The following is a 144179-nucleotide window of genomic DNA, read 5'->3' on the forward strand; positions in this document are numbered from 1 at the left end:
TATGTATGTGAGATGTGTTTTCCTTACTGAGTTCGTCAGAACTCATTCATTTTCTTTGTATGTTACATTATATTATACAGATGGGTTTACCCCGATCGAGAGGTTCCTTATGACTGGAGCAACTCCTGTGAAGAGAATGTGGTACTAGGGGTGTAAACGGACCGGATTCGGATCGGATAGTGTTAATACCATATTTGCATCCTACTATATTCGGAAGGATTCGAAAAAATCCTATCGGTTTTCGGACAAATTTTGTTGGATTCGGATGATAATCGGATAGTTATTTTCTTAAGTATATTCTTCTAAGTGGGCATAAATACAGATTGAATACAAGTTTTTGACTAGCTGTTTACATCCTTACTATTTTATTTGTGAGGATTAGGTTTGAAATTTAAGTATTTAGCATCTTTGGTAGCTATTTTGGTAAAAAATGTAGAAAATTACACATATGACTGGTAAAAATTTTATAAAAATAAGAAAAAAATCTATATAAATAACTTAATCAAATAATTTTATCGAACGGATAATAAAATTGGTAAAAAAGGGGGTATATCATATCCGCATCCTATTAGTAATCGGACGGATTCGAATATCTCTAAACGGATGCGGATGCGAATTCGGAAGTGGATTTCAATTATCCATTTACACCCCTAAGTGGCATACACTCTGTTCTTATGCGGATGCGAATTCGGAAGTTGATATGTTGTTGATATGTATGTGAGATGTGTTTTCCTTACTGAGTTCGTCAGAACTCATTCATTTTCTTTGTATGTTACATTATATTATACAGATGGGTTTACCGAATCAGGAGAGGTTCCTTATGACTGGAGCAACTCCTGTGAAGAGAATGTGGTACTAGGGGTGTAAATGGACCGGATTCGGATCGGATAGTGTTAATACCATATTTGCATCCTACTATATTCGGACGGATTCGAAAAATATCCTATCGGTTTTTGGACAAATTTTGTTGGATTCGGATGATAATCGGATAGTTATTTTCTTAAGTATATTCTTCGAAGTGGGCATAAATACATATTGAATACAAGTTTTTGACCAGCTGTTTACATCTTTACTATTTTATTTGTGAGGATTAGGTTTGAAATTTAAGTATTTTGCATCTTTGGTAAAAAATGTAGAAAAATACACATATCACAGGTAAAAATTTTATAAAAATAATAAAAAAATACATATATCACAGGTAGAAACTACTGCACCAGTGGAATCCACCATCGAGGATCCCATTATACCAACCACTTGGAAGGTATATGTGGATGGTTCGAGTAATAAAGATGGAGCAGGAGCTGGAATTCTATTGAAAAGTCCAGCAGGATTTGTTATTCGATATGCTTTAATATTTGCATTTGAAGCAAGTAATAATGAAGCAGAATATGAGGCTCTGATAGCTGGACTTCGGTTGTCAAAAGCATTGTCTATTGCAGATGTTACTATTTATAATGACTCTCAACTTATAGTCAACCAAGTCCAGGGGGAGTATGGTATTAAAGAACCACACTTGCAGAAATATCAAAAGATAGTGCAGGCATTTCAAAACCAAAAAACCAATTTCAGAATTTGAAGATATCTCAGATTCCGAGGAATGAAAATTCAGTGGCAGATGAGCTATCCTGACTAGCCAATGGCAAAGAAAAGAATCTAGATCCTTCGGTCTATATTGAAGAGATAACTTTTCCAAGTTATCATGAGAAAGAAATTTCTTATATTGAAGCAGAGCGTTGCTGGATGGATCCGATAATCGAGTATCTGAGAGATGACAAATTACCTGTGGATCCGAAAGAGGCAAGGTTGATCAAGATACGATCAGCGAGATTTGTCATTCAGAATGGGAAACTATACAAAAGATCTTATTCTAGACCCCTTATGAGATGTATAGGCCCCGAAGGAGCAAAATCAGCTTTGGCTGAGGTTCATGAAGGAATTTGTAGAGCTCACATGGGTGGATGAGCCCTGGCCCATGAAATTCTAAGACTTGGGTTATATTGGCCTAAGATCCAAGAGGCTGCTATGGAATACGTTCGTCGATGTGGTAACTGTCAAATTCATGCTACAGTATCGAAGCGCCCGGCGGAAACCATGACTTCAATTCTAGATCCCATTCCCTTTGCGATGTGGGGAATTGATATCATGGGCAAATTCACCAAGGCGTCAGGCGGACCGGAATATCTGATAGTAGCAATTGATTACTTCACGAAATGGGTTGAAGCCAGTGCACTGGCAGCAATTAATGAGAAAAAAGTGGAGAAATTCGTGCTTAAGTCAATCATATATCGCTTTGGGATTCCAAAGATTATCGTCACTGACCATGGTACTCAGTTCGACTGTCCGCAATTTGAACAATTTTGCGGAACATATATGATCGAGCATCGTATGTCCTCAGTGGCATACCCCCAAAGCAATGGACAAGTAGAGGTTACTAACCGAACGCTACTGGAAGGAATAAAGAGAAGAATCGAAGCTGACAAGGCTTCTTGGGTCGAAGAACTTCATAATGTACTATGGGCCTATAGAACTACAGTTCGAACACCCACAGGAGAATCTCCATTCAGGTTGGCATATGGATCCGAAGCATTGACACCAGTGGGGATAATGGCGGGGACATTACGGGATCAAGAGTTCGAGGAAAAAGCAAATGAGAAAGGACTGCTTGATAGTCTTGATCTGTTGGACGAAGTTCGGGCAAAAGCAATAGCACGAACTCAACATTATCAAAGAAGGATAGCGTCTCATTATAATACTCGAGTGAAGAATTGTCTGTACTTAGCCAGAGATTTGGTGTTGAGAAACACCTTAGCTTTTGACCCACGTCACCAAAGAAAACTGGACCCTTCCTGGGAAGGACCTTATATGGTTGTAAAACCAGTTGGTTCAGGAGCCTACAGGCTGAAGAACATCAACACCCAGAAAGAGTTGGATCGTTCGTGGAATGCCAGGTATCTCAAGAAGTTTTATCCTTGATGATGATTTCAATTTTGTTCGCAATGTAAACATTTTCAACTCAATCAATGCAATTTTTGGCTTTCAACAAATTATCTTTTGATTGGAGGGCATCATACACCACATTTAAGAACAAGATCCAACTATAAGGCATCGGATGAAAATCCGTGTGGGTCCTTCAACACTTATGGAATTTTTTCGGAATTTCTTAAGTAGAGGCATCGGATGAAAATCCGAGTGAGTTCCTTTTGCAAGGCGTCGGTTTGAAACCCGAGTAAGTTCCTTCAAGACTTATTGAATTTTTGAATTATCCTTAAGTAAAGGCATCGGTTTAAAACCCGAGTGAGTTCCTTCTCAGACTTATTGTATTTATCCGGAAATCCTTAAGTAAAGGCATCGGTTTAAAACCCGAGTGAGTTCCTTCTCAGGTTTATTGCATTTCTCCGGAAATCCTTAAGTAAAGGCATCGGTTTAGAACCCGAGTGAGTTCCTTCTCAGGCTTATTGTATTTCTCCGGAAATCTTTAAGTAAAGGCATTGTTTCAAACAACTAAGACCTAATGCAACAGCGATTCAAGTGGCTAGCAAAGTTCAAGATGAAGTTAATTTCTTATTTCTTCAAAAGACCAGAAGAGGCCGGTCTCAACATCAAACATAAGATTACAAGAGCTGGATACAATCTTCAGTCAAAAAAGAAAGTCATCATCGTTGATCATTAAGAAGTCATACAAGATCGGCACAACTTTGCTAGAACAAACATATGAGTCAACCATTGGTGTGGATTCAAGGAAAAGAAGAGGAGAAATGAGGATTACAAAAAATATCTCGGTATGCATAAGATCCACCACAATTTCATACTCTTTGTCCAGCTTGTCCAGGAGAAGTATGGTCCTCGACCAAACTTGCATTCAAGACGAGCTCGTCATAATTGAATCCTTCCAAGGGAGAGTAAACAGGAGAGTCTTCCAGATAATGCATAATATCTGGATCAGAAGGCGGAGGATCAATCTTATCTTTGGTCCAGTCGCCAGGAGGAAGGCCCAGGTTGGTAAACACTTCAGGATGGCAAACAGCACTGTAGGGAGTCGTATCAAAATGAGGATCCTTCCTTAATATTGATTCCCATACTTCGTTCTCACCATCCCGGTAAGCCTGCAAGTTATAAGCATTCAGCATATCAACAAAGGGCTTACTATGTACTTGAAGACGCATGCTCTGCGAACATCAGTTGGAAGGGATTCGGGCAAAGGAACAACAGCATGCCTTTGGGGTAACGTTTCAGATCCTTTGGCTCCTAACTTTCCAACTCCCCGTTCCAGTTGCCGGATCTTCTCCCTGGCATCATCCAAGTCCGACTGAAGACGACCGATCATCGAACTCTTTTCTCCTACAACCTCCCAAGCTAGTTTCCTAAGGCGAGCAATCTCAACATCTTTAGCTTCAGAGATTTCCCGAAGCCTGGAAACTTCATTGCTCAACTTATTGAGCCTAGAGGCTGCTTCCAATTGGTTGTGGAAGTTACCAGTAAGACTCCTGCAAACAACTTCCGAGTTAAAAAGGAGCAGAAGAGTAATATTCAGAATCAAAAGATAATGAAGAAAGACTTACATCACCAGTGACTTCGTAAAGACTTCATCTGGAAGTTTGGAAAGAATTGCGCTCTCAGAAGTCATTCGAGTAGCAGTACACCATTCCAACGCTCTGTCAAACTCGTTTGACACTAATTCGGGCGAAGGATGAGAAGGATGAGCTACACCAAAAGAGGGATGAGCTGCATCACTTGTCACCCGACGACGTTTCCTGGTGGCAAAATCCTCCAACTCCAAAGGAGAGGAGGAGGATGCCAAACAAGCACTGGAATTGGAAATAGGAGCAGCACCTGCTGGGACCACACCTTCATCAGATGCCAACATAGTTGCCTCAGATGCCCGAAGAGTCTCCTTCGGGGGTGCATCAAAGGTCTCTGCAGCAGGGGCGTCAACAGCGCCATCAACAACGGAGTGATCAAGATCTTCCTGGGAAAGACGAGCGATCACTTCGGGCAAAAGAGGCGCAGGGACGGCATTAATAGAAACTGTGGGAATCTGACTTGAAGATTCACCAACAGCAGTCGCCTTACGCTTGGAGGATTCACTAGCTGAAACCACCTCACTGGCCCCAACCACCGCCGACGGAACGATTTCTTGCTAGACTTCGCTCTGATAAAGTTCGGGTTGATCTTGGGAGCCACTATATAAACAGAAAAGCTGTATCAGTACAGATATCCAGCGACGCCAGCAAAGAGGGAAAACCCTAGTTCTATATCACTTATGAAAACCCCGGTTAACTAAACCCCAAGTACTACTACTGTGCAGTTTACTCAGGGGGAAAGGGGGAAAGAGATGAGTAATCAAAAAACTCACTTGTTCAGAATTTGATAAAGCTATTGTTGGAGTACGAGGAATACGGAAGCAAGCAGAAAGACGGAATGTCGCTTTAGCAAATCTAACTTGCAGATAGCAGGATAAATGGAGAGTACCCACGAAGGCTTTAAATAGCCTCAGGTATTAAGACGACGGTTGAAAGCTAAGGACAACCAATGGCCCAGATCAAAATGAGGCTTCGAAATCCGCAGAAAGCAAGATCAACGGTCGGAGGGACGCCACATGGAAACATGTGGAGGCGAGCACCCGATGCAGGGATACCTCCAATCGTCGCACCGCCATTGTAATAATGGATGTATTTCCGATTCATTGGAAACAGTGAATTGTATACCAGAGCAAGGAAACGTTTGGACTTTGCAGATACGAGAAGGGAAACGTGTGAACTTTGCAATAAATGAAGTAGTGGGGAAGATTAATGCATCTTTCAAAAACGCATCTTCACAATATCTCTACAAGATTATTATTCGTCGAAGAATGTGAAGTTAAGTGATAATTTATCATTTATACTTTGATATTCAAGACAAGAGTTCAGAAGGAGACAGGGAAATGGAAAGGCCAACATGAAAAAGAAGTGTCTATTCATTAGCAAGGAGGTCAATCTTTACAAAAAAAAAAGAGATAACTCCCTAAGCCTCTTCTTCATTGTTGCCCAAGGGACCCTGGTCGAGAGGACTATTCTCAGGATCTTGAGAAGAGCCTTCCTCAAGAATGACATTGTCAGAGTCCTCTTTAGCAGCAGCTTGAGACTCGGCTTGTGACTTCTCCTCTGGAAGCGCCGGCTCGTCAGCCAGATATGCCTCATATTGAGGGTCAGCTGGAAAAGGATCATTTTCTTCCCGAGCCCAGTCTAGGAGATCCATGCCTAATTTCCCGAAGACCTCTTTATGGCACACCTCACGAAAGGGAGCAGTATCAAAGGAAGGGATTGATGCGAGAATTCACTCCCAAACGTCATTCTGCCCGAGGTGATAAGCTTGAATGTTGTAGGCACCTAGCAGCTTGGAGAAAGGTACGATGTTCGGTTATTTCCGAACACACTCCTTTCGAAGCTCTGGCTTGATATGCTCGGGCTTGCTAGGGACCGCCCACTTCAGATATTCCTCATTCTCCCTACATTGAAATTCAAGCCTGTCACCGAACAACGTGGCGGAGGAGGAGACATTAGACCTCTCCACCATTGGCTTCTTCCCTTTACCCGAAGCATCAGCCACGGGCTTGATATTCCTGATACCCCTGTAAAAGGGGTCGGGAGAGGGAACTGAAGCCTCTTGATCTACGGTCAAGGCTCTGGGTGATCGTTGCTCGGCTGTCGCAGCGGCCCTAGCTGTCACGCCCTCCCAGCCGGTACCCTATCTGGCATACCCGAGAGTGTGATCCACAGCCCGAAGATCAGGTATCGAGTGATCAACCTCCCACATAAACAATAACATAATCATGAACAATCATAACAAGAGTGCGGAAGATAAATCATAGATCCAATAAAGAAAGAATGAATCATAAATGAATCAGAATAGTAGATATAATCAGAGTATCAAACAGATAAGTAAAGTGAGGCAAAAATCCCACTTTACAACCAGCGGAAAAGTAGCTCTAAAGAGAATAAACTAAATAAAATCTAATCCCAGTAGCTAATACATTGGGTAACTAAATTGTTCTCCACTTTATAGACAACATCCTTGTAAGTGTAAATCTCATAAATGGCACAAGGACGCTTCCACTCAATGGTCGGACTAAGCATCGTACGGAGCATAACCACTCGCGGGATCTTCGTAGTAATTGTGGTAACCGCAATCACCTTCCCGGAGATATGCCTCTTCGCCTTGCGCTTCTTCATAGGGACCGTCATAGTACTCAAGACTGCAGGATAGTCTAACAACATTGTACAATAAAGGAATGAGTTTCAAAGAAACTCAAGAAGGCGCTTAAAAATCCATAATAACATAAATGGCAGGATTCCGTAACAATCATGAATGCAATATGATATGAGACAAGCAATGAATGAATGAATCTAACTCTATGTATGCTGGTCTCTATTGGCGACATGCTTTAAGTCATAGCACCGTACTTTCTTAGGAAAGTCCACTCACATCCTCAACCATTTAAGATATCTTGGATTCTCTCACGGATCATTTCACCGGTCTTGAGCAGCCGATTGGTAATGGGTCCTTCATCCCTCAGACAAACCTTGGCAGGGGGTTAAGTCAACACACTCTCTCACAACCATTTGGTATAAGTACCGGCGCATGTCGTGGTAAAACCTAGCCAAATGCAAGTCTTCTACTTAGTTACATCAAGTCAGATCCAGATACTTCCATTCCTCGTCCCCGACGATCCTTTCCGGTATCCTTCACACTAGAGTCCTCATAGTCCCCGATCTACGGACTCATCAACCCTATTGATCATCCACATATGGTAAACGGGAAGCTCTCACGTCCTCTCACGGGTTGGTTACCGGTCTTAAGCGCCCGTGAGCCCAAGTCTAACCATATGCAACCCTACCAATAAATGACCCCCACAATGTGATTCCTGTCCTCTCACGGGTTGGTTACCGGTCTTGAGCGCCCATGAATCCCCATTGCTACCACGGGTCGTTCGGTCTCAATACCCCTCCGATTAGGGTCTCGACATAACAGACATCCTAGCCAAACACTACTAGACAATCCTAGATATGTCATCCAACAGCTTAGGAAGGTGTCCAGAGGGCATCTCCGGAAACATCCCATAATATTCCCGTAGTAGTCCAAGGACAGAAGTGTCAAAAGGACACCTCTCCTTTCCAAACCGTACTTAAGCATACACATGCATCAATTCATATCATCACATATATGGTAACTTCATATATGGAAAGAAATCAATAATTACAATCACTTTTATAACATTGGTAAATAAATCATACATGAATCAATTTAATATGAATAAGTAATGCTACTGTAATCAAAGTTATGCAACAGTAGTATATCATTGTAAGAATCTAATTTAGGAATCATATCTATGATATTCAAATATAGAAACTAGATTCATGCTATCTATGTAATTAAGGAAATAACCATCCTTACCTTTTATAACTCGCAAAGGAATCCTAAGAAATCAAGTAAGATCTCGGCAAACTTGAGAAGAAGGTCCTAAACAAGTATATACAACATATTAGGAAAGATCCCTAACAGAAAAGATACCAAAACATCCAACATAGACCAATTCTGGAGTTGCTGTACTCATTGGTCGAGTGGATTGGTCGACTGGTCCAGTCGACCAATCAGTCGACCAATGCAGATAAAAGAGCCTAAAAAAAACAGAGTTTTAAGATATGAAATCCGAATTTGGTGGTTCAAAAGGGTACTAATCAAGGGGTAGACTACATCAGTAGTATTCTAACATATAGGGGACCTCAAAACACTAATCCAATCAAGATATCAAGATCCAAATTAGGAAACAAAAAGTTACCATAATTAAATCAACCATGGATCTTGATGAATTTGAAATAGAAAACAAAGACAAGAACAATAGGAGGATGGATCATTGCTTCAGTAAAGGTATCATGAAAACATACATAGATCTTCATGGAATAAGGCTTAGAAGCATAAATCTAAATAAGGAAATAAAACCTACCATATATGTAACTACCATGCATCATGAAGAACACATAGTAAGGTAGAAGAGAACACTAGAGATCTATAGATTATGGATCATGGAAGGAAAACACAGTAATTAACTACTAACATGATCAACATAGAAGATCCAAAGAGATCAGAATTCAGATTAGAAGTTTAACAAAGATTAGATCATGGTTTGATCATGATTCCTTCAAAAGCTTGCAATGATCATGGTTAAGATCATTGTTCTAGCCTCAAATCCTTAGGATGATCATGAGAACATGTTCAGAGATGTTTGCAACAGAGAATGCAGCATCTCTTCTACTGTCTCAACTCAAAAAGGAAAGAAAAACAAAGATGGAGGAGAAGAAGAGAGAGTAGACATACCTTTTGATGCAAAAAGAAGAGTTTCGACGAAGATCCGTCAAGAAAACACCAAGGATGCAAGAGAGATGACTTGCAGAGGTCTTTGGTTCGTTCCAGAGAGTTTGGAGGCAGCAAATACGAAGTGGACTCGAGATTGGACTTAAATAGAGCAAGAACAACCTAATTGCCAAAGACAGCACTCATTGGTCGAGTGGATTGGTCGACTGGTCCAACCGACCAATCAACCGACCAATGCCGGCAAAGAAGACCAAAACAGGGAATTGAAGGTCCAGATCAAATCCAATCCTAAAGGGGTTTTGCACACAAGTCAAGTGACTTACCTAATAGGTAGAAATGCCTTCAAACCAAGATAGAGAGCACTCCAAGTCCATCAACTAATCAGATCTTCATCAGGATTCAGTTTCCATAAATAGAACCTCATCATCAACTTTCATGGATTCAAAGCCAGACACCAAGTCCTCTCTTGGGATGGCCCAAAGCTGACTTCTTACTTTACTTCGGGTCATCAGACCTACAATTAACAAGGTTTCCGAGTCAAGGTTAGGGCTGGGTTTTACACTAGCGGCCTTCACTTGCAGCTTCTCAAGGTTCATTCTTGGAGGCACTGCAAAGAAGTGCAAGAGTCAGAATTAAAGACATATCACTTTAGTAAAATTAAACGATGATGGTTAGAAGCTCACAATGAGCCAAGCCCCAGTACTGAAGAATGGAGTTATACTTCACCTCAAGTCCATGTATCTCTTGATACCATGGAATGGATTTGATCTTCCTGACGACCGCCTCGTCTTCTTATTATAAGGGAAGGCCTCGGTTATTCTCGGAAGAAGAAATACACCGCCTCCAGGCGGTTGGGAAGTTAAGATCCGATGGAGGCGCTCGACAGAAAAAGTATCATTGGCGCCATCTTTTGTGGTTAGAAGGGCAAGTTCCTTTGGCAAGGATGTTGCCCCTCCAATCAAGTTCAGCCTTATTGCGTTTGGACAAAAAAAACCCATCCGGGAGGATGGGAGATAGAAAGAACATGAAAATGTACAAAGAGAGAAAGAGATGGCGTAATGCCAAGTTCAAAACACAAACCCAAGAAGCCAACGATGAGAAGCCAGCTATTGGGAAGGAGAATTCCGGGACAAATGTCCCAATGATTCAGAATTGCGGAGAACAAAGGATTAAAAAAGGGAAAGCGAACCCCGCTTTCCAGTGCATCTCGGCAGTCTTGGAAGATCTAGACTCAAGGAGGACAGAAGGAGTTTCGGTTTTTCTATCTAAACCTTTTTGAGAAACTTCAGCAAACTCGCGCCAGAGGACAATTAGGGTTTTGTTGTCACTATCCGACTGTTTGGAAGGAGGAGAAGCAAAAGCTTCACTACCACTACTATTACCAACATTGGGTACCAGAGAAGCCCAATTATCCACCATTACTTGTTTCAGTAAACTACAAAAAGAAAATGACCAGTAAACTTACTGATTCAGTGAGGCAAAAGCTTGAGAGCAGGAAGGCGCCAAGAAGACAACAAAGGTTCAAATTCCGGACAGGAAGAATGAAACCTACGAAGACAACGAACCGCTTTTAAAACACCCGCACGAGTGTTCGGGAATCTGAACGATCGAGATTGATTCAAAATTGACGATCGAGATTAGAAGACGTTTTGAAAGTTTGAACTCACGAATCCCAAATAGGCGTTCGGAAACCGTCGCTTGGATTACATACCACCGCATTAAATGTGATATGAAATTTAATGGAACACGCAGAGACTATCGCCTGACGAAGAACCCAGTTAAAAACCAAGCCCTCGGGATCGACCGAACGCTTGGTCTGGGGGGCTCGTGATATGGAGAAATTATGATCAGACCGGGTTCATACCTGGTTCGACCCTCGACCCCGGTCGAGACGGAGGGAACCAACTCGCCCAAAGGCGAACCGGATCCAGAAGATGGCTTGCTGAGGAAGAAAACTTATTCAGCTACAAGCACGCCCTAATCCAACTTATGGATTAGGATAATTACCCTAATGATGGCAGACTCGAATTGACGGCTGCGGATAATCATTATCGAAGGGATAATCATCACATAACCTAAAGGTTATCTCAGGAGTCCTCTACTAGTCCAAACTAGTAGAAGTCTATTGCTCAACAGATCTAACTATTAAGATCCAACGACTACCCGAAGAAGGCTCAAGTGCATCCAACGAAGGAGATTCGAAGGTACACTCTATATAAACCTCACTGCCATACGAGGTGAGGGAGATCCGAAAAACACACAATCTGAGACTCAGACTCAGATTCAGATACATACTGATAGACGTAAACTATCAGTGGCTTACGATCTAGATCAACTTTCCCATTTCTTTATTCCTTAGCTCTGTGCTTCTAGCAGATCACATTATTTCTATTGTGAAACTTGCATTAGTAATTATTGGAATCTGATCGCATGTTGTTTTTTGTTATTATTTTATCTAGTCCACATGTAGTGCTACAATGAGATGCAAAAATGATACTTAATCTATATCTACACAAGATTTATTGAAGAATAATAATTGTGAAGATCTTTGTCCTCCTCAGATGGTATTTATAGCAACACCTACCTACTTGGTCCAACTTAACATATACTATCTTCTTACCTACCTACATGGTCCGCAGTAACTCATATTGTCTTTGATCTACCTACTTGGTCCATCGTAACTCATACTACCTTTTACCTACCTACACACTTGGTTCACAGTAACCCATACTACTTTTTTATTTACCTAGTTGGTCTACAACCCATATTGCCTCTTATCTACCCTTTTTAGTTTATAGTAATCCATATTACATTTTATCTACCTACTTGCCCTACAGTAACCCATAATGCCTTTATGCTTATATATAATTATTCACTACCTTTATGCTCAATTGCGCATGTATATTTACCCCCTACCTTAATTGTGCCTACCACATACTTCTCAACCACATGTTTAATTAGGTGGGGGACCCAGCTCTAGTTTACTTGTTAATACTCAAAGGTGGGTCCCTCACCTAAATGTGTGGTGGAAGGATGTTAAGAGAGTATAGTTCTCCACCTACAAGGGTAAAGGATTCCAACTTATGTTAGTCAGCCTCCATTCATTGTTGTTTGATTGTCGAGTAGGAGGGGTTTCCATTGAATGCAAAGCAGCTTACATGATTGAGCTTTCATTTGAAGTTGTTTGGTTGACCCAGCATTGGCCAAGCATTATGCTAATCCTTCATAAATCCTTTAGTCTTCTTCATTGTCTCTTTGCCTATTGAATTAACATTGATCATCCTCTTCTTTGATTAAAGATTTTGCCAATTGCCATGGTTACCTGCCCGGTATATGTAGATATATGTTTGACTACTTCCTCCAAGCATGGTAACTTGTCGTATTACAAACTACGATGTTCGTGATTTATTTGGACATTACGGTGCTCGTAACGTATTTGCACACTACGGTGCTCTTGACGTATTTGCTTACTACATTGCTCGTTATAGATGTATTTGCACACTATGTTGTCGTAAGCCTAAATTTAGGTCTTATAACTTTTTTTATTTCCAGAAGCCTAAAGTATCTTAGGTCTTACACCTTTTTTGGAAGCCCAAACTATCTTAGGTCTTACACCTTTTTTGGAAGCCCTTAGGTCTTACACCTTTTCTGGAAGCCCTTAGGTCTTACATCTTTTCTGCAAGCCTAATGTATCTTAGGTGTTACACCTTTTTCTGGAAGCCCTTAGGTCTTACATCTTTTCTGCAAGCCTAATGTATCTTAGGTGTTACACCTTTTTCTGGAAGCCCTTAGGTCTTACATCTTTTCTGCAAGCCTAATGTATCTTAGGTGTTACACCTTTTTCTGGAAGCCCTTAGGTCTTACACCTTGTGTTTGGTTATTCCCTGAACATGTCGTTTAGTTGAAGTCAATAGATCTATGTGTTCGGTTATTCCCCAAACACAATGTGAATTTGAAGTAAATAGATCTTTGTGTTCGGTTCTTCCCCGTACACGATGTGAATTGAAGTAAATAAATCTTTGTGTTTGGTTCTTCCCCGAACACGATGTGAATTGAAGTAAACAAATATCTTTGTTTGGTAATCTCTCCTTTATGCATTATCTCATATGTCGAAGTATTCTTGTTCGGTATACTAAAGTAATGTGTATCGGTTATTCGTGGCATCCTTCCATACGATTGCTAGTATGTTGCCCGGTAGGTGGCTGTTCTGCCATACGTTGTGCTTGCTCATCACAAGTGAATTTGAATGGGATGGAATTTGTGGTCGGCAGTGCACAATTCTTTGTTGATACCGAACATGTGAAGTAATTTTCAGTGTTCGTTATTTATTATGTTTTCCATTCAAGCCATGTTGTTCGGTACGGTTTGCTCGGTCATGAGTCCAAGTAAGCGTTGGTCAACCATTGGCCGGTCATAACCCACTACCCCCCGGGCATGATAACTTGGGGTATGATGAAAAATCTTTGAAGTTTTCATGCCTAGGGAATTTTAGGTCTTTTTCTTGCCTAAGAGACTTAGGTCTTTCTGCCTAAGAGTCTTAGGTCTTTCTGCCTAAGAGACTTAGGTCTTTCACCTTTTTTGGAAGCCCTTAGGTCTTACAGATTTTCTGGAAGCCCTTAGGTCTTATACCTTTTCTAGAAGCCCTTAGGTCTTACACCTTTTCTGGAAGCCCTTAGTCTTATACCTTTTCTACAAGCCCTTAGGTCTTACACCTTTTCTGGAAGCCCTAAGGTCTTATAACTTTTCTCGAAGCCCTTATGTCTTACACCTTTTCTGGAAGCCCATAGGTCTTACACCTTTTTTATTTTCGGAAGCCTAAAGTATCTTAGGTCTTACACCATTTCTGGAAGCCCTTAGGTCTTACACCTTTTCTGGAAGACCTTAGGTCTTACACCTTTTTTATTTTCGGAAGCCTAAATTATCTTAGGTCTTACACCTTTTCTAGAAGCCCCTAGGTCTTACACCTTTTTTATTTTCGGAAGCCTAGAGTATCTTAGGTTTTACACCTTTTCTGGAAGCCCTTAGGTCTTACACTTTTTCTAGAAGCCCTTAGGTCTGACACCTTTTCTAGATGCCCTTAGGTCTTACACCATTTTTGGAAGCCCTTAAGTCTTACACCTTTTCTGGAAGCCCTTAGGTCTTACACCTTTTTATGCCTAAGGAACTTAGGTCTTTTTCTTCCCAATGCTGGTCTAGTATAGTTATTGATTTGGTAGTGCAGCATCCTTGCAATATTGGTCAAGTAGAATGATTGTGGTCGACTCATAGGTTTCTAGTATAGTAGTCTTTTAGATTTGTACATCTAGACCTCTTTCGTCGAGCATGGATACTTCTATATTTTGCTTACAAGGAGATCAAGATGTGAGATGTTTATCTCTCTTTACTCCCCCGATGATAGGTCAAATCTTTTCTGAGTTGTTATGTTTCATCCAGCAGAGAACTTTTGCTTGTATGTAGAACTCCTTTCTCTTGATCATGTATGGTCGATTATATCTCAAGCTCCCATACTTGTAATTTTGATGATATTTTGCTATCCACGAGCTCAAAGGCTTTGAAAATATTGTATATAAGACTTTTGTTGTTGAAGCTAAATATATTATTAATGCTGAATTCCAGTGCTAGCTAACTTAAAGAGTAATATTGCTTGATATTCCACATCCAATTCTAGGTTGTACATGGCGAATAATCCCGATCGTGCATCAATGAGTATGATGAAAGCAGCATAGTCAAAAATGATTCTTGAACAAGATTATAAATGTGATGATGGGTTCAGAAAATATATCTGAATAGTCTCATGACAAATATGTTTAAATAAATGTGTAGCATTGGAATATTAATTTCAATCAGCCCATGTCTGTCTTCTAATTCCCATTCATATACAGTCGATGGAATTGAAGAGGAAATTGAACATATATATGATATGCATGGTAAATATAGATACCAAAAAAGGCCATGAATGACAGGTAGAATAAAATTCTAAATCTGTTAAATTGAGAAAGTGGACAGAATCAAATTTAGTTTACCGTAATTGCCACCAGAAAGAGCCCTGAGGAAAAAGTAGTGTATGAATCAAGATATAGGAGCCTTGAGGAAGAAAATATCTCCTACAAATGACATTCTGCATCTTAGTGAACTTCAAGTCTTTTCGTTCATCTCTTTCACCTGCGAATTGATTTTTTGAATCGTAACTTTGTGTGTATAAGAGAAACAAATGGAGGATTTCGATCTGAAAAATCGTCTGTTGTGTGCTCAAGATAAGCAATCCAATACGACGTGAGCATTTATTTTTTTCTCTACTGTCATTATAATTGTGGACGTTAATCTTGGAAAACTTGAATGCGAATCAACTTGAATCACGATCCCACTAATAATCTGAACTCCATTAAATTGCATTGTTGTTGCTTCTTCACTTTTGAATTGGTAGACATGTCAAGCACAACACAAATATTTTCTCCACTTCTAATCTCTTATGTTCACCATTGCAGTAGTCGACTTGAGCGAACGCTCTACCCTACTACTATTGTCCTCCGCATCATTTTTGCTGTAGAAACTCATGGATTCCTGAGGATCATAGAAATATTCACCCTCACGGTTTTTCTTTTTAAATTGAACGTGACGGACTTTGGCCAATCCTCGGTTCTAATCAAACAGTCATCCAAACCGCCATTGACGAAATCGTCGTCATCGGAACGGTTTCAACCTTCCTAGTAATAAACTTCGAAGAATGCACAGGAGAGCTTCTTCTCTGCTCCACAAAATCATCTCCTTTCCCCTACGTCTGAATGCTTAGTAGCCTTCGCCTGGCAAGAGAACTTGGACATTTCACTCCGTTGTCGCTCGAGTCAAAGGATCTTGATTTTCTTGTTTTCTGTATATTTCTATTGATTTCAGGCCGTTCGTTATTTCCTGTGGCGACAAGGCCTCACCAGTTAAATTTAGATTCTGGCAGACTCGCATTCTTTTCACACAGTTGATTGAAAACGGCGAGCGAGAAGGCCTTATCACGACTATATAATCACCGACCGTTAAGGGCACTCTGGTGGCCGATCCGGTCCATCTTTCTTTTAGAGTTCAGAAGGCCTTTGAGTTGCAGAGCTACAAGGATCTGCTTCAATGTTTCCAAATCTTTCTCTGGTTCATCGATTCCCCTCAATTTCAACCGCTTCTTTAGCTCTGAAAAGAAATCCTTATGAAGCTGCATTGTCTCTTTTGTGTTGTTGCAGCGATCTCGACAGTGACGTTGGTAATCCTGCATTTTTTTTTTGGCTCACTTCTCGGCTTCGCTGCCGAGATTTTGGTTGAGCCGTGACCTATGAGGGGCAACACATGGGACATATTGCAGATGAGATGGCATCCGAGCATGGTGACTTGAGAACAATTTCCTTAAATTTTTTATCATCTGGATTCCATTTGGTGATGGTGGATTCTGCTTGCTTCAAGCTCTTGACAAAACAAAAATAACACATGGGAAGTAATTTCCTGTATGGTAAACCCAACAAAATAACAGTGGACGACAGATTCTTCCACCCGGTTGCTTAAAGGTGGTTGTAAATTGTAATATGATTTGGCAAAAGACAAAAATCATGAATCTCAATCAATTCTCTTCTCTTTATGTAACCGCCTTTGCCAAAAGCACAATAACTAATTTATTGTAAACCTGCCCTATCATATGTTCCCTTTATGTAACCGTACATAAAAAAATGAATAATTTGATAATGACATTTGATGATGTAAATTGGGTTAATTTAACCTTGACGATAATGTAACTGTACAAAACCGATGCAATTACTCAACCTTGTGGTTGGTTCTCCTAAATCTTAGAGAATTCCCACCAAACTTCGATTAATTCGTGTTGTAATTAGTTTCACATCGATTGATGTGGGAATATGTGGAGAGGAGGAGGCTATAAAAGAAAGCCTCCTCCTTCTTTAAGCATCCCAAATATCTTTCCTCTAGGATATTTCTTTATTTATAGTAGAGTTTTCTCTCTTGCCCATATATTCTTCTGTTCTTCTTTTCTCTTATTTGCTGATTGTTCTATTCGGTGGGTTCTTCATAACCCGACAATGGTTTCAGAGCGAGGTTTTTCCGAAGTATGCTCTGTGGTTGCAGCATACTCAAATCTTCCACATCATAAAAGGAAAATTCCTTAGGGGTCTATTTGTTTGGTTTTGGGCGTGAGTATCTACTTATAGTATGCTCTGTGATTGCCACTTAGGTGGATCCTTCACATCAGAAAAATAGTAAGATATTGTCTTTCATCCTACGGAGGTGCTGGCGAAGTTGCAATTTCAAGTGGTTTCTTTTCGGGTATCCTAGAAAGGTGTATTGGGTGATTAAGTGCATGTCTAAGGAAATTTTGACTAAGGAAATTTTGTCTAAGTTTTAGGTGGTGGTTCCAACTTCACATCTTCGCTCTTCACTGAGATTTTAAACAAATAAAAAGAGGAGAAATAGGCAGTGTTAAGGCAAAGGTTTCTATTTGAGGCAGCAGTTTCGGTGATTCCTGCGCTGAGAGACAAGAAGATGTGAAGAACAAGTGAACAACAGAAGATAGAAGGGCTTTGGGCATATTTCAGTTTTAGTTAATTGGACCTAGACCAATGTTGAAAAACGTAAACTAGCATGATCCTTATGGGGGTTTAGCTAATCAATGGGTAGGGTAGGGATATTTGCCTACCTCATGTAACCACTATTGGAACTCATCAAGCGTGATTTGCATCCTCTGTTAAATTCTCCATAGGAATATGATGATTTTGAATTAGGATGTCAATGCGTATGTGGACTGGAAGATACCCGTGTGTAATTTTGTCCTAGGTTCTTTGATATGCCTTGTGCTGCAGCTTTGTTGTAGCATTCACAACCCAAATTCAAGGGAGGGAAAATTGACTTCCAACATTTATACCACTTATTATAGTTCTTTCCATCGTGTGCTCTCCAATTTAGGACCTCTTGTTTAATTCTTCTGTCCTTTGTCTCCTTAGTTCATTAATCACAAAGTAATTTTATCAATCTTGTTTAACTTAATCTTCCTTTTATATTGAGATTTACAAAACAAATTCTCTGTGGGATTGATACCCTACTTACTATTTACTACCTAATTGTGACGCGTGCATTTGCATAGCATTTTTAGACACAAGCAAATAGTTTACTATGAGCATATCTGAATTTACAACATGCAGCCGTTTTTGTTGGCCTTTTGGTCTTGTTCTGGCTAGTATTGAAGTAATGGAAGATCTCTTTTTGTTAGTACTTCTATTCATTGTTTTGGAAAATCAAGAGTTACTGTTTTTATTCATTCCATGAAGACCAACACGCAGCGCCTGAACTTACAGAAGAATCAGCCCATGAAGAATAACGTACAGTGCTTGAAGTTACATTAATTAAAAGAGTGAGAAACAGCTCAGCAAGGGCTGCCGACCTTACAATTGAGTGCACCAGCAGACTGAGTGAGGCTGCGACGATGCTTGCCGTCCTTTGGGCTAATAAGGTCTCCAGTGAGGAGGGCCTTCTTCTGTGCTGGGGAACCTGATTCAACAAAGAAGGCACCATTCTCCATCACATCACCCTGCGATACCCACGCCCAATTCTTCCACTCGCTTTCTGGCGCTAGTGCCCTCTTGGTAACCTCCTTGGTTCTCGATGAGCTTCCAGCGACAAAACGGTTGCCCTGGCTGAGGAAGGATGGGTTTAAGCTGCCCCCAATGGCATACATCCCCCATTCCGTGTAGTCATTGTTCACCACGTGAGCAAATCCATTTAGGACTTTGGGAAACCTCTGTGTTAATCCTTTCCCAAAATGGTTATATGCTATCGTAACCTTCATCTTATTGTTAGCAGAGGTGTTTGCATTTAACAACATCACCTGTCAACACGATTGTTCACCAATAAGGAAGCAACAATCAGTGGGTCGACTTGGAAGGTCGAAGTACTCTTATTTTTTACGTAGTCAATCATTTTATAAAATAAGTTAGTTAAATTTAGAGAAATCAGTTTTAGCAGGAGACTTATAGCAAATTGACCAGTTATACGTACGTGGTCATGATTACTGAAGTCGATATTCGAGATGGTGATGGCAGTGGAACCCTCGACAGCATCGATTAGGCCATCTGCAGCTTTGGACATGGTCACGTGGTGATGGCATCCAGATGTCAGAGGAGCTAAAGATGTTGATGGCATCACCGTCGCTGACGGTGCGTTTTCCGTAGTGGTCGACAGAAGCGCGAATCATACCACCTGGAGTTGAAACGATGTCATGCATATGGAGGTTGGTGATGATGACATTGCGGATGGACTGAAGGGTAAAACCAGCGCCTTTGGTAATGTGGACATTGGCACCACGACCATCGATAGTCTTGTCAGGGGCGATAATAAGCTCACCCTTGAGTACGATGTTCATGTCTTTCTCGAAGATTATCCATAGTGGTTCCTTCTGAATGACGGCATGGCGGAGGGTGCCATTCTTTGGGTTGACCATGTCATTGTCGGAGGGGTCAGTGACGGCATAGATCTTGCCGTCCTTGCCACCAGCAGCCTTCTTGCCGAAGCCCAAAGCGCAGTTGGCGTATGCCTTTCGATCATCGGCCCGCTTAGCCTTGCACCTCCAAAGACGCATCTATTGGGTTCGTCGCCCGGCATGCTCCTCCAGGTCTCCCCAGCCCTCCGTTGTCTTGTCCCGCATCATTCATTCATCCAGCCAAATCTATCGTAAGTACAAGAGTTATCCATTTCTCAACGTAAAATAGCTCAATTTATACATTATCCATGGAATGTGTTTTTTAAATATAATTTGCGAGCAAGGAGAATTTTCAGAAGATTCAAATTCGGGACCTACATGTGCACATGTGAGTTGAGCTGAGCAGCAACTGTCGCAGGATTTGGCTCAAAGCTGTCACTGCTGTGCTTTGCGGCCGCCTTGGCTCATTGTCGCCACACTGCATCAAAGTTGACTATATCGGCCTTCACTGCATAGTTGAATAAAAACAAGAAGACCAACAAGCTGCTTGTTGTAGCTAATCCCATTTTCTTTTACTCTTGTCCCCCCCTTTTTCTTAACCCTCCACTCTGGTGAAATGGGTTTTTTTTTATTTTATTTTATTTAGTTTTTGTACCCACCACTCAGGTGAAATGGGTCAGAAATAAAATACAAGACCTTGGGCCCAAAACAAACAGATTGAAAGCCACCTGAGTTTCTCCAAAGCATCATCATCTCTATATATATTGCAATTGAGAGACCAAATATGGGGAAGTACCATATGGGTTGAGAAAGTGAGGCCTTCCGTGCACTTCGCATATAACAGTTAATTTCCTCCCGTGATTTGTGTTTTCTTTTCCTATCTCCATTCTCTGTTTTGGTCAGATTGAAGGATTAAAACTCTCTACCACCATATGTTTCACTGCCTTATTATATCATTATTTCTCCCCCAAAAAGCCTCATGATATCGTTTTACCTAAATTAAGAGAGTGGGTTATCATGCAAGCACAGTGTCTCATTTCAAGGAGCAGTTTCCAAATTTATACAAAGAGAAACAGGTGATTGCAGGACCTTCTTCTCCTTTAGACCCATTTGCATCTAGAATCAGGATCTCATTCCATCCGAAGTAAAAAATTCTAGCCCTTCATGCTTATACATGCCTCCATTAGGTCCCGCTTGCACAGGGGCATGCAAATACAATAAATTTCTCTCTTCCTTGAAATACGTATAGTCAGGAGCACATCAAAAACTATATTATATATTTACAACCATAAGAACCCCTCGAATCTAAGGATCAAGTTTCTTGGAGTAGTTTCCTAATTTATACAAAGAGCACAGGTGATTGCATGGCCTTCTTCAGTTTTTCTCCCTTAGATCCATTGGTAGCTAGAATCAGGGCTTCATTCCATACGGAGTCAAAAATTCCAGCCCTTCATGCTTATGCAGTTATGCATGCCTCCATTAGCTCCTAATTGCATGGGGCCATGCAAATATATTTAATCCTCTCCTCCTTGAAATACCTATAGTCAGGAGAAATCAAAAACTATATTATACATTTACGACCATAAAAACTTCTTGAATCTAAGGACCAATTGTTAGCAACCAAAGAGAACCTTGTTTCTCAAATAATTGCCAATAATTCATGTAATATAAATTGGTTGTACCACCAAGTTAAACCTTGAATTTAATTGAAACTGACAACATGATATGGGAATTGATCTTTTATATGTTTGAGGTTAACAAGCTTAGCATTCAACAACGCTGTCGCTTGCAGTCATTTAGAAATCAGAATGGGTTCGGGTCAACCCAGATTGGATCCTCATTTTCAAGCTAGGGATTGCTCCCGGTCTCGCTTCTAGCTTTTAAAACATAAGTTGGTTGAGTTGCTTCTGTTGTAATATAGTTTCGAGTGGTCTTCTCCTAATAGTTTAGGACTTTTACCAAGAAAACAATGTATTGAAGTAGGGAGACAAACTTTTCCACAACAATCATCTACAGAAAGAAATCTTAGACAAACGGATTTTAATACATCAACAGAAAGAAATTATCCCTGTGACTACCAATATGCGAATTCAGTGCAAGCCTATTGGTTTCGGTTTCATCTACGACTCTGTAGATAATGCCAAAAAGTACGAGCCCAAGTATGGGCTTATCAGGAACAACCTTGATATCAAGGTGGAGAAGTCCAGAAAGCAAATGAAGGAAAGAAAGAATGGGTCCAAGAATATTTGTGGTGTTAAGAAGACTGAGGCTGGAGATGCATCTAAAGCTGGGAAGAAGAAATGAAGAAGATATGGAGTTGATATGGAGAAATTATGATCAGACCGGGTTCATACCTGGTTCGACCCTCGACCCCGGTCGAGACGGAGGGAACCAACTCGCTCCTGTGCGAACCGGATCCAGAAGATGGCTTGCTGAGGAAGAAAACTTATTCAGCTACAAGCACGCCCTAATCCAACTTATGGATTAGGTTAATTACCCTAATGATGGAAGACTCGAATTGATGGCTGCGGATAATCATTATCGAAGGGATAATCATCACATAACCTAAAGGTTATCTCAGGAGTCCTCTACTAGTCCAAACTAGTAGAAGTCTATTGCTCAACGGATCTAACTGTTAAGATCCAACGACTACCCGAAGAAGGCTCAAGTGCATCCAACGAAGGAGATTAGAAGGTACACTCTATATAAACCGCACTGCCATACGAGGTGAGGGAGATTTGAAAAACACACAATTTGAGACTCAGACTCAGATTCAGATACATACTGATAGACGTAAACTATCAGCGGCTTACGATCTAGATCACCTTTCCCAATTCTTTATTCCTTAGCTCTGTGCTTCTAGCAGAGCCGTTTGTGATTAAGTTCATCAATTGGCTTAGCCTTCGGAGGTGGACTCCCAACCCCCGCGGTCGGGCCACATCTGACGCTTTCGTTTTGCAAGTCATCACGAGGAGATCTAAGGGCTGAGCTGATTTTGGATGCATCAGGAGTCATATTTTGATTTTATGTTTTCACTACTACTCACTACACTTCTATTATAATTTCTTTATGAACGGGGAAGCATTTTAAGTGTTTTATTTAGATTTTAGTGCTTGTTTAATTTCTAGAGTTAATTTAGTGATTTTACATTTGAGATAGCTCAGTTTAAGAGTGATTTCTCTTTGTTTTAATGTTAGTACTAAATAAAATTGTTGTTCAGTGAATCTTAAAGTTTTAAATCTAGTAAGGTCTTTTATATAATTTTTGCATAAATTTCCCTTCAACTAATGGATGGAATTGGTCAGTCCTCTTTTTTTTGGCATTATAAGAAAAGGACTATAATGGATGAAGAAATGACATGAGACATAGAACAGTAACAAAGAACAAGTCTTCTTAATTTGCTGTAGGGATGTTGTAGCATTATGGTAGCATGATTTTCCCAGATTGGACACGTGGCATTATCTAATGAAATCACTAAAAAGGGCTAACTGATTAGATATTCCTCTTGTCACTATGTGAAGGATCTTAGCCATTGATCTCATAAAAGAAGGTTCTAATCCTACAATCCATTTTTACACTATCACTTTGGGAAAATTTGGGGGAACTAAAGAGGCGGAGGAGCCACTAAAAGAAAAAGAGAGAACCAGACATGGAGAAAAGAAAGCTCGTGCAAGAGGATGAGCTATTGCAGATAGGGAGCTGGAGCATTGTGGAAGCATTATCCTAGTTCTCTATTTGGTTTTATATTTCCTACTTTTTATATTCTTGCTAAACTCTTTTAATGGCTGCATTTATTTATCTGTATTTAATCTTTAATATGAGCTAATTTCTTACTTTATTGGGAGAATAAAAGTACCCAAACCTATGATTTGAGTTGTGTTTATTCCGTTTTTTACGGTAAGAAATCTCGCCTAAGTTCGCCGGTTCGCCTCGGCGAGATTTCGCCGATCTCCATGCCTCAAACATGTCTTTCTCATAACCAAGCTAAAAAATAACAAAGCCTCTACCAACGGAGCACAAACTCACCTGAGCATCTAATTTCCAATTCCTCACTTCCTCACAACTACCATGGTGGCTTTGCTAAAACCAAATCATCTGATCAAGGAGAATTTGAACAAGTTACATTGATGCTCATATTCAGCCTAAGGAATAACACAAGTACAGTTCCTTGCTTGGATCCACTTGGGCAAACCTTCCAAAAAACAGGGGGGGAGAGGAAAGGCCATAAGATTAGCTCATGAACTTTCTTCCTTGTTTAATGAACTTCTCATATGGTTTATAAAAAAATTATTGTATTAAGAGATGAGCGACAGAATCTTAGTGGCCCATTGTATAATATTCTCTCTCTCTCTCTCTCTCTCTCTCTCTCTCTCAAAAACACATAAGAACAGAGTGTATGCCAGTTTTATACAACTTGACACATAATGTGTGGTTTTTTTTTCTTAATTGAAAGGCCCATTAATGATTACAAATATAATTACGTAAATGATTAGGTTTAGTACTGTCTCATTAAGGTACTATAGTGCTTATAAAGGAATCATTAATGAAGAAGAAGCACTATCAGAAGAAAAATAGCGAAGAGAAGAGAAGGGGGGAAATTCACTAAAGCCACTGCACCCAAAACCCAATCTGGGTCAGCAAGTTTACAAAGAAACCAAGAAAATTACAAGTTTCTGAGAACTTAATGGGTTCTCTGTTCAATGCTTATGAAGAGAATTCCAACACAAACCATATTGATCTAATCTCTCCTTTTATTGCTTAAGAGTTCAGCAATTCAAACAACCCTACTATTTCACTATACTGTCTTGAAATATTTCACAGAGGAATCATTGTATTCCTCCCTCTTCCATGTCTTGTGAAGAACAATCTCCCAGTTGAAAATGATCTCTTCATGGTAATGGGAGTCATAAGACAATGCTAAGCCCTGCTTTTATTGCTAGACTTTCTGTGTTCACCGAGTGGTTTTAATGATCCAACATCCATCTGAACCTGGTTATCCTCCAGTTCAGAGGCATCATCTTGATTAATTTCAAGAATATCAGCAATTGAGATCTGACTTTGACAATGATCCGTCGAAACCGATCGTCTAATAGGTTGAATGCTTTCTTCTCTGATCGTCTAATACGTTGAATTACTATCATGTGTTATTATGTTATTACGGATTGAACTGCCTTGCTGAGTTCTTTTGAAGTCACTCCTTTTTGCAACATCTATTGTTAGACTTACTTGCAGGTAATACTACTACTATTGATTATGATGGTCAATACTATAAAGACCAAGTTGATGACTCTTACAGTACCCAAAGTATTGGCAACGGTATCTACGGCGGTGAAGACTACCAGTACGAGACTGAAGCTTATCAAGAGTAGTTCGACTCTTGCACTTGAGTGTCAGCGATGAGACATCGTCTCATTCTCTTTTTTTATCTTTATTAGATTCGTTGAGACCTTAGTTGTTTGTTCCCCTTTCATGTTGGGAAGCGGTTGTAATCTCCTTTTGCTTTTGATCTACCTTCCGCTTGTCTGTGGAGTGATTTTCCGCCTCACTCTACACTTGATTGGTATCATTTCTGATATCTTATAAGATCGTTCTAAGATCCTTTCTTAACTTTTATTAATAAATTACTTGAATACAATGATTTTTTCTTGCTTTTGATTATGTTATTGTGCTAAGTGGATATGATCGTTCCTAAACTTGATCTTTGGGGCTCTGGATCACTCCTCCGGGTATTCCAGATAGGGTACCAGCTGAGTGGATGTGACAACTAGACCTACCCAGAGAAGGGCTGGTGTTATATCTTAAAGCATGTCACCAATATACAGACTTGCATAGTTAGATTCTACCAACTTTCATATATTTGCATAGCATTCATTACATATATGCTTACTTTGATATGTTGTTGATATGTATGTGAGATGTGTTTTCCTTACTGAGTTCGTCAGAACTCATTCATTTTCTTTGTATGTTACATTATATTATACGAGATGGGTTTACCGAATCAGGAGAGGTTCCTTATGACTGGAGCAACTCCTGTGAAGAGAATGTGGTACTAGGTGTGTAAACGGATCGGATTCGGATCGAATAGTGTTAATACCAAATTTGCATCCTACTATATTCGGACGGATTCGAAAAATATCCTATCGGTTTTCGGACAAATTTTGTTGGATTCGGATGATAATCAGATAGTTATTTTCTTAAGTATATTCTTCTAAGTGGGCATAAATACAGATTGAATACAAGTTTTTGACTAGCTGTTTACATCTTTACTATTTTATTTGTGAGGATTAGGTTTGAAATTTAAGTATTTAGCATCTTTGGTAGCTATTTTGGTAAAAAATGTAGAAAAATACACATATCACAGGTAAATTTTTTATAAAAATAAGAAAAAAAAATCTAAATAAGTAACTTAATCAGATAATTTTATCGAACGGATAATAAAATCGGTAAAAAAGGGGGTATACCATATCTGCATCCTATTAGTAATCGGACGGATTCGAATATCTCTAAACGGATGCGGATGCGAATTCGGAAGTGGATTTCAGTTATCCATTTACACCCCTAAGTGGACGTCAGTGGGAGACGAAGATGTATGTAATGAAGCCTCCTGCGGACGCATGGAATGCGCTTATAGAACCCATTGACGGTAGAAGGAGACAAATCACTTGGCATTTTGAGAAGTCTTTGGAGCAAAGTTGGAGAAGTCCTATATTGCTATATCTGAAGCGAAGGCTATAGCCCAAGAACAAATTACTAGAATATAATTGTTTTAGATTAATAATTGCTTCCGCTGAACTCGATGAATTTTGGAACTTAATTACTTTAATTATTTCATTAATTCATTTTCTTTGGAGTATTTGGACTCCTGTAATCTTTTTCAATTAATTATTCGAACTTGGTCTTACTTATGATTATTATTACTTGCATTTATTATTATTGATGATAAAACCGTGGATCCTGTGATGGATCACATCCACAGGTTGTCAGGCGGGACCGATACCGGCAGGTGGGGTGTGACACTATTAATGGCTTCAAGTCTGGGTATGTACTATGCCTACGAAACTAGAATCTGAAATTTACTACTGCTTCAAGACTTATAGTTACATTGAGTTCTGCTACTTGAGGGAGGACCTTGAAGCATGTTCTGTTATTTGTCAACAAGTATGCTCTTTTATGGATCAAGACTCCACTATTGAGGGTCCTGTTTCACATTGAATTCTGCTCAAGTGTTATTACTCTGACTAAATCTACTTTAGTTATTTGAAGCTTATTCCTTCCTTGCTAGTTTTGTTAACCTAGCTACTAGGCTATTTAAGGTCCTTGTTTGGTTTACTCATCTATCCCTCCACATCTATTTATTATTGTTGTCATGGTTGACCCTAAGGCATGCTAGACATGATATTCTCCTCCATAATTTTTTGCTTTGATATTCGTTTTGTGGTTTGCTTACTTTCCTGATTGAAGTTTAACAACAATAATGTTACCTGCTTTACTTGATTTTAGCTTCCTTTTCACGCAATTCTTATAAATTTTCTTCCTTTATTCTGTATTCTCACATGCCCCATGATATTCTAGCTTTCATGTTATTGGATTTCCTTATTTATAATTACTTCCAAATTTGTTTTCCTATTATTACTCCTCCATACGGCCTCTTTTTCCATTATTAGTGTTCCTCCTGTTATCTGTCTTTCAAGCATTAATTCTCTTTCTTTCCTTATTTAGTATATTTCTCATGAATTTGTCAACTCTTAAGTCATGCTAATTGCCTCTATTTATTTAGCTTCCTTTTTATTTTGGCTATTCTTTATTTAAAAAAAAAAATTACAGAGTTGCTATTAGACTTTTTTTGCAAGGTGGATCCCTCTTTATGGTCTGAATTTACAAAATTGCCATTGAGTTTATTTTGCATGGACTCTTTAGGGTCAGAATTTATACAATTGCCATTAGGCTTATTTTGAATTGCATGATGGATCCCTTCTTGTTGTCAATTTTTTCAGAAATTTCATTGGCATTTCATGTAAACCATTTTATTTGGGGGACTCCAGTTACATCAACTTGTAAATCTAATATTTTGACTATTGGAACTTTTGCAGCCATTACTTCTATTGTGATACTTGCATTGGTAATTATTGGAATCTGATCGCATGTTGTTTTTTGTTATTATTTTATCTAGTCCACATGTAGTGCTACAATGAGAGGCAAAAATGACACTTATTCTATATCTACTCAAGATTTATTGAAGAATAATAATTGTGATGATCTTTGTCCTCCTAAGATGGTATTTATAGCAACACCTACCTACTTGGTCCAACTTAACATATACTATCTTCTTACCTACCTACATGGTCCGCAGTAACTCATATTGTCTTTGAACTACCTACTTGGTCCATAGTAACTCATACTACCTTTTACCTACCTACACACTTGGTTCACAGTAACCCATACTACTTTTTTATTTACCTATTTGGTCTACAACCCATATTGCCTCTTATCTACCCTTTTTAGTTTGTAGTAATCCATATTACATTTTATCTACCTACTTTCCCTACAGTAACCAATAATGCCTTTATGCTTATATATAATTATTCGCTACCTTTATGCTCAATTGCGCATGTATAATTACCCCCTACCTTAATTGTGCCTACCACATACTTCTCAACCACATGTTTAATTAGGTGGGGGACCCAGCTCTAGTTTACTTGTTAACACTCAAAGGTGGGTCCCTCACCTAAATGTGTGGTGGAAGGATGTTAAGAGAGTACAGTTCTCCACCTACAAGGGTAAAGGATTCCAACTTATGTTAGTTAGCCTCCATTCATTGTTGTTTGATTGTCGAGTAGGAGGGGTTTCCATTGAATGCAAAGCAACTTACATGATTGAGCTTTCATTCGAAGTTGTTTGGTTGACCCTACATTGGCCAAGCATTATGCTAATCCTTTCGTAAATCCTTTAGTCTTCTTCATTGTCTCTTTGGCTATTGAATTATCATTGATCATCCTCTTCTTTGATTAAAGATTTTGCCAATTGCCATGGTTACCTGCCCGGTATATGTAGATATATGTTTGACTACTTACTCCGAGCATGGTAACTTGTCGTATTACACACTACGGTGTTCGTGATTTATTTGGACATTACGGTGCTCGTAACGTATTTGCACACTACGGTGCTCTTGACGTATTTGCTTACTACGTTGCTCGTTATAGATGTATTTGAACACTATGTTGTCGTAAGCCTAAATTTAGGTCTTATACCTTTTTTATTTCCAGAAGCCTAAAGTATCTTAGGTCTTACACCTTTTTTGGAAGCCCTTAGGTCTTACACCTTTTCTGGAAGCCCCTAGGTCTTACATCTTTTCTGCAAGCCTAATGTATCTTAGGTGTTACACCTTTTTCTGGAAGCCCTTAGGTCTTACACCTTGTGTTTGGTTATTCCCTGAACATGACGTTTAGTTGAAGTAAATAGATCTATGTGTTCGGTTATTCCCCAAACACAATGTGAATTTGAAGTAAATAGATCTTTGTGTTCGGTTCTTCCCCGTACACGATGTGAATTGAAGTAAATAAATCTTTGTGTTTGGTTGTTCCCTGAACACGATGTGAATTGAAGTAAACAAATATCTTTGTTTGGTAATCTCTCCTTTATGCATTATCTCATATGTCGAAGTATTCTTGTTCGGTATACTGAAGTAATGTGTATCGGTCATTCGTGGCATCCTTCCATACGATTGCTAGTATGTTGCCCGGTAGGTGGCTGTTCTGCCATACGTTGTGCTTGTTCATCACAAGTGAATTTGAATGGGATGGAATTTGTGGTCGGCAGTGCACAATTCTTTGTTGATACCGAACACGTGAAGTAATTTTCAGTGTTCGTTATTAATTATGTTTTTCATTCAAGCCATGTTGTTCAGTACGGTTTGTTCGGTCATGTGTCCAAGTAAGCGTTCGTCAACCATTGGTCGGTCATAACCCACTACCCCCGAGGCATGATAACTTGGGGTATGATGAAAAATCTTTGAAGTTTTCATGCCTAGGGAATTTTAGGTCTTTTTCTTGCCAAAGAGACTTAGGTCTTTCTATCTAAGAGAATTAGGTCTTTCACCTTTTTTGGAAGCCCTTAGGTCTTACACATTTTCTGGAAGCCCTTAGGTCTTATACCTTTTCTAGAAGCCCTTAGGTCTTACACCTTTTCTGGAAGCCCTTAGGTCTTATCACTTTTCTCGAAGCCCTTATGTCTTACACCTTTTCTGGAAGCCCTTAGGTCTTACACCTTTTTTATTTTCGGAAGCCTAAAGTATCTTAGGTCTTACACCATTTCTGGAAGCCCTTAGGTCTTACACCATTTCTGGAAGACCATAGGTCTTACACCTATTTTATTTTTGGAAGCCTAAATTATCTTAGGTCTTACACCTTTTCTAGAAGCCCTTAGGTCTTACACCTTTTTTATTTTCGGAAGCCTAGAGTATCTTAGGTTTTACACCTTTTCTGGAAGCCCTTAGGTCTTACAATTTTTCTAGAAGCCTTTAGGTCTTACACCTTTTCTAGATTCCCTTAGGTCTTACACCATTTTTGGAAGCCCTTAAGTCTTACACCTTTTCTGGAAGCCCTTAGGTCTTACACCTTTTTATGCCTAAGGAACTTAGGTCTTTTTCTTCCCAATGCTGGTCGAGTATAGTTATTGATTTGGTCGTGCAGCGTCCTTCCAATATTGGTCAAGTAGAATGATTGTGGTCGACTCATAGGTTTCTAGTATAGTAGTCTTTTAGATTTGTTCATCTAGACCTCTTTCGTCGAGCATGGATACTTCTATATTTTGCTTACAAGGAGATCAAGATGTGAGATGTTTATCTCTCTTTACTCCCCCGATGATAGGTCAAATCTTTTCTGAGTTGTTATGCTTCATCCAGCAGAGAACTTTTGCTTGTATGTAGAACTCCTTTCTCTTGATCATGTATGGTCGATTATATCTCAAGCTCCCATACTTGTAATTTTGATGATATTTTGCTATCCACGAGCTCAAAGGCTTTTAAAATATTGTATATAAGACTTTTGTTGTTGAAGCTAAATATATTATTAATGCTGAATTCCAGTGCTAGCTAACTTAAAGAGTAATATTGCTTGATATTCCACATCCAATTCTAGGTTGTACATGGCGAATAATCCCGATCATGCATCAATGAGTATGATGAAAGCATCATAGTCAAAAATGATTCTTGAACAACATTATAAATGTGATGATGGGTTCAGAAAATATATCTGAATAGTCTCATGACAAATATGTTTAAATAAATGTGTAGCATTGGAATATTAATCTCAATCAGCCCATGTCTGTCTTCTAATTCCCATTCATATACAGTCGATGGAATTGAAGAGGAAATTGAACATATATATGATATGCATGGTAAATATAGATACCAAAAAAGGCCATGAATGACAGGTAGAATAAAATTCTAAATTTGTTAAATTGAGAAAGTGGACAGAATCAAATTTAGTTTACCGTAATTGCCACCAGAAAGAGCCCTGAGGAACCAAAGTAGTGTATGAATCAAGATATAGGAGCCTTGAGGAAGAAAATATCTCCTACAGATGACATTCTGCATCTTAGAGAACTTCAAGTCTTTTTGTTCATCTCTTTCACCTGCGAATTGATTTTTTGAATCGTAATTTTGTGTGTATAAGAGAAACAATGGAGGATTTCGATCTGAAAAATCGTCTGTTGTGTGCTCACGATAAGCAATCCAATACGACGTGAGCTTTTATTTTTTTCTCTACTGTCATTATAATTGTGGACGTTGATCTTGGAAAACCTGAATGTGAATCAACTTGAATCACGATCCCACTAATAATCTGAACTCCATTAAATTGCATTGTTGTTGCTTCTCCACTTTTGAATTGGTAGACGTGTCAAGCACAACACTAATATTTTCTCCACTTCTAATCTCTTATGTTCACCATTGCAGTAGTCGACTTGAGCGAACGCTCTACCCTACTACTGTTGTCCTCCGCATCATTTTTGCTGTAGAAACTCATGGATTCCTTAGGATCATAGAAATCTTCACCCTCACGGTTTTTCATTTTAAATTGAACGTGACGGACTTTGGCCAATCCTTTGTTCTAATCAAACAGTCATCAAAACCGCCATTGACGAAATCGTCGTCATGGGAACGGTTTCAACCTTCCTAGTAATAAACTTCGAAGAATGCACAGGAGAGCTTCTTCTCTGCTCCACAAAATCATCTCCTTTCCCCTACGTCCGAATGCTTAGTAGCCTTCGCTCGGCAAGAGAACTTGGACTTTTCACTCCGTTGTCGCTCGAGTCAAAGGATCTTGAGTTTCTTGTTTTCTGTATATTTCTATTGATTTCAGGCCGTTCGTTATTTCCTGTGGCGACAAGGCCTCACCAATTAAATTTAGATTCCGGTGGACTCTCATTCTTTTCACACAGTTGATTGAAAAAGGCGAGCGAGAAGGCCTTATCATGACCATATAATCACCGACTGTTAAGGACACTCTGGTGGCCGATCCGGTCCATCATTCTTTTAGAGTGCAGAAGGCCTTTGAGTTGCAGAGCTACAAGGATCTGCTTCAATGTTTCCAAATCTTTCTCTGGTTCATCGATTCCCCTCAATTTCAACCGCTTCTTTAGCTCCGAAAAGAAATCCTTATGAAGCTGCATTGTCTCTTTTGTGTTGTTGCAGCGATCTCGACAGCGACGCCGGTAATCCTGCATTTATTTTTTTTTGGCTCACTTCTCGGCTTCGCTGTCGAGATTTTGGTTGAGCCGTGACTTATGAGGGGCAACACATGGGACATATTGCAGATGAGATGGCATCCGAACATGGTGACTTGAGAACAATTTCCTTAAATTTTTCATCATCTGGATTCCATTTGGTGATGGTGGATTCTGCTTGCTTCAAGCTCTTGACAAAACAAAAATAACACATGGGAAGTAATTTCCTGTATGGTAAACCCAACAAAATAACAGTGGACGAAAGATTCTTCCACCCGGTTGCTTAAAGGTGGTTGTAAATTGTAATATGATTTGGCAAAAGACAAAAATCATGAATCTCAATCAATTCTCTTCTCTTTATGTAACTGCCTTTGCAAAAAGCACAATAAATTAATTTATTGTAAACCTGCCCTATCATATGTTCCCTTTATGTAACCGTACATAAAAAAATAAATAATTTGATAATGACATTTGATGATGTAAATTGGGTTAATTTAACCTTGACGATAATGTAACTTTACAAAACCGATGCAATTACTCAACCATGTGGTTGGTTCTCATAAATCTTAGAGAATTCCCACCAAACTTCGATTAATTCGTATTGTAATTAGTTCCACATCGACTGATGTGGGAATATGTTGAGAGGAGGAGGCTATAAAAGTAAGCCTCCTCCTTCTTTAAGCATCCCAAATATCTTTCCTCTATGATATTTCTTTATTTATAGTAGAGTTTTCTCTCTTGCCCATATATTCTTCTGTTCTTCTTTTCTCTTATTTGCTGATTGTTCTATTCAGTGGGTCCTTCATAACCCGACAATGGTATCAGAGCGAGGTTTTTCTGAAGTATGCTCTGTGGTTGCAGCATACTCTAATCTTCCACATCATAAAAGGAAAATTCCTTAGGGGTCTATTTGTTTGGTTTAGGGCGTGAGTATCTACTTATAGTATGCTCTGTGATTGCCACTTAGGTGGATCCTTTACATCAGAAAAATAGTAAGATATTGTCTTTCATCCTACGGAGGTGCTGCAGAAGTCGCAATTTCAAGTGGTTTCTTTTCGGGTATCCTAGAAAGGTGTATTGGGTGATTAAGTGCATGTGTAAGGAAATTTTGTGTAAGTTTTAGGTGGTGGTTCCAACTTCACATCTTCGCTCTTCACTGAGATTTTAAACGAATAAAAAGAGGAGAAATAGGTAGTGTTAAGGCAAAGGTTTCTATTCCAGGCAGCAGTTTCGGTGATTCCTGCGCTAAGAGACGAGAAGATGTGAAGAACAAGTGAACAACAGAAGATAGAAGGGCTTTGGGCATATTTCGGTTTTAGTTAATTGGAGCTAGACCAATGTTGAAAAACGTAAACTAGCATGATCCTTATGTGGGTTTAGCTAATCAATGGGTAGGGTAGGAATATTCGCCTACCTCACGTAACCACTATTGGAACTCATCAAGCGTGATTCGCATCCTCAGTTAAATTCTCCATAGGAATATGATGATTTTGAATTAGGATGTCAATGCGTTTTTGGACTGGAAGATACCCATGTGTAATTTTGTTCTAGGTTCTTTGATATGCCTTGTGTTGCAGCTTTGTTGTAGCATTCACAACCCAAATTCAAGGGAGGGAAAATTGACTTCCAACATTTATACCACTTATTATAGTTCTTTCCATCGTGTGCTCTCCAATTTAGGACCTCTAGTTTAATTCTTCTGTCCTTCATCTCTTTAGTTCATTAATCACAAAGTAATTTTGTCAATCTTGTTTAACTTAATCTTCCCTTTACACTGAGATTTACAAAAAAAATTCTCCGTGGGATTGATACCCTACTTACTATTTACTACCTAATTGTGACGCGTGCATTTGCTTAGCATTTTTAGACACAAGCAGATAGTTTACTAAGAGCATATCTGAATTTACAACATGCAGCCGTTTTTGTTGGCCTTTTGGTCTTGTTCTAGCTAGTATTGAAGTAATGGAAGATCCCTTTTTGTCAGTACTTCTATTCATTATTTTGGAAAATCAAGAGTTACTGTTTTTATTCATTCCATGAAGACCAACACGCAGCGCTTGAACTTACAGAAGAATCAGCCCATGAAGAATAACGTACAGTGCTTGAAGTTACATTAATTAAAAGAGTGAGAAACAGCACACCAAGGGCTGCCTACCTTACAATTGAGTGCACCAGCAGACTGAGTGAGGCTGCTGACAATGCTGCCGTCCTTTGGGCTAATAAGGTCTCCAGTGAGGAGGGCCTTCTTCTCAGGCCGGGGAACCCGATTCAACAAAGAAGGCACCATTCTCCATCACATCACCCTGCGATACCCACGCCCAATTCTTCCACTCGCTTTCTGGCGCTACAGCCCTCTTGGTAACCTCCTTGGTTCTCGATGAGCTTCCAGCGACAAAACGGTTGCCCTGGCTGAGGAAGGATGGATTTAAGCTACCCCCAATTGCATACATCCCCCATTCCGTGTAGTCATTGTTCACCACGTAAGCAAATCCATTTAGGACTTTGGGCAACCTCTGTGTTAATCCTTTCCCAAAATGGTTATAGGCTATCGTAACCTTCATCTTATTGTTAGCAGAGGTGTTTGCATTTAACAACATCACCTGTCAACACGATTGTTCACCAATAAGGAAGCAACAGTCAGTGGGTCGACTTGGAAGGTCGAAGTACTCTTATTTTTTACGTAGTCAATCCTTTTATAAAATAACTTAGTTATAGTTAGAGAAATCAGTTTTAGCAGGAGACTTATAGCAATTTGACTAGTTATACGTACGTGGTCATGATTACTGAAGTCGATGTTCGAGATGGTGATGGCAGTGGAACCCTCAACAGCATCGATTAGGCCATCTGCAGCTTTGGACATGGTCACGTGGTCGATCCAGATGTCAGAGGAGCTAAAATGTTGATGGCATCACCGTCCCTGACGGTGCGTTTTCCGTAGTGGTCGACAGAAGCTCGAATCATACCACCTGGAGTTGAAACGATGTCATGCATATGGAGGTTGGTGATGATGACATTGCGGATGGACTAGAGGGTAAAACCAGCGCCTTTGGTAATGTGGACATTGGCACCACGGCCATCGATAGTCTTGTCAGGGGCGATAATAAGCTCACCCTTGAGTACGATGTTCATGTCTTTCTCGAAGATTATCCATAGTGATTCCTTCTGAATGATGGCATGGCGGAGGGTGCCATTCTTTGGGTTGACCGTGTCATTGTCGGAGGGGTTAGTGACGGCATAAATCTTGCCGTCCTTGCCACCAGTAGCCTTCTTGCCGAAGCCCAAAGCGCAGTTGGCGTATGCCTTTCCATCATCGGCCTAGTTAGCCTTGCACCTCCAGCACGCATCTATTGGGTTCGTCGCCTGGCATGCTCCTCCAGTCTCCCCCAGCCTCCGTTGTCTTGTCCTGCATCATTCAATTATCCAGCCAAATCTATCGTAAGTACAGGAGTTATCCATTTCTCAACGTAAAATAGCTCAATTTATACATTATCCATGTCACATCCTCCCAGCCGGTACCCTATCTGGCATACCCGAGAGTGTGATCCACAGCCCGACGATCAGGTATCGAGTAATCAACCTCCCACATAAACAATAACATAATCATGAACAATCATAATAAAAGTGCGGAAGATAAACCATAGATTCAATAAGGAAAGCATGAATCATATATAAATCAGAATACTAGATATAATAAGAGTGTCAAAACAGATAAGTAAAGTGAGGCAAAATCCCACTCTACAACCAGCGGAAAAGTAGCTCTAAAAGAGAATAAACTAGACAGAATCTAATCCCAGTAGCAAGTACAATGGGTAACTAAATTGTTCTCCACTTTATAGACAACATCCTTATAAGTGTAAATCTCATAAATGGCACAAGGACGCTTCCACTCAATGGTCGGACTAAGCATCGTACGGAGCATAACCACTCGCGGGATCTTCAGTGTAATTGTGGTAACCGCAATCACCTTCCTGGAGATATGCCTCTTCGCCTTGCGCTTCTTCATAGGGACCGTGATAGTATTCAGTACCTGCAGAATAGTCTAACAAACATTGTACAATAAAGGAATGAGTTTCAAAGAAACTCGGTAAGGCAGTTAAATCCATAATAACATAAATGGCAGGATTTCAGAACAAACATAAATGCAATATGATATGAGACGAGCAATGAATGAATGAATCTAACTCTATGTATGCTGGTCTCTATTGGCAGACATGCTTTAAGTCATAGCACCGTACTTCTTTTGGAAGGTCTCATTCACTCATCATCGGTTGGTAATGGGTCCGGCATCCCTCGGGACATTCCATGGCTGGGGGTTAAGTCACCACTCTCTCACATCACCATTGGTCTAAGTACCGGCGCATGTCAGGGTAAAACCTAGCCAAATGCAAGTCTTCTACTTAGTTACATCAAGTCAGATCCAGATACGTACATTCCTCGTCCTTGACGATCCTTTCCGGTATCCTTCACACTAGAGTCCTCATAGTCCCTGACTACGGACTCATCAACCCTATTGATCATCCACATATGGTAAACGGGAAGCTCTCACGTCCTCTCACGGGTTGGTTACCGGTCTTAAGCGCCCGTGAGCCCAAGTCTAACCATATGCAACCCTACCAATAAATGGCCCCCACAATGTGATTCCTGTCCTCTCATGGGTTGGTTACCGGTCTTGAGCGCCCATGAATCCCCATTGCTACCACGGGTCGTTCGGTCTCAATACCCCTCCGATTAGGGTCTGACATACACAGGACATCCTAGCCAAACACTACTAAACAATCCTAGATATGTCATCCAACAGTTTAGGAAGGTGTCCAGGGGGCATCTCTGGAAACATCCCATAATATTCCCGTAGTAGTCCAAGGACAGAAGTGTCAAAAGGACACCTCTCCTTTCCAAACCATACTTAAGCATACACATGCATCAATTCATATCATCACATATATGGTAACTTCATATATGGAAAGAAATCAATAAATACAATCACTTGTATATAATCGGTAAGTAAATCATACATGAATCAATTCAACATGAATAAATAATGCTACTGTAATCAAAGTTATGCAACAGTAGTATATCATTGTAAGAATCTAATTTAGGAATCATATCTATGATATTCAAATATAGAAACTAGATTCATGCTATCTATGTAATTAAGGAAATAACCATCCTTACCTTTTATAACTCGCAAAGGAATTCTAAGAAATCATGTAAGATCTTGGCAAACTTGAGAAGAAGGTCCTAAACAAGTGCATACAACATATTAGGAAAGATCCCTAACAGGAAAGATACCAAAACATCCAACACAGACCAATTCTGGAGTTGCTGTACTCATTGGTCGAGTGGATTGGTCGACTGGTCCAGTCGACCATTCAGTCGACCAATGCAGACATTAGCCTAAAAACAGAGTTTTAAGATACGAAATCCGAATTTGGTGGTTCAAAAGGGTACTAATCAAGGGGTAAACTACATCAGTAGTATTCTAACATATAGGGGACCTCAAAACACTAATCCAAACAAGACATCAAGATCCAAATTAGGAAACAAAAAGTTACCATAATTAGATCAACCATGGATCTTGATGAATTCAAAATAGAAATCAAAGACAAGAACAATAGGAGGATGGATCATTGCTTCAGGTAAAGGTATCATGAAAAGCATACTTAGATCTTCAAGGAAATAGGCTTAAAAGCATAAATCTAAATAAGGAAACAAAACCTACCATATATGTAACTATCATGATTCATGAAGAACACATAGTATGGTAGAAGAGAACAACTAGAGATTGATAGATCATGGATCATGAAAAGAAAACACAGCAATTAACTACTAACATGATCAATATAGAAGATCCAAGGAGATAAGAATTCAAATCAGAAGTTTAACAAAGATTAGAACATGGTTTGATCATGATTCCTTCAAAAGCTTGCAATGATCATGGTTAAGATCATTGTTCTAGCCTTTAATCCTTAGGATAATCATGAGAGACAAGTCCAGTGACGTTTGCAACAGAGAATGTAGCATCTCCTCTACTGTCTCAACTCAAAAAGGAAAGAAAATAAGAGATAGAGGAGAAGAAGAGAGTGTAGACATACCATTTGATGAAAAGGAAGAGTTTCGACGAAGATCCGTCAAGAAAATCACCAAGGATGCAAGGGAGATGACTTGCAGAGGTCTTTGGTTCGTTCCAAAGAGTTTGGAGGCAGCAAATACAAAGTAGACTCGAGATTGGACTTAAATAGAGCAAGAAAAACCAAATTGCAAAGACAGCACTCATTGGTCAAGATCAGTCGACCAATGCTGACAGCAATTCCAAAACAGGGAATTGAAGACCCAGATCAAATCCAATCCTAAAGGGGTTTTGCACACATGTCAAGTGACTTACCTAATAGGTAGAAATGCCTTCAAACCAAGATAGAGAGCACTCCAAGTCCATCAACAAATCCGATCTTCATCAAGATTCAGTTTCCAAAAATAGAACTTCATCATCAACTCTCATGGATTCAAAGCCAGACACCAAGTCCTCCACTGGGATGGCCCAAAGCTGACTTCTTACTTTACTTCGGGTCATTGGACCTACAAATAACAAGGTTTCCAGGTCAAGGTTAGGGCTGGGTTTTACATTCTCCCCCCCTTAAAGAAATTTCATCCTCGAAATTGAAAGCGTACCTGTGCTTCCAAAGAGGTAAGGAAACTTCTCCTTCATGTCTTCTTCCTTCTCCCAAGAAGCTTCTTCAGGGGTATGGTTCTTCCACCGAATCTTCACCAAAGGGATGGTGCGATTCCGCAGCTGCTTGTCCTTCCTATCCAAGATTTCGGCCGGTTCTTCATCGTAGGTCAAATCAGCACTAAGTTCTTCAGGTGCTTGCTGCAAAATGTGTTCCGGATTCTCTATGTATTTTCGGAGCATCGAAATATGAAACACATTGTGAACACCAAGCAAGTGGCGGAGGTAATGCTAATCGATACGCAACAGGTCCAACCTTTTCCAAAATCTCGAAAGGTCCAATGAAACGAGGGCTAAGCTTTCCCTTAACATTGAATCTCATCACACCCTTCATTGGTGAAACCTTCAGAAAGACTTTCTCTCCAACTTGAAATTCCAAATCGGTCCTTCTCTTATCAAAGATAAGATTTCTGTCCTGATCAAGCGACTTAATCCTTTCTCTTATCACATCTACCATAGCACTCGTAGCTTCAATCATTTCAGGACCTAAGACTTTTCTTTCAATTGTCTCGACCCAAGACAAAGGTGTCCTACAAGTACTGCCATACAAAGCCTTGAATGGAGCCATGCCTATTGTTGCTTTATAACCGTTGTTATAGGCAAACTCAACCAAAGCTAGGTGTTCATCCCAATTACCACCCATATCCACCACACAAGATCCGAGCATGTCTTCTAATGTCCGAATTGTCCGCTAAGATTGTCCATCGACCGTGGATGATGAGCTGTACTCAAGTTCAATTGGGTTCCCAAGGCCTTCTCGCAAACTATTCCAAAACCTTGAGGTGAACCTAGGATCACGATCCGAAACAATACTCAATGGCACACCATGCAGACGAACCACATTATCCACATAAAGCCTTGCTAGCTTATCCGAGGTATGAGTGATCTTCATAGGAATGAAGTGGGCTGATTTGGTTAACCTATCAACAATCACCCACACAAGTGTCATTGCCTTTACTTGTCCGAGGCAAGCTAGTCACAAAGTCCATGGAGATATCCTCCCACTTCCAACTAGGAATAGGAAGAGGTTGAAGTAATCCAGATGGGGGTTGTCGAACGGCTTTCACACGTTGGCAAGTCTCACACTTGGCAACAAAATCATCAACATCAGCCTTCGAGACCAATCCACCAAAAATGTTCCTTCAAGTCCTTGTACATCTTGGTGCTTCCCGGGTGTATAGTAAAGACTGACTGGTGTGCTTCCTTCAATATTTCTTTCTTAATTTCATCGTTTGCAGGCACACACAGTCTTCCTCTAAACAACAAAGCACCATCCATGGATATACCAAAGTCGTGGTCCGACTCAGATTCGAAGAAATCTTCTCAACTTTGATCAAAAGCTCTTGATCGAACTTCTGAGAGCAACAATCTTATCTCTAAGACCAGATCTTGCCGTCATGGCGAAAGAATAAAATCAGAATTTTCAGGGACAATTTCCAAATCAAAACTCTCAATAGAAGACCACAATGGTAAACTCAAAGCATTCAAATCCAAAGTCTTCTTCCTGGTTCTTCCTACTAAGAGCATCAAGCAACAACGTTTGCTTTCCCAAGGTGATACCGAATATCACAATCATAATTGGAGACTAGTTCCAACCATCTCCTTTGTCTCATGTTCAACTCCTTTTGGGTAAAGAAGTATTTCAAACTCTTATGATCCATGAAAATGGCAATCTTCTCACCGTAGAGGTAATGTCTCCAAATCTTCAAAGCAAAGACAACAGCGGCAAGTTCAAGATCGTGAGTGGGGTAATTCCGCTCATAATCTTTCAATTGCCAAGAAGCATAGGCTACGACCTTGCCATGTTGCATCAAGACGCAACCCAATCCAATCTTTGACGATCGGTATAAACTGTCATACCACCGGAACTATCGGTATAGTCAAGACCGAGGCACTTGTCAATCTATCTTTCAACTCTTGGAAATTCTTCTCACAAAGGCGTCGGACCAAACAAACTTTTCTTCTTTCCTGGTCAACTTAGTCATAGGAGCAGCCAACCGAGAAAAGTTCTCAATAAACCTTCTGTAGTAACCCGCCAATCCAAGAAAACTTCTTATTTCCGTTACCGACTTTGGTCTTTCCCAATCAGCCACAGCTTGAACTTTTTCAGGATCGACACGAATACCTTCGGCTGAAACCACATGGCCAAGGAATACTACTCTCTTAAGCCAGAAATCACACTTGCTAAACTTAGCGTACAACTTCTTTTCTCGCAACCTTTGCAAAGTGATACTTAGATGGCTCGCATGCTCTTCTTCGCTCTTCGAATAGATCAAGATGTCGTCGATGAATACAATCACAAATTTATCAAGCACATCGTGAAATACTCGGTTCATGAGGTCCATGAACACCGCAGGAGCATTGGTCAATCCGAAGGGCATGACTCTAAACTCGTAGTGACCATATCGTGTTCGGAAAGCTGTCTTGAAGATATCACTAGACTTCACTTTCAATTGGTGATATCCGGATCTTAAGTCAATCTTTGAGAACACAACTGCACCCTTCAACTGATCGAAGAGATCATCTATTCTGGGCAGCGGGTATCTATTCTTGATAGTTAGCTTATTCAACTCACGGTAGTCGATGCACAAGCGCATACTACCGTCTTTCTTCTTGACAAACAAGACCGGAGCTCCCCAAGGTGATACACTAGGTTGTATGAAACCTCTATCAATAAGCTCATTCAACTGATTTTGCAACTCTTTCAACTCAGTAGGAGCCATCCTATACGGAGCTTTAGATACCGGAGCGGCACCAGGGACAAGATCAATAGAAAACTCGACATCCCCGTCTGGAGGCACTCCCGATAGATCATCAGGGAAGACATCAACAAAGTCGCAGACAACCCTGACTTCATTGACTCTTTTCTCCACTTTACCCTTGCCTTCAGTTGAAGCATCATCCACTAGGGCATAGACTTGCATCAGTGCAGACAGCACCTTCTTACAAACCCTTCTCTTTTCACCATGAAATTCTAAGCCCAGACTTCCACAAATATGGAACTGAATCTTCTTTGAGGAACAAAGAAACACAGCTTTGTGGGCTGTTAACCAATCAATTCCCAAAATAACATCGAAGTCCTTCATATCAAGAATTACAAAATTGGCTTCCAAGTTCTTCTCACCAATCAACACAGGACATTTAGATAACCCCTTATCTAGTTTCACAACAGACCAGAGGCGTACTAATCAATAAACAACTAGACAACTTCTCGGGGATTAGGTTAGTCTTCTTGATGAATGCAGATGACATGAACGAATGAGATGCACCCGTATCAAATAAGACAAATGCAGAAATAGAAGCAACTAACAATGTACCTGTAATCATTTCATGGCTTGGATCGTGCTCAGCACTGGAAATACTAAAAACTCTACCAGAGGGAGGAGCAGGAGCACTCTTCACCACTGGAGCAGCTGTTGGACAGGCCGCTTCGGACAGGCACGAGCGAAATGACCAGCTTGCTTGCAGTAGAAGCAAACAAGATTGCTGGGTCTAACTGGGGTGGTTGCAACAGAGGGCTTCTGAACAAAAGGCCTAGCACTTGCACTCGCTGGTGGTCGGTTTCCGCCATACTGTCTAAACTGGCCGGGCTGCTGAAAACCCGAGTTCTGACCTACACTCTTAGGCTGAAAGGTAGGAGTGGGGTAGGGTGTAGGTCTCACAAAACGCCGATCATTACGATCCACCAAACCAGGTTTCCTTGGCTGCCAGGGCTTTTGCACACGTGCACTTTCCTTCTCTGTTTCTTCCAATTTCTTCGAGTTCTGCACCACTTGAGCATAGCTCACTATAGGCTAGACTGTGAGGTAAGCTTTAATGGCAGGGCGCAGTCCTTTGAAGATCTTCTTCGCTTTGGTGAGGTCAACCTTCAGAGAATCTGGAGCAAAGAAATGAAGCTCCTCGAACTTCTGTTGGTACTCCAACACAGACAGAGATCCTTGTGTGAGAACCATAAACTCAGCTTCCTTCGCATCCTTCACCGCCTCGGGGAAATAATTCATACAAAAAGCCTCTTTGAACAACTCCCAAGTTACAACTCCTGCATGCAAACCTTCCAAAACAGGCCGAGTGGAGATCCACCATGCATCAACTTCTTGTTGCAACTTCTGTTCAGCAAACAGAATCTTCTGAGCTTCCGAGCATTGCAGATGTCGGAAAGCCTTCTCCAACTCATGAAGCCACTTGTTAGGAAACAAGAGGTCCTTGGTAACTCCAGTGAAAGTGGGTACTTGCATCTTCATAAAACTCTCCATCAAAGTAGTATGAGGAGTTCCACCTAAACCTCCCGCATTCGGGACTACGGCATGAGGATTCACATTAGCACCAGTTCGAGTCTCATTATGCAGAGTCATGAAACCCACCAACATCTGGTTGAACTAAGCTGCTTGCTGCTGCATCATATTGCCCATAATATTGGCAATATCTCGGAAACTTCCAACATTCGGGGCACCGGGTATCTCATGGGTACCCTGAGCAACATTAGGTATCTCACCACCTCCATGAGGTATTTCACCACCACCATGAGGTATTTCACCACCTCCTTGACCACTGGATTCACCACGCCCACTTCTCAGAGTAACCATTCTGCAAATCTGAGAACATCAAAATATCGAATCTCGAAGTTTCAACATAAACCACAAGTCCAAATGATTTGAAAACTTAAATCATGCTTAAATATATCCATATAGTCATCAAACAATAATCCAAAAGGCAAAAATCACATTTTCCAAAAATTCAATAGCAAAAGAGGTCTCTGTGACCATTGGTCAAGTGATTGGTCGACTGACCCAGTCGACCAATGAGTCGACCAATGGAGACAATGCGAAAATTCGCATTATAAGCCTCATTTCCACATTCCAACTTCATTTTATCTACTTTCAAAGGTGAGAGAGCTCTAGGGAAAGTCTCCAAAGGTTCTCACAAGTGTTCTTGAGGTGTTTTGGTGCTTCAACAACAACACAACAACACACAACCATCACAAACAAGGTAAATCTCTCATTCTTTCTTCCATTTTCATCTTCTCATGCTTGCATTTCAATCAAAACCATGCTTTGCTTGTATCCAATGCTAGAAATCATGCTTAGGAATACTTAGAAACATATTCCCTAGGTTTTAAACACAATGCCATGCATAGACAACAAGTTCTAACATATTGGTGTTCATCTCGCAACGTTTTCATACCGAAATCGTTATCTTTAGAAAATTTTCATTTTCTCTCAAACCGCTTGAAATTTTCGCACGAAATCAAATGCTACATGCTCAAGATGATATTGTTGATAGGTCCATAAAACTTGATTTAACCAATTTCAACTTTTAAAAAATCCAATTTTGACCTAAATTGCAAAATCCCCAAATTTTCCTTCTTGCTGAATTTTTCGCTTTAATCCAAGTTTTCGATCGATTTTCTTCAAATAAACTTCATAGACATGAAATTCCAAGTATTCCGCACATGCTAGTATGTTCAAATCAAATTTCCCCCAAATTTGAAATTTACCAAAAAATTACGAAAATACCCTTTTGGCTCAAATCTTAAAGTAGCACTAACTGGAAATGTCTCTTGTCTCTTTCACAGATACACACTATGCAGAGGGGAGGGCGAGGACGAGGTAGAGGTCGTGGTCGCATTGTAGGGGCACTTAGGGGCAGAGGTCAGGTTCCTTCAGAGCCTAGACAGGAGGTTCGGAGACCAGACATGTTCGACACACCTCAGGCAGAGTTCTTGTACGAGGCCTACTTCAGTTACTGTAACATCGAGATGGGACGTCTACTTCACCTACGCCAGCTCAGAGTCTTTATGATTCGGCAGAGATTCGACACGTTGCAGTGGACTCATCTCTTCACCGAGGATCTGCCGGTATACCCGGAACTAGTGAGGTTGTTCTTCAGCAACCTTACCTACACAGAGGAGGCTCGAGGTCAAGGACATCCACTTAGACTTGTCCTAAGGAGCAGGGTCTTCCGGACTCAGATTAGCTTTTCCACCCCAAAGACTTGGCTGAGATCTTGTAGGTTCCTTACTATCCACAGCAGTGTGTGCGGATACCTGCAGGAGCAGATCTGGACAGCCATCTGATGCCGTACGAGCTTCGCGAGATATGCTCTACACTATGGGATAGTCGTCGATGCTTCACTCCGTGGACCAGCGGGCGGATGACGGATTCTGCACGGATTATCGGTCGCATAGTCAGCCGAAACATTATGCCGAAGGCCGGACATCACCATCAGGTCACGGTGATGGAGGCCTTAGTCATCTACCGCATCCTCATGGGCTTCGAGATCGATCTCTCCTACATCATTCAGCAGGTCCTGCTGGACTTAGTTCTGCGGCCTAGCATGCGGAACCTTTGCTATGGGAGGCTACTGACCTTGATCTTCAGGCATTTCGGGGTGAGTTTCGAGGATACACCAGTGGACACCGGTTCACGGGATACTCTATCGGGACTCGGACCATTCGTCGATGAGACCGAGGCGATCGAGAGATCTCCTGGTCCGGAGGGTGAGGATGATGAGGAGTCGAGGGATGGGGATCAGGAGTCAGAGGATGGAGGAGAGGATATCGGTCCCGATAGTGATGATCAGGCCGGAGATGATACAGATGTGCACGAGGCGGGGCCAGTGCATCATGAGTTTCCTGCATCACACTTCGAGGCAAGTGGCCCTTCACATGCAGTTCCAGAGACTTCAGATCTTGAGGCACAGATGAGATCGATGACTTCCATGCTAGAGAGGATGGAGGTCAGACAGGAGCAGATGTACGAGAGGATGGAGTCACGACGAGATAGGATAGAGCATCGGGTGACTCGGCTAGCGGAGGAGTTAAGAGCATACGAGAGATCGAGAAGATCACCTAGATAGACTGTACCCTAGGATTTACATTTATGCATTTCAGATGTAATCGTTGTAAAAGCTTTTGAAATTAATGAAGTTCATTTTGTTTCACTTAATTATTGTATATTATGCACCTTTCTTTTCTTTGCATTAGTGACATTTGTTTAAGTATAATTATGGTATGTTATTCGAAATGTTCTGGTTATGCTTCATAGGTTAAGTTTCTAATCCAAGTGTTCTATTATTCACTTTTAAGAGTAGAAGAGTCATTTCAGATCAATGACTCAGGAATGTTCAGTTATTGTCTTTTGTGGTTAGGATTTCCTCGAACCTTGGGCTCTGATACCAATCTTGCACTGTAAAACCCAGCCCTAACCTTGACCCGGGAACCTTGTTATTTGTAGGTCCGATGACCCGAAGTAAAGTAAGAAGTCAGCTTTGGGCCATCCCAGTAGAGGACTTGGTGTTTGGCTTTGAATCCATGAAAGTTGATGATGAAGTTCTATTTATGGAAACTGAATTTTGATGAAGATCGGATTAGTTGATGGACTTGGAGTGCTCTCTATCTTGGTTTGAAAGCATTTCTACCTATTAGGTAACTCACTTGACTTGTGTGCAAAACCCCTTTAGGATTGGACTTGATCTGGGCCTTCAATTCCCTGTTTTGGATTTGCTGTCAGCATTGGTCGACTGATTGGTCGACTAGGCCAGTCGACCAATCCACTCGACCAATGAGTGCTGTCTTTGGCAATTAGGTTTTTCTTGCTCTATTTAAGTCCAATCTCGAGTCCACTTCGTATTTGCTGCCTCCAAACTCTTTGGAACGAACCAAAGACCTTTGCAAGTCATCTCCCTTGCATCCTTGGTGTTTTCTTGACGGATCTTCGTCGAAACTCTTCCTTTTGCATCAAAAGGTATGTCTACTCTCTCTTTTTCTCCTCCATCTTTGTATCTTCTTTCCTTTTTGAGTTGAGACAGTTGAGGAGATGTTGCATTCTCTGTTGCAAACATCTCTGGACTTGTTCTCATGATCATCCTAAGGATTAGAGGCTAGAACAATGATCTTAACCATGATCATTGCAAGCTTTTGAAGGAATCATGATCAAACCATGATCTAATCTTGTTAAACTTCTGATTTGAATTCTGATCTCCTTGGATCTTCTATTTTGATCATGTTAGTAGTTAATTACTGTGTTTTCTTTTCATAATCCATGATCTATCAATCTCTAGTTGTTCTCTTCTACCATACTATGTGTTCTTCATGAATCATGGTAGTTACATATATGGTAGGTTTTATTTCCTTATTTAAATTTATGCTCTTAAGCCTATTTCCTTGAAGATCTAAGTATGTTTTCATGATACCTTTACCTGAAGCAATGATCCACCCTCCTATTGTTCTTATCTTTGATTTCTATTTCGAATTCATCAAAATCCATGGTTGATCTAATTATGGTAACTTTTTGTTTCCTAATTTGGATCTTAATGTCTTGATTTGATTAGTGTTTTGAGGTCCCCTATATGTTAGAATACTACTGATGTAGTTTACCCCTTGATTAGTACCCTTTTGAACCACCAAATTCGGATTTCATATCTTAAAACTCTGTTTTTTAGGCTACTGTCTGCATTGGTCGACTGATTGGTCGACTGGACCAGTCGACCAATCCACTCGACCAATGAGTTCAGCAACTCCGAGAATTGGTCCTGTGTTGGATGTTTTGGTATCTTTTCTCGTTAGGGATCTTTCCTAATATGTTGTATATACTTGTTTAGGACCTTCTTCTCAAGTTTGCCAAGATCTTACTTGACTTCTTAGGATTCCTTTGCGAGTTATAAAAGGTAAGAATGGTTATTTCCTTAATTACATAGATAGCATGAATCTAGTTTCTATATTTGAATATCATTGATATGTTTCCTAAATTAGATTCTTACAATGATATACTACTGTTGTATAACTTTGATTACAGTAGCATTGCTTATTCATATTAAATTAATTCATGTATGATTTACTTACCAATTATATAAAGTGATTGTAATTATTGATTTCTTTCCATATATGAAGTTACCATATATGTGATGATATGAATTGATGCATGTGTATGCTTAAGTATGGTTTGGAAAGGAGAGGTGTCCTTTTGACACTTCTGTCCTTGGACTACTACGGGAATATTATGGAATGTTTCCGGAGATGCCCTCTGGACACCTTCCTAAACTGTTGGATGACATATCTAGGATTGTCTAGTAGTGTTTGGCTAGGATGTCCTGTTATGTCAGACCCTAATCGGAGGGGTATTGAGACCGAACGACCCATGGTAGCAGTGGGGATTTATGGGCGCTCAAGACCGGTAACCAACCCGTGAGAGGACAGGAATCACATTGTGGGGGCCATTTATTGGTAGGGTTGCATATGGTTAGACTTGGGCTCACGGGCGCTTAAGACCGGTAACCAACCCGTGAGAGGACGTGAGAGCTTCCCGTTTACCATATGTGGATGATCAATAGGGTTGATGAGTCCGTAGTCAGGGACTATGAGGACTCTAGTGTGAAGGATACCGGAAAGGATCGTCAGGGACGAGGAATGGACGTATCTGGATCTGACTTGATGTAACTAAGTAGAAGACTTGCATTTGGCAAGGTTTTACCCTGACATGCGCCAGTACTTATACCAAATGGTTGTGAGAGAGTGTGTTGACTTAACCCCCTGAGTTGAATAAGTTGACTATCAAGAATAGATATCCGCTGCCCAGAATTGATGATCTCTTCGATCAGTTGAAGGGTGCAGTTGTGTTCTCAAAGATTGACTTAAGGTCCGGATATCACCAATTGAAAGTGAAGTCTAGTGATATCTTCAAGACAGCTTTCCGAACGCGGTATGGTCACTACGAGTTTAGAGTCATGCCCTTCGGATTGACCAATGCTCCTGCGGTGTTCATGGACCTCATGAACCGAGTATTTCATGATGTGCTTGATAAGTTTGTGATTGTTTTCATTGATGACATCTTGATCTATTCGAAGAGCGAAGAAGAGCATGCGAGTCATCTAAGTTTCACTTTGCGAAGGTTGCGAGAAAAGAAGTTGTTCGCTAAGTTTAGCAAGTGTGATTTCTGGCTTAAAAGAGTGGTATTCCTTGGTCATGTGGTTTCAGCCGAAGGTATTCGTGTCAATCCTGAAAAGGTCCAAGCTGTGGCTGATTGGGAAAGACCGAAGTCGGTAACGGAAATAAGAAGTTTTCTTGGATTGGCGGGTTACTACAGAAGGTTTATTGAGAATTTTTCTCGGTTGGCTACTCCTATGACTAAGTTGACCAGGAAAGAAGAGAAGTTTGTTTGGTCTGACGCCTGTGAGAAGAATTTCCAAGAGTTGAAAGATAGATTGACAAGTGCCCCGGTTTTGACTATACCTGATAGTTCCAGTGGTATCACAGTTTATACCGATGCGTCAAAGATTGGTTTGGGTTGTGTACTGATGCAACATGGCAAGGTTGTAGCCTATGCTTCTCGACAATTGAAAGATTATGAGCGGAATTACCCCACTCACGATCTAGAACTTGCCGCCGTTGTCTTTGCTTTGAAGATTTGGAGACATTACCTTTACGGTGAGAAGATTGCCATTTTCACGGATCATAAGAGTTTGAAATACTTCTTTACCCAAAAGGAGTTGAACATGAGACAAAGGAGATGGTTGGAACTAGTCTCCGATTATGATTGTGATATTCAGTGTCACGCCCTCCCAGCCGGTACCCTATCTGGCATACCCGAGAGTGTGATCCACAGCCCGAAGATCAGGTATCGAGTGATCAACCTCCCACATAAACAATAACATAATCATGAACAATCATAATAAAAGTGCGGAAGATAAATCATAGATCCAATAAAGGAAGAATGAATCATAAATGAATCAGAATACTAAATATAATCAGAGTATCAAACAGATAAGTAAAGCGAGGCAAAAATCCCACTTTACAACCAGCGGAAAAGTAGCTCTAAAAGAGTAAACTAGACAAAATCTAATCCCAGTAGCAAGTACATTGGGTAACTAAATTGTTCTCCACTTTATAGACAACATCCTTGTAAGTGTAAATCTCATAAATAGCACAAGGACGCTTCCACTCAATGGTCGGACTAAGCATCGTACGGAGCATAACCACTCGTGGGATCTTCAGAGTAATTGTGGTAACCGCAATCACCTTCCTGGAGATATGCCTCTTCGCCTTGCGCTTCTTCATAGGGACCGTCATAGTACTCGGTACTGCAGGGATAGTCTAACAACATTGTACAATAAAGGAATGAGTTTCAAAGAAACTCGGTAAAGCGATTAAAAATCCATAATAACATAAATGGCAGAATTCCAGAACAAACATAAATGCAATATGATATGAGACAAGCAATGAATGAATGAATCTAACTCTATGTATGCTGGTCTCTATTGGCAGACATGCTTTAAGTCATAACACCGTACTTCTTTAGGAAAGTCCACTCACATCCTCAACCATTTAAGATATCTTGGATTCTCTCACGGATCATTTCACCGGTCTTGAGCAGCCGATTGGTAAAGGGTCCTTCATCCCTCGGGACAAACCATGGCGGGGGTTAAGTCAACACACTCTCTCACAACCATTTGGTATAAGTACTGGCGCATGTCGGGGGTAAAACCTAGCCAAATGCAAGTCTTCTACTTAGTTACATCAAGTCGATCCAGATACGTCCATTCCTCGTCCCCGACGATCCTTTTCGGTATCCTTCACACTAGAGTCCTCATAGTCCCTGACTACGGACTCATCAACCCTATTGATCATCCACATATGGTAAACGGGAAGCTCTCACGTCCTCTCACGGGTTGGTTACCGGTCTTAAGCGCCCGTGAGCCCAAGTCTAATCATATGCAACCCTACCAATAAATGGCCCCCACAATGTGATTCCTGTCTTCTCACGGGTTGGTTACCGGTCTTGAGCGCCCATGAATCCCCATTGCTACCACGGGTCGTTCGGTCTCAATACCCCTCCGATTAGGGTCCGACATAACAGGGACATCCTAGCCAAACACTACTAGACAATCCTAGATATGTCATCCAACGGTTTAGGAAGGTGTCCAGAGGGGGCATCTCCGGAAACATCCCATAATATTCCCGTAGTAGTCCAAGGACAGAAGTGTCAAAAGGACACCTCTCCTTTCCAAACCATACTTAAGCATACACATGCATCAATTCATATCATCACATATATGGTAACTTCATATATGGAAAGAAATCAATAATTGCAATCACTTGTATATAACTGGTAAGTAAATCATACATGAATCAATTCAACATGAATAAATAATGCTACTGTAATCAAAGTTATGCAACAGTAGTATATCATTGTAAGAATCTAATTAAGGAAACATATCAATGATATTCAAATATAGAAACTAGATTCATGCTATCTATGTAATTAAGGAAATAACCATCCTTACCTTTTATAACTCGCAAAGGAATCCTAAGAAATCAAGTAAGATCTTGGCAAACTTGAGAAGAAGGTCCTAAACAAGTATATACAACATATTAGGAAAGATCCCTAACAGAAAAGATATCAAAACATCCGGAACAGACCAAATCTGGAGTTGCTGTACTCATTGGTCGAGTGGATTGGTCGAGTGGTCCAGTCGACCAATGCAAACAGTAGCCTAAAAAAACAGAGTTTTAAGATATGAAATCCGAATTTGGTGGTTCAAAAGGGTACTAATCAAGGGGTAAACTACATCAGTAGTATTCTAACATAGAGGGGACCTCAAAACACCAATCAAATCAAGACATCAAGATCCAAATTAGGAAACAAAAAGTTACCATAATTAGATCAACCATGGATCTTGATGAATTCGAAATAGAAATCAAAGACAAGAACAATAGGAAGATGGATCATTGCTTCAGGTAAAGGTATCATGAAAACATACTTAGATCTTCAAGGAAAAGGCTTAGAAGCATAAATCTAAATACGGAAATAAAACCTACCATATATGTAACTACCATGCTTCATGAAGAACACATAGTATGGTAGAAGAGAACAATTAGAGATTGATAGATCATGGATCATGGAAAGAAAACACAGTAATTAACTACTAACATGATCAATATAGAAGATCCAAAGAGATCAGAATTCAAATCAGAAGTTTAACAAGATTAGATCATGGTTTGATCATGATTCCTTCAAAAGCTTGCAATGATCATGGTTAAGATCATTGTTCTAGCCTCAAATCCTTAGGATGATCATGAGAGCATGTTCAGAGATGTTTGCAATAGAGAATGCAACATCTCTTCTACTGTCTCAACTCAAACAGGAAAGAAAACAAAGATGGAGGAGAAGAAGAGAGAGTAGACATACCTTTTGATGCAAAAGGAAGAGTTTCGACGAAGATCCGTCAAGAAAACACCAAGGATGCAAGGGAGATGACTTGCAAAGGTCTTTGGTTCGTTCCAGAGAGTTTGGAGGCAGCAAATACGAAGTAGACTCGAGATTGGACTTAAATAGAGCAAGAAAAACCTAATTGCCAATGACAGCACTCATTGGTCGAGTGGATTGGTCGACTGGCCCAGTCGACCAATCAGTCGACCAATGTTGACAGCAAGTCCAAAACAGGGAATTGAAGGCCCAGATCAAATCCAATCCTAAAGGGGTTTTGCACACAAGTCAAGTGACTTACCTAATAGTTAGAAAGGCCTTCAAACCAAGATAGAGAGCACTCCAAGTCCATCAACTAATCCGATCTTCATCAAGATTCAGTTTCCATAAATAGAACTTCATCATCAACTTTCATGGATTCAAAGCCAGACACCAAGTCCTCCACTAGGATGGCCCAAAGCTGACTTCTTACCTTACTTCGGGTCATCGGACCTACAATTAACAAGGTTTCCGGGTCAAGGTTAGGGCTGGGTTTTACATTCTCCCCCCCTTAAAGAAATTTCGTCCTCGAAATTGAAAGCGTACCTGTGCTTCCAAAGAGGTAGGGAAACTTCTCCTTCATGTCTTCTTCCTTCTCCCAAGAAGCTTCTTCAGGGGTATGGTTCTTCCACCGAATCTTCACCAAAGGGATGGTGCAATTCCGCAGCTGCTTGTCCTTCCTATCCAAGATTTCGGCCGGTTCTTCATCGTAGGTCAAATCAGCACTAAGTCCTTCAAGTGCTTGCTGCAAAATGTGTTCCGGATTCTCTATGTATTTTCGGAGCATCGAAATATGAAACACATTGTGAACACCAGCAAGAGGCGGAGGTAATGCTAATCGATACGCAACAGGTCCAACCTTTTCCAAAATCTCGAAAGGTCCAATGTAACGAGGGCTAAGCTTTCCCTTAACATTGAATCTCATCACACCCTTCATTGGTGAAACTTTCAGGAGAACTTTCTCTCCAACTTGAAATTCCAAATCGGTCCTTCTCTTATCAAGCATAAGATTTCTGTCTTGATCAAGGCGGACTTAATCCTTTCTCTTATCATATCTACCATAGCACTCGTAGCTTCAATCATTTCGGGACCTAAGACTTTTCTCTCACCTGTCTCAGTCCAGTACAAAGGTGTCCTACAAGTACTGCCATACAAAGCCTTGAATGGAGCCATGCCTATTGTTGCTTGATAACTGTTGTTGTAGGCAAACTCAACCAAAGCTAGGTGTTCATCCCAATTACCACCCATATCCACCACACAAGATCCGAGCATGTCTTCCAATGTCCGAATTGTCCGCTCGGATTGTCCATCGAGACTTGTGGATGATGAGCTGTACTCAAGTTCAATTGGGTTCCCAAGGCCTTCGCAAACTATTCCAAAACCTTGAGGTGAACCTAGGATCACGATCCGAAACAATACTCAATGGCACACCATGCAGACGAACCACATTATCCACATAAAGCCTTGCTAGCTTATCCAGAGTATGAGTGATCTTCATAGGAATGAAGTGGGCTGATTTGGTCAACCTATCAACAATCACCCACACAGTGTCCTTGCCTTTACTTGTCCGAGGCAAGCTAGTCACAAAGTCCATGGAGATATCCTCCCACTTCCAACTAGGAATAGGAAGAGGCTGAAGTAATCCAGATGGAGGTTGTCGAACGGCTTTCACGCGTTGGCAAGTCTCACACTTGGCAACAAAATCATCAACATCCGCCTTCAGACCAATCCACCAAAAATGTTCATTCAAGTCCTTGTACATCTTGGTGCTTCCCGGGTGTATAGTAAAGACTGACTGGTGTGCTTCCTTCAATATTTCTTTCTTAACTTCTTCATTTGCAGGCACGCACAGTCTTCCTCTAAACAACAAAGCACCATCCATGGATATACCAAAGTCGGGGTCCGACTCAGGATTCGAAGAAATCTTCTCAACTTTGATCAAAAGCTCTTGATCAGAACTCTGTAATCACATCATGGCTTGGATCCTGCTCAGCACTGGAAATACTGAAAACTCTACCGAGAGGGAGGAGGCGGGAGCACTCTTCACCATCTGGGGGCGGCTCTTTGGGCGGGCCGCTTCGGACGAGCACGAGCAAAATGACCAGCTTGCTTGCGGTAGAAGCAAACGGGATTGCTGGATCCAACGGGGTGGGCTGCAACGAGAGGGCTTCGAACAAAAGGCCTTGCACTTGCACTTGCACTTGCTGGTGGTCGGTTTCCGCCATCTCTTGTCTAAACGGCCGGGCTGCTGAAAACCCGTTTTCGACCTACACTCTTAGCCCGAAAGGTAGGAGTGGGGTAGGGTGTAGGTCTCACAAAACGACGGTCATTACGATCCACCAAACCAGAATTCCTTGACCGCCAAGGCTTTTGCACACGAGCACTTTCCTTCTCTGTTTCTTCCAACTTCTTCGAGTTCCGCACCACTTGAGCATAGCTCACTATAGGCTGGACTGAGAGGTAAGCTTTAATGGCGGGCGCAGTCCTTTGAAGAACTTCTTTGCTTTGGCGAGATCTTCCTTCAAAGAATCTGGAGCAAAGAAATGAAGCTCCTCGAACTTCTGTTGGTACTCCAACACAGACAAAGTTCCTTGAGTCAGAATCATAAACTCAGCTTCCTTCGCATCCTTCACTGCCTCGGGAAAGTAGTTCATACAAAAAGCCTCTTTGAATAACTCCCAAGTTACAACTCCTGCATGCAAACCTTCCAAAACAGACGAGTGGAGATCCACCATGCATCGGCTTCTTGTTGCAACTTCCGCTCACAAACAAAATCTTCGAGCTTCCGAGCATTGCGGATGTCGGAAAGCCTTCTCCAACTCACGAAGCCACTTGTTAGGAAACAAGGGGTCCTTGGTAACTCCGGTGAAAGTGGGTACTTGCATCTTCGAGAAAACTCTCCATCGGGCGAGTATGAGGAGTTCCAGCTAAACCTCCCGCATTCGGGACTGCGGCATGAGGATTCACATTAGCACCAGCCCGGGTCTCATTATGCGAGTCATGAAACCCACCAACATCTGGTTGAACCGAGCTGCTTGCTGTCTTGCATCATATTGCCCATAATATTGGCAATATCTACGAAACTTCCAACATTCGGGGCACCGGGGATCTCATGAGTACCCCGATCAACATTTGGTATCTCACCACCTCCATGAGGTATTTCACCACCTCCATGACCACTGGATTCACCACGCCCACTTCTCAGAGTAACCATTCTGCAAAACCGAGAACATCAAAATACCGAATTTCGAAGATTCAACATAAACCACAAGTCCAAATGATTTGAAAACTTAAATCATGCTCAAATATATCCATATAGTCATCAAACAATATTCCATAAGGCAAAAATCACATTTTCCAAAGATTCAACAGCAAATGAGGTCACTGTGACCATTGGTCGAGTGATTGGTCGAGTGACCCGATCGACCAATGAGTCGACCAATGCAGACAGAATGCGAAAATTCGCATTATAAGCCTCATTTTCACATTCCAACCTCATTCTAACTTCTTCCAAAGGTGAGAGAGCTCTAGGGAAAATCTCCAAGAGTTCCCACAAGTGTTCTTGAGGTGATTTAGTGCTTCAACAACAACACCACAACACACCATCTTCACAAACAAGGTAAACCTCTCAATCTTCCTTCCATTTTCATCTTCTCATGCTTGCATTTCAATAAAACCATGCTTTACTTGTATCCAATGCTAGAAATCATGCTTAGGAATGCTTAGAAACATATTCCCTAGGTTTTAAACACAATGCCATCTATAGACAACAAGTTTTAACACATTGGTGTTCATCTCGCAAAGTTTTCATACCGAAATCGATATCTTTAGAAAAATTCCGTTTTCTCTCAAACCGCTTGAAATTTTTGCACAAGATCAAATGCTACATGCTCAAGCTGACATTGTAGATAGGTCCATACAATTTGATTTAACCAATTTCAACTTTTCAAAAATCCAATTTTGACCTAAATTGCAAAATCCCCAAATTTCCTTCTTGCTGAATTTTTCGCTTTAATCCAAGTTTTCGATCGATTTTCATCAAACAAACTTCATAGACATGAAATTCCAAGTATTGCGCACATGCTAGTATGTTCAAATCAAATTTCCCCCAAATTTGAAATTTTCCAAAAAATTTCGAAAATACCCTTTTGGCTCAAATCTTAAAATAGCACTAACTGGAATTGTCTCTTGTTTCTTTCACAGATACCCACTATGCAGAGGGGAGGGCGAGGACGAGGTAGAGGTCGTGGTCGCATTGTAGGTGCTCTTAGGGGCAGAGGTCAGGTTCCTTTCGAGCCTAGACAGGAATTTAGGAGACCGGACATGTTTGACACACCTCAGGCCGAGTTCCCCTGTACGAGGCCTACTTCGATTCTTGCAACATCGAGATGGGACGTCTACTTCACTTACGCCAGCTCGTAGCCTTTAGGATTCGGCAGAGGTTCGACACATTACAGTGGACTCATCTCTTCACCGAGGATCTACCGGTATACCCGGAACTAGTGAGGTTGTTTTTCAGCAACCTTACTTACACAGAGGAGGCTCGAGGCCAAGGACATCCACTTAGACTTGTCCTCGGGAGCGGGGTCTTCCGGACTCGGATTCGCTTCTCTACCCGGACACCGGCTGAGATCTTGCGGGTTCCTTACTATCCACAGCGGTGTGTGTGGATACCCTGCGGAGCAGATCCGGACAGCCATCCCGATGCCGTACGAGCTTCGCGCGATATGCTCTACGCTATGGGATAGCCGTCGATGCTTCACACCGTGGACTAGCGGACGGATGACGGGTTCCGCACGTATTATCGGTCGCATAGTCGGCCGAAACATCATGCCGAAAGCCGGACATCACCATCGGGTCACGGTGATGGAGGCCTTAGTCATCTACCGCATCTACATGGGCTTCGAGATCGATCTCTCCTACATCATTCAACGAGGTCATGCTTGGACTTAGTTCTGCGGCCTAGCATGCGGAACCTTCGCTATGGGAGGCTTCGACTTTGATCTTTAGGCATTTCGGGGTGAGTTTCGAGGATACACCGGTGGACACTAGATCACGGGGATACCCTATTGGAACTCGGACCATTCGTCAAATGAGACTACGGCGATCGAGAGAGATCTCCTGGTCTAGAGGGTGAGGATGATGATGAATCGGAGGATGAGGATCGGGGATCGGAGGATGGAGGAGAGGATATCGGTCCCGATAGTGATGATCGGGCCGGAGATGATGCAGATATGCGCGAGGCTGAGCACAGTGCATCACGAGTTTCCTTCATCACACTTCGAGGTAGGTGGCCCTTCGCATGCGGTTCCGGAGACTTCGGATCTTGGTGCACGAGATGAGATCGATGACTTCCATGCTAGAGAGAATGGAGGTCGGGACAGGAGCAGATGTACGAGAGGATGGAGTCACGACGGGATAGGATAGAGCATCGGGTGACCCAGCTAGCGGAGGAGTTCGAGCATACGAGAGATCGGAGAAGATCACCTAGATAGACTGTACCTTAGGATTTCCATTTATGCATTTCAGATGTAATCGTTGTAAAAACTTTTGAAATTAATGAAGTTCATTTTGTTTCCCTTTAATTATTGTATATTATGCACCTTTCTTTTCCTTGCATTAGTGACATTTGTTCAAGTATAATTATGGTATGTTATTTGGAAATGTTCTGTTATGCCTCAAAGGTCAAGTTTCTAATTCAGTGTTCTATTATTCACTTCTAAGAGTGGAAGAGTCATTTCAGATCAATGACTCAGGAACATTCAGTTATTGTCTTTTGTAGTTAGGATCTCCTCGAACCTTGGGCTCGATACCAATCATCACGCCCTCCCAGCCGGTACCCTATCTGGCATACCCGAGAGTGTGATCCACAGCCCGAAAATCAGGTATCGAGTGATCAACCTCCCACATAAACAATAACATAATCATGAACAATCATAATAAAAGTGCGGAAGATAAATCATAGATCCAATAAAGGAAGAATGAATCATAAATGAATCAGAATACTAAATATAATCAGAGTATCAAACAGATAAGTAAAGCGAGGTAAAAATCCCACTTTACAACCAGTGGAAAAGTAGCTCTAAAAGAGTAAACTAGACAAAATCTAATCCCAGTAGCAAGTACATTGGGTAACTAAATTGTTCTCCACTTTATAGACAACATCCTTGTAAGTGTAAATCTCATAAATAGCACAAGGACGCTTCCACTCAATGGTCGGACTAAGCATCGTACGGAGCATAACCACTCGTGGGATCTTCAGTGTAATTGTGGTAACCGCAATCACCTTCCTGGAGATATGCCTCTTCGCCTTGCGCTTCTTCATAGGGACCGTCATAGTACTCGGTACTGCAGGATAGTCTAACAACATTGTACAATAAAGGAATGAGTTTCAAAGAAACTCGGTAAAGCGATTAAAAATCCATAATAACATAAATGGCAGAATTCCGAACAAACATAAATGCAATATGATATGAGACAAGCAATGAATGAATGAATCTAACTCTATGTATGCTGGTCTCTGTTAGCGGACATGCTTTAAGTCATAACACCGTACTTCTTTAGGAAAGTCCACTCACATCCTCAACCATTTAAGATATCTTGGATTCTCTCACGGATCATTTCACCGGTCTTGAGCAGCCGATTGGTAAAGGGTCCTTCATCCCTCGGGACAAACCATGGCGGGGGTTAAGTCAACACACTCTCTCACAACCATTTGGTATAAATCTTGGCGCATGTCGGGGGTAAAACCTAGCCAAATGCAAGTCTTCTACTTAGTTACATCAAGTCAGATCCAGATACGTCCATTCCTCGTCCCTGACGATCCTTTCCGGTATCCTTCACACTAGAGTCCTCATAGTCCCTGACTACGGACTCATCAACCCTATTGATCATCCACATATGGTAAACGGGAAGCTCTCACGTCCTCTCACGGGTTGGTTACCGGTCTTAAGCGCCCGTGAGCCCAAGTCTAATCATATGCAACCCTACCAATAAATGGCCCCCACAATGTGATTCCTGTCCTCTCACGGGTTGGTTACCGGTCTTGAGCGCCCATGAATCCCCATTGCTACCACGGGTCGTTCGGTCTCAATACCCCTCCGATTAGGGTCGACATAACAGGACATCCTAGCCAAACACTACTAGACAATCCTAGATATGTCATCCAACAGTTTAGGAAGGTGTCCGGAGGGCATCTCCGGAAACATCCCATAATATTCCCGTAGTAGTCCAAGGACAGAAGTGTCAAAAGGACACCTCTCCTTTCCAAACCATACTTAAGCATACACATGCATCAATTCATATCATCACATATATGGTAACTTCATATATGGAAAGAAATCAATAATTGCAATCACTTGTATATAACTGGTAAGTAAATCATACATGAATCAATTCAACATGAATAAATAATGCTACTGTAATCAAAGTTATGCAACAGTAGTATATCATTGTAAGAATCTAATTAAGGAAACATATCAATGATATTCAAATATAGAAACTAGATTCATGCTATCTATGTAATTAAGGAAATAACCATCCTTACCTTTTATAACTCGCAAAGGAATCCTAAGAAATCAAGTAAGATCTTGGCAAACTTGAGAAGAAGGTCCTAAACAAGTATATACAACATATTAGGAAAGATCCCTAACAGAAAAGATATCAAAACATCCGACAGGACCAAATGCTGGAGTTGCTTTGTACTCATTGGTCGAGTGGATTGGTCGAGTGGTCCATCGACCAATGCAAACGATAGCCTAAAAAAACAGAGTTTTAAGATATGAAATCCGAATTTGGTGGTTCAAAAGGGTACTAATCAAGGGGTAAACTACATCAGTAGTATTCTAACATAGAGGGGACCTCAAAACACCAATCAAATCAAGACATCAAGATCCAAATTAGGAAACAAAAAGTTACCATAATTAGATCAACCATGGATCTTGATGAATTCGAAATAGAAATCAAAGACAAGAACAATAGGAAGATGGATCATTGCTTCAGGTAAAGGTATCATGAAAACATACTTAGATCTTCAAGGAAAAGGCTTAGAAGCATAAATCTAAATACGGAAATAAAACCTACCATATATGTAACTACCATGCTTCATGAAGAACACATAGTATGGTAGAAGAGAACAATTAGAGATTGATAGATCATGGATCATGGAAAGAAAACACAGTAATTAACTACTAACATGATCAATATAGAAGATCCAAAGAGATCGAGAATTCAAATCAGAAGTTTAACAAGATTAGATCATGGTTTGATCATGATTCCTTCAAAAGCTTGCAATGATCATGGTTAAGATCATTGTTCTAGCCTCAAATCCTTAGGATGATCATGAGAACATGCTCAGAGATGTTTGCAATAGAGAATGCAACATCTCTTCTACTGTCTCAACTCAAACAGGAAAGAAAACAAAGATGGAGGAGAAGAAGAGAGAGTAGACATACCTTTTGATGCAAAAGGAAGAGTTTCGACGAAGATCCGTCAAGAAAACACCAAGGATGCAAGGGAGATGACTTGCAAAGGTCTTTGGTTCGTTCCAGAGAGTTTGGAGGCAGCAAATACGAAGTAGACTCGAGATTGGACTTAAATAGAGCAAGAAAAACCTAATTGCCAAAGACAGCACTCATTGGTCGAGTGGATTGGTCGACTGGCCCAGTCGACCAATCAGTCGACCAATGCTGACAGCAAGTCCAAAACAGGGAATTGAAGGCCCAGATCAAATCCAATCCTAAAGGGGTTTTGCACACAAGTCAAGTGACTTACCTAATAGTTAGAAAGGCCTTCAAACCAAGATAGAGAGCACTCCAAGTCCATCAACTAATCCGATCTTCATCAAGATTCAGTTTCCATAAATAGAACTTCATCATCAACTTTCATGGATTCAAAGCCAGACACCAAGTCCTCCACTAGGATGGCCCAAAGCTGACTTCTTACCTTACTTCGGGTCATCGGACCTACAATTAACAAGGTTTCCGGGTCAAGGTTAGGGCTGGGTTTTACATTCAGCCCCCCTTAAAGAAATTTCGTCCTCGAAATTGAAAGCGTACCTGTGCTTCCAAAGAGGTAGGGAAGCTATGATGAAGCTACTTGTGATTTATGGTTTATCTTCCACACTGGGATTAGATTTTGTCTAGTTTATTATCTTTTAGAGCTACTTTTCCGCTGGTTGTAAAGTGGGATTTTTGCCTCACTTTACTTATCTGTTTGATACTCTGATTATATCTATCATTCTGAATTATTTATGATTCATTCTTTCCTTATTGGATTTATGGTTTATCTTCCGCACTTTTATAATGATTGTTCATAATTATGTTATTGTGAATGTGGGAGGCTGATCACTCGATACTTGATCTTCGGGCTGTGGATCACACTCTCGGGTATGCCAGATAGGGTACCGGCTGGGAGGACGTGACAGTCACATCCTCCCAGCCGGTACCCTATCCGGCATACCCGAGAGTGTGATCCACAGCCCGAAGATCAGGTATCGAGTAATCAACCTCCCACATAAACAATAACATAATCATGAACAATAATAATAAAAGTGCGGAAGATAAACCATAGATCCAAATAAGGAAAGAATGAATCATATATAAATCGAGTACTAGATATAATCAGAGTGTCTAAAACAGATAAGTAAAGTGAGGCAAAATCCCACTCTACAACCAGCGGAAAAGTAGTTCTAAAAGAGAATAAGCAAGAAAGAATCTAATCCCAGTAGCAGGTACAATGGGTTACTAAATTGTTCTCAACTTTATAGACAACATCCCTATAAGTATAGATCTCATAAACAGCACAAGGACGCTTCCACTCAATGGTCGGACTAAGCATCGTACGGAGCATAACCACTCGCGGGATCTTCGATGTAATTGTTGTAACCGCAATCACCTTCTCGGAGATATGCCTCTTCTCCTTGCGCTTCTTCATAGGGGCCGTCATAATATTCAGTACCTGTAGAATAGTCTAACAAACATTGTACAATAAAGGAATGAGTTTCAAAGGAACTCAGTAAGGAAGTTAAATCCATAATAACATAAATGGCAGGATTTCAGAACAAACATAAATGCAATATGGTATGAGACAAACAATGAATGAATGAATCTAACTCTACATATGCTGGTCTCTATTGGCAGACATGCTTTAAGTCATAGCACCGTACTTCTTTAGGAAGGTCTCAATCACTCATCATCAGTTGGTAATGGGTCCGGCATCCCCCGGGACATTCCATGGCTGGGGGTATAGGTCACCACTCTCTCACATCACCATTGGTCTAAGTACCGGCGCTTGTCAGGGTAAAGCCTAGCCAAATGCAAGTCTTCTACTTAGTTACATCAAGTCAGATCCAGATATGTCCATTCCTCGTCCCTGACGATCCTTTCCGGTATCCTTCACACTAGAGTCCTCATAGTCCCTGACTACGGACTCATCAACCCTATTGGTCATCCACATATGGTAAACGGGAAGCTCTCACGTCCTCTCACGGGTTGGTTACCGGTCTTAAGCGCCCGTGAGCCCAAGTCTATCCATATGCAACCCTACCAATAAATGGCCCCCACAATGTGATTCCTGTCCTCTCACGGGTTGGTTACCGGTCTTGAGCGCCCATGAATCCCCATTGCTACCACGGGTCGTTCGGTCTCAATACCCCTCCGATTAGGGTCGACATAACAGGACATCCTAGCCAAACACTACTAGACAATCCTAGATATGTCATCCAACAGTTTAGGAAGGTGTCCAGAGGGCATCTCCGGAAACATCCCATAATATTTCCGTAGTAGTCCAAGGACAGAAGTGTCAAAAGGACACCTCTCCTTTCCAAACCATACTTAAGCATACACATGCATCAATTCATATCATCACATATATGGTAACTTCATATATGGAAAGAAATCAATAATTACAACCACTTTGTATATAATTGGTAAGTAAATCATACATGAGTCAATTCAATATGAATAAGTAATGCTACTGATATCAAGATAGTACCACAGTAGTATAACATTATAAGAATCTAATTAAAGAAATAACTTAACAAGATTCAAATATAGAAACTAAGATATGCAATTTATGTTGTTAAAGAAGTAACCATCCTTACCTTTTATAACTCGCAAAGGAATCCTAAGAAATCAAGTAAGATCTTGGCAAACTTGAGAAGAAGGTCCTAAACAAGTGTATACAACATATTAAGAAAGATCCCTAACAGAAAAGATACAAAAACATCCAACACAGACCAATTCTGGAGTTGCTGTACTCATTGGTCGAGTGGATTGGTCGACTGGTCCGGTCGACCAATCAGTCGACCAATGCAGACAGTAGCCTAAAAATCAGAGTTTTGAGATATAAAATTCGAATTTGGTGGTTCAAAAGGGTACTAATCAAGGGGTAAACTACATCAGTAGTATCCTAACATATAGGGGACCTCAAAACACTAATCGAATCAAGCCATCAAGATCCAAATTAGGAAACAAAAAGTTACCATAATTAGATCAATCATGGATCTTGAAGAATTCAAGATAGAAATCAAAGACAAGAACAATAGGAGAATGAATCATTGATTCGGGTTAAGGTATCATGAAAAGCATACTTAGATCTTCAAGAAAATAGGCTTAAAAGCATAAATCTAAATAAGGAAACAAAACCTACCATATATGTAACTATCATGATTCATGAAGAAAACATGGTATGGTAGAAGAGAAACAACTAGAGATTGATAGATCATGGATCATGAAAAGAAAACACAGCAATTGACTACTAACATGATCAATATAGAAGATCCAAGGAGATCAGAATTCAAATCAAAAGTTAAACAAAGACTAGATCATGGTTTGATCATGATTCCTTCAAAAGCTTGCAATGATCATGGTTAAGATCATTGTTTTAGCCATTAATCCTTAGGATGATCATGAGAGACAAGTCCAGAGATGTTTGCAACAGAGAATGCAGCATCTCCTCTACTGTCTCAACTCAAAAAGGAAAGAAAAACAGAGATGGAGGAGAAGAAGAGAGTGTAGACATACCTTTGATGCAAAAGGAAGAGTTTTAACGAAGATCCGTCAAGAAAATCACCAAGGATGCAAGGGAGATGACTTGCAGAGGTCTTTGGTTCGTTCCAAAGAGTTTGGAGGCAGCAAATACGAAGTAGACTCGAGATTGGACTTAAATAGAGCAAGCAAGACCTAATTGCCAAAGACAGCACCCATTGGTCGAGTGGATTGGTCGGCGGGTCCAGTCGACCAATCGATCGACCAATGCGACGACAATTCCAAAACGAGGAATTGAAGACCCAGATCAAATCCAATCCTAAAGGGGTTTTGCACACATATCAAGTGACTTACCTAATAGGTAGAAATGCCTTCAAACCATGATATAGAGCACTCCAAGTCCATCAACTAATCCGATCTTCATCAAGATTCAGTTTCTATAAATAGAACTTCATCATCAACTCTCATGGATTCAAAGCCAGACACCAAGTCCTCCACTGGGATGGCCCAAAGCTGACTTCTTACTTCGGGTCACTGGACCTACAAATAACAAGGTTTCCGGGTCAAGGTTAGGGCTGAGTTTTACAGGGAGAGGAAACTGAAGCCTCTTGATCTACGGTCAAGGCTCTGGGTGATCGTTGCTGGGCTGTCGCAACGGCCCTAGCGGCCTTCACTCGCAGGTTCTCGGGGTTCATTCTTGGAGGCACTGCACAGAAGAGAAAGAGTAAGAATTAAAGACATATCACTTCAGTAAAATTAAAGGATGATGGTTAGAAGCTCACAATGAGCCAAGCCCCAGTACTGAAGAATGGAGTTATACTTCACCTCAAGTCTATGTATCTATTGATACCATGGAATGGATTTGATCTTCCTGACGGCCGCCTCGGCTTCTTTGGATAAGGGAAGGCCTCGGTTATTCTCGGAAGAAGAAGTACACCGCCTCCAGGCGGTTGGGAAGTTAAGATCCGATGGAGGCGCTCGACAGAAAAAGTATCATTCGCGCCATCTTTTGTGGTTAGAAGGGCAAGTTCCTTTGGCAAGGATGCTCCCCCTCCAATCAAGTTCAGCCTTATTGCGTTTGGACAGAAAAACCCATCCGGGAGGATGGGAGATAGAAAGAACATGAAAATGTACAAAGAGAGAAAGAGATGGCGTAATGCCAAGTTCAAAACACAAACCCAAGAAGCTGACGATGAGACGCCAGCTATTGGGAAGGAGAATTCCGGGACAAATGTCCCAATGATTCAGAACTGCGGAGAACAAAGGATTAAAAAAGGGAAAGCGAACCCCGCTTTCCAGTGCATCTCGGCAGTCTTGGAAGATCTAGACTCGAGGAGGACAGAATGAGTTTCGGTTTTTCTCTCTAAACCTTTTTGAGAAACTTCAGCAAACTCGCTCCAGAGGACAGTTAGGGTTTTGTTGTCACTATCCGACTGTTTGGAAGGAGGAGAAGCAAAAGCCTCACTACCACTACTATTACCAACACTGGGTACCAGAGAAGCCCTATTATCCGCCATTACTTATTTCAGTAAACTACAAAAAGAAAATGACCAGTAAACTTACTGATTTAGTGAGGCAAAAGCTTGAGAGCAGGAAGGCGCGAAGCAGACAACAAAGGTTCAAATTCCGGACAGGAAGAATGAAACCTACGAAGACAACGTACCGCTTTTAAAACACCCGCACGAGTGTTCGGGAATCTGAACGATCGAGATTGATTCAAAATCGACGATCAAGATTAGAAGACGTTTTGAAAGTTTGAACTCACGAATCCAAAACAGGCGTTCGGAAACCGTCGCTTGGATTACGTGAGCCACGACAGATCGACTGCAAGGAGACACGTGGCCTTACCCTCACAACGCTCGAGGAAAAGTTACCACCGCATTAAATGTGATATGACATTTAATGGAACACGCAGAGACTATCGCCTGACGAAGAACCCAGTTAAAAACCAAGCCCTCGAGATCGACCGAACGCAGTGCAGGGGGCTCATGATATGGAGAAATTATGATCAGACCGGGTTCATACCTGGTTCGACCCTCGACCCCGGTCGAGACGGAGGGAACCAACTCGCTCCAGTGCGAACCGGATCCAGAAGATGGCTTGCTGAGGAAGAAAACTTATTCAGCTACAAGCACGCCCTAATCCAACTTATGGATTAGGTTAATTACCCTAATGATGGCAGACTCGAATTGACGGCTGCGGATAATAATTATCGAAGGGATAATCATCACATAACCTAAAGGTTATCTCAGGAGTCCTCTACTAGTCCAAACTAGTAGAAGTCTATTGCTCAACAGATCTAACTGTTAAGATCCAACGACTACCCGAAGAAGGCTCAAGTGCATCCAACGAAGGAGATTAGAAGGTACACTCTATATAAACCTCACTGCCATACGAGGTGAGGGAGATCTGAAAAACACACAATCTGAGACTCAAACTCAGATTCAGATACATGCTGATAGACGTAAACTATCAGTGGCTTACGATCTAGATCACCTTTCCTAGTTCTTTATTCCTTAGCTTTGTGCTTCTAGCAAAGCCGTTTGTGATTAAGTTCATCTACTGACTTAGCCTTCGGAGGTGGACTCACGACCCCCGCGGTCGGGCCACATCTGACGCTTTCGTTTTGCAGGTCATCACGAGGAGATCTAAGGGCTGAGCAGATTTTGGACGCATCAGGAGTCATATTTTGATTTTATGTTTTCACTACTACTCGCTACACTTCTATTATAATTTATTTATGAACGGGGAAGCACTTTAGGTGTTTTATTTAGATTTTAGTGCTTGTTTAATTTCTAGAGTTAATTCTAGTGATTTTACATTTGAGATAGCTCAGTTTAAGAGTGATTTCTCTTTGTTTTAGTGTTAGTACTAAAAAAAATTGTTGTTCAGTGAATCTTAAAGTTTTCAATCTAGTAAGGTCTTTTATATAATTTATGCATAAATTTCCCTTCAACTAATGGATGGAATTGGTCAGTCCTCTTTTTTTTGGCATTATAAGAAAATGACTATAATGGATGAAGAAATGACATGAGACATAGAACAGTAACAAAGAACAAGTCTTCTTAATTTGCTGTAGGGATGTTGTAGCATTATGGTAGCATGATTTTCCCAGATTGGACACGTGGCATTATCTAATGAAATCACTAAAAAGGGCTAACTGATTAGATATTCCTCTTGTCACTATGTGAAGGATCTTAGCCATTGATCTCATAAAAGAAGGTTCTAATCCTACAATCCATTTTTACACTATCTCTTTGGGAAAATTTGGGGGAACTAAAGAGGCGGAGGAGCCACTAAAAGAAAAAGAGAGAACCAAACATGGAGAAAAGAAAGCTCGTGCAAGAGGATGAGCTATTGCAAATAGGGAGCTGGAGCATTGTGGAAGCATTATCCTAGTTCTCTATTTGGTTTTATATTTCCTACTTTTTATATTCTTGCTAAACTCTTTTAATGGCTGCATTTATTTATCTGTATTTAAACTTTAATATGAGCTAATTTCTTACTTTGTTGGGACAATAAAAGTACCCGAACCTATGATTTGAGTTGTGTTTATTCCGTTTTTTACGGTAAGAAATCTCGCCTAAGTTCGCCGGTTCGCCTCGGCGAGATTTCGCCGATCTCCATGCCTCAAACATGTCTTTCTCATAACCAAACTAAAAAATAACAAAGCCTCTACCAACGGAGTACAAACTCACCTGAGCATCTAATTTCCAATTCCTCACTTCCTCACAACTACCATGGTGGCTTTGTTAAAACCAAATCATCTGATCAAGGAGAATTTGAACAAGTTACATTGATGCTCATATTCAGCCTATGGAATAACACAAGTACAGTTCCTTGCTTGGATCCACTTGGGCAAACCTTCCAAAAAAAAAACAGGAAAAAGAAATGCCATAAGATTAGCTCATGAACTTTCTTCCTTGTTTAATGAACTTCTCATATGGTTTATAAAAAAATTATTGTATTAAGAGATGAGCGACAGAATCTTAGTGGCCCATTGTATAACATTCTCTCTCTCTCTCTCTCAAAAACACATAAGAACAGAGTGTATGCCAGTTTTATACAACTTGACACATAATGTGTAGGTTTTTTTTTTTAATTGAAAGGCCCATTAATGATTACAAATATAATTACGTAAATGATTAGGTTTAGTACTGTCTCATTAAGGTACTATAGTGCTTATAAAGGAATCATTAATGAAGAAGAAGCAATATCAGAAGAAAAATAGTGAAGAGAAGAGAAGGGGGGAAATTCACTAAAGCCACTGCACCCAAAACCCAATCTGGGTCAACAAGTTTACAAAGAAACCAAGAAAATTACAAGTTTCTAAGAACTTAATGGGTTCTTTGTTCAATGCTTATGAAGAGAATTCCAACACAAACCATATTGATCTAATCTCTCCTTTTGTTGCTTAAGAGTTCAGCAATTCAAACAACCACTGCTATTTCACTATCTTGTCTTGAAATATTTCACGGAGGAATCATTGTATTCCTCCCTCTTCCATGTCTTGTGAAGAACAATCTCACAGTTGAAAATGATCTCTTCATGGTAATGGGAGTCATAAGACAATGCTAAGCCTTGCTTTTATTGCTAGACTTTCTGGGTTCACCGTGTGGTTTTAATGATCCAACATCCATCTGAACCTGGTTATCCTCCAGTTCAGAGGCATCATCTTGATTAATTTCAAGAATATCAGCAATTGAGATCTGACTACGGCGGTGATCAGTCGAAACCGATCGTCTAATAGGTTGAATGCTTTCTTCTCTGATCGTCTAATACGTTGAATTACTATCATATGTTATTATGTTATTACGGATTGAACTGCCTTGCTGAGTTCTTTTGAACTCACTCCTTTTTGCAACATCTATTGTTAGACTTACTTGCAGGTAATACTACTACTATTGATTATGATGGTCAATACTATAAAGACCAAGTTGATGACTCTTACAGTACCCAAAGTATTGGCAACGGTATCTACGACGGTGAAGACTACCGATCTGAGATGAAGCTTATCAAGAGTAGTTCGACTCTTGCACTTGAGTGTCAGCGATGAGACATCGTCTCATTCTCTTTTTCTATCTTTATTAGATTCGTTGAGACCTTAGTTGTTTGTTCCCCTTTCATGTTGGGAAGCGGTTGTAATCTCCTTTTGCTTTTGATCTACCTTCCGCTTGTCTGTGGAGTGATTTTCCGCCTCACTCTACACTTGATTGGTATCATTTCTGATATCTTATGTGATCGTTCTAAGATCATTTCTTAACTTTTATTAATAAATTACTTGAATACAATGATTTGTTCTTGCTTTTGATTATGTTATTGTGCTAAGTGGATATGATCGTTCCTAAACTTGATCTTTGGGGCTCTGGATCACTCCTCCGGGTATTCCAGATAGGGTACCAGCTGAGTGTATGTGACAACTAGACCTACCTAGAGAAGGGCTGGTGTTATATCTTAAAACATGTCAACCATATACAGACTTGCATAGTTAGATTCTAGCAACTTTCATATATTTGCATAACATTCATTACATATATGCTTACTTTGATATGTTGTTGATATGTATGTGAGATGTGTTTTCCTTACTGAGTTCGTCAGAACTCATTCATTTTCTTTGTATGTTACATTATATTATACAGATGGGTTTACCGAATCAGGAGAGGTTCCTTATGACTGGAGCAACTCCTGTGAAGAGAATGTGGTACTAGGGGTGTAAACGGACCGGATTCGGATCGGATAGTGTTAATACCATATTTGCATCCTACTATATTCGGACGGATTCGAAAAATATCCTATCGGTTTTCGGACAAATTTTGTTGCATTCGGATGATAATCGGATAGTTATTTTCTTAAGTATATTATTCTAAGTGGGCATAAATACAGATTGAATACAAGTTTTTGACTAGCTGTATACATCTTTACTATTTTATTTGTGAGGATTAGGTTTGAAATTTAAGTATTTAGCATCTTTGGTAGCTATTTTGGTAAAAAATGTAGAAAAATACACATATCACAGGTAAATTTTTTATAAAAATAAGAAAAAAAATCTAAATAAGTAACTTAATCAGATAATTTTATCTAACGGATAATAAAATCGGTAAAAAAGGGGGTATACCATATCCGCATCCTATTTGTAATCGGACAGATTCGAATATCTCTAAACGGATGCGGATGCGGATGCGAATTCGGAAGTGGATTTCAGTTATCCATTTACACCCCTAAGTGGACGTCAGTGGGAGACGAAGATGTATGTCATTAAGCCTCCTGCGGACGCATGGAATGCGCTTATAGAACTCATTGACGGTAGAAGGAGACAAATCGCTCGGCATTTTGAGAAGTCTTTGGAGCAAAGTTGGAGAAGTCCTATATTGCTATATCTGAAGCGAAGGCTATAGCCCAAGAACAAATTACTAGAATATAATTGTTTTAGCTTAATAATTGCTTCCGCTGAACTCGATGAATTTTGGAACTTAATTACTTTAATTATTTCTTTAATTCAATTTCTTTGAAGTATTTGGACTCCTGTAATCTTTTTCAATTAATTATTTGAACTTGTTCTTACTTATGATTATTATTACTTGCATTTATTATTGTTGTTGATAAAACCGTGGATCCTGTGATGGATTGCATCCACAGGTTGTCGGGCGGGACCGATACCGGCAGGTAGGGTGTGACACTATTAATGACTTCAAGTCTTGGTATGTACTATGCCTACGAAACTAGAATCTGAAATTTACTACTGCTTCAAGACTTATAGTTACATTGAGTTCTCCTACTTGAGGGAGGACCTTGAAGCATGTTCTGTTATTTGTCAACAAGTATGCTCTTTTATGGATCAAGACTCCACTATTGAGGGTCCTGTTTCACTTTGAATTCTGCTCAAGTGTTATTACTCTGACTAAATCTACTTTAGTTATTTGAAGCTTATTCCTTCCTTGCTAGTTTTGTTCACCTAGCTACTAGGCTATTTAAGGTCCTTGTTTGGTTTACTCATCTATCCCTCCACATCTATTTATTATTGTTGTCATGGTTGACCCTAAGGCATGCTAGACATGATATTCTCCTCCATAATTTTTTGCTTTGATATTCGTTTTGTGGTTTGCTTACTTTCCTGATTGAAGTTTAACAACAATAATGTTACCTGCTTTACTTGATTTTAGCTTCCTTTTCACGCAATTCTTATAAATTTTCTTCCTTTATTCTGTATTCTCTCATGCCCCATGATATTCTAGCTTACATGTTATTGGATTTCCTTATTTATAATTTTGTTTTCCTATTATTACTCCTCCATATGGCCTCTTTTTCCATTATTTGTGTTCCACCTGTTATCTGTCTTTCAAGCATTAATTCTCTTTCTTTCCTTATTTAGTATATTTCTCATGAATTTGTCAACTCTTAAGTCATGCTAATTGCCTCTATTTATTTAGCTTCCTTTTTATTTTGGCTATTCTTTATTTAAAAAAAAAAAATTACAGAGTTGCTATTAGACTTTTTTTGCAAGGTGGATCCCTCTTTATGGTCTGAATTTACAAAATTGCCATTGAGCTTATTTTGCATGGCCTCTTTAGGGTCAGAATTTATACAATTGCCATTAGGCTTATTTTGAATTGCATGATGGATCCCTTCTTGTTGTCAATTTTTTCAGAAATTTCATTGGCATTTCATGTAAACCATTTTATTTGGGGGACTCCAGTTACATCAACTTGTAAATCTAATATTTTGACTATTGGAACTTTTGCAGCCATTATTTCTATTGTGAAACTTGCATTGGTAATTATTGGAATCTGATCGCATGTTGTTTTTTGTTATTATTTTATCTAGTCCACATGTAGTGCTACAATGAGAGGCAAAAATGACACTTATTCTATATATACTCAAGATTTATTGAAGAATAATAATTGTGAAGATCTTTGTCCTCCTAAGATGGTATTTATAGCAACACCTACCTACTTGGTCCAACTTAACATATACTATCTTCTTACCTACCTACATGGTCCGCAGTAACTCATATTGTCTTTGATCTACCTACTTGGTCCATCATAACTCATACTACCTTTTACCTTCCTACACACTTCGTTCACAGTAACCCATACTACTTTTTTATTTACCTATTTGGTCTACAACCCATATTGCCTCTTATCTACCCTTTTTAGTTTGTAGTAATCCATATTACATTTTATCTACCTACTTGCTAGGCAGTAACCCATAATGCCTTTATGCTTATATATAATTATTCGCTACCTTTATGCTCAATTGCGCATGTATAATTACCCCCTACCTTAATTGTGCCTACCACATACTTCTCAACCACATGTTTAATTAGGTGGGGGACCCAGCTCTAGTTTACTTGTTAATACTCAAAGGTGGGTCCCTCTCCTAAATGTGTGGTGGAAGGATGTTAAGAGAGTACTGATTCTCCACCTACAAGGGTAAAGGATTCCAACTTATGTTAGTCAACCTCCATTCATTGTTGTTTGATTGTCGAGTAGGAGGGGTTTCCATTGAATGCAAAGCAGCTTACATGATTGGGCTTTCATTTCAAGTTGTTTGGTTGACCCTGCATTGGCCAAGCATTATGCTAATCCTTTCGTAAATCCTTTAGTCTTCTTCATTGTCTCTTTGGCTATTGAATTATCATTGATCATCCTCTTCTTTGATTAAAGATTTTGCCAATTCCCATGGTTACCTGCCCGGTATATGTAGATATATGTTTGACAACTTCCTCCGAGCATGGTAACTTGTCGTATTACACACTACGGTGTTCATGATTTATTTGGACATTACGGTGCTCGTAACGTATTTGCACACTACGGTGCTCTTGACGTATTTGCTTACTACGTTGCTCGTTATAGATGTATTTGCACACTATGTTGTCGTAAGCCTAAATTTAGGTCTTATACCTTTTTTATTTCCAGAAGCCTAAAGTATCTTAGGTCTTACACCTTTTTTGGAAGCCCTTAGGTCTTACACCTTTTCTGGAAGCCCTTAGGTCTTACATCTTTTCTGCAAGCCTAATATATCTTAGGTCTTACACCTTTTTCTGGAAGCCCTTAGGTCTTACACCTTGTGTTTGGTTATTCCCTGAACATGACGTTTAGTTGAAGTAAATAGATCTATGTGTTCGGTTATTCCCCAAACACAATGTGAATTTGAAGTAAATAGATCTTTGTGTTCAGTTCTTTCCCGTACACGATGTGAATTGAAGTAAATAAATCTTTGTGTTTGGTTCTTCCCCGAACACGATGTGAATTGAAGTAAACAAATATCTTTGTTTGGTAATCTCTCCTTTATGCATTATCTCATATGTCGAAGTATTCTTGTTCGGTATACTGAAGTAATGTGTATCGGTCATTCGTGGCATCCTTCCATACGATTGCTAGTATGTTGCCCGGTAGGTGGCTGTTCTGCCATACGTTGTGCTTGTTCATCACAAGTGAATTTGAATGGGATGGAATTTGTGGTCGGCAGTGCACAATTCTTTGTTGATACCAAACATGTGAAGTAATTTTCAGTGTTCGTTATTTATTATGTTTTTCATTCAAGCCATGTTGTTCAGTACGGTTTGCTCGGTCATGAGTCCAAGTAAGTGTTCGTCAACCATTGGCCGGTCATAACCCACTACCCCCCGGGCATGATAACTTGGGGTATGATGAAAAATATTTGATGTTTTCATCCCTAGGGAATTTTAGGTCTTTTTCTTGCCTAAGAGACATAGGTCTTTCTGCCTAAGAGACTTAGGTCTTTCACCTTTTTTGGAAGCCCTTAGGTCTTACACATTTTCTGGAAGCCCTTAGGTCTTATACCTTTTCTAGAAGCCCTTAGGTCTTACACCTTTTCTGGAAGCCCTTAGGTCTTATACCTCTTCTACAAGCCCTTAGGTCTTACACCTTTTCTGGAAGCCCTTAGGTCTTATAACTTTTCTCGAAGCCCTTATGTCTTACACCTTTTCTGGAAACCCTTAGGTCTTACACCTTTTTTATTTTCGGAAGCCTAAAGTATCTTAGGTCTTACACCATTTCTGGAAGCCCTTAGGTCTTACACCTTTTCTGGAAGACCATAGGTCTTACACCTCTTTTATTTTTGGAAGCCTAAATTATCTTAGGTCTTACACCTTTTCTAGAAGCCCTTAGGTCTTACACCTTTTTTATTTTCGGAAGCCTAGAGTATCTTAGGTTTTACACCTTTTCTGGAAGCCCTTAGGTCTTACACTTTTTCTAGAAGCCCTTAGGTCTTACACCATTTTTGGAAGCCCTTAAGTCTTACACCTTTTCTGGAAGCCCTTAGGTCTTACACCTTTTTATGCCTAAGGAACTTAGGTCTTTTTCTTCCCAATGTTGTTCGATTATAGTTATTGATTTGGTCGTGCAGCGTCCTTCCAATATTGGTCAAGTAGAATGATTGTGGTTGACTCATAGGTTTCTAGTATAGTAGTCTTTTAGATTTGTACATCTAGACCTCTTTCGTCGAGCATGGATACTTCTATATTTTGCTTACAAGGAGATCAAGATGTGAGATGTTTATCTCTCTTTACTCTCCCGATGATAGGTCAAATCTTTTCTGAGTTGTTATGCTTCATCCAGCAGAGAACTTTTGCTTGTATGTAGAACTCCTTTCTCTTGATCATGTATGGTCGATTATATCTCAAGCTCCCATACTTGTAATTTTGATGATATTTTGCTATCCACGAGCTCAAAGGCTTTGAAAATATTGTATATAAGACTTTTTTTGTTGAAGCTGAATATATTATTAATGCTGAATTCCAGTGCTAGCTGACTTAAAGAGTAATATTGCTTGATATTCCACATCCAATTCTAGGTTGTACATGGCGAATAATCCCGATCGTGCATCAATGAGTATGATGAAAGTAGCATAGTCAAAAATGATTCTTGAACAAGATTATAAATGTGATGATGGGTTCAGAAAATATATCTGAATAGTCTCATGACAAATATGATTAAATAAATGTGTAGCATTGGAATATTAATCTCAATCAGCCCATGTCTGTCTTCTAATTCCCATTCATATACAGTCGATGGAATTGAAGAGGAAATTGAACATATATATGATATGCATGGTAAATATAGATACCAAAAAAGGCCATGAATGACAGGTAGAATAAAATTCTAAATCTGTTAAATTGAGAAAGTGGACAGAATCAAATTTAGTTTACCGTAATTGCCACTAAAAAGAGCCCTGAGGAACCAGTAGTGTATGAATCAAGATATAGGAGCCTTGTGGAAGAAAATATCTCCTACAGATGACATTCTGCATCTTAGTGAACTTCAAGTCTTTTCGTTCATCTCTTTCACCTGCAAATTGATTTTTTGAATCGTAACTTTGTGTGTATAAGAGAAACAATGGAGGATTTCGATCTGAAAAATCGTCTGTTGTGTGCTCAAGATAAGCAATCCAATACGACGTGAGCATTTATTTTTTTCTCTACTGTCATTATAATTGTGGACGTTGATCTTGGAAAACCTGAATGTGAATCAACTTGAATCACGATCCCACTAATAATCTGAACTCCATTAAATTGCATTGTTGTTGCTTCTCCACTTTTGAATCGGTAGACGTGTCAAGCACAACACTAATATTTTCTCCACTTCTAATCTCTTATGTTCACCATTGTAGTAGTCGACTTGAGCGAACGCTCTACCCTACTACTGTTGTCCTCCGCATCATTTTTGCTGTAGAAACTCATGGATTCCTGAGGATCATAGAAATCTTCTCCCTCACGGTTTTTCTTTTTAAATTGAACGTGACGGACTTTGGCCAATCCTCGGTTCTAATCAAACAGTCATCAAAACCGCCATTGACGAAATCGTCGTCATGGTAACGGTTTCAACCTTCCTAGTAATAAACTTCGAAGAATGCACTGGAGAGCTTCTTCTCTACTCCACAAAATCATCTCCTTTCCCCTACGTCTGAATGCTTAGTAGCCTTTGCCTGGCAAGAGAACTTGGACTTTTCACTCCGTCGTCGCTCGAGTCAAAGGATCTTGAGTTTCTTGTTTTCTGTATATTTCTATTGATTTCAGGCCGTTCGTTATTTCCTGTGGCGACAAGGCCTCACCAATTAAATTTAGATTCCGGCGGACTCTCTTTCTTTTCACACAGTTGATTGAAAACGGAAAGCGAGAAGGCCTTATCACGACCATATAATCACCGACCGTTAAGGACACTCTGGTGGCCGATCCGGTCCATCTTTCTTTTAGAGTGCAGAAGGCCTTTGAGTTGCAGAGCTACAAGGATCTGCTTCAATGTTTCCAAATCTTTCTCTGGTTCATCGATTCCCCTCAATTTCAACTTCTTCTTTAGCTCCGAAAAGAAATCCTTATGAAGCTGCATTTTTTTTTTTTGGCTCAGTTCTCGGCTTCGCTGCCGAGATTTTGGTTGAGCCGTGACCTATGAGGGGCAACACATGGGACATATTGCAGATGAGATGGCATCCGAGCATGGTGACTTGAGAACAATTTCCTTAAATTTTTCATCATCCGGATTCCATTTGGTGATGGTGGATTCTGCTTGCTTCAAGCTCTTGACAAAACAAAAATAACACATGGGAAGTAATTTCCTGTATGGTAAACCCAACAAAATAACAGTGGACGAAAGATTCTTCCACCCGGTTGCTTAAAGGTGGTTGTAAATTGTAATATGCTTTGGCAAAAGACAAAAATCATGAATCTCAATCAATTCTCTTCTCTTTATGTAACCACCTTTACAAAAAGCACAATAAATAATTTATTGTAAACCTGCCCTTTCATATGTTCCCTTTATGTAACCGTACATAAAAAAATGAATAATTTGATAATGACATTTGATGATGTAAATTGGGTTAATTTAACCTTGACGATAATGTAACTTTACAAAACCGATGCAATTACTCAACCTTGTGGTTGGTTCTCATAAATCTGAGAGAATTCCCACCAAACTTCAATTAATTCGTGTTGTAATTAGTTCCACATCGACTGATGTGGGAATATGTGGAGAGGAGGAGGCTATACAAGAAAGCCTCCTCCTTCTTTAAGCATCCCAAATATCTTTCCTCTAGGATATTTCTTTATTTATAGTAGAGTTTTCTCTTTTGCCCATATATTCTTCTGTTTTTCTTTTCTCTTATTTGCTGATTGTTCTATTCGGTGGGTTCTTCATAACCCCACAATGGTATCAGAGCGAGGTTTTTCCGAAGTATGCTCTGTGGTTGCAGCATACTCTAATCTTCCACATCATAAAAGGAAAATTCCTTAGGGGTCTATTTGTTTGGTTTAGGGCGTGAGTATCTACTTATAGTATGCTCTGTGATTGCCACTTAGGTGGATCCTTCACATCAGAAAAATAGTAAGATATTGTCTTTCATCCTACGGAGGTGCTGCAGAAGTTGCAATTTCAAGTGGTTTCTTTTCGGGTATCCTAGAAAGGTGTATTGGGTGATTAAGTGCATGTCTAGGGAAATTTTGTCTAAGGAGTCTGGTATTTAAGCGGACCACTTGTGTCCCTCCAGTCTTTCCTGTAAATTTTCCTGGTACATTTTTGTTCAACCATATACCAGTTGAGGATAACTTGAGAAGACAAGTTTCACGTGAAATAGTGGGAGTTATTCTGCAGCCAACAACAGTTCATGATGGAAGCAATGGCCATAAAGAACGACATCGGCAAGTTTGATGGCACGAAATTTTCATTATGGAAAATGAAGATGAATGCATTATTGATAAAAGATAATTGCCTGGAGCCATCAGTGTTCGGCCAGTAGAGTTTACAGATAACGAAAAGTGGAACAAAATAGATGCGATGGCCCTTTCCAATTTGCATCTAGCATTATCTGATAATATTTTAGCGGGCATAGAAGAGAAGAAAACTGCTAAGGAGGTTTGGGATCACCTCATCAAATTGTATGAAGCCAAAATCACTTCACCTCATCAAATTGTAGATAAGGCGAGACATCTCAATGGTGCATTCCTGAAGGAGATATTCTTTACACCAAATCGGCAATGGCGGCCAAGGATAGGCTGGAGGATACTGATGCTTGTATCTTGGATTTGGGAGCAACATGGCACATGACCTCTCGCAGAGATTGGTTTCAAACCTATGAACCTATCTCTATAGGGTGCAGGTAAATGGAAAATAATCATGCCTTGGAGATTGCTTGGAGTTGGCACCATCCAGTTGAAGATGTACGATGGTATGGTACGCACTATTCAAAATGTGCGGCATGTGAAGGGCTTAAAAAATAATCTATTGTCTTTGGGACAATTAGATGAAATTGGGTGCAAGACACGCATCCAAAATGGAATGATGAGGATTGTCAAAGGAGCGCTAGTTGTAATGAAGGCTGAAAGAAGCGTTACAAACTTGTACAAACTAATGGCAGAAACGAGTCTGGAGGCAGAAGCATCAGTTGCATCAACCGGTACTGAGGAAGAGATGACAGAAGTGAGGCATAAAAAATTGGCCCACATGTTAGAGCAACGGTTGAAGGTTCTCGCAGAACAGAAATTACTCCTGGGTCTCACAAAGGTTTCATTACCCTTTTGTGAACACTGTGTTACAAGTAAGCAGCATATATTGAAGTTGAATGCATCTGATTCCAGGAGTAAAAGTATTTTGGAATTAGTTCACTATGATGTATGGCAAGCATCGGTTACATCTATGGGAGGAGCAAGGTACTATGTATCTTTCATTGATGATTATTCCACAAGATGTTGGGTGTTTCCTATCAAGAAGAAGTCAGATGTGTTTTCAGTTTTCAAAACATTCAAAGCACAAGTTGAACGAGAAACTGAGAAGAATATCAAGTGCCTCAGGACAGACAATGGCGGTGAATATACAAGGGATGACTTCTTTGAGTTTTGTAATCAATAAGGCATCTCAAGACAACTCACGGTGGCTTACACTCCTCAACAGAATGGAGTAGCGGAGCGGTTGAATAGAACTATACTCGAAAGAACGAGAGCCATGTTAAGAACTGCGAGTATGGCTAAGTCCTTTTGGGCAGAAGCCGTAAACACTGCCTGCTACGTGATTAATCGATCACCAACAAGATCGATTGATCTGAAGACACCGATGGAGATGTGGGCTGGCAATCCAGTTGATTATTCACGCCTGCACACATTTGGGAGTCCTGTGTACGTGATGTATCATCCCCAAGAAATTTCGAAATTGGATCCAAAATTCAGAAAATGCGATTCTTGAGATATCTTTGATGGAGTCAAGGGGTATCGATTGTGAGATCCCACTTGCCCACAAGGTCATCATCAGCAGAGATGTCATTTTTGTAGAAGATAAGCTGCGAAGGAAGATGTGAGTAGCATTTCAATAGAAATTCCGGAGAGTACAACAGTTTAGGAGGAAGAGAAGTCCAATCCAGAAAATTCATCTGGAGGAGAATCAGAAAATGAGGAACAAGTACCAGTTGAGTCTACAACTGTAGAAGTTCGACGGTCACCTCGTGAAAGACATACACCAACCTGGCAGTCTGATTATATTATGGAGAGCAACGTTGCATACTGTCTTCTAACAGAAGATGGGGAGCCATCAACATTCAGAGAAGCGATTGATAGCTCAGAAGCTTCACTTTGGATGGCAGCTATGCAGGAAGAACTAGAAGCTCTTCATAAGAATAAGACGTGGGAGCTTGTACCTTTACCGCACGGAAGGAAGCCCATTGGTAACAAATGGGTTTACAAGATCAAACGAAACAGTGATGATCAAGTAGAGCGGTATCGTGCAAGAATGGTGATCAAAGGATATGCTCAGAAAGAAGGTGTCGATTTCACAGAAGTCTTTTCTCCAGTGGTTCGACTTACTACTGTCCGGATAGTTCTGTCACTTTGTGCTACGTTTGATCTACATCTTGAGCAGTTAGATGTAAAAACTACATTTCTTCATGCAAATCTTGAAGAAGAAATCTATATGCTCCAACCAGAATGTTTTGAAGAACCAGAAAAGGGGAACTTGGTTTTTGCAGGTTGAACAAATCTCTATACGGCTTAAAACAGGCGCCAAGATGTGTATAAGGGATTTGATTCCTTCATATTGAGCCTTGGATACAACAGACTTGCTTCAGACCCTTGTGCGTATTACAAGAGGTTTGGTGTTGATGATTTCATCATTTTACTATTGTATGTCGATGATATGTTGGTGTCAGGCCCCAACGAAGATCGGATCGTAGAATTAAAGGCTCAGCTGGCTAGGGAATTTGAAATGAAGGATCTGGGACCCGCAAACAAGATTCTAGGGATGCAAATTCACCGATAAAGAAATAACAGAAAGATTTGGCTATCTCAAAAGAGTTACTTAAGGAAAGTCTTGCGCTGCTTCAATATGCAAGCGCCATGCCGGTTTCTACTCCTCTTCCTGTTAATTTAAAGTTATCCTCAAGTATGTGTCCTAGCAATGAAGCAGAGAAGATGGAAATGTCTCGAGTACCGTATGCATCAGCAGTGGGAAGTCTGATGTTCGCTATGATATGTACAAGACACGACATTGCACATGCAGTGGGAGTGATTAGTCGGCATATGGCGAATCCAGGACAAGAGCATTGGATTATAGTGAAGAGGATCCTAAGATTCATTAAAGGAACCTTGGATGCTGCTCTATGTTATGGAGGATCTGAATTTACTGTCAGAGTATATGTTGATTCAAAGGGGATCTTGATAAAAGGAAATCCACTACTAGCTATGTGTTGACAATTGCAGGAGGAGCTGTGAGCTGGATATCTAAACTATAGACAGTTGTAGCACTGTCTACAACAGAGGCTGAGTATATGGCAGCTACACAAGCTTGTAAAGAAGCAATCTGGATAAGAAGATTCATGGAAGAACTTTGGCACAAACAGGAGAAGATTCTCCTATATTGTGATAGTCAGGGTGCCTTGCACATTGCAAGGAATCCAGGTTTTCATTCCAGGACAAAACACATAGAAGTCCGATATCATTTTGATCGTGAAGTGGTGGAAGACGGAAGGGTGGATATACAGAAAATCCACACGAAAGAGAACCTAGCAGATGCATTGACATAAGCAATCAACACTGGCAAGTTCATTTTGTGCAGATCCTTGTATGGCTTGACAGAGACGTAGACAACATGGTGGTGGCAAGATAGAGACTGGTGTGGATATTGATTAGTTCTCAATCTAATCTCCAAGTGGGAGATTGTTGTAGTATTAGTCCCACATTGACTGATGTGGGAATATGTGGAGAGGAGGAGGCTATAAAAGAAAGCCTCCTCCTTCTTCTTTAAGCATCCCAAATATCTTTCCTCTTGGATATTTCTTTATTTATAGTGGATTTTTCTCTCTTGCCCATATATTCTTGTGTTCTTCTATTCTCTTATTTGCTGATTGTTCTATTTGGTGGGTTCTTCATAACCCGACAATTCGTTTGGCAAACTCGATTTGGGAATAAGTCCTCAAATTTGATTAAAAAAATAATGATCATTTTAAGAAAAGGGATGTACGACATACCTTATGGTTAAATTACCCTAAAGGGAATTTGAAGACAATATTACCTCACAAGGGAATTTGATCACCTCATTATTATTCGGAGGGTTGATTTAGTGTTCCTGATCTTATCTGCACGATGGCTTTTTAATCAAGTTTCCCATAGACGGCGCCATTGTTGATACTAAATCTTGCTCGTCCTTCCCTGTTATGTTCCTGCAAAACACGTGCTCGACCTTGGGTGGTCAAGGTACGTCTCCGACGAGCAAGTCAGTACCAACGATTTGATCTCAACTACTCAATAGATAATTCAAGCAATTGATCACACAAAATATGAATACTTACTACATAAAGCCTGCCTGAGGTGCTTATATAGCTTTAGATATCAGAGTTAGACTCCAAATATAACTCTAAGAAGAGTTGTGTTAGGAAAGTAACTCTACAAATAGCCTTTTCCCTGACTTATCCTATCGAAGAAGTTGGGAGATGATAGAAGTTTATCCTGATCGGGTACTCTTGACACGATGGTTGGTCACTATGGTCGAGACAATTGTATTGAACCCATTGGTCAGACCGGTCAGGGTAGAATGACTATTTCAGTCATTAACGCTTGTCTTGCATTGTCTTCCCCGGCGCAAGCAACCTCTCCACCATCATAGGATTTTTAGGTTTTTCTTAATAAACATAGTGCTACTACATGCTCAAAACATCTACAAGAGGCATACATATTTTCTCCATCATCACACACAATTGATTGGGTAAAACTAAAACCATTCTAGTGTCAGGTTCAGTTCAATCTGAACTTAAAGCACACGCTCCACCCTATTTTCCACCTCAACTATGATACAAGCATAGCTACCCAAAAAATCTTGCTTAGCTTTGTTATCAAGAGTGATGAGATGTCCCACTTCTTTGGCTATTGAAAAAAGTGTTCAGACATGCCAATACTCTAATGGATGACCTAGGAAATAAATTCTCACCAATATAGTCGACGGTTGGGCTATGTTAACGTCAAAATCCAGCCTTCAATAATGAAATCAGACCACTTGCAATGCAATCCGACAAGGATAATACCCATTCCCGATTCCCAAACCAATCCTTATAATACCCTATTATCATGACACACAATCCCAGGGTCCCACCCACTTTTAAACTTCAAAATCCCAACCCATTCCCATCGTCACGCTCATTTTTCATAGTGGTGCGACATATCTCTTTTCATTTTTCAAAGTAGTGCGTCAAAACTCTTTTCATTTTTCAAAATCATGCGTTAGAGATATTTCTTCTCTTTGCATGTGGGATAACCGGATAAGTTTTAGGTGGTGGTTCCAACTTCACATCTTCGCTCTTCACTGAGATTTTAAACAAATAAAAAGAGGAGAAATAGGCAGTGTTAAGGCAAAGGTTTCTATTTCGAGCAGCAATTTCGGTGATTCTCCGCGTTGAGAGACGAGAAGATGTGAAGAACAAGTGAACAACAGAAGATAGAAGGGCTTTGGGCATATTTCGGTTTTAGTTAATTGGAGCTAGACCAATGTTGAAAAACGTAAACTAGCATGATCCTTATGTGGGTTTAGCTAATCAATGGGTAGGCTAGGGATATTCGCCTACCTCACGTAACCACTATTGGAACTCATCAAGCGTGATTGCATCCTCAGTTAAACTCTCCAAAGGAATATGATGATTTTGAATTAGGATGTCAATGCGTATGTGGACTAGAAGATACCCGTGTGTAATTTTGTTCTAGGTTCTATGATATGCCTTGTGCTGCAGCTTTGTTGTAACATTCACAACCCAAATTCAAGGGAGGGAAAATTGACTTCCAACATTTATACCACTTATTATAGTTCTTTCCATCGTGTGCTCTCCAATTTAGGACCTCTTGTTTAATTCTTCTGTCCTTCGTCTCTTTAGTTATTAATCACAAAGTAATTTTGTCAATCTTGTTTAACTTAATCTTCCTTTTACATTGAGATTTACAAAAAAAATTCTCTGTAGGATTGATACCCTACTTACTATTTACTACCTAATTGTGACGCGTGCATTTGCGTAGCATTTTTAGACACGAGCAAATAGTTTACTAAGAGCATATCTGAATTTACAACATGCAACCGTTTTTGTTGGCCTTTTGGTCTTGTTCTAGCTAGTATTGAAGTAATGGAAGATCCCTTTTTGTCAGTACTTCTATTCATTGTTTTGGAAAATCAAGAGTTACTGTTTTTATTCATTCCATGAAGACCAACACGCAGCGCCTGAACTTACAGAAGAATCAGCCCATGAAGAATAACGTACAGTGCTTGAAGTTACATTAATTAAAAGAGCAAGAAACAGCTCAGCAAGGGCTGCCGACCTTACAATTGAGTGCACCAGCAGACTGAGTGAGGCTGCTGACAGTGCTGCCGTCCTTTGGGCTAATAAGGTCTCCAGTGAGGAGGGCCTTCTTCTGTGCTGGGGAACCTGATTCAACAAAGAAGGCACCATTCTCCATGACATCACCCTGCGATACCCACGCCCAATTCTTCCACTCGCTTTCTGGCGCTACAGCCCTCTTGGTAACCTCCTTGGTTCTCGATGAGCTTCCAGCCGACAAAACGGTTGCCCTGGCTGAGGAAGGATGGGTTTAAGCTGCCCCCAATGGCATACATCCCCCATTCCGTGTAGTCATTGTTCACCACGTGAGCAAATCCATTTAGGACTTTGGGCAACCTCTGTGTTAATCCTTTCCCAAAATGGTTATATGCTATCGTAACCTTCATCTTATTGTTAGCGAGAGGTGTTTGCATTTAACAACATCACCTGTCAACACAATTGTTCACCAATAAGGAAGCAACAGTCAGTGGGTCGACTTGGAAGGTCGAAGTTCTCTTATTTTTTACGTAGTCAATCCTTTTATAAAATAAGTTTGTTATATTTAGAGAAATCAGTTTTAGTAGGAGACTTATAGCAAATTGACCAGTTATACGTACATGGTCATGATTACTGAAGTCGATATTCGAGATGGTGATGGCAGTGGAACCCTCGACAGCATCGATTAGGCCATCTGCAGCTTTGGACATGGTCACGTGGTCGATCCAGATGTCAGAGGAGCTAAAGATGTTGATGGCATCACCGTCGCTGACGGTGCGTTTTCCGTAGTGGTCGACAGAAGCGCGAATCATACCACCTGGAGTTGAAACGATGTCATGCATATGGAGGTTGGTGATGATGACATTGCGGATGGACTGGAGGGTAAAACCAGCGCCTTTGGTAATGTGGACATTGGCACCACGACCATCGATAGTCTTGTCAGGGGCGATAATAAGCTCACCCTTGAGTACGATGTTCATGTCTTTCTCGAAGATTATCCATAGTGGTTCCTTTTGAATGACGGCATGGCGGAGGGTGCCATTCTTTGGGTTGACCATGTCATTGTCAGAGGGGTCAGTGACGGCATAGATCTTGCCGTCCTTGCCACCACCAGCCTTCTTGCCGAAGCCCAAAGCGCAGTTGGCATATGCCTTTCGATCATCGGCCCAGTTAGCCTTGCACCTCCAGCACGCATCTATTGGGTTCGTCGCCTGGCATGCTCCTCCGGTCTCCCCACCCCTCCGTTGTCTTGTCTCGCATCATTCATTCATCCAGCCAAATCTATCGTAAGTACAGGAGTTATCCATTTCTCAACGTAAAATAGCTCAATTTATACATTATCCATGGAATGTGTTTTTTAAATATAATTTGCGAGCACGGAGAATTTTCAGAAGATCCAAATTCGGGACCTACATGTGCACATGTGAGTTGAGCTGAGCAGCAACAGTCGCAGGATTGGGCTCAAAGCTGTCACTGCTGTGCTTTGCGGCCGCCTTGGTTCGTTGTCGCCACACTGCATCAAAGTTGACTATATCGGCCTTCACTGCATAGTTGAATAAAAACAAGAAGACCAACAAGCTTCTTGTTGTAGCTAATCCCATTTTCTTTTACTCTTGTCCCCCCCTTTTTCTTAACCCTCCACTATGGTGAAATGGGTTTTTTTTTTTTTTTTTTTTTGAATTTAGTTTTTGTACCCACCACTCAGGTGAAATGGGTCAGAAATAAAATACAAGACCTTGGGCCCAAAACCAACAGATTGAAAGCCACCTGAGTTTCTCCAAAGCATCATCATCTCTATATATATTGCAATTGAGAGCCCAAATATGGGGAAGTACCATATGGGTTGAGAAAGTGAGGCCTTCCGTGCACCTCGCATATAACAGTTAATTTCCTCCCGTGATTTGTGTTTTCTTTTCCTATCTCCATTCTCTGTTTTGGCCAGATTGAAGGATTCAAACTCTCTACCACCATATGTTTCACTGCCTTATTATATCATTATTTCTCCCCCAAAAAGCCTCATGATATTGTTTTACCTAAATTAAGAGAGTGGGTTATCGTGCAAGCACGGTGTCTCATTTCAAGGAGCGGTTTCCAAATTTATACAAAGAGAAATAGGTGATTGCAGGGACCTTCTTCTCCTTTAGACCCATTTGCATCTAGAATCGGGATCTCATTCCATCCGAAGTAAAAAATTCTAGCCCTTCATGCTTATACATGCCTCCATTAGGTCTCGCTTGCACAGGGGCGTGCAAATACAATTAATTTCTCTCTTCCTTGAAATACATATAGTCAGGAGCACATCAAAAACTATATTATATATTTACAACCATAAGAACCCCTCGAATCTAAGGACCAAGTTTCTTGGAGTAGTTTCCTAATTTATACAAAGAGCACAGGTGATTGCATGGCCTTCTTCAGTTTTTCTCCCTTAGATCCATTTGTAGCTAGAATCAGGGCTGCATTCCATACGGAGTCAAAAATTCCAGCCCTTCATGCTTATGCATTTATGCATGCTCCATTAGCTCCTAATTGCATGGGGCCATGCAAATATATTTAATCCTCTCCTCCTTGAAATACCTATAGTCAGGAGAAATAAAAAACTATATTATACATTTACGACCATAAAAACCTCTTGAATCTAAGGACCAATTGTTAGCAACCGAAGAGAACCTTGTTTCTCAAATAATTGCCAATAATTCATGTAATATAAATTGGTTGTACCACCAAGTTAAACCTTGAATTTAATTGAAACCGACAACATGATATGGGAATTGCTCTTTTATATGTTTGAGGTTAACAAGCTTAGCATTCAACAACGTTGTCGCTTGCGTCATTTAGAAATCGAGAATGGGTTCGGGTCAACCCGGATTGGATCCTCGTTTTCAAGCTAGGGATTGCTCCGGGTCTCGCTTCCAGGTTTTAAAACATAAGTTGGTTGAGTTGCTTCTGTTGTAATATAGTTTCAAGTGGTCTTCTCCTAATAGTTTAGGACTTTTACCAAGAAAACAATGTATTGAAGTAGGGAGACAAACTGTTCCACAACAATCATCTACAGAAAGAAATCTTAGACAAACGGATTTTAATACATCAACAGAAAGAAATTATCCCTGTGACTACCAATATGCGAATTCAGTGCAAGTCTATTGGTTTCGGTTTCATCTACGACTCTGTAGATAATGCCAACAAGTACGAGCCCAAGTATGGGCTTACCAGGAACAACCTTGATATCAAGGTGGAGAAGTCCAGAAAGCAAATGAAGGAAAGAAAGAATGGTCCAAGAATATTTGTGGTGTTAAGAAGACTGAGGCTGGAGATGCATCTAAAGCTGGGAAGAAGAAATGAAGAAGGCTCAAGTGCATCCAACGAAGGAGATTAGAAGGTACACTCTATATAAACCTCACTGCCATACGAGGTGAGGGAGATCTGAAAAACACACGATCTGAGACTCAGACTCAAATTCAGATACATACTGATAGACGTAAACTATCAGCGGCTTACGATCTAGATCACCTTTCCCAGTTCTTTATTCCTTAGCTCTGTGCTTCTAGCAAAGCCGTTTGTGATTAAGTTCATCAACTGACTTAGCCTTCGGAGGTGGACTCCCGACCCCCGCGGTCGGGCCACATCTGACGCTTTCGTTTTGCAGGTCATCACGAGGAGATCTAAGGGCTGAGCAGATTTTGGACGCATCATTTGGCGCCGTCTGGGGGAAACTACTTAAAAAGCCATGGTGACTAGATCAGCAGCAGCCGCTGCACAGCGCGATTCCGGTGTTCAGATCCCTGGAGCGAATAATCCAGATATTCCCCAGGGAAGCCAAAATCTTATCGAGGTAGATGGTGGTCAGGGAGGACGTAATCCTCCTGATACATTCCAAGATCAATTGAATCAGGTAAAGATTCAACTTTTGGAGGTGAGCCAAGCACTCCGCATGCTCACTAGACGAGTGGTTTTACCACAAGAACCTGATCAACGCGATTCAGGGAGACGTGCGTTGCCACGTGATCAAAGATTGGCTGAAGACCAGAATATCGGTCAGAATTTTCGTGAAGGAGACCGAGGACCTAGGAGGATTGACGATCAACCTAGGTGAGACGATCGGTTCGACAGACTGCAAGAGAGTACAACTGATCCAAATACAAGGTTGGATACAGGGGTAAGAACTCACTCACCAACTGTTAGAAGAACCATTCGTGATGATCGAATAGCACGGGATGATCGTGTTAATCGAGGTCGTGATCATATTGCTGAAGATCACCCGACCAAGATTGGTCAGGAATTGGCCAACATCAATGAGAAATTAGGGCAGTTGGCTAAGGGAAGGATAACTGAGGATATTTACTCAGTTATTCGGAAGACCCCCTTTGCCGAGCCAATTGCGGGATATCAATTTCCCCATAACTTTCGTTTGCCTACCTTTTCAACATTCGATGGCTCCGGAGATCCAACAGCTCACATTGGCTATTACCAACAGACCATGGCAGTTTCAGGTAATTCTGGAGAAATTTTATGCAGGGTTTTTGGTTCATCTTTAACTGGAGCAACACAAAAGTGGTTTTCAAACCTCCCCTCTGGAAGGATCATACACTTTGATGAATTGGCGCGCAAATTTATAGGGCGATTCCAGAGTGGAATACAGGTCAAGAAAACGGAAGAAACCTTGTTTACTGTCAGACAAGGAAAGAATGAATCAATCAGAGAGTTTCTTAAAAGATTCAACAAAGTAACGATGGAGATAGAAAATTTGGATGAGCAAGTAGCCAAAACTGCTCTATTCACGAGACTCACTAATTGGAAACTCCTGGAGTTATTACTACAGGATATGCGTGCGACTTATGCTGAGTTGGTATAGAGATGCCAGAAATAGGCTGAAGTCATGGAGATTCTAGATGCGCGCCAAGGAGATAATAAAGTCTCCAATAAGGAACAGAAGGCTCCTGAGCAGAAGCAGAAGCCAAAGAAAAATGTCCGTGATCGGGTTGGAAAATCTCAGGCTTGGCGCCAAAGGTCTCCCGGTAAAAGTGAGTACACTCCATTGAATATTCCTCGGGCTGATATTTTAAATATCATCAAAAGAAAAAATATTTTGAAGTGGCCGCCTAAAATTCTTTTGAAACCTGGAGAGCAGCAGGATCAAGAAAAGTATTGCCTATTCCACAAGGACTATGGTCATTATACAAATGACTGTCGTCATCTGAAAGCAGATATTGAGAGATTAATATCTCAGGGACATTTGTCCAATTTTGTTAGCAGAAGGAAGGAGGAGCCACGTGAGCCACGCGCGGCTACTCCTAAAAGGGATCGTTCGGTTAGTTCAGAACGATCAAGGGAGGCTCCGAAGTCTAAGAAGGGCAAGGAGGTGATTGAAGCTACTCGGTCACCGATCCTTACCATCTTCGGGGGACCAGAGCCCGAATCACTCCAAAGTTTGAAAACAAAATCCAAATTTGTCGGAACCGGAGAGACGCAGAAGCGAAAAAAGCTGAATGAAGAAGATTCTATCACCTTTGGCGAGGAGGACGAAAGAGGCGTTTGTTTACCTCATGATGACGCCATAGTCATCAAGGTAGAGATCGCACGTCGGGAAGTGCATAGAGTTTTGGTTGATACATGGTCTGCGGCTGACCTAATTTCTTATGAAGTGTATCAAAAATTGAAGGTGGATCAGGACTTGATGGAACCTTCATCCACACATCTATATGGTTTTGCAGGGTCATCTGCGGTGGCGGAAGGATCTATCCAGTTTGACTTATCTATTGGAAGTTTTCCTAAGGAAACAACCGTCCGAATCAATTTTTTGGCGGTTCGGGAACTGCCAGCTTACAATGTTAACGACCATCTTTATCCAAGATAGGGTGCTATTGTTTCGACAAAACACCTGAAGATAAAATTCCCGACTGATATGGGAATTGGTCAAGTCTCCTCTGACTAGAGGATCTCTCGGCAATGTTACGTTGCCTATTTAAAAGACAAGGAGGGCCCGAGGAAGGTAACTGCCCTACCTATAGAAGTTCGAGAAGATCGGGAAGAAGCAGAGATGCAAAGACCCGAACCAAGTGGAGAAGTTGGAACAAATCCAGCCGTGTACCGAGGATGAGAAAAAGATTACTTATATCGGGTCTGAACAGCTGCAGAATTTAAAGATGAGTTGAAGTTATTTCTTCAACAGAATAAAGACGTATTTGCATGGTCTGCTGAAGACATGCCAGGAATAGATCGGGCTGTCGCAGAGAACAAACTCTGGATAGATCCTAAGGTGAAACCAGTGATACAGAAAAGGAGAAATTTCTCCATTGAAAAGTACGAAGCCGTTCGTAGTGAAGTGGAAAAACTCAAGAATTCTGGTTTCATAGAACCAATTGAATGCCCAACTTGGTTGGCCAACGTGGAAATGGTAAAAAAGGCGAATGGGAACTGGAGTATGTGTACAGACTACACAGATCTTCATGGTGTCACAGAGAGGAATTGAGGCTAATCCTGCCAAAATACAAGCTCTGGTTGATATGGAGTCTCCCAAAACTGTTCGTGATGTGCAGTGTTTAACAGGGAGAGTTGCTGCTTTGAATCGATTCATCTCCAAGTCTGGAGAAAAATGTTTGCCTTTTTTCAAGGCATTCAAAGATTTGAGGGGCAGCAAGGAAACAAAATGGACCGAAGAGTGCCAGAAAGCTTTCGAGGAGTTAAAAGAAGCACTTGGACAACCACCGATCTTGTCCAGACTAGAGAAGGGGGAAATATTATAGCTATATCTAGCGACGTCCCTTTCAGCGGTCAGTGCAGTACTTGTTCGTGAAAAAGATAAAAAACAGTGGCCAATTTACTATGTGAGCCACGTGTTGCTAGATGCGGAGACAAGATATTCACAGATTGAGAAGCAGGCTCTGGCTCTCATGATGGCCGCCAGGACGCTAAGGCCATACTTTCAAGCTCATCCAAATGAGGTATTTACAACTTTTCCTCTTAGTAAAGTTCTTAATAAACCTGATTTATCTGGAAGGATGATGTCCTGGTCGGTTGAACTCAGCGAGTTCCAAGTGAGCTTTAAGCCCAGAACCGCAATCAAGGCTCAAGCGCTAGCCGATTTTGTAGTAGAAACTACTGCACCGGTGGAATCCACCATCGAGGATCCCATTATACCAACCACTTGGCAGGTATATGTGGATGGTTCGAGTAATAAAGATGGAGCAAGAGATGGAATTCTATTGAAAAGTCCAGCAGGATTTATTATTCGATATGCTTTAAGATTTGCATTTGAAGCAAGTAATAACGAAGCAGAATATGAGGCTCTAATAGCTGGACTTCGGTTGTCAAAAGCATTGTCTATTGCAGATGTTACTTTTTATAGTGACTCTGAACTTACAGTCAACCAAGTCTAGGGGGAGTATGGTATTAAAGAACCATGCTTGCAGAAATATCAAAAGATAGTGCAGGCATTTCAAAACAAAAAAACCAATTTTGGAATTTGAAGATATCTCAGATTCCGAGGAATGAAAATTCAGTGGCAGATGAGCTATCCCGACTAGCCAATGCCAAAGAAAAGAATCTAGACCCTTCGGTCTATATTGAAGAGATAACTTTTCCAAGTTATCATGAGAAAGAAGTTTCTTATAATGAAGCAGAGCGTTGCTGGATGGATCCGATAATCGAGTATCTGAGAGATGACAAATTACCTGTGGATTCGAAAGAGGCAAGGTTGATCCAGATACGATCAGCAAGATTTGTCATTCAGAATGGGAGACTATACAAAAGATCTTATTCTGGACCCCTTATGAGATGTATAGGCCCCGAAGGAGAAAAATCAGCTTTTGCTGAGGTTCATGAAGGAATTTGTGGAGCTCACATGGGTGGACGTGCTCTGGCCCACGAAATTCTATGACTTGGATTATATTGGACTAAGATCCAAGAGGCTGCTATGGAATATGTTCGTCGATGTGGTAACTGTCAAATTCATGCTACAGTATCGAAGCGCCTGGCGGAAACCATGACTTCAATTCTAGATCCCATTCCCTTTGCTATGTGGGGAATTGATATCATGGGCAAGTTCACCAAGGCGTCAGGCGGATGGGAATATCTGATAGTAGCAATTGATTACTTCACGAAATGGGTTGAAGCCAGTGCACTGGCAGCAATTACTGAGAAAAAAGTGGAGAAATTCGTGCTTGAGTCAATCATATATCGCTTTGGGATTCCAAAGATTATCGTCACTAACCATGGTACTCAGTTCGACTGTCCGCAATTTGAGCAATTTTGCGGAACATATATGATCGAGCATCGTATGTCCTCAGTGGAATACCCCCAGAGCAATGGACAGGCAGAGGTTACTAACCGAACGCTACTGGAAGGAATAAAGAGAAGACTCGAAGCTAACAAGGCTTCTTGGGTCGAAGAACATCATAATGTACTATGGGCCTATAGAACTACAGTTCGAACACCCACAGGAGAAACTCCATTCAGGTTGGCATATGGATCCGAAGCATTGGCACCAGTGGAGATAATGGCGGGGACATTACGGGATCGAGAGTTCGAGGAAAAAGCAAATGAGAAAGGACTGCTAGATAGTCTTGATCTGTTGGATGAAGTTCGGGCAAAAGCAATAGCACGAACTCAACATTATCAAAGAAGGATAGCGTCTCATTATAATACTCGAGTGAAGAATCGTCGGTACTTAGCCGGAGATTTGGTGTTGAGAAAAACCTTAGCTTCTGACCCACGTCACCAAAGAAAACTGGACCCTTCCTGGGAAGGACCTTATATGGTTGTAAAACTAGTTGGTTCAGGAGCCTACAAGGTGAAGAACATCAACACCCAGGCATCTCAAGAAGTTTTATCCTTGGTGATGATTTCAATTTTGTTCGCAATGTAAACATTTTCAACTCAATCAATGCAATTTTTGGCTTTCAACAAATTATCTTTTGACTGGAGGGCATCATACACCACATTCAAGAACAAGATCCAACTATAAGGCATCGGATGAAAATCCGTGTGGGTCCTTCAACACTTATGGATTTTTTTCGGAATTTCTTAAGTCGAGGCATCGGATGAAAATCCGAGTGAGTTCCTTTTGCAAGGCGTTGGTTTGAAAACCGAGTAAGTTCCTTCAAGACTTATTGAATTTTCGAATTATCCTTAAGTAAAGGCATCGGTTTAAAACCCGAGTGAGTTCCTTCTAAGACTTATTGTATTTCTCCGAAAATCCTTAAGTAAAGGCATCGGTTTAAAACCCGAGTGAGTTCCATCTCAGGCTTATTGTATTTCTCCGGAAATCCTTAAGTAAAGGCATCGGTTTAAAACCCGAGTGAGTTCCTTCTCAGACTTATTGTATTTCTCCAGAAATCCTTAAGTAAAGGCATCGGTTTAAAACCCGAGTGAGTTCCTTCTCAGGCTTATTGTATTTCTCCGAAAATCCTTAAGTAAAGGCATCGGTTTAAAACTCGAGTGAGTTCCTTCTAAGGCTTATTGTATATCTCCGGAAATCCTTAAGTAAAGGCATCGGTTTAGAACCCGAGTGAATTCCTTCTCAGGCTTATTGTATTTCTCCGGAAATCTTTAAGTAAAGGCATTGTTTCAAACAACTAAGACCTAATGCAACAGCGATTCAAGTGGCTAGCAAAGTTCAAGATGAAGTTAATTTCTTATTTCTTCGAAAGACCAGAAGAGGCCGGTCTCAACATCAAACATAAGATTACAAAAGCTGGATACAATCTTCGGTCAAAAAAGAAAGTCATCATCGGTGATCATTAAGAAGTCATACAAGATCGGCACAACTTTGCTAGAACAAACATATGAGTCAACCATTGGTGTGAATTCAAGGAAAAGAAGAGGAGAAATGAGGATTGCAAAAAAATGCATAAGATCCTCCGCAATTTCATACTCTTTGTTCAGCTTGTCCAGGAGAAGTATGGTCCTCGACCAAACTTGCATTCAAGACGAGCTCGTCATAATTGAATCCTTCCAAGGGAGAGTAAACAGGAGAGTCTTCCAGATAATGCATAATATCTGGATCAGAAGGTGGAGGATCAATCTTATCTTTGGTCCAATCACCAAGAGGAAGGCTCAGGTTAGTAAACACTTCAGGATGGCAAACAGCACTGTAGGGAGTCGTATCAAATGAGGATCCTTCCTTAATATTGATTCCCATACTTCGTTCTCACCATCCTGGTACCCCTGCAAGTTATAAGCATTCAGCATATCAACAAAGGGCTTACTATGTAAATACTTGAAGACGCAGGCTCTGCGAACATCAGTTGGAAGGGATTCGGGCAAAGGAACGACAACTTTCCTTTGGGGTAACGTTTCAGATTTTTTGGCTCCTGACTTTCCAACTCCCCATTCCAATTGCCGAATCTTCTCCCTGGCATCATCCAAGTCCGACTGAAGACGACCGATCATCGAATTCTTTTCTCCTACAACCTCCCAAGCTAGTTTCCTAAGGCGAGCAATCTCAGCTTCTTTAGCTTCAGAGATTTCCCGAAGCCTGGAAACTTCATTGCTCAACTTATTGAGCCTAGAGGTTGCTTCCACTTGGTTGTGGAAGTTACCAGTAAGACTCCTGCAAACAACTTCCGAGTTAAAAAGGAGCAGAAGAGTAATATTCAGAATCAAAAGATAATGAAGAAAGACTTACATCACCAGTGACTTCGTAAAGACTTCATCTGGAAGTTTGGAAAGAACTGCGCTCTCAGAAGTCACTCGAGCAGCAGTGCACCATTCCAACGCTCTGTCAAACTCGTTTGACACTAATTCGGGCAAAGGATGAGAAGGATGAGCTACACCAAGAGAAGGATGAGCTGCATCACTTGTCACCCGACGGCGCTTCCTGGTGGCAAAATCCTCCAACTCCAAAGGAGAGGAGGAGGATGCCAAACAAGCACTAGAATTGGAAATAGGAGCAACACCTGCTGGGACCACACCTTCATCAGATGCCAACATAGTTGCCTTAGATGCCCGAAGAGTCTCCTTCGGGGGTGCACCAACGGTCTCTGCAACAGGGGCGTCAGCAGCGTCATCAACAACGGAGTGATCAAGATCATCCTGGGAAAGACGAGCGATCACTTCGGGCAAAAGAGGCGCAGGGACGGCATTAATAGAAACTATGGGAATCTGACTTGAAGATTCACCAACAACAGTCGCCTTACGCTTGGAGGATTCACTAGCTAAAACCACCTCACTGGCCCCAACCACCGCCGACGGAACGATTTTCTTGCTAGACTTCGCTCTGATAAAGTTCGGGTTGATCTTGGGAGCCAGTATACAAACAGAAAAGTCGTATCAGTACAGATATCTAGCGACGCCAGCAAAGAGGGAAAACCCTAGTTCTAGATCACTTATGAAAACCCCGGTTAACTAAACCCCAAGTACTACTACTGTGCAATTTACTCAGGGGGAAGGGGGAAAGAGATGAGTAATCAAAAAACTCATTTGTTCAGAATTTGATAAAGCTATTGTTGGAGTATGAGGAATACGGAAGCAAGCAGAAAGACGGAATGTCGCTTTAGCAAATCTAACTTGCAGATGGCAGAATAGATGGAGAGTACCCACGAAGGCTTTAAATAGCCTCAGGTATTAAGACGACGGTTGAAAGCTAAGGACAACCAATGGCCCAGATCGAAATGACGCTTCGAAATCCGCAGAAAGCAAGATCAACGGTCAGAGGGACGCCACATGGAAACATGTGGAGGCGAGCACCCGATGCAGGGATACCTCCAATCGTTGCACTGCCATTGTAATAATGGATGTATTTCCAATTCATTGGAAACAGTGAATTGTATACTAGAGCAAGGAAACGTTTGGACTTCGCAGATACGAGAAGGGAAACGTGTGAACTTTACAATAAATGAAGTAGTGGGGAAGATTAATGCATCTTTCCAAAACGCATCTTCACAATATCTCTACAAGATTATTATTCATCGAAGAATGTGAAGTTAAGTGATAAGTTTTATCATTTCTACTTTGATATTCAAGACAAGAGTTCAAGAAGAGACAGGGAAATGGAAAGGCCAACATGAAAAAGAAGTGTCTATTCATTAGCAAGGAGGTCAATCTTTACAAAAAAAAAAAAAGAGATAACTCCCTAAGCCTCTTCTTCATTGTTGCCCAAGGGACCCTGGTCAGGAGGACTTTTCTCAGAATCTTGAGAAGAGCCTTCCTCAAGAATGACATTGTCAGAGTCCTCTTTAGCAGCAGCTTGAGACTCGGCTTGAGACTTCTCCTCTGGAAGCGCCGGCTCGTCAGCCAGATATGCCTCATATTGAGGGTCAGCGGGAAAAGGATCATTTTCTTCCCGAGCCCAGTCTGGGAGATCCATGCCTAATTTTCCGAAGACCTCTTTATGACACACCTCACGAAAGGGAGCAGTATCGAAGGAAGGGATTGATGCGAGAATTCGCTCCCAAACGTCATTCTGCCCCAGGCGATAAGCTTGAATGTTGTAGGCACCTAGCAGCTCGGAGAAAGGTATGCTGTTCAGGTATTTCTGAACACACTCCTTCCTAAGCTCTGGCTTGATATGCTCGGGCTTGCTAGGGACCGCCCACTTCAGATATTCTTCGGTCTCCCTACATTGAAATTCAAGCCTGTCACCGAACAACGTGGCGGAGGAGGAAACATTAGACCTCTCCACCATTGGCTTCTTCCCTTTACCTGAAGCATCAGCCACGGGCTTGATATTCCTGATACCCCTGTAAGAGGGGTCGGGAGAGGGAACTGAAGCCTCTTGATCTACGGTCAAGGCTCTGGGTGATCGTTGCTCGGCTGTCGCAAAGGCCCTAGCGGCCTTCACTCGCAGGTTCTCGAGGTTCATTCTTGGAGGCACTGCAAAGAAGAGCAAGAGTCAGAATTAAAGACATATCACTTCAATAAAATTAAAGGATGATGGTTAGAAGCTCACAATGAGCCAAGCCCCAGTACTGAAGAATGGAGTTATACTCCATCTCAAGTCCATGTATCTCTTGATACCAAGGAATGGATTTGATCTTCCTGACGGCCGCCTCGTCTTCTTTGGATAAGGGAAGGCCTCAGTTATTCTCGGAAGAAAAAGTACACCGCCTCCAGGCGGTTGGGAAGTTAAGATCCGATGGAGGCGCTCGACAGAAAAAGTATCATTCGCGCCATCTTTTGTGGTTAGAAGGGCAAGTTCCTTTGGCAAGGATGCTCCCCTCCAATCAAGTTCAGCCTTATTGCGTTTGGACAGAAAAACCCATCCGGGAGGATGGGAGATAGAAAGAACATGAAAATGTACAAAGAGAGAAAGAGATGGCGTAATGCCAAGTTCAAAACACAAACCCAAGAAGCCGACGATGAGACGCCAGCTATTGGGAAGGAGCATTCCGGGACAAATGTCCCAATGATTCAGAACTGCGGAGAACAAAGGATTAAAAAAGGGAAAGCGAACCCCACTTTCCAGTGCACCTATATATAGAGAAAATTCACCCGAAAGAGTTGAATCAACCCTCTCATCAGGATGGGGAGCCCTAACCTGATAAGAGGAAGGAAAATCAAAATCTTGGATGGCTGAAAGAAGGGTTTCCTCCTTGTAAATGGAGCGAACAGAGCCAGGTCCACCTTCGGACCTGGAAGTTTGAGGCTGCCTAGAAGACTCGGTAGTCTTGGAAGATCCAGACTCGTTATAGATGTATTTGCACACTATGTTGTCGTAAGCCTAAATTTAGGTCTTATACCTTTTTTATTTCCAGAAGCCTAAAGTATCTTAGGTCTTACACCTTTTTTGGAAGCCCTTAGGTCTTACAACTTTTCTGGAAGCCCTTAGGTCTTACATATTTTCTCGCTAGCCTAATGTATCTTAGGTCTTACACCTTTTTCTGGGAAGCCCTTAGGTCTTACACCTTGTGTTTGGTTATTCCCTGAACATGACGTTTAGTTGAAGTAAATAGATCTATGTGTTCGGTTATTCGCCAAACACAATGTGAATTTGAAGTAAATAGATCTATGTGTTCGATTCTTCCCCGTACATGATGTGAATTGAAGTAAATAAATCTTTGTGTTTGGTTCTTCCCCAAACACGATGTGAATTGAAGTAAACAAATATCTTTGTTTGGAAATCTCTCCTTTATGCATTATCTCATATGTCGAAGTATTCTTGTTCGGTATACTGAAGTAATGTGTATCGGTCATTCGTGTCATCCTTCCATACGATTGCTAGTATGTTGCCCGGTAGGTGGCTGTTCTGCCATACGTTGTGCTTGCTCATCACAAGTGAATTTGAATGGGATGGAATTTGTGGTCGGCAGTGCACAATTCTTTGTTGATACCGAACACGTGAAGTAATTTTCAGTGTTCGTTATTTATTATGTTTTTCATTCAAGCCATGTTGTTCGGTACGGTTTGCTCGGTCATGAGTCCAAGTAAGCGTTCGTCAACCATTGGCCCGTCATAACCCACTACCCCTCGGGCATGATAACTTGGGGTATGATGAAAAATCTTTGAAGTTTTCATGCCTAGGGAATTTTAGGTCTTTTTCTTGCCTAAGAGACTTAGGTCTTTCTGCCTAAGAGTCTTAGGTCTTTCTGCCTAAGAGACTTAGGTCTTTCACCTTTTTTGGAAGCCCTTAGGTCTTACAAATTTTCTGGAAGCCCTTAGGTCTTATACCTTTTCTAGAAGCCCTTAGGTCTTACACCTTTTCTGGAAGCCCTTAGGTCTTATACCTTTCTACAAGCCCTTAGGTCTTACACCTCTTCTGGAAGCCCTTAGGTCTTATAACTTTTCTCGTAGCCCTTATGTCTTACACCTTTTCTAGAAGCCCTTAGGTCTTACACCTTTTTTATTTTCCGAAGCCTAAAGTATCTTAGGTCTTACACCATTTCTGGAAGCCCTTAGGTCTTACACCTTTTCTGGAAGACCTTAGGTCTTACACCTTTTTTATTTTCGGAAGCCTAAATTATCTTAGGTCTTACACCTTTTCTAGAAGCCCTTAGGTCTTACACCTTTTTTATTTTCGGAAGCCTAGAGTATCTTAGGTTTTACACCTTTTCTGGAAGCCCTTAGGTCTTACACTTTTTCTAGAAGCCCTTAGGTCTTACACCTTTTTTAGATGCCCTTAGGTCTTACACCATTTTTGGAAGCCCTTAAGTCTTACACCTTTTCTGGAAGCCCTTAGGTCTTATACCTTTTTATGCCAAAGGACCTTAGGTCTTTTTCTTCCCAATGCTGGTCGAGTAGAGTTATTGATTTGGTCATGCAGCATCCTTCCAATATTGGTCAAGTAGAATGATTGTGGTCGACTCATAGGTTTCTAGTATAGTAGTCTTTTAGATTTGTACATCTAGACCTCTTTCGTCGAGCATGGATCCTTCTATATTTTGCTTACAAGGAGATCAAGATGTGAGATGTTTATCTCTCTTTACTCCCCCGATGATAGGTCAAATCTTTTCTGAGTTGTTATGCTTCATCCAGCAGAGAACTTTTGCTTGTATGTAGAACTCCTTTCTCTTGATCATGTATGGTCGATTATATCTCAAGCTCCCATACTTGTAATTTTGATGATATTTTTCTATCCACGAGCTCAAAGGCTTTGAAAATATTGTATATAAGACTTTTGTTCTTGAAGCTAAATATATTATTAATGCTGAATTCCAGTGCTAACTGACTTAAAGAGTAATATTGCTTGATATTCCACATCCAATTCTAGGTTGTACATGGCAAATAATCCCGATCGTGCATCAATGAGTATGATGAAAGCAGCATAGTCAAAAATGATTCTTGAACAAGATTATAAATGTGATGATGGGTTCAGAAAATATATCTGAATAGTCTCATGACAAATATGTTTAAATAAATGTGTAGCATTGGAATATTAATCTCAATCAGCCCATGTCCGTCTTCTAATTCCCATTCATATACAAATCGATGGAATTGAAGAGGAAATTGAACATATATATGATATGCATGGTAAATATAGATACCAAAATAGGCCATGAATGACAGGTAGAATAAAATTCTAAATCAGTTAAATTGAGAAAGTGGACATAATCAAATTTAGTTTACCGTAATTGCCACCAAAAAGAGCCCTGAGGAACCAGTAGTGTATGAATCAAGATATAGGAGCCTTGAGGAAGAAAATATCTCCTAAAGATGACATTCTGCATCTTAGTGAACTTCAAGTCTTTTCGTTCATCTCTTTCACCTGCGAATTGATTTTTTGAATCGTAACTTTGTGTGTATAAGAGAAACAATGGAGGATTTCGATCTGAAAAATCGTCTGTATTGTGCTCAAGATAAGCAATCCAATACGACGTGAGCATTTATTTTTTTCTCTACTGTCATTATAATTGTGGACATTGATCTTGGAAAACCTGAATGTGAATCAACTTGAATCACGATCCCACTAATAATCTAAACTCCATTAAATTGCATTGTTGTTGCTTCTCCACTTTTGAATTGGTAGACATGTCAAGCACAACACTAATATTTTCTCCACTTCTAATCTCTTATGTTCACCATTGCAGTAGTCGACTTGAGCGAATGCTCTACCCTACTACTGTTGTCCTCCGCATCATTTTTGCTGTAGAAACTCATGGATTCCTGAGGATCATAGAAATCTTCACCCTCACGGTTTTTCTTTTTAAATTGAACGTGACGGACTTTGGCCAATCCTCGGTTCTAATCAAACAGTCATCCAAACCGCCATTGACGAAGTCGTCGTCATGGGAATGGTTTCAACCTTCCTAGTAATAAACTTCAAAGAATGCACAGAAGAGCTTCTTCTCTACTCCACAAAATCATCTCCTTTCCCCTACATCTGAATGCTTAGTAGCCTTCGCCTGGCAAGAGAACTTGGACTTTTCACTCCGTTGTCGCTCGAGTCAAAGGATCTTGATTTTCTTGTTTTCTGTATTTTTTTATTGATTTCAGGCCGTTCGTTATTTCCTGTGGCGACAAGGCCTCACCAGTTAAATTTAGATTCTGGCGGACTCTCATTCTTTTCACACAATTGATTGAAAACAGCGAGCGAGAAGGCCTTATCATGACCATATAATCACCGACCGTTAAGGACACTCTGGTGGCCGATCCGGTCCATCTTTCTTTTAGAGTGCAGAAGGCCTTTGAGTTGCAGAGCTACAAGGCTCTGCTTCAATGTTTCCAAATCTTTCTCTGGTTCATCGATTCCCATCAATTTCAACCACTTCTTTAGCTCCGAAAAGAAATCCTTATGAAGCTGCATTGTCTCTTTTGTGTTGTTGCAGCGATCTCGACAGCGACGCCGGTAATCCTGCATTTTCTTTTTTTTGGCTCACTTCTCGGCTTCGCTGCCGAGATTTTGGTTGAGCCGTGACCTATGAGGGGCAACATATGGGACATATTGCAGATGAGATGGCATCCGAGCATGGTGACTTGAGAACAATTTCCTTAAATTTTTCATCATCTGGACTCCATTTGGTGATGGTGGATTCTACTTGCTTCAAGCTCTTGACAAAACAAAAATAACACATGGGAAGCAATTTCCTGTATGGTAAACCCAACAAAATAACAGTGGACGAAAGATTCTTCCACCCGGTTGCTTAAAGGTGGTTGTAAATTGTAATATGCTTTGGCAAAAGACAAAAATCATGAATCTCAATCAATTCTCTTCTCTTTATGTAACCGCCTTTGCAAAAAGCACAATAATTAATTTATTGTAAACCTGCCCTATCATATGTTCCCTTTACGTAACCGTACATAAAAAAATGAATAATTTGATAATGACATTTGATGATGTAAATTGGGTTAATTTAACCTTGACGATAATGTAACTTTACAAAACCGATGCAATTACTCAACCTTGTGGTTGGTTCTCATAAATCTGAGAGAATTCCCACCAAACTTCGATTAATTTGTGTTGTAATTAGTTCCACATCGATTGATGTGGGAATATGTGGAGAGGAGGAGGCTATAAAAGAAAGCCTCCTCCTTCTTTAAGCATCCCAAATATCTTTCCTCTAGGATATTTCTTTATTTATAGTAGAGTTTTCTCTCTTGGCCATATATTCTCCTGTTCTTCTTTTCTTTTATTTGCTGATTGTTCTATTCGGTGGGTACTTCATAACCCGACAATGGTATCAGAGCGAGGTTTTTCCGAAGTATGCTCTGTGGTTGCAGCATACTCTAATCTTGCACATCATAAAAGGAAAATTCCTTAGGGGTCTATTTGTTTGGTTTAGGGCGTGAGTATCTACTTATAGTATGCTCTGTGATTGCCACTTAGGTGGATCCTTCACATCAGAAAAATAGTAAGATATTTTCTTTCATCCTACGGAGGTGCTGCAGAAGTCGCAATTTCAAGTGGTTTTTTTTCGGGTATCCTAGAAAGGTGTATTGGGTGATTAAGTGCATGTCTAGGGAAATTTTGTGTACGGAGTCTGGTATTTAAGCGGACCGCTTGTGTCCCTCCAGTCTTTCCTGTAAATTTTCCTGGTGCATTTTGGTTCAACCATATACCAGTTGAAGATAACCTGAGAAGACAAGTTTCACGTGAAATAGTGGGAGTTATTCTGCAGCCAACAACAGTTCATGATAGGAGCAATGGCCGTAAAGATCGACATCGGCAAGTTTGATGGCACGAAATTCTCATTATGGAAAATGAAGATGAATGCATTATTGATAAAAGACAACTGCCTGGAGCCATCAGTGTTCGGCCGGCAGAGTTCACAGATAACGAAAAGGGGAACAAAATAGATGTGATGGCCCTTTCCAATTTGCATCTAGCATTATCTGATGATATTTTAGCGGGCATAGAAGAGAAGAAAACTGCTAAGGAGGTTTGGGATCACCTCATCAAATTGTATGAAGCCAAAATCACTTCACCTCCTCAAATTGTAGATAAGGCAGAGACATCTCAATGGTGCATTGCTGAAAGAGATATTCTTTACACCGAATAAGCAATGGCAGCCAAGGATAGAGTGGAGCATACTGATGCTTGTATCTTGGATTTGGGAGCAACATGGCACATGACCTCTCGCAGAGATTGGTTTCAAACTTATGAACCTATCTCTACAGGGTCTGGGTAAATGGAAAATAATCATGCCTTGGGGATTGCTGGAGTTGGCACCATCAAGTTGAAGATGTACGATGGTATGGTACGCACTATTCAAAATGTGCGGCATGTGAAGGGCTTAAAGAATAATCTATTGTCTTTGGGACAATTAGATGAAATTGGGTGCAAGACACGGTGCAAGACACGCATCCAAAATGGAATGATGAGGATCGTCAAAGGAGCGCTAGTTGTAATGAAGGCTGAAAGAAGCGTTGCAAATTTGTACAAACTAATGGCAGAAACGAGACTGGAGGCAGAAGCATCAGTTGCATCAACCGGTACTGAGGAAGAGATGACAGAAGTGAGGCATAAAAAATTGGCCCACATGTTAGAGCAACGGTTGAAGGTTCTCGCAGAACAGAAATTACTCCTGGGTCTCACAAATGTTTCATTACCCTTTTGTGAGCACTGTGTTACAAGTAAGCAGCATAGATTGAAGTTGAATGCATCTGATTCTAGGAGTAAAAGTATTTTGGAATTAGTTCACTATGATGTATGGCAAGCACCGGTTACATCTATGGGAGGAGCAAGGTACTATGTATCTTTCATTGATGATTATTCCACAAGATGTTGGGTGTTTCCTATCAAGAAGAAGTCAGATGTGTTTTCAGTTTTCAAAACATTCAAAGCACAAGTTGAACGAGAAACTGAGAAGAATATCAAGTGCCTCAGGACAGACAATGGCGGTGAATATACAAGGGATGACTTCTTTGAGTTTTGTAATCAATAAGGCATCTCATGACAACTCACGGTGGCTTACACTCCTCAACAAAATGGAGTAGCGGAGCGGTTGAATAGAACTATACTCGAAAGAACGAGAGCCATGTTAAGAACTGCAAGTATGGCTAAGTCCTTTTGGGCAGAAGCCGTAAACACTGCCTGCTACGTGATTAATCGATCACCAACAAGATCGATTGATCTGAAGACACCGATGGAGATGTGGACTGGCAAGCCAGTTGATTATTCATGCCTGCACACATTTGGGAGTCCTGTGTACGTGATGTATCATCCCCAAGAAATTTCGAAATTGGATCCAAAATGCAGACAATGCAGATTCTTGGGATATGATGATGGAGTCAAGGGGTATCGACTGTGAGATCCCACTGACCACAAGGTCATCATCAGCAAAGATGTCATTTTTGTAGAAGATAAGCTGCTGAAGGAAAATGTGAGTAGCATTTCAATAGAAATTCTGGAGAGTACAACAGTTCAGGAGGAAGAGAAGTCCAATCCAGAAAATTCATCTGGAGGAGAATCAGAAAATGAGGAACAAGTACTAGTTGAGTCTACAACTGTAGAAGTTGGACGGTCACCTCGTGAAAGACATACACCAATCTGGCAGTCTGATTATATTATGGAGAGCAACGTTGCATACTGTCTTCTAACAGAAGATGGGGAGCCATCAACATTCAAAGAAGCGATTGATAGCTCAGAAGCGTCACTTTGGATGGCAGCTATGCAGGAAGAACTAGAAGCTCTTCATAAGAATAAGACGTGGGAGCTTGTACCTTTACCGCATGGAAGGAAGCCCATTGGTAACAAAGGGGTTTACAAGATCAAACGAAACAGTGATGATCAAGTAGAGCGGTATCGTGCAAAAATGGTGATCAAAGGATATGCTCAGAAAGAAGGTGTCGATTTCACAGAAGTCTTTTCTCCAGTGGTTCGACTTACTACTGTCCGGATAGTTTTGGCACTTTGTGCTACGTTTGATCTACATCTTGAGCAGTTAGATGTAAAAACTGCATTTCTTCATAGAGATCTTGAAGAAGAAATCTATATGCTCCAACCAGAAGGTTTTGAAGAACCAGAAAAGGGGAACTTGGTTTGCAGGTTGAACAAATCTCTAAACGGCATAAAACAGGTGCCAAGATGTTGGTATAAGGGATTTGATTCCTTCATATTGAGCCTTGGATACAACAGACTTGCTTCAGACCCTTGTGCGTATTACAAGAGGTTTGGTGTTGATGATTTCATCATTTTACTGTTGTATGTCGATGATATGTTGGTGTCAGGCCCCAACGAAGATCGGATCGTAGAATTAAAGGCTCAGCTGGCTAGGGAATTTGAAATGAAGGATCTGGGACCCGCAAACAAGATTCTAGGGATGCAAATTCACCGAGAAAGAAATAACAGGAAGATTTGGCTATCTCAAAAGAGTTACTTAAGGAAAGTCTTGCGCTGCTTCAATATGCAAGACTGTAAGCCAGTTTCTACTCCTCTTCCTGTTAATTTCAAGTTATCCTCAAGTATGTGTCCTAGCAATGAAGCAGAGAGGATGGAAATGTCTCGAGTACCTTATGCATCAGCAGTGGGAAGTCTGATGTTCGCTATGATATGTACAAGACAGGACATTGCACATGCAGTGGGAGTGATTAGTCGGCATATGGCAAATCCAGGACAAGAGCATTGGATTATAGTGAAGAGGATCCTAAGATTCATTAAAGGAACCTTGGATGCTGCTCTATGTTATGGAGGATCTGAATTTACTGTCAGAGTATATGTTGATTCACAGGGGATCTTGATAAAACGAAATCCACTACTGGCTATGTGTTTACAATTGCAGGAGGAGCTGTGAGCTGGATATCTAAACTATAGACAATTGTAGCACTGTCTACAACAGAGGCTGAGTATATGGCAGCTACACAAGCTTGTAAAGAAGCAATCTGGATAAGAAGATTCATGGAAGAACTTGGGCACAAACAGGAGAAGATTCTCCTATATTGTGATAGTCAGGGTGCCTTGCACATTGCAAGGAATCCAGCTTTTCATTCCAGGACAAAACACATAGAAGTCCGATATCATTTTGATCGTGAAGTGGTGGAAGACAGAAGGGTGGATATACAGAAAATCCACACGAAAGAGAACCTAGCAGATGCATTGACATAAGCAATCAACACTGGCAAGTTCATTTTGTGCAGATCCTTGTATGGCTTGACAGAGACGTAGACAACATGGTGGTGGCAAGATAGAGACTGGTGTGGATATTGATTGGTTCTCAATCTAATCTCCAAGTGGGAGATTGTTGTAGTATTAGTCCCACATCGACTGATGTGGGAATATGTGGAGAGGAGGAGGCTATAAAAGAAAGCCTCCTCCTTCTTCTTTAAGCATTTCAAATATCTTTCCTCTTGGATATTTCTTTATTTATAGTGGAGTTTTCTCTCTTGCCCATATATTCTTGTGTTCTTCTATTCTCTTATTTGCTGATTGTTCTATTTGGTGGGTTCTTCATAACCCGACAATTCGTTTGGCAAACTCGATTTGGGAATAAGTCCTCAAATTTGATTAAAAAAATAATGATCATTTTAAGAAAAGGGATGTACGACATACCTTATGGTTAAATTACCCTAAAGGGAATTTGAAGACAATATTACCTCACAAGGGAATTTTATCACCTCATTATTATTCGGAGGGTTGATTTAGCGTTCCTGATCTTATCTGCATGATGGCTTTTTGATCAAGTTTCCCATAGACGGCGCCATTGTTGATACTAAATCTTGCTCGTCCTTCCCTGTCATGTTCCTGCAAAACACGTGCTCGACCTTGGGTGGTCAAGGTACGTCTCCGACGAGCAAGTCAGTACCAACGATTTGATCTCAACTACTCAATAGATAATTCAAGTAATTGATCACACAAAATATGAATACTTACTACATAAAGCCTGCCTGAGGTGCTTAGATAGCTTTAGATATCAGAGTTAGACTCCAAATATAACTCTAAGAAGAGTTGTGTTAGGAAAGTAACTCTACAAATAGCCTTTTACCTGACTTATCCTATCGAAGAAGTTGGGAGATGATAGAAGTTTATCCTGATCGGGTACTCTTGACACGATGGTCGGTCACTATGGTCGAGACAATTGTATTGAACCCATTGGTCAGACCGGTCAGGGTAGAATGACTATTTCAGTCATTAACACTTGTCTTGCATTGTCTTCCCCGGCGCAAGCAACCTCTCCTCCATCATAGGATTTTTAGGTTTTTCTTAATAAACATAGTGCTACTACATGCTCAAAACATCTACAGGAGGCATACATATTTTCTCCATCATCACACACCATTGATTGGGTAAAACTAAAACCATTCTAGTGTCAGGTTCAGTTCAATCTGAACTTAAAGCACACGCTCCACCCTATTTTCCACCTCAACTATGATACAAGCATAGCTACCCAAAAAATCTTGCTTAGCTTTGTTATCAAGAGTGATGAGATGTCCTACTTCTTTGGCTATTGAAAAAAGTGTTCAGACATGCCAATACTCTAATGGAAGACCTAGGAAATAAATTCTCACCAATATAGTCGACGGTTGGGCTATGTTTACATCAAAATCCAGCCTTCAATAATGAAATCAGACCACTTGCAATGCAATCCGACAAGGATAATACCCATTCCCGATTCCCAAACCAATCCTTATAATACCCTATTATCATGACACACAATCCCAGGGCCCCACCCACTTTTAAACTTCAAAATCCCAACCCATTCCCATCGTCATGCTCATTTTTCATAGTGTTGCGACATATCTCTTTTCATTTTTCAAAGTAGTGCGTCAAAACTCTTTTCATTTTTCAAAATCATGCGTTAGAGATATTTCTTCTCTTTGCATGTGGGATAACCGGATAAGTTTTAGGTGGTGGTTCCAACTTCACATCTTCGCTCTTCACTGAGTTTTTAAACAAATAAAAAGAGGAGAAATAGGCAGTGTTAAGGCAAAGGTTTCTATTTCAGGCAGCAGTTTAGGTGATTCCTGCGCTGAGAGACGAGAAGATGTGAAGAACAAGTGAACAACAGAAGATAGAAGGGCTTTGGGCATATTTCGGTTTTAGTTAATTGGAGCTAGACCAATGTTGAAAAACGTAAACTAGCATGATCCTTATGTGGGTTTAGCTAATCAATGGGTAGGCTAGGGATATTCGCCTACCTCACGTAACCACTATTGGAACTCATCAAGCGTGATTGCATCCTCAGTTAAATTCTCCAAAGGAATATGATGATTTTGAATTAGGATGTCAATGCGTATGTGGACTAGAAGATACCCGTGTGTAATTTTGTTCTAGGTTCTTTGATATGCCTTGTGCTGCAGCTTTGTTGTAGCATTCACAACCCAAATTCAAGGGAGGGAAAATTGACTTCCAACATTTATACCACTTATTATAGTTCTTTCCATCGTGTGCTCTCCAATTTAGGACCTCTTGTTTAATTCTTCTGTCCTTCGTCTCTTTAGTTCATTAATCACAAAGTAATTTTGTCAATCTTGTTTAACTTAATCTTCCTTTTACATTGAGATTTACAAAAAAATTCTCTCGTAGGATTGATACCCTACTTACTATTTACTACCTAATTGTGACGCGTGCATTTGCGTAGCATTTTTAGACACGAGCAAATAGTTTACTAAGAGCATATCTGAATTTACAACATGCAGCCGTTTTTGTTGGCCTTTTGGTCTTGTTCTAGCTAGTATTGAAGTAATGGAAGATCCCTTTTTGTCGCACTTCTATTCATTGTTTTGGAAAATCAAGAGTTACTGTTTTTATTCATTCCATGAAGACCAACACGCAGCGCCTGAACTTACAGAAGAATCAGCCCATGAAGAATAACGTACAGTGCTTGAAGTTACATTAATTAAAAGAGCAAGAAACAGCTCAGCAAGGGCTGCCGACCTTACAATTGAGTGCACCAACAGACCGAGTGAGGCTGCCGACAGTGCTTTGCCGTCCTTTGGGCTAATAAGGTCTCCAAGGAGGAGGGCCTTCTTCCAGGCCGGGGAACCCGATTCAACAAAGAAGGCACCATTCTCCATGACATCACCCTGCGATACCCACGCCCAATTCTTCCACTCGCTTTCTGGCGCTACAGCCCTCTTGGTAACCTCCTTGGTTCTCGATGAGCTTCCAGCGACAAAACGGTTGCCCCGGGCCGAGGAAGGATGGGTTTAAGCTGCCCCCAATGGCATACATCCCCCATTCCGTGTAGTCATTGTTCACCACGTGAGCAAATCCATTTAGGACTTTGGGCAACCTCTGTGTTAATCCTTTCCCAAAATGGTTATATGCTATCGTAACCTTCATCTTATTGTTAGCAGAGGTGTTTGCATTTAACAACATCACCTGTCAACACGATTGTTCACCAATAAGGAAGCAACAGTCAGTGGGTCGACTTGGAAGGTTGAAGTACTCTTATTTTTTACGTAGTCAATCCTTTTATAAAATAAGTTTGTTATATTTAGAGAAATCAGTTTTAGTAGGAGACTTATAGCAAATTGACCAGTTATACGTACGTGGTCATGATTACTGAAGTCGATATTCGAGATGGTGATGGCAGTGGAACCCTCGACAGCATCGATTAGGCCATCTGCAGCTTTGGACATGGTCACGTGGTCGATCCAGATGTCAGAGGAGCTAAAGATGTTGATGGCATCACCGTCGCTGACGGTGCGTTTTCCGTAGTGGTCGACAGAAGCGCGAATCATACCACCTGGAGTTGAAACGATGTCATGCATATGGAGGTTGGTGATGATGACATTGCGGATGGACTGGAGGGTAAAACCAGCGCCTTTGGTAATGTGGACATTGGCACCACGACCATCGATAGTCTTGTCAGGGGCGATAATAAGCTCACCCTTGAGTACGATGTTCATGTCTTTCTCGAAGATTATCCATAGTGGTTCCTTCTGAATGACGGCATGGCGGAGGGTGCCATTCTTTGGGTTGACCATGTCATTGTCAGAGGGGTCAGTGACGGCATAGATCTTGCCGTCCTTGCCACCACCAGCCTTCTTGCCGAAGCCCAAAGCGCAGTTGGCATATGCCTTTCGATCATCGGCCCAGTTAGCCTTGCACCTCCAGCACACATCTATTGGGTTCGTCGCCTGGCATGCTCCTCCAGTCTCCCCCAGCATCCGTTGTCTTGTCCTGCATCATTCATTCATCCAGCCAAATCTATTGTAAGTACAGGAGTTATCCATTTCTCAACGTAAAATAGCTCAATTTATACATTATCCATGGAATGTGTTTTTTAAATATAATTTGCGAGCACGGAGAATTTTCAGAAGATTCAAATTCGGGACCTACATGTGCACATGTGAGTTGAGCTGAGCAGCAACTGTCGCAGGATTGGGCTCAAAGCTATCACTGCTGTGCTTTGCGGCCGCCTTGGTTTGTTGTCGCCACACTGCATCAAAGTTGACTATATCGGCCTTCACTGCATAGTTGAATAAAAACAAGAAGACCAACAAGCTTCTTGTTGTAGCTAATCCCATTTTCTTTTACTCTTGTCCCCCCCTTTTTCTTAACCCTCCACTATGGTGAAATGGGTTTTTTTTTTTTTTTTTTTTTGAATTTAGTTTTTGTACCCACCACTCAGGTGAAATGGGTCAGAAATAAAATACAAGACCTTGGGCCCAAAACCAACAGATTGAAAGCCACCTGAGTTTCTCCAAAGCATCATCATCTCTATATATATTGCAATTGAGAGCCCAAATATGGGGAAGTACCATATGGGTTGAGAAAGTGAGGCCTTCCGTGCACTTCGCATATAATAGTTAATTTCCTCCCGTGATTTGTGTTTTCTTTTCCTATCTCCTTTCTCTGTTTTGGCCAGATTGAAGGATTCAAACTCTCTACCACCATATGTTTCACTGCCTTATTATATCATTATTTCTCCCCCAAAAAGCCTCATGATATTGTTTTACCTAAATTAAGAGAGTGGGTTATCGTGCAAGCACAGTGTCTCATTTCAAGGAGCAGTTTCCAAATTTATACAAAGAGAAATAGGTGATTGCAGGACCTTCTTCTCCTTTAGACCCATTTGCATCTAGAATCAGGATCTCATTCCATCCGAAGTAAAAAATTCTAGCCCTTCATGCTTATACATGCCTCCATTAGGTCTCGCTTGCACAGGGGCGTGCAAATACAATTAATTTCTCTCTTCCTTGAAATACATATAGTCAGGAGCACATCAAAAACTATATTATATATTTACAACCATAAGAACCCCTCGAATCTAAGGACCAAGTTTCTTGGAGTAGTTTCCTAATTTATACAAAGAGCACAGGTGATTGCATGGCCTTCTTCAGTTTTTCTCCCTTAGATCCATTTGTAGCTTGAATCAGGGCTGCATTCCATACGGAGTCAAAAATTCCAGCCCTTCATGCTTATGCATTTATGCATGCTCCATTAGCTCCTAATTGCATGGGGCCATGCAAATATATTTAATCCTCTCCTCCTTGAAATACCTATAGTCAGGAGAAATAAAAAACTATATTATACATTTACGACCATAAAAACCTCTTGAATCTAAGGACCAATTGTTAGCAACCGAAGAGAACCTTGTTTCTCAAATAATTGCCAATAATTCATGTAATATAAATTGGTTGTACCACCAAGTTAAACCTTGAATTTAATTGAAACTGACAACATGATATGGGAATTGCTCTTTTATATGTTTGAGGTTAACAAGCTTAGCATTCAACAACGCTGTCGCTTGCAGTCATTTAGAAATCAGAATGGGTTCGGGTCAACCCAAATTGGATCCTCGTTTTCAAGCTAGGGATTGCTCCGGGTCTCGCTTCCAGGTTTTAAAACATAAGTTGGTTGAGTTGCTTATGTTGTAATATAGTTTCAAGTGGTCTTCTCCTAATAGTTTAGGACTTTTACCAAGAAAACAATGTATTGAAGTAGGGAGACAAACTGTTCCACAACAATCATCTACAGAAAGAAATCTTAGACAAACGGATTTTAATACATCAACAGAAAGAAATTATCCCTGTGACTACCAATATGCGAATTCAGTGCAAGTCTATTGGTTTCGGTTTCATCTACGACTCGGAGATAATGCCAACAAGTACGAGCCCAAGTATGGGCTTACCAGGAACAACCTTGATATCAAGGTGGAGAAGTCCAGAAAGCAAATGAAGGAAAGAAAGAATGGTCCAAGAATATTTGTGGTGTTAAGAAGACTGAGGCTGGAGATGCATCTAAAGCTGGGAAGAAGAAATGAAGAAGGCTCAAGTGCATCCAACGAAGGAGATTAGAAGGTACACTCTATATAAACCTCACTGCCATACGAGGTGAGGGAGATCTGAAAAACACACGATCTGAGACTCAGACTCAAATTCAGATACATACCGATAGAGGTAACCAAGGGCGGGGCTTGATCTTCTTCTCCTTTCCCGTTCTCCCGCCCGCTCACACCCCTCCCCCCCCCCCTTATTCCTTAGCTCGTGCTTCTAGCAAAGCCGTTTGTGATTAAGTTCATCAACTGACTTAGCCTTCGGAGGTGGACTCCCGACCCCCGCGGTCGGGCCACATCTGACGCTTTCGTTTTGCAGGTCATCACGAGGAGATCTAAGGGCTGAGCAGATTTTGGACGCATCATTTGGCGCCGTCTGGGGGAAACTACTTGAAAAGCCATGGTGACTAGATCAGCAGCAGCCGCTGCACAGCGCGATTCCGGTGTTCAGATCCCTGGAGCGAATAATCCAGATATTCCCCAGGGAAGCCAAAATCTTATCGAGGTAGATGGTGGTCAGGGAGGACGTAATCCTCCTGATACATTCCAAGATCAATTGAATCATGTAAAGATTCAACTTTTGGAGGTGAGCCAAGCACTCCGCATGCTCACTAGACGAGTGGTTTTACCACAAGAACCTGATCAACGCGATTCAGGGAGACGTGCGTTGCCACGTGATCAAAGATTGGCTGAAGACCAGAATATCGGTCAGAATTTTCGTGAAGGAGACCGAGGACCTAGGAGGATTGACGATCAACCTAGGTGAGACGATCGGTTCGACAGACTACAAGAGAGTACAACTGATTCAAATACAAGGTTGGATACAGGGGTAAGAACTCACTCACCAACTGTTAGAAGAACCATTCGTGATGATCGAGCAGTTCGCGACTTTCGGGAAGGACAGGCTGTTCGTGATGATCGAATAGCACGGGATGATCGTGTTAATCGAGGTCGTGATCATATTGCTGAAGATCACCCGACCAAGATTGGTCAGGAATTGGCCAACATCAATGAGAAATTAGGGCAGTTGGCTAAGGGAAGGATAACTGAGGATATTTACTCAGTTATTCGGAAGACCCCCTTTGCCGAGCCAATTGCGGGATATCAATTTCCCCATAACTTTCGTTTGCCTACCTTTTCAACATTCGATGGCTCCGGAGATCCAACAGCTCACATTGGCTATTACCAACGCACCATGGCGCTTCGTAATTCTGGAGAAATTTTATGCAGGGTTTTTGGTTCATCTTTAACTGGAGCAACACAAAAGTGGTTTTCAAACCTCCCCTCTAGAAGGATTGTACACTTTAATGAATTGGCGCGCAAATTTATAGGGCGATTCCAGAGTGGAATACAGGTCAAGAAAACGGAAGAAACCTTGTTTACTGTCAGACAAGGAAAGAACGAATCAATCAGAGAGATTCTGAAAAGATTCAATAAAGTAACGATGGAGATAGAAAATTTGGATGAGCAAGTAGCCAAAACTGCTCTATTCACGAGACTCACTAATTGGAAACTCCTGGAGTTATTACTACAGGATATGCGTGCGACTTATGCTGAGTTGGTACAGAGATGCCAGAAATAGGCTGAAGTCATGGAGATTCTAGATGCGCGCCAAGGAGATAATAAAGTCTCCAATAAGGAACAGAAAGACTCCCGAGCGTAAGGTAAGCCAAAGAAAAATGTCCGTGATCGGGTTGAAAAATCTCAGGCTTGGCGCCAAAGGTCTCCCGGTAAAAGTGAGTACACTCCATTGAATATTCCTCGGGCTGATATTTTAAATATCATCAAAAGAAAAAATATTTTGAAGTGGCTGCCTAAAATTCTTTTGAAACCTGGAGAGCAGCAGGATCAAGAAAAGTATTGCCGATTCCACAAGGACTATGGTCATTATACAAATGACTGTCATCATCTGAAAGCAGATATTGAGAGATTAATATCTTAGGGACATTTGTCCAATTTTGTTAGCAGAAGGAAGGAGGAGCCACGTGAGCCACGCGCGGCTGCTCCTAAAAGGGATCGTTCGGTTAGTTCAGAACGATCAAGGGAGGCTCCGAAGTCTAAGAAGGGCAAGGAGGTGATTGAAGCTACTCGGTCACCGATCCTTACCATCTTCGGGGATCCAGAGCCCGAATCACTCCGGAGTTTGAAAACAAAATCCAAATTTGTCGGAACCGGAGAGACGCAGAAGCGAAAAAAGCTGAATGGTGAAGATTCTATCACCTTTGGCGAGGAGGACGAAAGAGGCATTTGTTTACCTCATGATGACGCCATAGTCATCAAGGTAGAGATTGCACGTCGGGAAGTGCATAGAGTTTTGGTTGATACAGGGTCTGAGGCTGACCTAATTTCCTATGAAGTGTATCAAAAATTGAAGGTGGATCAGGACTTGATGGAACCTTCATCCACACATCTATATGGTTTTGCAGGGTCATCTCATGGGCGGAAGGATCTGTCCAGTTGGACTTATCTATTGGAAGTTTTCCTAAGGAAACAACCGTCCGAATCAATGTTTTGGTGGTTCGGGAACTGCCAGCTTACAATGTTATCCTCGGGCGACCATCTTTTTCCAAGATAGGTGCTATTGTTTCGACAAAACACCTGAAGATAAAATTCCCGACGGATATGGGAATTGGTCAAGTCTCCTCTGACCAGAGGATCTCTCGGCAATGTTACGTTGCCTATTTAAAAGACAAGGAGGGCCCGAGGAAGGTAACTGCCCTACCTATAGAAGTTCGAGACGATCGGGAAGAAGCAGAGATGCAAAGACCCGAACCAGTGGAGAAGTGGAACAAATCCAGCTGTGTACCGAGGATGAGAAAAAGATTACTTATATCGGGTCTAAACAGATGGAGGAATTTAAAGATGAGTTGAAGTTATTTCTTCAACAGAATAAAGACGTATTTGCATGGTCTACTGAAGACATGCCAGGAATCAATCGGGCTGTCGCAGAGCACAAACTATGGATAGATCCTAAGGTGAAACCAGTGATACAGAAAAGGAGAAATTTCTCCATTGAAAAGTATGAAGCCGTTCGTAGTGAAGTTGAAAAACTCAAGAATTCTGGTTTCATAGAACCAATTGAATGCCCAACTTGGTTGGCCAACGTGGTAATGGTAAAAAAGGCGAATGGGAAGTGGAGGATGTGTACAGACTACACAGATCTTAACAAGGCTTGCCCTAAAGATTGCTATCCGTTGCCTCGGATTGACCTCTTGATAGATGCGACTGCAGGATATGAAACTTTAAGTTTCATGGATGCCTACTCAGGGTATAATTAGATCCTTATGAATAAGGAGGATGAGAAGTTTACAGCTTTCATGACTGATCGTGAAAGCTATTATTATAAGGTCATGCCTTTTGGCCTGAAAAATGCAGGAGCCACATATCAGAGGGGCATCAACAAGATTTTCAAAGATTTGATAGGGAGAATGTTGAAGCTTATGTTGACGACATGCTTGTAAAGAGCTTTACAAAAGCAAATCATATTGCAGATTTGACTGAGGTATTCTCAGTAGTACGAAAATATCAAATGAAGCTAAATCCAGAAAAGTGCGCTTTTGGAGTTTCTTCAGGAAAATTTTTGGGCTTCATGGTGTCACAGAGAGGAATTGAGGCTAATCCTGCCAAAATACAAGCTCTGGTTGATATGGATGCTCCCAAAACTGTTCATGATGTGCAGTGTTTAACAGGGAGAGTTGCTGCTTTGAATCGATTCATCTCCAAGTCTGGAGAAAAATGTTTGCCTTTCTTCAAGGCACTCAAAGATTTGAGGGGCAGCAAGGAAGCAAAATGGACCGAAGAGTGCCAGAAAGCTTTCGAGGAGTTAAAAGAAGCACTCGGACAACCACCGATCTTGTCCAGACCAGAGAAGGGGGAAATATTATAGCTATATCTAGCGACATCCCTTTCAGCGGTCAGTGCAGTACTTGTTCGTGAAAAAGATAAAAAACAGTGGCCGATTTACTATGTGAGCCACGTGTTGCTAGATGCAGAGACAATATATTCGCAGATTGAGAAGCAGGCTCTGGCTCTCATGATGGCCGCCAGGAAGCTAAGGCCATACTTTCAAGCTCATCCAAATGAGGTATTTACAACTTTTCCTCTTAGTAAAGTTCTTAATAAACCTGATTTATCTGGAAGGATGGTGTCCTGGTCGGTTGAACTCAGCGACTTCGAAGTGAGCTGTAAGCCCAGAACCGCAATCAAGGCTCAGGCGCTAGCCGATTTTGTAGTAGAAACTACTGCACCGGTGGAATCCACCATCGAGGATCCCATTATACCAACCACTTGGGAGGTATATGTGGATGGTTTGAGTAATAAAGATGGAGCAAGAGCTGGAATTCTATTGAAAAGTCCAGCAGGATTTATTATTCGATATGCTTTAAGATTTGCATTTGAAGCAAGTAATAACGAAGCAGAATATGACGCTCTGATAGCTGGACTTCGGTTGTCAAAAGCATTGTCTATTGCAGATGTTACTGTATATAGTGACTCTCAACTTATAGTCAACCAAGTCCAGGGGGAGTATGGTATTAAAGAACCACGCTTGCAGAAATATCAAAAGATAGTGCAGGCATTTCAAAACCAAAAAACCAATTTTGGAATTTGAAGATATCTCAGATTCCGAGGAATGAAAATTCAGTGGCGGATGAGCTATCCCGACTAGCCAATGCCAAAGAAAAGAATCTAGACCCTTCGGTCTATATTGAAGAGATAACTTTCCCAAGTTATCATGAGAAAGAAATTTCTTATATTGAAGCAGAGTGTTGCTGGATGGATCCGATAATCGAGTAGCTGAGAGATGACAAATTACCTGTGGATCCGAAAGAGGCAAGGTTGATCAAGATACGATCAGCGAGATTTGTCATTCAGAATGGGAGACTATACAAAAGATCTTATTCTGGACCCCTTATGAGATGAATAGGCCCCGAAGGAGCAAAATCATCTTTGGCTGAGGTTCATGAAGGAATTTGTGGAGCTCACATGGGTGGACGAGCCCTGGCCCACAAAATTCTAAGACTTGGGTTATATTGGCCTAAGATCCAAGAGGCTGCTATGGAATATGTTCGTCGATGTGGTAACTGTCAAATTCATGCTACAGTATTGAAGCGCTCGGCGGAAACCATGACTTCAATTCTAGATCCCATTCCCTTTGCGATGTGAGGAATTGATATCATGGGAAAATTCACCAAGGCATCAGTCGGACGGGAATATCTGATAGTAGCAATTGATTACTTCACGAAATGGGTTGAAGCCAGTGCACTGGCAGCAATTACTGAGAAAAAAGTGGAGAAATTCGTGCTTGAGTCAACCATATATCGCTTTGGGATTCAATAGATTATCGTCACTGACCATGATACTCAGTTAGACTGTCCGCAATTTGATCAATTTTGCGGAACATATATGATCGAGCATCGTATGTCCTCAGTGGCATACCCCTAGAGCAATGGACAAGTAGAGGTTACTAACCGAACGCTACTGGAAGGAATAAAGAGAAGACTCGAAGCTGACAAGGCTTCTTGGGTTGAAGAACTTCATAATGTACTATGGGCCTATAGAACTACAGTTCGAACACCCACAGGAGAAACTTCATTCAGGTTGGCATATGGATCCGAAGCATTGGCCCCAGTGGAGATAATGGCGGGGACAGTACGGGATCGAGAGTTCAAGGAAAAAGCAAATGAGAAAGGACTGCTAGATAGTCTTGATCTGTTGGACGAAGTTCGGGCAAAAGCAATAGCACGAACTCAACATTATCAAAGAAGGATAGCGTCTCATTATAATACTCGAGTGAAGAATCGTCGGTACTTAGCCGAAGATTTGGTGTTGAGAAACACCTTAGCTTCTGACCCACGTCACAAAAGAAAACTGGACCCTTCCTGGGAAGGACCTTATATGGTTGTAAAACCAGTTGGTTCAGGAGCCTACAGGTTGAAGAACATCAACACCCAGAAAGAGTTGGATCGTTCGTGGAATTCCAGGCATTTCAAGAAGTTTTATCCTTAATGATGATTTCAATTTTGTTCGCAATGTAAACATTTTCAACTCAATCAATGCAATTTTTGGCTTTCAACAAATTATCTTTTGATTGGAGGGCATCATACACCACATTGAAGAACAAGATCCAACTATAAGGCATCGGATGAAAATCCGTGTGGGTCCTTCAACACTTATGGAATTTTTTCGGAATTTCTTAAGTCGAGGCATCGGATGAAAATCCGAGTGAGTTCCTTCAAGACTTATTGAATTTTCGAATTATCCTTAAGTAAAGGCATCGGTTTAAAACCCGAGTGAGTTCCTTCTCAGACTTATTGTATTTCTCCGAAAATCCTTAAGTAAAGGCATCGGTTTAAAACCCGAGTGAGTTCCTTCTCAGGCTTATTGTATTTCTCCGAAAATCCTTAAGTAAAGGCATCGGTTTAAAACCCGAGTGAGTTCCTTCTCAGACTTATTGTATTTCTTCGAAAATCCTTAAGCAAAGGCATCGGTTTAAAACCCGAGTGAGTTCCTTCTCAGGCTTATTGTATTTCTCCTGAAATCCTTAAGTAAAGGCATCGGTTTAAAACCCGAGTGAGTTCCTTCTCAGGCTTATTGTATTTCTCCGGAAATCTTTAAGTAAAGGAATCGGTTTAGAACCCGAGTGAGTTCCTTCTCAGGCTTATTGTATTTCTCCGGAAATCTTTAAGTAAAGGCATTGTTTCAAACAACTAAGACCTAATGCAATAGCGATTCAAGTGGCTAGCAAAGTTCAAGATGAAGTTAATTCCTTATTTCTTCAAAAGACCAGAAGAGGCCGGTCTCAACATTAAATATAAGATTACAAGAGCTGGATACAATCTTCGGTCAAAAAAGAAAGTCATCATCAGTGATCATGAAGAAGTCATACAAGATCGGCACAACTTTGGTAGAACAAACATATGAGTCAACCATTGGTGTGGATTCAAGGAAAAGAAGAGGAGAAATGAGGATTACAAAAAATATCTCGGTATGCATAAGATCCTCCGCAATTTCATACTCTTTGTCCAGCTTGTCCAGGAGAAGTATGGTCCTTGACCAAACTTGCATTCAAGACGAGCTCGTCATAATTGAATCCTTCCAAGGGAGAGTAAACAGGAGAGTCTTCCAGATAATGCATAATATCTGGATCAGAAGGCGGAGAATCAATCTTATCTTTGGTCCAGTCGCCAGGAGGGAGGCCCAGGTTGGTAAACACTTCAGGATGGCAAACAGCACTGTAGGGAGTCGTATCAAAATCAGGATCCTTCCTTAATATTGATTCCCATACTTCGTTCTCACCATCCCGGTACCCCTGCACGTTATAAGCATTCAGCATATTAACAAAGGGCTTACTATGTAAATACTTGAAGTCGCAGGCTCTGCGAACATCAGTTGGAAGGGATTCGGGCAAAGGAACGACAGCTTGCCTTTGGGGTAACGTTTCAGATCCTTTGGCTCCTGACTTTCCAACTCCCCGTTCCTGTTGCCGGATCTTCTCCCTGGCATCATCCAAGTCCGACTGAAGACGACCGATCATCGAATTCTTTTCTCCTACAACCTCCCAAGCTAGTTTCCTAAGGCGAGCAATCTCAGCATCTTTTGTTTCAGAGATTTCTCATAGCCTGGAAACTTCATTGCTCAACTTATTGAGCCTAGAGGCTGCTTCCACTTGGTTGTGGAAGTTACCAGTAAGACTCCTGCAAACAACTTCCGAGTTAAAAAGGAGCAGAAGAGTAATATTCAGAATCAAAAGATAATGAAGAAAGACTTACTTCACCAGTGACTTCGTAAAGACTTCATCTGGAAGTTTGGAAAGAACTGTGCTCTCAGAAGTCATTCGAGCAGCAGTGCACCATTCCAACGCTCTGTCAAACTCGTTTGACACTAATTCAAGCGAAGGATGAGCTACACCAAGAGAAGGATGAGCTGCATCACTTGTCACCCGACGGCGCTTCCTGGTGGCAAAATCCTCCAACTCCAAAGTAGAGGAGGTGGATGCCAAACAAGCACTGGAATTGGAAATAGGAGCAACACCTGCTGGGACCACATCTTCATCAGATGCCAACATAGTTGCCTCAGATGCCCGAAGAGTCTCCTTCGGGGGTGCACCAACGGTCTCTGCAGCAGGGGTGTCAGCAGCGCCATCAACAACGGAGTGATCAAGATCTTCCTGGGAAAGAGACTGTGGGAATCTGACTTGAAGATTCACCAACAACAGTCGCCTTACGCTTGGAGGATTCACTAGCTGAAACCACCTCACTGGCCCCAACCACCGCCGACAGAACAATTTTCTTGCTAGACTTCGCTCTGATAAAGTTCGGGTTGATCTTGGGAGCCACTATATAAATAGAAAAGCCGTATCAGTACAGATATCCAGCGACGCCAGCAAAGAGGGAAAACCCTAGTTCTATATCACTTATGAAAACCCCGATTAACTAAACCCCAAGTACTACTACTGTGCAGTTTACTCAGGGGGAAAGGGGGAAAGAGATGAGTAATCAAAAAACTCACTTGTTCAGAAGTTGATAGAGCTATTGTTGGAGTACGAGGAATATGGAAGCAAGCAGAAAGACGGAATGTCGCTTTAGCAAATCTAACTTGCAGATAGCAGGATAGATGGAGAGTACCCACGAAAGCTTTAAATAGCCTCCGGTATTAAGACGACGGTTGAAAGCTAAGGACAACCAATGGCCCAGATTGAAATGACACTTCGAAATCCGCAAAAAGCAAGATCAACAGTCGGAGGGATGCCAAATGGAAACATGTGGAGGCGAGCACGCGATGCAGGGATACCTCCAATCGTCGCACCACCATTGTAATAATGGATGTATTACCGATTCATTGGAAACAGTGAATTGTATACTAGAGCAAGGAAACGTTTGGACTTCGCAGATATGAGAAGGGAAACGTGTGAACTTTGCAATAAATGAAGTAGTGGGGAAGATTAATGCATCTTTCCAAAACGCATCTTCACAATATCTCTACAAGATTATTATTCGTCAAAGAATGTGAAGTTAAGTGATAAGTTTTATCATTTATACTTTGATATTCAAGACAAGAGTTCAGAAGATGACAGGGAAATGGAAAGGCCAGCATGAAAAAGAAGTCTCTATTCATTAGCAAGGAGGTCAATCTTTATAAAAAAAATTAAAGATAACTCCCTAAGCCTCTTCTTCATTGTTGCCTGAGGGACCCTGGTCGGGAGGACTTTTCTCAGGATCTTGAGAAGAGCCTTCCTCAAGAATGACATTGTCAGAGTCCTCTTTAGCAACAGCTTGAGACTCGGCTTGTGACTTATCCTCTGGAAGCGCCGACTCGTCAGCCAGATATGCCTCATATTGAGGGTCAGCTGGAAAAGGATCATTTTCTTCCCGAGCCTAGTCTGGGAGATCCATGCCTAATTTCCCGAAGACCTCTTTATGGCACACCTCACGAAAGGGAGCAAGATCGAAGGAAGGGATTGATGCGAGAATTCGCTCCCAAACGTCATTCTGCCCCAGGCAATAAGCTTGAATGTTGTAGGCACCTAGCAGCTCGGAGAAAGGTATGCTGTTCAGGTATTTCCGAACACACTCCTTCCGAAGCTCTGGCTTGATATGCTCGGGCTTGCTAGGGACCGCCCACTTTAGATATTCTTCGTTCTCCCTACATTGAAATTCAAGCCTGTCACCGAACAACGTGGCAGCTTCTTTTTGCTTCCTGGCCTCGCGCTCGGCAGCAGCGAGACGAGCCTTCGAAGCAACAAGGGCCTCCTTGAGGGAGATCACTTCTTCCTCATGCTTTCTCTGCAGCTTCTCAGCAGCTGCAGTCAGCCGGTCTATCTCAGAATTGGCCTTGGCCAAATTCTCTTCACAGGTTTGCAGCAAGGAGCTGTTGCGGCCAACCCGGCTCAATGCTTCCATGTGTTGATAGAATCTCAACACAGCATTCCTGGGAAGGCGGAAAATATCAAAAGAAGTCATAATAAACTATGAAAAAATAAGTAAGCAAGAAGACCGGTACCTTGTGGATTGACTAACAAGGGCAACGTCATCCAGGTTTTCAAATTCCTGGCGATCAGAAGGAACAAGACTGAGGGAGCTCCACTCTGCAGCTTTCTCAGGGTCCCAAGTCACCCTGTCGGTCAACTTCAGGGTCCACTGGGGGGTGAAGACCTCACAATCCGTTGAAGCTTTGGATTTTTTATGGGAGGAAGCATCAATTATATCATGCCTCCTTTTGGTTCGGGCGGAGGAGGAGACATTAGACCTCTCACCCATTGGCTTCTTCCCTTTACCCGAAGCATCAGCCACGGGCTTGATATTCCTGATACCCCTGTAAGAGGGGTCGGGAGAGGGAACTGAAGCCTCTTGATCTACAGTTAAGGCTCTGGGTGATCGTTGCTCGGCTGTCGCAACAGCCCTAGTGGCCTTCACTCACAGGTTCTCGGGGTTCATTCTTGGAGGCACTGCAAAGAAGAGCAAGAGTCAGAATTAAAGACATATCACTTCAGTAAAATTAAAGGATGATGGTTAGAAGCTCACAATGAGCTAAGCCCCACTACTGAAGAATGGAGTTATACTCCACCTCAAGTCCATGTATCTCTTGATACCATGGAATGGATTTGATCTTCCTGACGGCCGCCTCGTCTTCTTTGGATAAGGGAAGGCCTCGGTTATTCTCGGAAGAAGAATTACACAGCCTCCAGGCGGTTGGGAAGTTAAGATCCGATGGAGGCGCTCGACAGAAAAAAGTATCATTTGCGCCATCTTTTGTGGTTTGAAGGGCAAGTTCCTTTGGCAAGGATGCTGCCCCTCCAATCAAGTTCAGCCTTATTGCGTTTGGACAGAAAAACCCATCCAGGAGGATGGGAGATAGAAAGAACATGAAAATGTACAGAGAGAAAAAGAGATGGCGTAATGCCAAACACAAACCCAAGAAGCCGACGATGAGACGCCAGCTATTGGGAAGGAGCATTCCGGGACAAATGTCCCAATGATTCAGAACTGCGGAGAACTAAGGATTAAAAAAGGGAAAGCAAACCCCATTTTCCAGTGCATCTATATATAGAGAAAATTCACCCGAAAGGGTTGAATCAACCCTCTCATCAGGATGGGGAGCCCTAACCTGATAAGAGGAAGGAAAATCAAAATCTTGGATGGCTGAAAGAAGGGTTTCCTCCTTGTAAATGGAGGGAACAGAGCCAAGTCCACCTTCGGACCTGGAAGTTTGAGGCTGCCTGGAAGACTCGGCAGTCTTGGAAGATCCAGACTTGAGGAGGATAGAAGGAGTTTCGGTTTTTCTCTCTAAACCTTTTTGAGAAACTTCAGCAAACTCGCGCTAGAGGACAGTTAGGGTTTTGTTGTCACTATCCGACTGTTCGGAAGGAGGAGAAGCAAAAGCTTCGCTACCACTACTATTACCAACACAGGGTACCAGAGAAGCCCTATTATCCGCCATTACTTGTTTCAGTAAACTACAAAAAGAAAAAGACTAGTAAACTTATTGATTCAGTGAGACAAAAGCTTGAGAGCAGGAAGGCGCGAACCAGACAACAAAGGTTCAAATTCCGGACAGGAAGAATCCGAAGCAGGCGTTCGGAAACCGTCGCTTGGATTACGTGAGCCACGACAGATCGACTGCAAGGAGACACGTGGCCTTACCCTCACAACGCTCGAGGAAAAGTGACCACCGCATTAAATGTGATATGACATTTAATGGAACACGTTGAGACTATCGCCTGACGAAGAACCCAGTTAAAAACCAAGCCCTCGGGATCAACCGAACGCTTGGTCTGGGGGGCTCGTGATATGGAGAAATTATGATCAGACCGGGTTCATACCTGGTTCAACCCTCGACCCCGGTCGAGACGGAGGGAACCAACTCGCTCCAGTGGGAACCGGATTCAAAAGATGGCTTGCTGAGGAAGAAAACTTATTCAACTACAAGCACGCCCTAATCCAACTTATGGATTAGGTTAATTACCCTAATGATGGCAGACTCGAATTGACGGCTGCGGATAATCATTATCGAAGGGATAATCATCACATAACCTAAAGGTTATCTCAGGAGTCCTCTACTAGTCCAAACTAGTAGAAGTCTATTACTCAACGGATCTAACTGTTAAGATCCAACGACTACCCAAAGAAGGTTCAAGTGCATCCAACGAATGAGATTAGAAGGTACACTCTATATAAACCTCACTGCCATACGAGGTGAGGGAGATCTGAAAAACACACAATCCGAGACTCGGACTCAGATTCGGATACATCTTGATAGATGTAAACTATCGCCGGCTTACGATCTAGATCACCTTTCCCAGCTTCTTTATTCCTTAGCTCGTGCTTCTAGCGAGCCGTTTGTGATTAAGTTCATCAACTGACTTAGCCTTTGGAGGTGGACTCCCGACCCCCGCGGTCGGGCCACATCTGACGCTTTCGTTTTGCAGGTCATCACGAGGAGATCTAAGGGCTGAGCAGATTTTGGACGCATCAGGAGTCATATTTTGATTTTATGTTTTCACTACTACTCGCTACACTTCTATTATAATTTCTTTATGAACGGGGAAGCACTTTAGGTGTTTTATTTAGATTTTAGTGCTTGTTTAATTTCTAGAGTTAATTCTAGTGATTTTACATTTGAGATAGCTCAGTTTAAGAGTGATTTCTCTTTGTTTTAGTGTTAGTACTAAATAAAATTGTTGTTCAGTGAATCATAAAGTTTTAAATCTAGTAAGGTCTTTTATATAATTTATGCACAAATTTCCCTTGAACTAATGGATGGAATTGGTCAGTCCTCTTTTTTTTGGCATTATAAGAAAAGGACTATAATGGATGAAGAAATGACATGAGACATAGAACAGTAACAAAGAACAAGTCTTCTTAATTTTCTGTAGGGATGTTGTAGCATTATGGTAGCATGATTTTCCCAGATTGGACACGTGGCATTATCTAATGAAATCACCAAAAAGGGCTAACTGATTAGATATTCCTCTTGTCACTATGTGAAGGATCTTAGCCATTGATCTCATAAAAGAAGGTTCTAATCCTACAATCCATTTTTACACTATCACTTTGGGAAAATTGGGGGAACTAAAGAGGCGGAGGAGCCACTAAAAGAAAAAGAGAGAACCAGACATGGAGAAAAGAAAGCTCGTGCAAGAGGATGAGCTATTGCAGATAGGGAGCTGGAGCATTGTGGAAGCATTATCCTAGTTCTCTATTTGGTTTTATATTTCCTACTTTTTATATTCTTGCTAAACTCTTTTAATGGCTGCATTTATTTATCTGTATTTAAACTTTAATATGAGCTAATTTCTTACTTTGTTTGGACAATAAAAGTACCCGAACCTATGATTTGAGTTGTGTTTATTCCGTTTTTTACGGTAAGAAATCTCGCCTAAGTTCGCCGGTTCGCCTCGGCGAGAGTTCGCCGATCTCCATGCCTCAAACATGTCTTTCTCATAACCAAACTAAAAAATAACAAAGCCTCTACCAACGGAGTACAAACTCACTTGAGCATCTAATTTCCAATTCCTCACTTCCTCACAACTACCATGGTGGCTTTGCTAAAACCAAATCATCTGATCAAGGAGAATTTGAACAAGTTACATTGATGCTCATATTCAGCCTATGGAATAACACAAGTACAGTTCCTTGCTTGGATCCACTTGGGCAAACCTTCCAAAAAAAAAAAAAAAAAAAACAGGAAAAAGAAAGGCCATAAGATTAGCTCATGAACTTTATTCCTTGTTTAATGAACTTCTCATATGGTTTATAAAAAATTATTGTATTAAGAGATGTGCGACAGAATCTTAGTGGCCCATTGTATAATATTCTCTCTCTCTCTCTCTCTCTCTCTCTCTCTCTCTCTCTCTCTCTCTCTCTCTCTCTCTCTCTCTCTCAAAAACACATAAGAACAGAGTGTATGCCAGTTTTATACAACTTGACACATAAGGTGTAGGTTTTTTTTTTTTTAATTGAAAGGCCCATTAATGATTACAAATATAATTACGTAAATGATTAGGTTTAGTATTGTCTCATTAAGGTACTATAGTGCTTATAAAGGAATCATTAATGAAGAAGAAGCACTATCGGAAGAGAAATAGTGAAGAGAAGAGAAGGGGGGAAATTCACTAAAGCCACTGCACCCAAAACCCAATCTGGGTCAGCAAGTTTACAAAGAAACCAAGAAAATTACAAGTTTCTGAGAACTTAATGTGTGAAATCCAGCCCAAACCTAGCCAGGGCACCCTATCTGTTTTGGGTAAAGATGGGTTTGTTTAAATGTTTGACCTTAAAGTTGGACCTTGATTTGATATTAGCTTGTTGCTTGTAGACCCTTTTGTTTGACGATTTGGTGTCGGAACCCAAGCCCATGGACATTGTCGATGATGCCCCTCACTTGAGAGCATTGTCAGTGTTAGTTTTGAATCTGCGCACCGAAGAGGGGTGAATTAGTTGAAATACCTAATGAACTCCTGTGCCCAATCCAATTATATTTCCCGAAACTAGACTTCTTAATGGACTTCCAGGAGAAAACCCCACTCAATTTGACCCCATATAACCTTCCAAATCCCTGTCCGAAGTTGCTGAACTATGTCTGTCAAATCCTGCTTGCGCATCAAAGAAGATGAGCCTATTTGGTGAACCTAATGAACTCCAATTCTTGATCCGAAGGTATTTCTGAAAACTAGACTTCTTGATTGACTCGTAGAAGAAAACCTCACTCAATTTGACCTTGTATAGCCCTCCGAATCCCTGTTTGAACCTTGCTGTCCTGATTGGTCGACTCATTGGTCGACTGGACCAGTAGACCAATCCAATCGACCAATGGTGTCTGAATTTACCAATTTGGTCCTGTCTCCTCTATTTAAGTCAAATCTCGGGATTACTTCGCCTCCTATACCTCCTAAGCCTCTGGAATGAGTTAGAACCCTAATCTAATCAATTCCCTTGCATTCCTTGGTGATCTCTCTCAAGACTTGAAGTAATCTTCTTCCTCTCGCATCAAAGGTATGTCTACTCTCTTTTCTTTCTTCTCCATCTCTGATTTTCTTCCTTTAATCTGTTCTTGGCTGAGATCAGGAAGAAGATGATGCACTCTTGCAACCATCCACTCCATGATCTCATCTTGTTCCTTGAGATCTATGATCATCATCATGATCTCAACCCCAACCAGTGGAATCTTTGAAAACCCTAACCCTAATCCTTTGAAACCCTAACCTGGGTGATTATCTGTGAACCTTTTTGGTAACCTCCCATGTGAGGGAAACCTCATGGGTAATGTGGAGGTTGATCTAAATTCAATATTCTTTAATTCTTCTTGTTGTAATTGACCAATCATCAATTCCCTCCCTCCTGTGATCTTAACCTTTTTATGGGAACCATAAGGGTGAAACCCTAATTTCTTGGGTTAAATCAAGAACCCATATTTTGACCATGATTATCTTCCCATAATGTTTCTATTAACCTAAACAAGATTTTCTTATTATGTTCTTGATTGCAACCATTCCCTTTCTTCCTATGATCATAACCTTCTCATGAGAGGCATAAAGGTTGAAACCCTAATTTCTTGGGTTAAATCAAGAACCCATATTTTTACCATGACTTGATGATTTTATCTTCCCATATGATTCTAATACATCCTAAGAAGTTCCCCTTCGAATTTCGGATCAATCCGACTTCAAACGAAGAAGTTATGGCCAAAACAGTTTTCACTATTCCGTACTGACTCGATTGGTCAACTGATTGGTCGACTGGGTCAGTAGACCAAGGCAATCGACCAATGAAGTCAGTAGCTTCAATTTTCACTCGATTTGATTCGTTTGCTCTCTGATCTTTTAGGTATCTTTCCTAATGTTATATCTATGCTTGTTAGGGGTTTATTTGCCATGTTTGGTGTCTCTCTCTTTGATCTTTGGATTATCTTCGGCGATAATCAGGTAAGGACAGTTGATTCCTTAACTACATAGATTGCTTGTTCTCTGGTTTCTACTTTATGAAACTATGAGATTACCTACTGTTATTGTATTTTAATTCTGATCTCCTACTGTGGGAACAGTATCACTTATTTATATCATCTTTTCATTGTTTATGTTATATGAATTACTTATTACTGCTTAATCTGATGTTGCTTTTACATTCTCTTTTATATGATGAACTACTGGTTGTGTATGTCATGACTGATCCGAGAATGTGTTTGCTTAAGTTTGGTTTGGGATTGGGAAGTGTCCTTTTGACACTTCTGTCCTTGGACATTATCGGAAATAGTATGGGATGTTTCCGGGGTTGCCCATCGACACTTTCCCGAATCAATGGTTGTCATACCTAGGGATGTCTAGCAGTGTTTGGCTAGGATACACCCCTGTTATATCAGACCCGATTCGGAAGGGTATTGAGACCGAACGACCCCGTGGTAGCAATGGGGATTCACGGGCGCTCAAGACCGGTAACCAACCCGTGAGAGGACGGGAATCACATTGTGGGGGCCATTTATTGGAGGGTTGCATATGGCTAGACTTGGGCTCATGGGCGCTCGAGACCGGTGAGTTATATCCGTGAGAGGACATGAGAGCTTCCCGTTTACCATATGTGGATAACCAATAGGGTTGATGAGTCCGTAGTCCGAGTTGGTCGGTGCCATAGGATACGCTGACTCTAGTGCGAAGGATACCGGAAAGGATCGTCAGGGACGAGGAATGGACATATCTGGAACTGAGTTGATATAACTGACTAGATGACTTGCATTGGGCTAGGCTTTTCCCTGACATGCGCCGGTACTTATGCCAAACGGTTGTGAGAGAGTGTGTTGACTTAACCCCTTACCATGGAAATTGTCCGAGAAGGATGCAGGACCCATTACCAATCGGTCGCCCGAGATATCTTAAATGGTTGGAGGGAATCCAAGATATCTTAAATGGTTGAGGATGTGAGCGGACCTACCCAAAGAAGTACGGTGCTATGACTTAAAGCATGTCTACCATAGAGACCAGCATACATAGAGTTAGATGCATACATACATTACTTGTTTCATATTGCATTGCATCTTGTTATGGTTTGCTTCCATGTTATTTATGTTGTTATGGATTAACTTGCCTTACTGGGTTTCTTTCGAAACTCATTCCTTTTTTTGTACAATCTGTTGTTAGACTTCTCTACAGGTTTGGATTTCTTTGACGGCCCGTATGAGGAAGCACAAGGTGAAGAAGATGAAGACTGAAGAACCAGAAGAGCTGACTGAAGATGTAGATTTGATTTCCTTTGTTTCTTCTAGACTTATCTTTTACTTTACTTGTATTAGCTTAGAACCTTATTTAGATTTCGATCTACCTTCCGCATGTGTTTGTAGGGTGTATTTCCGCTATACTCTACAGTTGTCTTTTGATTTGGTATCTTGTTATTCCGCACTCTGATATTCTATAGTGATCCTTTTGAGATCCTTTCTTGACTTTTATTATAAACTACTTGAACATTATGATTTGTTCTTGCTTTTGATTATGTTATTGTGCGAAATGGGTATGATTGTTCCTAAACTTGATCTTTAGGGCTGTGGATCACACTCTCGGGTATGCCAGATAGGGTACCGGCTGGGAGGATGTGACATAATGGGTTCTCTGTTCAATGCTTATGAAGAGAATTCCAACACAAACCATATTGATCTAATCTCTCCTTTTGTTGCTTAAGAGTTCAGCAATTCAAACAACCCTGCTATTTCACTATACTGTCTTGAAATATTTCACAGAGGAATCATTGTATTCCTCCCTCTTCCATGTCTTGTGAAGAACAATCTCCCAGTTGAAAATGATCTCTTCATGGTAATGGGAGTCATAAGACAATGCTAAGCCCTGCTTTTATTGTCACATCCCGCCCTAAATCCACCCAGGGGGTACCCTATCTGGGTTACTCGGGAGTGATCCACAGCCCAACAGATCCAGTTTAGGAACGATCATATCCACTTATCACAATAATATAATCAAAAGCAAGAACAATTTATAGTATTCAAGTAATCTAATAATAAAAGTTTAAGAAATGATCACAGAAGGATCACAACGAACATCAGAGTGCGGAATAACAAGTACCAAATCAAAAGACAACTGTGCGGAAGGTAGATCGAAATACGGTAAAGGTTACAACCAAATCTCCAAAGAAGGAAAATAAAAAGGTAAGCAACTAAGTTACAGTTTCTTCTAACTTATACAATGTCTCCTCAATAACATAATCATAAGAAACTAGGCCAGGCCGGATCTACTCCTGACAAATATGAGTCTTGAACTGATAGCCTTCACCGATGTAGTCACCGTAGCTAAAGTGGTATGAGTCACCAACTTAGTCCTCAAAGTGTTGACCGTCACAGTCAACAGTAGGAGTACCCTGAGAAAAGTCTAACAAAATATGTTGCAAAAAGGAGTGAGTTCAAAAGAACTCAGTAAGGAAAGTTATTCCATAATACATAAGCCATATGATATCAATCATGAACTGATGCAGACGATATGAGACATAAGATGCAAATATGATTCTAACTCTAAGTATGCTGGTCTCTATGGTAGACATGCTTTAAGTCATAGCACCATACTTCTTTAGGTAGTCTCAGTCACTCATCACCGGGGGGAAGTTGGGTCCTGCATCCCTCTCGGACAAATCCATGGTTGGGGGTTTCGGTCACCACTCTCTCACATCACCATTTGGTCTAAGTATTGGCGCATGTCAAAGTAAAGCCTAGCCCAATGCAAGTCATCTACTTAGTCATATCATGTCGGTTCCGAGATACGTCCATTCCTCCCCTCTCGGGATCCTTTCCGGTATCCTTCACACTAGAGTCACGGATATTACTCACCGGACTCATCAACCCTATTGGTCATCCACAAATGGTAAACGGGAAGCTCTCACGTCCCCTCACGGATCATTTCACCGGTCTTGAGTGCCCGTGAGCCCAAGTCTAGCCATTTGCAACCCTACCAATAAATGGCCCCTTCCGGGTATCCGCAATGCAATTTATGTCCTCTCACGGAGTGGTTACCGGTCTTGAGCGCCCACAAATCCACACTACTACCACGGGTCGTTCGGTCTCAATGCCCTTCCGATTCGGGTCTGATATGACAGGGGCATCCTAGCCATACATCTAGACAAGTCCTATGTATGTCATCCAATGATCCAGAAAGCGTCGATGGGCATCTTCGGAGAACATCCCATACTATTCCCTCCGATGTCCAAGGACAGAAGTACCAGTAGGGCACTCCCCAATCCCAAATCATACCTAAGCAATCACATGCTTATTTCCATCCATTACATATCAACAATACATTATCATATTGAAAACATGTCATAACATCTCATAATACAGTGTATAAATAAATGACAAGAATAAGTAAACATGATAAACCAAGTAATTAAGCATGGTGCTATTGTCATAAGGTAACTATAGTAGTCATATGATATCTAAAATCAACTAATAAGTTAAGTCTACTAAGTTACCAACAACAGTGTAAAAGTCATACAGTCTATGTTATATGGCAATAACCATCCTTACCTCAAATTGTGAAGAAGATGATCCGAAGTCACAAGAGAATGGTCCAATTATAGTCTTAAAGCCCTAAACAAACATACATGCAGGATTAGAGAAGAAATCAAAACAATCGAAGATCGAATGGATCAAAACTGGGAAAAAGTTTCTGACAGCAACCTTGTTGGTCGATACATTGGGTCGATAGTATCGACCAACAAGCATCGACCAATAGACTCTCGGACAGCAAGCTGGCTTTTTCGGTTTTGGTTCAAAATTGGTCTTTCGGGTCTCGGATCGATACGAAACTTGGGGAACAGTTCAAACACAATATGGAGACACTAATTATCAAAGAACTAACATCATCCAATGGTCAAATTAGAAATCCCCAAATTGGCATATCAAGTTCAAGAGTTGTTAATCATGGCATTGGCTATTTCTTTGGGTTTTGGCTCAAAATTGGTCTTCCGGGTCTCGGATCGATATGAAACTTGGAGGGATGCTTAAGAACAGTAGCAGGAGACTACGTAGCAAGAATTAACATGATCCAATGGTCAAATTGAAAACCCCCAAATTGAGGTCCTAGGTGTAAACTTGCAAGAATCATGTTCTTCAATGGAATCAATTGAAATTGCAAGAGAACTTAGGAATTTAATCAATAGAATGATGAGCAGCAAAATATAGACAATTACTAACATATAATCAGACCTATTTGCTAAAGAAAATCAGATTAAGAATATGAACTCATGTTTCCATGAAGAGGAAATCAAAATAAGAAACCAAGAATATCAAGTATAAGAAACATAGCATGGAAGGAATGAAGAGAGGTTTAATCAACCCAAGAGAGCTTGTAGAAGAGGTGGTTGCAAGGTTGCAGCACCTTCTTCACGAACTCAGTAGCAAGAACAAGATGGGGTAGGAGTAGATTAGAGAGAGAGTGAGAGATTACATACCTTGGAGAAGAGATTAGAGAAGAGAGACAATGATTCTTGTAGAAGATCATCACCCAAGCCAAGGAGGAAGCTTAGAGGAGCTTTCCCACGTTCTCAGATGTTGAAATGAGTGAAATTGAGTGAGGTTTTCTCCTACAAGTCAATAAATAAGTCTAGTTTCCAGAAATACCTTTGGATCAAGCATGGGAGTTTATTAGGTCTACCAACTAAGCTCACCTTCTTCGATGCGCAAGCAGGATTTGCCAGACATAGTTCAGCAACTTCGGACAGGGATTTGGAGGGCTATATGGGGTCAAATTGGATGGGGTTTTCTCCTACAAGTCCATCAAGATGTCTAGTTTCAGGAAATACTTTTGGATTGTGCACAGGTGTTCATTAGGTCTACCAACTAATTCACCCCTCTTCGGTGCGCAGATTCAAAACTAACACTGACAACGCTCTCAAGTGAGGGGCATCATCGTCAATGTCCATGGGCTTGGGCTCCGACACCAAATCATCAACCAAAAGGGTATACAAGGACTTTTCCCACCACTTCGGGTCATTGGATCAACAGACAATACAAATTCCGGGCCGGGTCAGGGTAAGGATAAGGCCGGATATGGCCTCCTAAGGCTTTCAAGGATAACAACATTGAAATCAAGGTCCAACTTCAAGGTCTAACCTTAAACAAGTCTTTCTTTATCCCAAAACAAATAGGGTATCCCGGGCTAGGTTTGGGCTGGATGTCACATTTATTGCTAGACTTTTTGAGTTCACCGCGTGGTTTTAATGATCCAACATCCATCTGAACCTGGTTATCCTCCAGTTCAGAGTCATCATCTTGATTAATTTCAAGAATATCAGCAATTGAGATCTGACTCGACAAGTGATCCGTCGAAACCGATCGTGTAATAGGTTGAATGCTTTCTTCTCTGATCGTCTAATACGTTGAATTACTATCATGTGTTATTATGTTATTACGGATTGAACTACCTTGCTGAGTTCTTTTGAACTCACTCCTTTTTGCAACATCTATTGTTAGACTTACTTGCAGGTAATACTACTACTATTGATTATGATGGTCAATACTATAAAGACCAAGTTGATGACTCTTACAGTACCCAAAGTATTGGCTATGGTATCTACGGTGGTGAAGACTACCAGTACGAGACTGAAGCTTATCAAGAGTAGTTCGACTCTTGCACTTGAGTGTCAGCGATGAGACATCGTCTCATTCTCTTTTTTATCTTTATTAGATTCGTTGAGACCTTAGTTGTTTGTTCCCCTTTCATGTTGGGAACCGGTTGTAATCTTCTTTTGCTTTTGATCTACCTTCCTCTTGTCTGTGGAGTGATTTTCCGCCTCACTCTACACTTGATTGGTATCATTTCTGATATCTTATGTGATCGTTCTAAGATCCTTTCTTAACTTTTATTAATAAATTACTTGAATACAATGATTTGTTCTTGCTTTTGATTATGTTATTGTGCTAAGTGGATATGATCGTTCCTAAACTTTATCTTTGGGGCTCTGGATCACTCCTCCGGGTATTCCAGATAGGGTACCAGCTGAGTGGATGTGACAACTAGACCTACCCAGAGAAGGGCTGGTGTTATATCTTAAAGCATGTCAACCATATACAAACTTGCATAGTTAGATTCTAGCAACTTTCATATATTTGCATAACATTCATTACATATATGCTTACTTTGATATGTTGTTGATATGTATGTGAGATGTGTTTTCCTTACTGAGTTCGTCAGAACTCATTCATTTTCGTTGTATGTTACATTATATTATACAGATGGGTTTACCGAATCAGGAGAGGTTCCTTTTGACTGGAGCAACTCCTGTGAAGAGAATGTGGTACTAGGGGTGTAAACGGACCGGATTCGGATCGGATAGTGTTAATACCATATTTGCATCCTACTATATTCGGACGGATTCGAAAAATATCCTATCGGTTTTCGGACAAATTTTGTTGGATTCGGATGATAATCGAATAGTTATTTTCTTAAGTATATTCTTCTAAGTGGGCATAAATACAGATTGAATACAAGTTTTTGACTAGCTGTTTACATCTTTACTATTTTATTTGTGAGGATTAGGTTTGAAATTTAAGTATTTAGCATCTTTGGTAGCTATTTTGGTAAAAAATGTAGAAAAATACACATATCACAGGTAAAAATTTTATAAAAATAAGAAAAAAAATCTAAATAAGTAACTTAATCAGATAATTTTATCGAACGGATAATAAAATCGGTAAAAAAGGGGGTATACCATATCCGCATCCTATTAGTAATTGGACGGATTCGAATATCTCTAAACGGATGCGGATGCGAATTCGAAAGTGGATTTCAGTTATCCATTTACACCCCTAAGTGGACGTCAGTGGGAGACGAAGATGTATGTCATGAAGCCTCCTGCGGACGCATGGAATGCGCTTATAGAACCCATTGACGGTAGAAAGAGACAAATCGCTCGGCATTTTGAGAAGTCTTTGGAGCAAAGTTGGAGAAGTCCTATATTGCTATATCTGAAGCGAAGGCTATAGCCCAAGAACAAATTACTAGAATATAATTGTTTTAGATTAATAATTGCTTCCGCTGAACTCGATGAATTTTGGAACTTAATTACTTTAATTATTTCTTTAATTCATTTTCTTTGGAGTATTTGGACTCCTGTAATCTTTTTCAATTAATTATTCGAACTTGTTCTTACTTATGATTATTATTACATGCATTTATTATTATTGATGATAAAACCGTGGATCCTGTGATGGACCGCATCCACAGGTTGTCGGGCGGGACCGATACCGGCAGGTGGGGTGTGACACTATTAATGGCTTCAAGTCTGGGTATGTACTATGCCTACGAAACTAGAATCTGAAATTTACTACTGCTTCAAGACTTATAGTTACATTGAGTTCTGCTACTTGAGGGAGGACCTTGAAGCATGTTCTGTTATTTGTCAACAAGTATGCTCTTTTATGGATCAAGACTCCACTATTGAGGGTCCTGTTTCACATTGAATTCTGCTCAAGTGTTATTACTCTGACTAAATCTACTTTAGTTATTTGAAGCTTATTCCTTCCTTGCTAGTTTTGTTAACCTAGCTACTAGGCTATTTAAGGTCCTTGTTTGGTTTACTCATCTATCCCTCCACATCTATTTATTATTGTTGTCATGGTTGACCCTAAGGCATGCTAGACATGATATTCTCCTCCATAATTTTTTGCTTTGATATTCGTTTTGTGGCTTGCTTACTTTCCTGATTGAAGTTTAACAACAATAATGTTACCTGCTTTACTTGATTTTAGCTTCCTTTTCACGCAATTCTTATAAATTTTCTTCCTTTATTCTGTATTCTCTCATGCCCCATGATATTTTAGCTTTCATGTTATTGGATTTCCTTATTTATAATTACTTCCAAATTTGTTTTCCTATTATTACTCCTCCATATGGCCTCTTTTTCCATTATTAGTGTTCCACTTGTTATCTGTCTTTCAAGCATTAATTCTCTTTCTTTCCTTATTTAGTATATTTCTCATGAATTTGTCAACTCTTAAGTCATGCTAATTGCCTCTATTTATTTAGCCTCCTTTTTATTTTGGCTATTCTTTATTAAAAAAAAAAATTACAGAGTTGCTATTAGACTTTTTTGCAAGGTGGATCCCTCTTTATGGTCTGAATTTACAAAATTGCCATTGAGCTTATTTTGCATGGCCTATTTAGGGTCAGAATTTATACAATTGCCATTAGGCTTATTTTGAATTGCATGAAGGATCCCTTCTTGTTGTCAATTTTTTCAGAAATTTCATTGGCATTTCATGTAAACCATTTTATTTGGGGGACTCCAGTTACATCAACTTGTAATCTAATATTTTGACTATTGGAACTTTTGCAGCCATTATTTCTATTGTGAAACTTGCATTGGTAATTATTGGAATCTGATCGCATGTTGTTTTTTGTTATTATTTTATCTAGTCCACATGTAGTGCTACAATGAGAGGCAAAAATGACACTTATTCTATATCTACTCAAGATTTATTGAAGAATAATAATTGTGAAGATCTTTGTCCTCCTAAGATGGTATTTACAGCAACACCTACCTACTTGGTCCAACTTAACATATACTATCTTCTTACCTACCTACATGGTCCGCAGTTATGACACCCAGCCCAAATCTAGCCCGGAAACCCGATCTGTTTTGCGTGAAGTAGGTTTTATTTAATGTTGACTTTGAAGTTTGACCGTGATTTCAGTTTTTCTATCTTTGAAAATCTTAGGAAGATGTCTTTGTGGGCCATCTCAGTAGAAGATATGGTGTTTGACCCAAAACCCATGGATATTGATGATGGTGTTTCCTAATGGAAACCTTACTTGATTTGGTGTTGAACTATTTATTTGTGAAGAAGAACTTGGTTGATGGACCTAAAGCTTAGTTGGACCTGGTTTGAAGACTTCCCTCCATACAAGGTAAGTAGTATGATGTGTTGAAAGAAGCCCATCCAAAAATATTGAAGTTAGGCCCATTAAATCCCTATTTTTGAACAAGCTGTCTGTGCAGTGGCATTTTGGTAAATATCTGTTTTGAAGGTTTTCAAAAGCTTTATTTCTTTTAATTTCGTGGTAAACTATTCCCATTATGTTTCTAAACCTCTTGATAGTGTGGGATCGACCTTTGAACTTCCTCTTTGGCAACCAATCAACCAACAGGGTCAGTTTGGTCAGTTTGGTGAAACCCTAGTAATTCTTGGACTCTTTGTGATATGTAAAAGGGGGAACTCCAAGTGTTTCACTCCCACTATGTTTCTAGTCCTTGGGAGAACGTGGGAAGATCCCTAGAACCTCTCCTTCGAAGCCAAGAAAGATCCTCAAGTATCTGTTCAGGTTTCTTCAGGTTTCTTCATCGGTTTCTTTTCTAAAAGGTTGGTATTCAATTCGCTTCTTCTTTAATTCATTCTTTCTTCTCTACTTCTGATCTTTTGATCATGAGAAGGGTATTACACTACTGTAATGACCTCTTCTTTAATTCTTTTAGCCCTAGAGTGAATCCCCCAATTCACTCTATGATCTTGAAGCCATATGGCGATGATCCTTGAATTTGATTCCACCAAAGCTCTTAATGATACTTTCCCTAATTTCCTACCTATCTTTATTATTGTGGGGAAGGTCTCATATTATTACCATGACCTTCCCTTGTGTCCTCATGATTGAGGAGTTGATCCTTGTTTTTCCTTGGGACAATTGGCAACCCTTTTATTTTCTATTAATTCATTGGACCCTCCCCAAAACCTTTCTTGATTGTAAATTCTTTGCCCTAAGGGTGAATCTTTATTCTCCTTAGTCTTTTCGTGGGATACACGGATTCTTGTTAGTAAATCCCTAATTGTATGATTTGAATTTGTTTCCCTTCACTTTAATTGAGAACCTTATTTTCTCTCATTAGTAGACCCTTTCTAATTCCATTCTTTATTTTGAAATACTAATGAGATTTTCCTTTATCTATCTTGGGTTGTTTTTATGAGAATTAATTATGGGTAACTCTCATGGGAGGTAACCAACTCTCATGAGAGGTAACCATATATGAAACCCTATTGTTCTTTTATTTGTTTGAAACTCCCCAACACTTTTTCAGATTGTGCATTCTTTGTTTCTCTTTCCCATGGGTGAATCTTGATTCTTTGTTTCTCTTTCCCTTGGGTGATATTTGTGTTAACCTAAACTTGATCACTATATTTTCTTCATGATCCATGTTTAACCTAATTAGGATTTCTAATTATTCTTTCTTCATTCTTGTTCTTGTTTGAGATCAGGAAAAAGATGATGCATCCTTGCAACCATCTATTCCATGATCTCATTCTATTCTTTGAGATCTATGATCATCATCATGATCTTAACCCTAGCCAAATAAATTCCTTGAAACCCTAACCCTTGAATGATCTTTCCTGAAACCTCTTGTAACCTTCCATGTGAGGGAAACCTCATGGGTAATGTTTCTGTTAACATAAACTAGATTTCCTATGGTTTCTTGTTATTTTCTTGATAACAATCATTCCCTCTCTTTCCGTGATCATAACCTTTTGATGAGCCATATGTTATGGTGAAACCCTAACCTCTTTGTTACAAACCTATTATGATTGATTTTTCGGACTATGATCTCCCCCATGTCTTCATTTGGGTTAGGTTGTACTTGGTCTTCAACCCCATGAGCAAAGCACCCTTGTATAGCAATATACTTGGGGGCGGTTACTAGTGGCGGTTGATTAAACCAAGCGACCGCCTTAAGCGACCGCCCGGTTCGCCTTGCGGGAAAATGCCCTATTTTGCCCCCTGTTCGTTATAAATAGCATCCCTCGCCCTATTAACGCATTATTTTGTTCGGGATTGCTATTTTGGGCGATTAGGCGGCAATGGAATCGTGCAGGATTCAAGTCTGAAGTGCTGTTAATGATATGAAACCTTTTCTCTTCTATTCTTGATGATTCTGATTAAGGTAATGAATCTCCATCTGCAATTCTCTTCTTTTTAACCTCTGATTGTTTTGAACCCATCTCCTTTTTGGTAGTGGTTACCCATTTGATTTGTTGTACTCCCTTTCCAATGTTCTTGATGAGATCCTCGTCCGTAAAACGAATCCCCGCATTTGTTTAATGGATGGATCCCATCAAGGGGAATGATTTGGGTAATAAATCTTTGTTAATTTTAGGGTTTCTTGTTACCCCCTTGTTCTAGACTTATTAAGCTTGAATTTCGGACTAAGATCATCCGAAAACGGATTGAAATCGGATGATAAAAAGTCTGATTTTCGGAGTTGGAAACTGTCTGAAACAGGGGCGGTCGCTTGTGGAGGTCGCTTAACTTAAGCAACCGCCACAAGCAACCGGCTGGTTTCCGAAAGAATCGTGTAGGTTTGATTTTTGAATTGTTTTGACTCTTGACTCTTATACATTCTTGTAACCCTATGCCTAGGTGTTCTCTCGTTTCAAATAAAAGTCTTATAATAGTTTTTGGATTGCAAGTTAGAGGACTTCTACTAAATTACAGTAAGGACATGCATTCTTATTTATATGCAATTACATATACATGATGATTCTGTTGTTCTATTTACTATTCTTTGATCATGTAACTTGCTGTAATTGTATAAAGCATGTGAACCTTATTGTATACTTGCTGTTAGTGGCGTTCTTTGATGTACTTCATCTTTTATGATATTGCACAACTGTTCATGGTATGATAAAGAGTGATTGTAGTGTAGTTGTGATGGAAGGGGTATTCCTTTGGGATATCTTGGCTTGGGATATCAGAAGGCTGTGGAATGGGACACATGCCTGCTGATGTCTCCAAAGACTATCATGATTACTTGATGACATACTTAGGGAGTCTAGAATTGCATGGCTAGGTACCCCACATGCTATTACCCTTTCGGCAGGGGAATTGAAGCCGGGTGACCTGTGACAATGGTGACGTGACTATGTTTCATCCAACAGCGGTAACCAGTCCGTGCGGAGACTCAGTGGTCCACTATTGGTCATGTAATGGTAGGGTTGCATATGTTAGGGTTGGGCTCATGGACGTCCAAGGAGCGGACCGGGTGTCGCGAGGAGTCATGAGAGCATCCGCCCCAATAATATGTGGATGACCATAGGGTTAAGGAGTGGAGTCCAACAGAGGTAGCCAGTCCGTGAGGATTCTCACTCCTAGGTTGCGAAGGATACTGAACCGAGTTGGTTGGTGCCATAGGGGAAGTATCTGGACTTCATATAGTATGTTACCATTATGACCTTGCATTGGATTAGAAACCCCGACATGCGCCAGCACTCATTGCCAATGGTCGTGGTGAGAGAGTGTTGACTTAACCCCCAGCCACGGTTTTGAGAGCCGGTGTGGACTTACCCCTTTGCCCAGGATCCCTACAGAGGTAACCAGTCCTTGCCGGATCAGAGTGATGAGACTTACCCAAAGGAGGGCTGGTGTATATCTTAAAGCATGTCAGCCATTAGAGACTTGCATAGTTAGATCTTAGTAGCATTCATATTTCTGCATATCATCCATATCATTTCATATGTGCATTCGTGGATTGTATTGACATATATATGAGAATTGCTTGTTCCTTACTGAGTTCGTTGGAACTCATTCCTTTCATTGTATGTATTATATAAACTGTACAGATGGTTGCACAACGTCAGAAGTTGGAGATGATTCGTATGAAAGAGCCTTCTCGTTTGAAGCTGATGTGGCACAGACAGTGATACATGAACTTGCAGAGCATGAAGCCTCCTGAAGATGAAGACTATTTAGTTACTTATTTTGCTTCCGCTGAACTCGATATTACTTTTGATTCTTGATCTTCCTTCTTTGATTATTTCTTGGATATTTATCGGAGTATTTGGACTCCTGTAACCTGTTTATTAATTATTGCACTATTCTGGCTCTTGATTATCTGTATTTGTATTTATTATTATTGATAGACTAAAACCATGGATCCTGTGACGGATTGCACCCACGGGTTGTCGGGCGGGTAACCCGGGCCTGCCGGGCGGGGTGTGACAGCAGTAACTCATATTGTCTTTGATCTACCTACTTGGTCCATCGTAACTCATACTACCTTTTACCTACCTACACACTTGGTTCACAGTAACCCATACTACTTTTTTATTTACCTATTTGGTCTACAATAACCCATATTGCCTCTTATCTACCCTTTTTAGTTTGTAGTAATCCATATTACATTTTATCTACCTACTTGCCCTACAGTAACCCATAATGCCTTTATGCTTATATATAATTATTCGCTACCTTTATGCTCAATTGCTCATGTATAATTACCCCCTACCTTAATTGTGCCTACCACATACTTCTCAACCACATGTTTAATTAGGTGGGGGACCCAGCTCTAGTTTACTTGTTAATTCTCAAAGGTGGGTCCCTCTCCTAAATGTGTGGTGGAAGGATGTTAAGAGAGTACAGTTCTCCACCTGCAAGGGTAAAGGATTCCAACTTATGTTAGTCAGCCTCCATTCATTGTTGATTGTTCGAGTAGGAGGGGTTTCCATTGAATGCAAAGCAGCTTACATGATTGAGCTTTCATTTGAAGTTGTTTGGTTGACCCCGCATTGGCCAAGCATTATGCTAATTCTTTCGTAAATCCTTTAGTCTTCTTCATTGTCTCTTTGGCTATTGAATTATCATTGATCATCCTCTTCTTTGATTAAAGATTTTGCCAATTGCCATGGTTACCTGCCCGGTATATATGTAGATATATGTTTGACTACTTCCTCCGAGCATGGTAACTTGTCGTATTACACACTACGGTGTTCGTGATTTATTTGGACATTACGGTGCTCGTAACTTATTTGCACACTACGGTGCTCTTGACATATCTGCTTAGTACGTTGCTCGTTATAGATGTATTTGCACACTATGTTGTCGGAAGCCTAAATTTAGGTCTTATACCTTTTTTACTTCCAGAAGCCTAAAGTATCTTAGGTCTTACACCTTTTTTGGAAGCCCAAAGTATCTTAGGTCTTACACCTTTTTTGGAAGCCCTTAGGTCTTACACCTTTTCTGGAAGCCCTTAGGTCTTACATATTTTCTGCAAGCCTAATGTATCTTAGGTCTTACACCTTTTTCTGGAAGCCCTTAGGTCTTACACCTTGTGTTTGGTTATTCCCTGAACATGACGTTTAGTTGAAGTAAATAGATCTATGTGTTCGGTTATTCCCCAAACACAATGTGAATTTGAAGTAAATAGATCTTTGTGTTCGGTTCTTCTCCATACACGATGTGAATTGAAGTAAATAAATCTTTGTGTTTGGTTCTTCCCCGAACACGATGTGAATTGAAGTAAACAAATATCTTTGTTTGGTAATCTCTCCTTTATGCATTATCTCATATGTCGAAGTATTCTTGTTCGGTATACTGAAGTAATGTGTATCGGTCATTCGTGGCATCCTTCCATACGATTGCTAGTATGTTGCCCGGTAGGTGGCTGTTCTGCCATACGTTGTGCTTGTTCATCACAAGGGAATTTGAATGGGATGGAATTTGTGGTCGGCATTGCACAATTCTTTGTTGATACCGAACATGTGAAGTAATTTTCAGTGTTCGTTATTTATTATGTTTTCCATTCAAGCAATGTTGTTCGGTATGGTTTGTTCGGTCATGAGTCCAAGTAAGCGTTCGTCAACCATTGGCCGGTCATAACCCACTACCCCCCGGGCATGATAACTTGGGGTATGATGAAAAATCTTTGAAGTTTTCATGCCTAGGGAATTTTAGGTCTTTTTCTTGCCTAAGAGACTTAGGTCTTTCTACCTAAGAGTCTTAGGTCTTTCTGCCTAAGAGACTTAGGTCTTTCACCTTTTTTGGACGCCCTTAGGTCTTACACATTTTCTGGAAGCCCTTAGGTCTTATACCTTTTCTACAAGCCCTTAGGTCTTACACCTTTTCTGGAAGCCCTTAGGTCTTATAACTTTTCTCGAAGCCCTTATGTCTTACACCTTTTCTGGAAGCCCTTAGGTCTTTCACCTTTTTTATTTTCGGAAGCCTAAAGTATCTTAGGTCTTACACCATTTCTGGAAGCCCTTAGGTCTTACACCTTTTCTGGAAGACCTTAGGTCTTACACCTTTTTTATTTTCGGAAGCCTAGAGTATCTTGGGTTTTACACCTTTTCTGGAAGCCCTTAGGTCTTACACTTTTTCTAGAAGCCCTTAGGTCTTACACCTTTTCTAGATGCCCTTAGGTCTTACACCATTTTTGGAAGCCCTTAAGTCTTACACCTTTTCTGGAAGCCCTTAGGTCTTACACCTTTTTATGCCTAAGGAACTTAGGTCTTTTTCTTCCCAATGCTGGTCGAGTAGAGTTATTGATTTGGTCGTGCAGCGTCCTTCCAATATTGGTCAAGTAGAATGATTGTGGTCGACTCAGAGGTTTCTAGTATAGTAGTCTTTTAGATTTGTACATCTAGACCTCTTTCATCGAGCATGGCTACTTCTATATTTTGCTTACAAGGAGATCAAGATGTGATATGTTTATCTCTCTTTACTCCCCCGATGATAGGTCAAATCTTTTCTGAGTTGTTATGCTTCATCTAGCTGAGAACTTTTGCTTGTATGTAGAACTCCATTCTCTTGATCATGTTTGGTCGATTATATCTCGAGCTTCCATACTTGTAATTTTGATGATATTTTGCTCTCCACGTGTAACAACCCCCATATTTCTTACCTGAGATCCATATTTCAGGTCCGAGAACCTAGAGGTCTAGTCGGGTGAACTTGTGGAGTGTCCAGATTGATGTCCATGATCCATACCCTGAATCCATGGATCTAGATCCTTTGTCTAAAGAGCTTGCCTTGCTTGGTATTTGGAATTCTGGAAGTCAAGTGTTCTTCGGAGATGTCCGGAATGAAGGTAAGATCTCCCCCATCTCTTCTTTAGGGCTAGGTTGGCCTTGGGTATCAACCCCCTAGCAAAAGCA

At 40.8% G+C, this 144179-nt stretch overlaps 5 pseudogenes; all 5 read right to left on the reverse strand.

Moving 5' to 3' along the window:
* The window catches only part of LOC149012270 (pectate lyase-like), a 23554-nt pseudogene extending 6951 nt beyond the window's left edge, over positions 1-16603 (reverse strand).
* A 2148-nt stretch (positions 16604-18751) lies between these two features.
* Positions 18752-20036, reverse strand: LOC149012271 (putative pectate lyase 7 pseudogene; annotated as a pseudogene).
* Positions 20037-34776: 14740 nt separating this feature from the next.
* LOC149012272 (putative pectate lyase P59 pseudogene) lies at positions 34777-76823 on the reverse strand (annotated as a pseudogene).
* A 7421-nt stretch (positions 76824-84244) lies between these two features.
* On the reverse strand, positions 84245-101488 carry LOC149012273 (pectate lyase-like; annotated as a pseudogene).
* Positions 101489-108922: 7434 nt separating this feature from the next.
* LOC149012274 (putative pectate lyase P59) lies at positions 108923-110538 on the reverse strand (annotated as a pseudogene).
* Positions 110539-144179: the final 33641 nt, after the last annotated feature.

Source organism: Hakea prostrata, chromosome 6 (genome assembly GCF_041222555.1).
Source record: "Hakea prostrata isolate BN-2017 chromosome 6, UWA_Hpros_2, whole genome shotgun sequence".
Classification (NCBI taxonomy): Eukaryota; Viridiplantae; Streptophyta; class Magnoliopsida; order Proteales; family Proteaceae; genus Hakea; species Hakea prostrata.